The sequence below is a fragment of the Neophocaena asiaeorientalis genome, unplaced genomic scaffold, assembly GCF_003031525.2.
Source record: "Neophocaena asiaeorientalis asiaeorientalis breed wild unplaced genomic scaffold, Neophocaena_asiaeorientalis_V1.1 scaffold481, whole genome shotgun sequence".
NCBI classification, from domain to species: Eukaryota; Metazoa; Chordata; class Mammalia; order Artiodactyla; family Phocoenidae; genus Neophocaena; species Neophocaena asiaeorientalis.
The window spans coordinates 355,321-499,499 of NW_020174559.1; the positions used below are offsets into that span (position 1 = coordinate 355,321).

Below are 144,179 nucleotides of genomic sequence, written 5' to 3' on the forward strand. Positions count from 1 at the left end.
GATACATGAGATATTTGATTATATTAGAAAATCATTAATTTTTAAGGTGTGAAAACTGTTTATCTTTTGGAAAGACTTGCTGAAGTATCTACAGGTGAAATTATATGAGGTTTGGCGTCTGCTTCAGATTAACTTGGGGTTGGGAGTCTAGATGGAGCACAGTGAACCATAAATTGATAATTGTTGAAGGTGGTCAGGGTTCATTATACCATTCATTCCACTTTTACATATGTGTGAAATGTCCTTAATTTCTTTTTAATTTCCAAAGAAAAGGTAATAAAAAACTCATGTAATAAATATGGGACAAAGATGGGTGGTGGATCCACAGTGTCTGTTATGTTCTTTGCTCTATTTTTACTGTATCTGTCTAGTTCTCTTTTTGAAAACACCTGTGCTGGTGACTATGATCCCACAGTTGATGAGCCCCAGGGCTAGTAAGACTGTAAATGGCTCTAATCTTCTTGGAGGGCAATTTGTTTAGTGAAGTAGAATTTTTTTTAATGATCTGTTGAAAACATCAGTGTACCTCAAAGAATTGATTGACTAGATTAGAGTACTTCTAGACGAAAATGGGGTACTCTGTGGGCATTTTTTAAAATGGGGCCGTTCTATTTTTTGTTCTTTGTCTACCATTCTGACGATGACTGCTGGGTTCAGGTCCCCTGCTGGGGAATCGTGGCTGCAGCAAACGCAGCCACAGGCCTTCCTCTGCCGGAGTCAGCTGGTTGTCCGTTCTATATTTATGAGATATATAAAGTATATTCAAGTATATATGAAAATATACTTGACATATTTCTAAGTGAAAAAGTCAAATGGCAGAATAGTATATGAAGCATGATTCCATCATAATGCAGACAAATACATTGTATGTATGTTTGTATCTACACTTAAAAATTTTTATAAGGATATATCCCAAACTCTCACTATACAAATTTCTCTGTTATACAAATTTTAAAGTAAATCATTCAGATTAATAGTGATACTAGTATTATTTTAAGAGAGCTTTAATACAAATGGGTGGGACTAAGAATTTTTTTAATGACCTTTAAACAATACCCCAAAATATGACAAAGACATTTCAGAAGAAGAAGATGTGGCTGGGGAAGTTTTGCTCTACCAGACATTAAGACTTACCCTAAATCTCCAGCAATTAAGACTGTAAGATACTGCTGCAGAGGAAGATAAGAGACAGAGACAGTACTCCAGAGCCATAAAGGATGCTGAGCAGTTGCTTATCTATATTTTAAAAACAAAACTGTTTCGTTTTGTGCCCTACCTCACACCCTACACAGAAACCAATTTTAGATGAGTTAAAGATGCATGCGGATAAATTTGACATTAAAACTAAGATCTTCTGTTCTTTAAAAGATATCATAAAGAATATGAAAAGACTAAGCCTCTAACTAGGAAACATATTTGCAAGATGCATAAAAAAGTTATCAGTAGGCCAACCAATCTTTCTATTTTTATATCTATATAAACATTTATGACTTCCCAAAAAGCAATAAGAGAGAGACAAATATCTGCCCAGAATGTCCATCCACTCCTTCACATATACACCCTACAATGTGGCCCTCACTCCTTGGAAGCAGCCTCTCCTGAAGACTCACTCTGGCTGGGAGTTCTTCCCCTCGTAGAGCTGAGACTTGAGCTCTGCTCTCCCACAAGTTCCAGTCTGCCTGCTTCCTGAGGAGGCCAAGGGAGACACCAGGCAGACCTCAGCTATGGGAGAGTCTACCAGGGCCGCCGTAACAAAGGACCTCAAACTGGATGGCTTAAAACAAGAGAAATGTATTGTCTCACAGTTCCAGAGACTAGAAGTATAAAATCTAGGTGCTGGCAGTCATGGTCCCTCCAAAGCCTCCAGAGGAGGAGCCTTCCTTGCCTCTCACAGCTTCTGGTAGCCCCAGGCATTCCTTGGCTTATGGCAGCATAACTCCAACCTCTGCCTTTGTCTCCATGTGGCAGTCTTCCCTCTTCTTACAGGGACACTAGTCATATTGGACTAGGGCCTACCCTAACTACCTCATCTTGACTTGTTTACATCTGTTAAGACCTTATTACCAAATAAGGTCACATTGGCAGGTATGAGGGTTACGACTTCAACAGATCTTTTTTGGGGACACAATTCAACCCATAACCATACCAGCCTCATTTCTGTCTTCCTCATCAGGTCTTGGTGTCCCAGGGCCTGGGGGTCCCACAGCCAGAGGAAGAAGGGGAGAGCTCTGTGCACGAGTGAGTCCGGAGCTCATGCAATCCACCCACCAGCCTCCCCGTGGGCCCTACCAGAGCCAGCATGATGCAAAGCACGGTCTTAGAGCCACATAATGTACAATCCAGTCCTAGGTCTACCATTTGCTGGTCGTGAAACCTTGAACTGGTCATGCCCATTCTGAGCCTCAGTTTCTTCATCTGTAAAATGGGAAGTGACAACATACCCCTCAAAGGCTTGTCGTGAGGGTCAAATGGCATGACATTTGTGGGAGTTCCTGCTATGTACCAGGCCCATGGTTGACTCTCAGTAAATATCAGTGCTCTCTAGCCCAGGTTCCAAGCACTCCTCAAGGAGAGAGGAAGCCCCGCCATTCACCCAGTGGCTTGTAAGCCATCGAAGGCAGAGTCATGTCATATACTTAAATCCCCCTAGCATGGTCTCTGCAGCCGTCCAGTAGTGTCACCATGTCTGGGGTGAGTGACCCCTGGGAAAGGGCAGTCTGACACCAAGAGAAAGCCAGTCACCGCTGGGAAAGTTGTGGGAGTCTCTACACTCATGTCACGAAGCGAAGTCTTGACCCTTAAGAAAGGAGCTAAAAGGAGAGAAACCCGACTTCTCAGTGGGCGGCCAGGCCTGTTCTCGTTCCCTTTCCCCCTCTTTGGAGTCTGGCCCCATTGAGATCTGGGAATGTTTATTTTTTTTGGTGGGAAAACAGAGTAGGATAAAATATTTCCTTGCGTCTGGAGAGCTATTTTGAGCCGGGCCAGCCTGGTGATGCTCCTGGTGATGGACGCTGGCTGACCCGGGCTGGGCCCCGGCCTTCCGGCCTCTCTCCCTCCCAAGCCCCAGACTCCTGGCGGCAACACAGCTTATGGGAGCCTGGGTTCCAATTCCTGTGCAGTGACTCATCCCACGGTGGTCTTGGGGAAGCCTTTGGTACTCCTTTCACCTAATCTCCCCAAGGGGAGACTGAGACCTGTACTGCCCCCTCCTGGGGATTTTGACAGGGGAACTCAGACTGTGGGTACAAACGTGCCATAGAAATATTTAGGGAGTAGACCAAAAGGACTGCCACATAGCCTGTCCAGCTCAAGATCCCAGAGGTAGAAGGGACCTCACTGGAGGCTCCTTGGACCTCCTCTGACCTCCACACATTTAGCCGTGCCCCAACCACGCATCTCCACTCAGTGACCACACTGTACTTCTGGAGAGCCAATCTGATCTGGTCCCAAATTTGCCTAATTCTTACCAGCTCCCATTGTTCATAGAAAAAAGTCCCCCTCCATCCGAGGTCCGCAGGCCACACAGAGGCTGGACACCCCTCCTCCGCCTGCCCCAGCCTCCTCTTTCTTTGTGCTCTGAAACCAGGCTGGCCTCTATCCACTCTTCAAACTGCTGACAAGTCACCCAGGAGTTTCACAGGCTTCACCTTATTTCATCCTCACCATGACCTTCAGGCAAGTGTGCCTTTCAGGGCCAAGGGTTGGGAGGAAGAGATGTTTGCAAATATGCCTGCCACACAATAGGACCTTAATAAATGTTGGGTTTCTTCCTTCCTTCTGAGCACACACCCTCTGTTTTGTTTTTTGTTTTTTTTTAACAAAACCCCAATGGCATCACATAAATCTCACTCCAGCAGCTGCTGCTGTTGGGCGGGCATGGGGGCAGGAAAGCCCAGGTAGGCCCACACCAGGGGCAGGCACCAGGCCCCGGGACACGAGGCTCCCAGGAGCCCTGCTTGATAATGCTTCCCGGCCTTTGCCATAGAGCTGGGAAGCTGTGCAATGAGCTCCTCACATCCTCAGCAGAGACGGGGCTCTGTCTCCTATGAAAGGCTGGAGGAGGGTCTTCCTGAGGCAAGTCCCAGCGGGAGGGAGGAGCAAATTGAGACTTCTTGATCCTGAAGGTGAAGCAGGAGCGGGTGGAGAGGAGAGTCCCAGAGAAGGGAGGAAGCGCTCCCCAGGAGGAGTTTCAGGAACCTCTGGACAGCCCGGGGTCGGGGTGCTGGGGTGAAGGGAAGGAGGCATCTTGAAGCTCCAGCCACTTACCGAGGGCCAGAGCCGGAAGCCCTTAGGGCTCCTCCAGCCTCTTGTTCTTAAAAGGTGGTCCAAGGGCCAGCAGCATCAGCAGATTCTGGAAGCTTGTTAGAAACGCAGTCTCTCAGGCCCCGCCCCCAACCTGCTGAATCAGAATCGGCCTGTTAGCAAGATCCCAGTGATTCACAAGCACATGAAAGTCTAAGAAGCACTGTTCTTGGCGTTGACCCCATTTTACACTAAAGAATGGCCTTGGGACATCCCTGGTGGCGCAGCGGTTAAGATTCCACCTGCCAGTGCAGGGGGCATAGGTTCGAGCCCTGTTCCGGGAAGATCCCACATGCCGCGGAGCAACTGAGCCCGCGAGCCACAACTACTGAACCCATGTGCCACAACTACTGAAGCCCACGCACCTAGAGCCCGTGCTCTGCAACAAGAGAAGCCACCGCAATGAGAAGCCCGCAGACCGCAACAAAGAGTAGCCCCCGCTCACCGAAACTAGAGAAAGCCCGAGCACAGCAACGAAGACCCAATGCAGCCAAAACTAACTAAATAACTAAATAACTAAACAAATTTATTTAAAAAAAAAAAAAAGCATGGCCTTGAGAGGAGAAATCCTCTCCCAGTTTCCCACAGCAAGTCAGTGACAACCTAAGCCTAGAGCCCAGCACTCCTGGCCTCATCCCAGGTCCTTGGACTAGTTCTGCCTCATCCTGGCCTCCCATGCCTGAGTGTGTTCAGGACAGAAAGGACTGAAACTGGGGTAGAAGAGCCCTGGTTGGGAAGACAGGGACCTGGAGTCTGATCCCGGCCCTGTTAACAGCTCAAGGTGTAATCTGTGCTCTTGGGGCCTCATTTTCCCCTGTGGTTCTCTGAGATGGGCTGGAGTAGGCAATTCAACCGGGTAGTACAGACAACCATATTCATTTTCTCACAGCTGCCTGGTGAGGCAGGCAGGGCAAGAAACACCATCCCTGTTCTACAGATGGGGAAACCGAGGCCCCGTAGGCAGTGGCTTCTCTGAGGCTGCCAGTCCTGGCTGCCTTGCACCGTTCTGCCTAGCCCAGGCGACCCTGAAACATGCCCCTCGAGCCAGCCTTCCTCTCTAATGGTTCTTTCAGCTCCTGTCAGTTATCAGGAGCCCTGGCTCGGCTGACAGCCAGCGTGTCTGCTGCTGATGCTTGGATGCCCACATTCCTGGGCTGTGACAGGGAGCGCACCCGGAGCCCAGGCTGGGGGCACCCGGAGGGGTTCCACTTGGCTGCAAGCCCTGGGGCCTGGCTGTCTGGGGAGTGTCAGGAAGCAAAGAACTTTCTCTCCTTCTTACTGATGGGGGCAGGGAGAGATGTCTCTAGAGGCTGATATGGCAGGAGCTGGATAGGGTGCAGGCTCAGCCGGGCCCTGAGGCAACACCCGGCCCTACAGAGGACAGATGGAGCGGCAGGGGTGGGGGAGTGCGGAGGCAGGAAGTGTGAGGGGGCAGGAATGAGGCTAGGGTTCGGTGGCTGATCAAAGGAGAGCCATCTGAGCCGCAAGACTGAAAGACCTCAGGCTAGAAAGCCAGACCTAGCTGGATTTGTGTCCAAGCTCTGACATTTCTTAGCTGTGTGACTAGGGGTGAGGCTCCCACCACCTCTGACCCTCAGTTTCTTTATCCTTAAAGTCCTTAACACAGCCTGGTACATCCACAGCAAGCCTGCAGCGGAGCCCTTCTGAAGCCAGAGACACTCAGGGTTCACTCTCAGACTGGAATTGCATTTAAGAAGTGTACCTAAACAGATAAAGCCAATAGAATAATTTATCCTTCTTTTTTTTTAAAAAAAGTCATTTTAAACATTATTCAAGTTTAATACAGAGGACAAACTAGTGGTTACCAGTGGGGAGAGGGAAGAGGGGAGGGGATTAAGAGGTTTAAACTATTATGTGTAAAATAAGCTACAAGGATATATTGTACAACTCAGGGAATATAGTCAATATTTTATGATAACAAAAGAATTATTCAAGTTTATTAAACAAATTTTTAAGGTCTTATAAGATGTTCAACTTTCATCAGCTTCAAGATTTATGTTGCTCCCAAATTTTGCATATGACTGAACTTCCAAATCTAATACTCACTGAATTGACTGCAGTCTGGATTCTAAGGCATCAATTTCTTCTTGTAAATTTTTCTTCGCTTCTTCTAACACTTCTTGTGCTCATTGTTGAGAATGGCTAATGAAAACATCGCCAATCTTAAATCATTTTGATATCATTAAGCAGTCATCACCTGCAAGCATGATGTCCCCACAAGCATCTTCCAGATTTCGAAGTTGTTTCTTTTTTACTTCTATTTCTTCCTTCAGTTCTGGGATTCTACTTGTATTCTGTGCAAATGTGTCTTTTGTTTGTCTTCAAAAGTAACATTGACCTCTTCTGCAGCCACCTTCTTCACAGTGGCTGCCATCTTGGTAGAATCATCCATTCTTTACTTGATTCTGTTGAAAAGAAAAATGAATCTAAAAACACTTGGTGCAATGCTCTCAGAATCCATTTTCTTCTGTCCACTTCTGTCCTCTGCTTAGTTTGGCTGCTCTCACCTCAAAGGCCCTGTAAACCTCCAACCCTAAACTATTCAGCTCTTTCTCATTTCCCTCACCTCACCCCCAGTACTTTATTAAGCGGATTAACTTGGCCCCTTGTCCAGCAATAGGGAAAATAAAGGGAAAAACTGCAGGATCCCTCACAGGATCCCCTTTGGCAGGATTGGATCCTGTGTAGTGACCCCTGTCCCATTCCCATTACTACTATTATTTAAAGCTGTGACAGGACAAAAATGATTAACATATGAGTATTCAAGAGTTTGTCCTAACCCCTGCCCACTAAAAAGACTACATTTTCCCTTCAGTTTCTGCCCATCCTCGCCTGTAAGGAGGGTCTTGCAATGCCAGGTAGAATCTTTTACTTTGGGAATGGAGAACAGAGTTGGAGGGAAAGCAGAGAGGAACCAGATCAGAGGGCAGCAGGGAGGGGGAGGGACTTGGCAAAAGAAGTTAAACCTATTTACTTTCTTAAGAATACAGGAGGGAGGTTTCACTACTGCTCAAGATGTAGAAAGCTGGAAGGAGTGGTGCCCCCATCCTCACAAGAAAAAGCGCAGATAAACTACAGATAAGGCTATAAAGAGGCAGCTTTGGGAGTGAGGATGAGCAGGACTCTCACCTGGAACAAAACCCTTCAGCTACTTGGGCAAAGGTAGCGAACATTTTTGTCCCCAGGGGCACAGGCAAGATCCCACTGCTGATGAGAGAAGGATAAAAGAAAACTCCCTCTACCCTGATAGAGGGCAGAGAACTGTCCCAGGCCCAGAAGCCTGAACTAATACCACTGCTAGAGGTCCCCTCCTGCCGGAGGAGGGCAGGAAATCCTATTCAGTGCAAGACTCACCACAAATATAAGGCAGAGATTGGCTTCCATGGGGAGGAGGGGCAGGAATGCTGAGAAAGCCCCACCTCTGAGGCCCAGGCACACAGGTCCAGCCTAAGACTCAGCCAGGAAAATGACAAAGAGGACATCTCCCCACTCACCGATCCAGACGTTGGGACTATCAGAGGAGGACTTTAAAATACCTAAAATTAATATATTATAGAATCTAGTGGAAAAGGCGGACAACACACAAGAACAGATGGAAGAATTTCAGCAAAGAGATGGAAACTCAGATTGAGTCTAGTGGAAATCCTAGAAATAAAAATCACAGTATCAGAGATGACAAATTCCTTCAGTGGCTCGTCAGTAGACCGAAAATGGCTGAGGGGTGATTCAGTGAAGACAGACCAATAGAAATTACCTAAACTAAAACACAAAGAAAACAAGAGTGACAAAAAACAAACAAGCAAAACAGAGAACTCAAGAGCTGTGAGGTAATATCAAACAGTCTAACGTAAGTGTAATTGGAGCCCCAGAAAGGGGAGAGAGAGTGAGAGCAAGAGTGAGGGTCCTTTTATTGTTCAAGAGGAGGGTAGGGCTTCCCTGGTGGTGCAGTTGTTGGGAGTCCGCCTGCCGATGCAGGGGACACGGGTTCATGCCCCAGTCTGCGAAGATCCCATATGCTGCGGAGCGGCTGGGCCCGTGAGCCATGGCCGCTGAGCCTGCGCGTACGGAGCCTGTGCTCTGCAACAGGAGAGGCTGCAACAGTGAGAGGCCCGTGTACCGAAAAAAAAAAAAAAAAAAGAGGAGGCTAAAGATATTAACTACATTGGATTTTGGTAAATTCATGATGCTCTTTTAATGTCTAAAGAAAACACTAAGAAGATAAAAACAGAGCATATATCTTGATATGATTTCAATTTTCTTAAATTTACTGAGGCTTGATATGTGACCCAAGATGTGATCTATCCTGGAGAATGTTCTGTGCACACTTGAGAAGAAAGTGTAATCTGCTGTTTTTGGATGGAATGTCCTATAAATATCAATTAAATCTATCTGGTCCATTGTGTCATTTAAAGCTTGTGTTTCCTTATTTATTTTCTGTTTGGATGATCTGTCCATTGGTGTAAGTGAGGTGTTAAAGTCCCCCACTATTATTGTGTTACTGTCGATTTCCTCTTTTATAGCTGTTAGCAGTTGCCTTATGTATTGAGGTGCTCCTATGTTGGGTGCATATATATTTATAATTGTTATATCTTCTTCTTGGTTTGATCCCTTGATCATTATGTAGTGCCCTTCTTTGTCTCTTGTAACATTCTTTATTTTAAAGTCTATTTTATCTGATATGAGAATTGCTACTCCAGCTTTCTTTTGATTTCCATTTGCATGGAATATCTTTTTCCATCCCCTCACTTTCAGTCTGTATGTGTCTCTAGGTCTGAAGTGGGTCTCTTGTAGACAGCATATATATGGGTCTTGTTTTTGTATCCATTCAGTGAGCCTGTGTCTTTTGGTTGGAGCATTTAATCCATTCACGCTTAAGGTAATTATTGATATGTATGTTCCTATTACCATTTTCTTAATTGTTTTGGGTTTGTTTTTGTAGGTCCTTTTCTTCTCTTGTGTTTCCCACTTAGAGAAGTTCCTTTAGCATTTGTTGTAGAGCTAGTTTGGTGGTGCTGAATTCTCTTAGCTTTTGCTTGTCTGTAAAGCTTTTGATTTCTCCATCGAATCTGAATGAGATCCTTGCCGGGTAGAGTAATCTTGGTTGTAGGTTCTTCCCTTTCATCACTTTAAGTATATCATGCCACTCCCTTCTGGCTTGTAGAGTTTCTGCTGAGAAATCAGCTGTTAACCTTATGGGAGTTCCCTTGTATGTTATTTGTCATTTTTCCCTTGCTGCTTTCAATAATTTTTCTTTGTCTTTAATTTTTGCCAATTTGATTACTATGTGTCTCGGTGTGTTTCTCCTTTGGTTTATCCTATATGGGACTCTCTTCACTTCCTGGACTTGGGTGGCTATTTCCTTTCCCATGTTAGGGAAGTTTTCGACTATAGTATCTTCAAATATTGTCTCGGGTCCTTTCTTTCTCTCTTCTCCTTCTGGGACCCCTATAATGCAAATGTTGGTGCATTTAATGTTGTCCCAGAGGTCTCTTAGGCTGTCTTCATTTATTTTCATTCTTTTTCTTTATTCTGTTCTGCAGCAGTGAATTCCACCATTCTGTCTTCCAGGTCACTTATCCATTCTTCTGCCTCAGTTATTCTTCTATTGATTCCTTCTAGTGTAGTTTTCATTTCAGTTATTGTATTGTTCATCTCTGTTTGTTTGTTTTTTAATTCTTCTAGATCTTTGTTAAACATTTCTTGCATCTTCTTGATATTTGCCTCCATTGTTTTTCCGAGGTCCTGGATCATCTTCACTATCATTATTCTGAATTCTTTTTCTGCAAGGTTGCCTATCTCCACTTCATTTAGTTGTTTTTCTGGGGTTTTATCTTGTTCCTACATCTGGTACATAGCCCTCTGCCTTTTCATCTTGTCTATCTTTCTGTAAATGTGGTTTTTGTTCCACAGGCTGCAGGATTGTAGTTCTTCTTGCTTCTGCTGTCTGCCCTCTGGTGGTTGAGGTTATCTAAGAGGCTTGTGCAAGTTTCCTGATGGGAGGGACTGGTGGTGGGTAGAGCTGGCTGTTGCTCAGAGCGTATATCTTTCAGACTAGTAGAGGGGAATATGGAATGGCACCAAATAATCAACCCAAATGAAGGTGAGAAAGGAGGGAAAAAGAAATAAAGTAAATAGAATAAATAGAAGCACAAGTAAATGATAGATATAAATCCAATATGTCTGTATTTAAATAAATATAAATAGAGTAAATGTTCTAGTTCAAATACAGAGGTTTTATGTTCATCAAAATGCATGATAAAGAGTGAAAAGCAAGCCATAAAGTAAGGAAAAACATGTGCAATGCATTACACCAGAAAAGAAATTACACCCAGAATATATAAAGAAGTTCTAGGAAATAATGAGAAAAAGATAAGAATCAAATTGAAAAATGAGCAAAAAAACTTGAACAAGCACTTCATAAAGAGAAAATTCAAATGGTCAATAAATATATGAAAACAAACTCAACTTTAATAATAATCAGAAAAATGAAAATTAAAAATATGATTACACTCAAAATAATTTGTCACTAGAGAAACACAAAACAATGACATTCTACTACAATTATTAAAATGGCTAAAATCCCAAAACTGGACAATACCAAATGCTGATGAGGATGTGAAGTAACAGAACTCTTATTCACTGCTGGTGGGAGTGAAAAAATAATGTATATGTATACACACACACACATACTAGGCTTGGAAAAACTTGTACATATACAAAAATATTTCTAGCATAGCAAAAAACTAAAAACCATCCACTTTTGTTAGACTGGAAAATACATAGTGTTATGTCCATTCAATGGAATACTATACAACAGTAACAATGAACAGCCACATCCATCAACATAGGAATAACCTACAAACATAATGTCGAGTGAAAGAAGCAAATCATAGAAGGATAAATTCAGTATAACTTCACTTATATAAAGTTCAAAAACTGAAAAATGTATTATTTAGTCATGCACAAGTAGATGAGAAACTATTAAAAAAAACAAAAACAAGGACATGACTATAATAAAAACCAGGAGAGTGGTTTTGTCTTGAGAAGAAAAGAGGAATGTGACAAGAAGAATCACAGACTTGGAGGGTGGCTGGCAGTGTCCTATTTCTTAACTTGGTTGGCTTCTACACGAATGTTTGATTTATAATTATCCTTTAAACTGTATGAAAACGTTATATACTCTTCTGCATAGATTATATATTTCTAATTTTAAAAATTATTAATGAAGAGTATAGAACCATCTATTCCTACTGCATTAGCCTCTTTCTAGTGCTAGCACTTTAGCCTGCTAACCTGCAGAGAGCAGTCAACCTACCCCCTCAGGCCCTGCCACTGGTAGAGGCAAGGTTGGTATCACTTAGGCATGACCTTCACCCACTCCTGCTACACTTCATGCCTTGCTCCCTAGTGCTACTATTTCTACCACCAGTGCACATTTCTGGCAATTCTCTTTGGCCTGGGTAGCTCTTATGCAGTAAACAACTATGTGCCAGGTACTGTTCTACGAACTGTGGATATAGCGGGGAACAAGACAAGAAAACTTTTCCTCAACAAATTTACATTATATTCTAGTGCAGGCAGACACATATGTCAATAAACAAAGAAGGTGGTTTCAGGTACTAAGTTCCATGGAATAGATAAAATAGGGTAACATGGAGTCAGAAGTAGGCTTTTGCCAGGACAATGTGGGAAGGCCTTTCGGAGAAGATAATACTTGAGAGGAAACATGTCTGACGATGAAGGAAGCAGTTCTGTAGAAAAGGCTTCAAGACAAAATTAACAGTAAGTGCAAAGGTCCTGAGACAGGAATCAGTTTGCCATGTCTAGGAACAGAGAGAAGGCTGCTGTGGCTAGAGCACATGAATGAGGAGAAGGACGAGATGAGGCTGGAGAGGTAGGCAAGGGTCAGTCGCACCAGGGTTAGGGGGAGGGATGTCATCCTAAGTGCAGTGAGAAGCCATAGGGTGTTTGTTTGATATTTAACCCAAGGGTTAGTTACAAAATTTAAAACAACTCTTTAACAACAGCTTAATTGAGGTATAATTCACAAGCCACAGAATTCCCCTTTTTAAAGTGAAAATTCAATTGTTTTTACTGTATTCACAGAGTTGGACAATCATCTCCACAAACAACTTTAGAATATTTGCATCATATCAATATGAAAAAAAAGATGAAAACCACATACCTATTAGCAGTCACTTCTTCTCACCCCGAACCCCAAGCTCTAGGCAAAGGATGATCTACTTTCTGTGTGGATTCACCTATTCTGTACATTTCATATACATGGAATTATACAATATGTGGAGTTTTGTGACTGGCTTCTTTCACTTGGCATAATATTTTTGTTTTGGGCCCTTTTTTCCTTTTTTTTTTTTTGGCTTTCTTAGTGTAAAAACTTTTTTTTTCCTTTACTTCTTTTCTATTAATTAATAAGAAAGAGATGTTGAAGTCTCTGAACATAATAGTGATTTTGTCTATTTTTCCTTGCAATGCTAGCAGTTATTCTATAATATACTTTGAAATTATTAGGTGCAGATGCTTTTAGAATTATGTCCTTTTGATGAATTCACTCCTTTCTCATTAGGAAATGATATTTTTTATCCCTGATTATATTCTTTGCTCTGAAATCTACTTTATCTGACATTAATATAGTCACTCCAACTCTCTTTGTACTATTGATAGTATGGTATATATTTTTCAATCCTTAAAATTGAATTATAGTTGACTTACAATATTATATTAATTTCAGGTGTACAACATAGTGATTCAATATGTTTTATAGATTATACTCCATTTAAAGTTATTATAAAGTATTGGCTATATTCCCTGTTCTGTAGAATCGATCCTATAATCTTGTATTATTTTATACATAGCAGTTTGCACCTCAGTCCATTTACTTTTAACCTATTTATGACTTTATTTTTCAAGTGAGTTTCTTGGAGGAAGCACGACGTTGAGTCTTGGTTTTATATTTAATCTAATGCTTTATACGTTTTAGTTGAGGGTATATAATTTACATTTAATGTGATTATTTACATGGTTAGGGTGAAATCTATCATCTTGCCATTAGATCTATCTCTTTGTTCCCATGTATGCTCACCCAGCTTCCCTTAAGGACAACATCCCACATAACCATAGTGTGTTGTCAAGAATCATCACCTTCATTTTTGAGACTTATTTTCAGTGGGTACAGAATTTTAGGTTGATAGTTCCTTCAGTACTTTAAAATAGTCCCACTCTCTTCTTGTTTGTTTCTGAAGAGAAATCTGTTATTATCCTTATTTTTAATCTGTTTAATCTGTTATTATCCTATTTTAATCTGTTATTATTATTTCTGAAGAGAAATTATTATTATTTCTGAAGAGAAATCTATTATTATCCTTATTTTTGTTCCTTCGTGTTGCGGTATGTCTTTTTCCTCGTGCTAGTGCTAAGGTTTTCTCTTCATCATTGATTTTGAGCAGTTGACTGTGAAGTGTCTAGGTACAGTCTTTCACGTTTCTTGTACTTGCCGTTCATTGAGCTTCCTGGATATGTGGGTTTATAGCTTTCATCAAATTTGGGGAAACGTTGGCCATTATTTTCAGGTATTTTTCTGTCCCCTACTCCCTTTTGTTTCCCCAGGGTACCAAATTACACACATATTAGACTGCTTGAAGTTGTCTCACAGTTAACTGATGCTCTTGTTCATTTTTAAAAGTTTTCTTCTTACTCCCTGTGTTTTACCTTGAATAATTTCTATTATTGTCATTAAGTACCCTAATTTTTCTTCTGAAATGCCTAATCTGCTGCTAATCTCATTCACCGTATAGCTCAGATATTACAGTTTTCATCTCTAAAGTTTCACTTGGCTCTTTATATGTTCTATGTCTCCATTTAAAATTTCGATACATATATGTAGTTATAAAAACATTTTAAAATGTTCTCCTGTTAGTTTTTACATTTGTGGTAATCCTGGGCCTGTTTTGATTATTTGATTTTTCTTATTGTAGGTTGTATTTTCCTGCTTATTTGCATTTCTGATCATTTTTATTCGATGCAAGTAATTGTGAATATTACCTTGTTGAATGTTGGATATTTTTATATTTCTATAAATATTCTTGAACTTTGTTCTGGGGTGCACTTAAATTAGTTTGAAACAGTTTGACCCTCTTGGGGTATTTCTTTTAAGGTTTGTTAGGCAGGATGAAATCGGCAATTCGTCCAGGGCTTATTATTCCCCACGACTAAGGCTAAACTCTTTTGAGCACTCTACCTGAAGCCTTGTGAAATATGTAGCTTTTCAGTCTGGCTGGTGGGAACCAACACTATTCCTGGCCTTGTGTGAGTGCCAGCTACTATTTCCTCTAATGCTTCCAGGTGGTTCTTTCCCCAGTCCTTTGATAGTGTCTTCACACACATGTGCCAATCAGCATTCTGTTGAACACATGAGGTGTCCCTCTGCAGATCCCAGGAGTTTCTCTGTGACGTGCTCCTTCCCTGTTCTTTGTCCTGCACAGTCGATCTCCCTTAGTCTCTCTGGACTCTTAGTTCTCTCTTCTCAATCACCAGCTCTTCCTGGGTTCTCCTGTCCTAGGGTCTGGAAACTCTCTCCCGTGTTAGGTTCCCACCTCTCAAGAATCACTATTCTTTGGTGTTTGTCGTCTAGCATCTTGAAAACCATTGTTTCATATATTTTGTTTGGTTGTTGTTTTTACAGGCAGAAGAGAAATCTAGTCCCTGTTATTCCATTTTGGCCAGAATCAGAAGACCGTGGCCTGAGGGGTCCTATTGAGGCATGTTTGTAGGTTGGAATGATCTAGGAAAGGGAGAGAGGGAGAGAGAGAGATGGTGCTGCAGAGAAAGGAGATAATTGAAGGAGGGAAATCCTTAAGAAGCAGGAGGATGTCATCCAGATGCCTGGGAGAGGGTGTGATCTTACTAAGGAACTGCAATACTTTCTCCATTATGACTAGAGGGAAGTCAGGCATGTGGGTCCCAGCTGTAAGTAAATCAGTAGGAATAGTGGTTGGGAGAAGTGTCTTAATTTGGGTTCTGCCAGCAGACCATGAGACAAAGAGTTGCGTGTAAGTCAATCTTTAGGAGGGGATCCCTGGAAACACTATTACAGGAGTGGGGAGTGAGGCAGGGAGGGGAAAGCAGCAAACAAAGGCAACATGACCAAGCAAGTTACCACTGTGGGTAACTGGAGCTTAGTGTGGGGAAAATGCCTCCGAGTTATCCCAGATTAAGAGGTGAGAGAGCTGGATTATTTTGTTATCAGCTCCCATTGGTCCCTGGTTGACTGGAGGGCCATAAATTTCCCAGCATTTCACTACCTGCATGGGGCACAACAGGTCCCTGTGCCAGAGAAAGCCCTTGGGCGGACGGAGAGGCCAAAGCTGGGAGATGGAGTCCAGCCAGCCGGCCCTGAAATGGAAACGCTTAAAGGGGCGATGAGTGGGGCACTAACAGCATCTCAGCGTACGCTGCAGACGGTCACTGCCGCTTGTGAGTCCAGGGTTTAGTCTATACAATATAAGGTAAGGTCATTGTCTGAGGGGGAGATTTGAGGGATGAGGAAATGTCACGCTCAGTTGGGGTGTCCTAAGTGAGACTGCACAGGCCCGGGTGCTACAGCTGTTGATCAGCCCTTGATTTTAATACAGGCACAGACGTGTGTGTGCACAGGCAGCCATCTTCCTCAGAGCACCCCCACGGCGCGAAGTCCATAGGGCTGTGTAAGGCACACAGCACAGATGTGGCAGAGGGAGCAAGAAGCAGTGGAAAGAGCACTAAACGTGGAGCCATGAGCCCTGGTTCTTCCCTTTAGTGATCTGTGAGATGCCAGGAACTGGTTTCCCAGTCAGTAAAATGGTGCTAACTTACCTCCCAGGACTATTGTGAGAAAGAAGGGAAACAGGGCACGTGAGAGCACTCCATAAACTTAGAGCACTGTGTACACACTGCCAGAGGCCACCTGGTACTTGTAAGACGCCCCACAGAAAGCCTCACTAAAGAAAACCCACACAAAATCACAAGCAAACCTCTGGTAGGTCAACAAAAGACTTGATATTGAAAGTGTGGTCTGTGGTTCAGCAGCACTGGCATCATCTGAGATCTTGTTAAAAATTCAGAACTCAGATACCAGCCCAGAACTGAACCCAAACTACGGGATCAGAATCTGCTTGTTAACAAATCCCCACGTAGTTCAAATGCACGAAGAAGCAGGAGACTCACTGGGCCTGTGCTCGGGTCAGGGCCTGCCTCTGTTCCCTCACTTACCCCTCTGACTTCTGGGGCAGCTCAGCTGCCTCCACCTTAGATTTTGGGCTCTGGTCTGGATCTGCTCCAGGGAGAGACTGAGCCTGAGACTGAGTGAGACTGAGCCCTCCTCTTACTCCTTTAGCAAGGTTGTGTATTCTCATTGCGGAGCTGAAAAATTATAACTATGTTCATAATAATGATTCTGAAGAAACAAGAGATGGCAGAATCATGTTCAGGATGGTAGGATAATGTATTTCTGAAATTTACGTTCTAAAGAGGTTAAAATTAACAGCAACAACAACAACAATGTCCTGTTGCTTAATTTATTTGAACTGTGGCAATCCGGAAAAGTCGTCACTATGAAATGACTCATTCCCTGAGGGTTCTGAATAAGATTCTAAAATCACCACCCATGGTTTTCCTGCACTTTGAAGTGACAGAACAAATGACAGCAGAGATGGGCACTGTGCTCTGAGTCCAGAGTGGCTGATACACAAATATCTCACAACAATAACATCCTCATCCAAAAACAGCCTGCAATAAGGATGTTATTTCTAGGATTTGCTCGTGCATTTTAATGTTAATAAGCATTTGTGCAACTGTGGGCAGAGCCCCAGGACCAGAATGGTCTGAGTTTTTTTTATACAGCCAATCAACAAATTTGTTGATGCCTCATCCACGCCAGGTCCTATGCTAGGAACATGAAGCGGAATCCAACTCCCAGAGCAAAACTTTCATGGAGCAAAAATTGGGAGCCATAATGAAAATATAGAAGAGCTATAATGGAGATATAGATGAGAGGCTCAGGGGGAAAAGGTTCGGGAAAGTATCTCTGGAAGTAACCTTGGAGATGCAGGGTGAGAAGGGATTTGGTCAGTAATCAGGGATAAGTGCAGTGTAGTAGGAACACAAGGCCCATGAGGTGAAAGAGCTTGTCAGGGTTCTTTTTCCAGCAGGATAACAATCTAATGCTATGGAGAAAAACTGAAGATAAATAGTCCTTTCGATCATGTAACAAACCATGGATAACTCCATGAGACCCTGACAGAATGCTTTGTTGGCCTCTGGGTGTGTAACAGCCTCCAGGGGACTGCTCTGAGCTCACTGCTCCCTAGTCACTCCACACTCAAGCCCAATTTCCCACCCCATCTTTGGGTTACCTGCCTATTCCATTCTCCTACCCTCTTGCCCATGGAAGATGTCTACCCTCCTTCCAGCATCAGCTCTGGTGTCACTAATGAAACCAAGAATTAGAAGAAAAGGAGTTGATCTTTCTTGGTTTGGGACAACTTGAGGCTGAAGTACTTATAGGAAATCCACTTGAGGATGTCTCAAGGCAGTTGGTTTTGGCTCAGGGAAGAGATAATATTGTAAATACGGATTTGAGACTCAACAAAAAATTGAAGCAAATGTTACCTACCCACCTACCTGCTTCTGTTCCTGAATATCTTCTTTCTCTTCTGTTGTAATGGATGAACCCAGCAGGTCCGCAAATCCCTTCCCTTCCCACTATTCAAGAACAGTGCACGAGGGCTTCCATGGTGGTGCAGTGGTTAAGAATCTGCCTGCCAGTGCTGGGGACACGGGTTCGAGCCCTGGTCTGGGAAGATCCCACATGCCACAGAGCAACTACGCCCGTGCACCACAACTACTGATCCTGCACTCTAGAGCCGGCGAGTCACAACTACTGAAACCCATGCGCCTAGAGACTGTGCTCCGCAACAAGAAGCCACCGCAATGTGAAGCCCACTCACCGCAACGCGAAGCCTGCTCACCGCAACGCAAAACCTCACCCCAATGAGAAGCCCGCGCACCGCAATGAAAGGTAGCCCCCACTCTCCGCAAATAAGAAAGCCCGCGCGCAGCAACTTAGACCCAACGCAGCCAAAAATAAATAAATAAAACAAATAAATTTATATTATAAAAAAACAATAAAGAACAGTGCACAAGCAATTCTCCTCTCTCCTGCATTATAAACTTTCTCCTCTCCATTGGATCAATCCCATCAGGAATCCCATTTCCTTAAGTTACAAAACTAAAATAAAAAACAAACTTCTTGACCCCACTTGCCTTTCTAGAAATTGCTCCTTTACAGCAACTCATTGAATTATCTATATTCTCAGTCACCAGTTTCCTCCTCACATTCTCCTCTAGCTTTTGTCCCTATCTCCGCCATAACTGATCTTCCCAAAGTCACCAATGACTTCACATGGCTAACTCTGTGAGTTCTCATTTTATTTGACTTAGCAGCTTTCTTCAGCTGTTTCCAAGATACTACCACCTCAATCTCCAGCTTTACCTCCCATCCTTCTGGCCACTCCTTCTCAGTCTCTTTTCTGGTTCTGCCTCATCTTCCTGACCCCTGTGTGCTGGACTGCCCAGGCATCAGCCCTTGGACCTCTTTTCTTCCTTACCTATCTACTTGACTTTTCCACTTGATGTCTAGCAGGTATCTTGAATTTAGTTTATCCTAAACTGAGCCTTTGATATTCTCCTTCAAAATTAGATCTTCACAACATTGTAAAGCAACTATACTCCAATAAAACTTAATTTTTTAAAAATTAGATCTTCCCATAGTCTTTCCTACTTCAGTTAATGGCTATTCTACTCTTCCAAATAGCTCGTGACAAAATCTTGTGTTGATGATGATGCCAGCAAAATGGTGGAGTAGTCAGCTCCAAGCTCCCGTCGTCCCACAGAAACATTGAAAAACAAGCAGAAACTGTCAGAACCAACTTTGTCAGACTCTGGGATATAGACAAAGGTTTACAGCAATAACCAAATGCTGAATCAAGCAAAAGGCAACTTGAAAAGTGTGGGATGGTCACTAGGGGCTGGGGGGGTGGGCAGGAATAGAAGCTATTATATAATGGGTACTGAGTTTCAGTTGGGGATGAGGAAAAAGTTCTGGAGACAGATAGTGGTAATGGTTGCACGACAATCTGAGTGTACATAATGCCGATGAACTATGCACTTAAAATGGTTAAAATGGTAAATTTTATGTTATGTATATTTTACCACAATAAAAAAAATGAGACAGAAAAAAAACATAGGAAAGCTTTATGGCATTTTACTAGCCTTCACCCTATCCTCTCCCGGGCTTGGTAGTAGTCTTAAAGATGTCCATATTATCAGTGTAGGACCCTGGTTCCTGGTTCTGGAAGGAGCACAGCAAATCTTATTTGCAAATTATTGTGTACATCTGTTCTAACCTACCTCAGGGCTATTTGAAGGACCGACGCAAGGCACTCATTGCTGTTTCACTTAAATCAGAACTCACTCAGGCTGAAAAAGCAGCATACATTGGTTGAAAACATGGTAAGGCTGACAAACAACCTGTAGACACCTGAAGCAAAAGATTATGGTTGAGACATCAATAAACCACCTAAGGACTGGGAAGAAAAGCTGGGGAAGTGTTTTTTTGGGGGTGTGTTTTTTGTTTTTGTTGTCTTGTTTTTTTGAAATTAGGGCATTCAAAAGCACCTGTATATATAAGGAGAAATTTAGAAAGCCATGCATATACTTAGGAAAAAAAACTGATAGGACCTCAAGCTTTCACCTCAGGATGGTCTCTAAGCTCAGTGGAAGTCTGGGTAAGTGTCGAAGGGCCACAGCACAAAGCCAATCTGCAAATACAAGGGTGTGTGTGTGTGTGTGTGTGTGTGTGTTTGCTTAGCTCCTGGGGTTCAAGGAAATCTCTGTCAAACACTAGTTGAATACATGCTGAGGAATAGAGACTTCAGTGACCACACATGAAAAGGAAAACAGTTTCTGAAAAAAAAAATAGAAGTCATTAGACAAGTGAACAATAGCTTTTAACAATCAAAATAAAAAACAAAAACAAAGAAACACCAAAACAAACAAACAAAAAACGCTGCAAACCCCAGGGGGAAAGGGAAAATCTGATGTCCAGAGTCACCACATCATAATATTCAGATCTTCACTTTTCAACAAAAAAAACCACAAAGTATACAAATAAAAAATAGAGTACAACCCATTCAGAGAAACAAAATTAATTAACTGAAAGCCACCCAGAAAACTCAGACATTGGACTTACTACACAAAGCCTTTAAAATAACTGTCTTGGGCTTCCCTGGTGGCGCAGTGGTTGAGAGTCCACCTGCTGATGCAGGGGACACGGGTTCGTGCTCCGGTTCAGGAGGATCCCACATGCTGCGGAGCGGCTGGGCCCGTGAGCCATGCCCAGCTGAGCCTGTGCATCTGGAGCCTGTACTCCATGGCAGGAGGGGCCACGGCAGTGAGAGGCCCGCGTACCACAAAAAAAAATAAAAAAAATAAAATAACTGTCTTAAATATGCTCAAAGAGCTAAAGGATAACATGGACAAAGAACTAAGGATAACATGGACAAAGAAATAAGGAAAGTGATGTCTAAACAAAATGAGAATATCAATAAAGATAAATTAGAAAAAGGAACCAACAGAAATTCTGGAGATGAAATATACAATTATTAAAATGAAAACATCATGGAAAAAGTATAAAGCTTCCTAAAAAATTAAAAATAAAGCTACCATATGGTCCAGCAATCCCACTTCTGGGTATATATCCAAAGGGAATAAAATCAGTATCTCTAAGAGATATTTGTACTCCATGTTCATTGCAGCATTATTCCCAATAGCCAAGACATTTGTCCATCAACAAATGAATGGATAAAGAAAATGTGTGTGTGTGTATGTGTGTTGTATATATATACAATGGAATATTATTCAGCTTTTAAAAATAAGGAAACAACATGGTTGAATCTGGAGGACATTATGCTAAGTGAAATAAGTAAGACACAGAAAGAAAAACATTGCATGATCTCACTTATATGTGGAATCTAAAACAGTAGAACCCATGAAAGCAGAGAGTAGAATGGTGGTTGCCAGGGGCTAGGAAAATGGGGGAGATGTTGGTAAGTAAGTTTTTTTAAAACTTCACTAGAGGGGCTCAACAGTGAATCTGAGAATGCAGAAGATGGAATCAGTGAACTTGAAGATAAGACAACTGAAATTATCCAGTCTGAGGAGCAGAAAGAGAAAAGAATGAAGAAAAATGAGCAGAGCCTAAAAGGCTGGTGGAACACTAGCAAACAGATCAATATATGCATTATGGGAGTCCCAGAAGGAGAAGAAAGAGAGGGAAGGGCAGAAAGAATATTTGAATAAATAATAACTGAAAACTCCCCAAGTCTAATGACAAACACATGAATCTACACATTCAAGAAGTTCAATGAACTCCAAGTAGATAAAGTTACAGATTCACACTAAGACACATCATAATCAAACTGTCAAAAGACAAAGAGACAATCTTGAAAGAAGCGAGAGGGCAGCAACTTGTCATGTACAAAGACTCTTCAATAAGATTAACAGCCAATTTCTCACCAGAAACCATGGAGCCCAGAAGGCAGTGGAATGACATATTTAAAGTGCTGAAAGAAAAAAAAAAAAACCTGTCAATCAGGAATTCAATATCTGGCAAAACTGTCAAAAATAAGGGAGAAATTAAGACATTTCCAGACAAACAAAAGCTAAGGGACTTAATTACCACTAGTTCTTCCCTAAAAGAAATGCTAAAGGGAGTCCTTCAGGTTAAAACAAAAGGCCTCTCAACAGTAACTTGAAGCCATATGAAGAAATAAAGATATCCAGTAACTACATAGACAAATACAACAGCTATTATTATTATAATTTTGGTTTGCAACTCTACTTTTTACTTCTTACATAAAAGACAAATGCATTAAAAAATTATAAATATGTTATGGAGCACACAATGTATAAAGATGTAATTTGTGATTACAACATAAAGAAGGGATGAAGTTTTATAGGGGCAGAGTTTTGTATGCTATCAAAGTTAAGTCAGTATCAATTCAAACTAGATTGCTATAATTTTAGGATATTCAATGTAATCCCCATGGTAACCACAAAGGAAATATCTAAATATCTAAAAAATATACTCAAAGGAATTGAGAAGGGAATCAAAACATTTCACTACAAATAATGAACTAAACACAAAAGAAGGCTGTAATGGAGGAAATGGAGGATAAAAAAGGCATAAGACATATGGAAAACAAACACCATATGGCAAAAGTAAGTCCTTCCTTATTAATAATTACATTAAACGTAAATGGATTAAACTCTCCATTCAAAAATATTGGCAGACTGAATTAAAAAAAGATCAAATCTGCTATACACAAGAGACTCATTTTAGATCCAAAGACACAAATAGATTGTAAGTGAAAGGACAGAAAAATATACTCCATGCAAATGGTGACCAAAAGAGAGCTGAGGTGACTAAACTAAATATCAGACAAAATAGACTTTAAGTAAAAACTGTTAAGAGACAAAGAAGCACAATGTACACTGATAAAAGGGTTGATTCATCAAAAACACAAAACAATTATAAGGATATATACACCAAACAGAGTTCCAGAATACATGAGGCAAGTATTAATAAAACTGAAGGGAGAAATAGTTCCACAATAGAGACTTGTGGAGACTTCAGTACACCACTTTCAATCATGGATAGAACATCTATGGGAATGAAGATAGAAATCAATAAAAGAAGTAAAACTGAAAAATTCACAAATATGTAGAAATTAAACAACACACTCATACAACCAACGGTTGAAGAAATCACAAGAGAAACTAGAAAATATCTGAGATTAATGAAAAAAAAAACCCAACATACCAAAGTGTAGGGAATATAGCAAAAAATACCTACATTAAAAAGAAAGATCTCAAATCAATAACCTAACTTTACATCTTGAGGGACTAGAAAAAGAAGAAAAGCTAAGACCAAAGCTAGCAAAAGAAAGGAAATAATAAAGAATAGAATGGAGATAAATTAAACAGACAATAGAAAAACAATAGAATCAATGAAGCCAAAAGTCAGTTATTGGAAAACTGGCAACGCGTTAAACAGGGAAATTTATAGCTGTAAATACCTACATTAAAAAGAAAGATCTCAAATCAATAACCTAACTTTACATCTTGAGGGACTAGAAAAAGAAGAAAAGCTAAGACCAAAGCTAGCAAAAGAAAGGAAATAATAAAGAATAGAATGGAGATAAATTAAACAGACAATAGAAAAACAATAGAATCAATGAAGCCAAAAGTCAGTTATTGGAAAACTGGCAACGCGTTAAGTGCTGACAAAAAAAAAAAAAAAAACCTATAAAGATCCTTATGCAATATAAATAGTACACAGTAGGTAACTAATAATAAGTGCTTAGTAAACACGTTTCTCCCAAAATGCTAGAGGAACCTAGCAGTGGGGGAGAGGGGTGGGGGGGGGAATGAATCCTCCTTGAAGAGATCTGGACAGTCCTAGTGAAGGAGGTGAAATTCAAGCTGGGCTTTTGAGAAATGAGTGAGACTTTCTAATGCAGAGCATAATGTGTGTGCGGTGGGGGAGATAGGCAGTAGGCCAGGGTAGTGAAATGAGTTAAGAATCTAGAAGTGTAGGTTGAAGCTTTGGCTAAGATCCTTGAATGCCAGCTTCATACTACAGTACTGGGGAACCACTGAAGATGTTAGAGAAAAAGGACATAAGGAGATGAGACTAGCATCAAAAAATAAATGTTAAATATATTTTTCTGTTCCAATGGACCAACATAACTCCAAATATTTTGTAAATGTATTAATTCATTTTACCAGCTCTAATGGCTTAAAACTTAATGACTTCTCATTGTTCTTAGAAAAAAGACCCAAACCTTTATAATAAGCTGCAAGATCCGTATAGTTTGGTCTCCACCTTCCGCTCCCACCATGCTCACTGCCCTTGCTCTCCACGCTGCTGTCACACTGGCCTAAGTTCCCCTTCCACCACAAGGTTTTTTATCTGCTGTCCATCTACTGGACAGCTGTCCCCCTCCTCTATGCCTAGTTCAATCCTCTTCCTTAAGACTACACTTTAAACAATCCTTCCTGAGGGAAACTCCCCAACTTCCCATTTATATGCTATCATGGCACTATTTCTCTGTCATGGCATTTAGCACTGAATACATTTAGGTGTGATCTTTGATGAACATATCTCCTTTGCTAGGCTGAAGCTCCTTTATTTGAAGGAAGAGAAAGAAAAGTCAGAAAGAACCACTTGGGAGGAATATTACTCATCTATGTCTTTTTTAAAAGTAGGAATTATAATTCATTCCATCTTCTGCTGTCTTAAGCCTCTTAGAGCTTGTCCAAACTCACATGGCTTGTCAGGATTCAAACCAAGGCTTGTTGGGTTTTTTGTTTTGTTTTCAAAGCAAGCACATGTTTTCAGTTACAGTGTATACATAAGCAAGGAAGAGAGAAAAAGGCAGAGCGAGCCTTCTCACAAGTACAAAATCTACAGTGTTTCTTTTTTCAATATATATATAGGTCGTCAAACCTCACTTACTTAAAGGCTTACAAACCTGCAAGCAGAGGCAGAAGACTTTTTTCACTATCCTTTCTTGGAAAGGCCTTGCTTATATGGTGCTTTTTTACTCCACTTCCTCTTATCAGGAGCTTGTGACACATAATTAAACTCAAACTGAATTGAGCACCTCTGTTTGAGGCACGTAAGGCTGGTGAAAAGATAGTGTTATAGACAAACGCCAAGCTCCTCTGTCCTTCCAAAGGCTTCTGTCCTTCCTCTGTCCTTCTGTGTGAAGGCAAGTAAGGCTCGCAAAAAGATCATGTTATAGACCAACACCAAGTTCCTCTGTCCTTCCAAAGGCCAGTCCTGTGTCTGGTGGCACACACTCCTCTAGAGAAAGCAGCAACTTGTGTGACTTGGCACGATACCTATTAGCGCATAATTTGTGAGTTTTGGTACATCATTTTTCTCCGAGCCCTCAGTTTTCTATTTATAGAGGAGTGGTATAAATACTAGACTTAAAAAAATACAGCTCGTAACTCTGTGCCTGGCATTTTTTTGAGATGAATCCGCTTTTTAAAAAATGCCTGACATTTTTACATAAACTATTTCATTTAGTCTTCACAATAATCCTATGGGGTCAGAAACATTCACTTTGTATTATGGTGAATGTGACTTCCTCAAGTTCATATGACCAATAAACAGAGGAGCCTGGGACTCAAATACAGACCACCTGACCACTATTTCCTTTGCACTATCCCAGGTGCTACTGAGGTCTCCTAGCCCAGCAGGCTATTGACAGAACCTCACAAAGAAATGTATTTAAAGGCATTTTCAACTATAAAGCTCTGTACAGTTTTAAGGATGTTAAGCAATTTGTTACATTAGAGGAAGAACGAGAACCTGATTAAGATTTTAAGGGTGATGAATTATTTTCCAGAAAACAGCTTACTTTTCTCTTAAGAATAGTAATATTTCTGTACTTCAAAAGCTCTCAATTTAAATAATAAAATAGAAAATAATTCAATTGAGAAATTGGCAAAGGACATTTCTCCATAGATGTATGAACAGCCAATAAGCACATGAAAAAAATGCTCATCATTAGCCATCAGGGAAATGTAAATCAGAACCACAATGAGGTACCACTTCATACACTAGCATGGCTATAATTAAAAAGGAAAATTATAGCAAGTGTTGGTTAAGATGCAGAGAAATTGGAACTCTCCTACACTGCTGGCAAGGATGTAAAATGTGTAGTCACTGTGGAAAAGAGTTTGGCAGTTCCTCACATTGTTAAAAATACTTACCATATGACCCAGCAATTGCACTCCTAGATATTTACCCAAGAGAATTGAAGATGTATGTAAAACTTGTACACAAATGTTCGTAACAACATTATTCATAAGAGCGCAAAAGTGGAAACAACCCAAATGCCCATCAACTGATGAATGGATAAAATGTGGTATATCCACACAATGGACTATTACTGAGCCATAAAAAGTAAGGGAGCACTGATACATGCTACAACATGAACCTTGAAAACACTATACTAAGTGAAAGAAGCCAGTCACAAAAGACCACATATTGTATGATTCCATTTATATGAAATGTCCAGAATAGGCAAATCCAGAGACAGCAATTAGTTTAGCGGATGCCTAGGGCTAGGGTGGTGGTGGTTTCAGGGGTACAGGGTTTCTTTTGGGGTTATGCAAATGTTCTAAAATTGACTGTTGTGATGACTGCCAAACTCTGTGAATATACTAAAAAACCACTGAACTGTATACTTTAAATGGGTGAATTGTATGACATGTGAATTAATCTCAATAAAGCTACTTTTTTTTAAGTTCTCTACGTTCACCATAAACTGCATCTGCAGTACGAAGTATTTATCAATGTTTACTTTAAACCAAATGGATTTTTCTTACCACTGTCTTTAACAGTTAGGGTTTATTAATTTTGTAGCATTTGCATTGTAATCTCTGAATATCTTTCACGTGGATGACTTAAATTTACATTTAACTTATGGACTTAAACTTATGAAATACTAATAGATCTAATGCTAAGACTTTCAATAAAAGTATGCCTGGAGATCCATGTATGGCATCACCACCCATCTACTTAATCAAGAAATCTAAGAGCCACTCTTGTTACCTCTTTCCTTTAGCCTTCGTATCCATTTCATCAGCAGGTAACCTTGTTTATCAACTCCATTAGGGTAGGATTTTCTGTTTATTCACTACGGTATATTCCTGGTGCTTAGAATGGCACCTGGCACACAGAAGATGCTTAATTAATATTTGTCGAATAAACTGAAATTCATGCTTTCCTTGAAATTAACAACTTTAAAAGAAAAAGATTATATCCCTCATACTTTATAGTTTGTTAAAATATATACTAATTTTTAAAAATGAAGACTATGGAAATTTCATTTGCCATTTCAGTTGCTGAAACATATTAAGGCTAAATTCTCAAAGGGACACAGGTATGCTATGGTGTCAGAATATGTAGAAGTAGAACATAATGACTTTATTCAAGTTTGCTCTTGTTACCTGATGCATGAATATTTAAAAGATATTTTATAAAAACTTACAGCTGTAAGTAATGGATTGACCATAACAGAGGGCTTAACCTGGAATACATGGATAGGCTTAGGGGCCCATGAACCCCTAAAAATGTATGCAAAACCTAACATGTATATTGGCATGTGTATCTTTTTGGTGAGAGAGTTCATAGTATAATTAGATTTTCAAAGAAGTCTATGACCCAAGAGGTTAAAAAAAATTACTTAACTAGAAACAGTCACAAAGTCTTTTCAACGTGAATTTGTACAACAAAATAATAACCAACAGCTCCATCTATGGGTATAAGTCCTTATCACGTAGTAGAAATAATGACAACTACCAGAGATCAGTGCATCTTGTGAATGCTTGTGTTTAAATCTTCAGTGTCACTTCAGTGGGAATTTATTAACTACAGGATCACAGTTTTTTTTCCAGATATAGATGTAAAAATTCGGAGACCACTGATGAATTCTACTTACAGTACTTCAGCACCAAAAAATTGGGCAGTTATGCTGATATATGTATGTACAGTTCAACATTTGTCAGTCTTAAAATGCTTATTTATAGTGAAATCCATATAAAACCGTTAAAAAATTTTCTATTTACATTTTTAAAAAATGAAAAGTATAGTTTCCTTTGCCACAACTTGTCAAAACTGACTCTTACCCTCCCACCCTCTTACCCCTCACTCTACTTGTGACAGACAGTGATCACAAGACCCAAACATATTGCTTTAACAAATCGTGTCCTAAAAAGGTAGAATGTTTAAAACCATTACATTTAGAACTGTAAATGAACTTTTTATACATTTCAAAGGGGGGTAAACAAAATTATGTAAAAGTTATTTTCAAAGTCTCAGTCCAACATGAATGTGCAATTTCAATGTTAAGATAGCATCATATGAATAATCTGTTTTCCTGAACATAACTGAACATTTCCTTTGGATCAGAAAATGTTTCTTTTCCTCTGTTGCACAATGAAACATTTTCTCATTAAGTTTTCTTAAAGGAGAAGGGGGAGGTTTGGAGATGGAAAAGGTAGGCAATCCCGGCGCACAGGAAATTTGTCAGAAGGAATATGGCCTGCTTTGAAATGTTTACATTTAAATAAATAGAAGGCAAGTGTGCTGCCTAGAGCACAAAGGAACAACAACACAATAAATTAGCATACAATTGGTGAGAATGTACAAGCCACCCAAAAAGTATTTCCCACGGGTTAGGGACCTGATTTCTACCATCTAACAAGGTTTCTTTAATGCCAGTATTAAAGAACTAGTTATTTTATAAAATATGAACTGAGCAGATGTAAAATGTTAACCAATTCAGCACTTGCAGGGATTTGCAAAAACATACAAGATTTAAAAAAAAACTGTTCCTGACACACTGTTTCAAAATACAAACTATTCACATTCTCCTTTTTTGATGGTGTTTTGCTCAGTAGAAACCAGCTGAGGAACATTCACAGGAAAAGTCTCTTTCTACTGCAAGACAAACTTTTCCATTAGCCATGGTCCAACAGAGAAAGAATATCATGTCTCATGTCACTGTAGATGTGCATCTTTTTCTTTTTTCAGAAAGAAGTACATTCCCCTGTGAGTTTTATCTTGTTTTAAAATGCTACTCCTGCAGCAATCCTTGTTCAAACACTGCTGTTTCAGGGTCCACAGTCTAAGCATGGGCAAAGTGCTCTCTTTAGACATCAAAATACAAGGGCTTCCCTGGACACTTGGTAACCAAGTAGGTTTTAAAGTGCACTCCTGTGTCCAAAACACTAGGACCGTTCAGCAGAACTCTGAGAGGGACTGGGTTCGGTTCCCTCTTCTGTGCTACTGTCTATGTCCTGCTCCATTGCCGTCTCATCGTCATCCAACTGCTGACTGGTGAAGTTGTTTAGCTCAAGGAGCCCGCTGGGCTCTACTACCACATTGGAGCTGGAGTGGCAAGGAATAGCATACTGGGGAATGGCCTGAAAGAGAAGACACAGGAGAGCTTTACGGTTTAAAAAAAAAAAAAAAAAAAAGGTGACAGAAGGATTTCCTCAACAACAATAAGGAAGGAAAAAAGGAAACTGACATTAATTGGACAACTACTAGATGCCAGGCACTGTGCTAGATGCTTAATATTATTCCCATTTTACAAATGAGGAAACTAAGATAGTAAGCGACCTAATCAAGGTCACACAGTTGGTCAGTGTTAATGCCAGGATGCCATGATTCAAACCCAAGTCCTCTACAACTCAAAGTGATCTTTCTACTCCTTAATGGTGCCTCTTCTAACAAAGGAGGCTGAAGTCTGGGCCTAATTCAAGAGACAGACTTTGAAGGACATTTTTATTTGGTCATTAAGCATATTTTAAATGTAAATGTAATGAGATTTTGCTTATTATTATCTGTAAGATGAATGATTAATCTGCTGATACCACAATATATTTTAAGCCCTTTGGTAGTTCAAAGGGGAAGTTATTTGTTTGGGTCACATAGTAACAATCTTTATTGAAAATAAGACTAGGGAGGACAAAACTGTCTTTTGAACAATAAAAATACCAATAGATAAACACCTATTAGGCCATATTGCCTTGTCAGATTCTTTTTTCTCAACTTTATTATATACCTTCTTAAAAGGTATATCAGTTCATATCATACCCCTACTTAAAACTCTACAATTAGTTTCCTATTGTACTTGCTATGAAATCAAAAGCCTTACCATGGATGGCTCCAGCCTTATGCCAAACTCACTGGTACCATAGGGTGTTTGCACTAGTTCTTCCCTTCTTCCTGGAATACTCCTCCTCCAAATCCTTACATGGCTGGTTCCATCTTGTCATCTGCATCTTAGCTCAAATGGTTAGAGTAAAAGGCTTTGAAAAGCCTTTCTTCTATGAAAGGAAACCAGAGTACTGGCTCGATCCCACCCCCCACTCCTATTATGTTCTGTTACATTTTCTTCATTACATTTATCATCTCTTTGTTTTCTTCTCACCCTTAGAATGTAAGATCCAAGACAGTATGGACCAGAGCACAGAACTCGACTATCTTTTTCAGTGTTAGATGCCCATAACTTTAAACAGGGCCCAGCACACATTAGATGCTCAATAAATACTTTCCAAATGAATAATGTATCTTTAACATAAAAACCCCAGAGCAAAGCTGAATATCAGCACTTTGAAAATATACCTAACCAAAATAACCATCTACTGAGGGAAGATGCAAATTTAAGTTGAATACTATCAAGAAAATAGTGTAAGATGCCTAGGCATTGATTCTAGGGTGCTGAAGTTTTTTTGTTTTTCCTCCCTCACCCTCCTGCCCCTGCTCCATATAGCTAATCATTGTGAAAAAGTCTCAGGTAGGGTCAGAATTTTAGTTCAGCTCTGGCTCTGACTTGCTGTGGACCTCTGAAAAAGTCACTTCACTTCCTTGAGCTTTGGTTAATCTTGTGTAAAATAAGATAATTAGAGAAGATATGCTCTAAAGGTCATTGCAGTCCTAAAATTCTATCAATTCCATATATATAGACTCCTTCAGAACAGAAGATACATTCCTTTTGTTTACTCCTCTATCCTCACAACTAGCACAGTGCCTGGAAGACAGAGGTTAAATAATACATGTGGAATGAATGAATGAATGAATGAATAAATGAAATACAGATTATCTGTCTACAAAGCATTTAATATTAAACATGCTGAATTTTTACAGAATAGTTTTTAAGGAATCAAAGAACTTCTGCAGACTTCCTTCACTCATGTCAATAGGTTCTTTACTAAATCAGTAAAAATCAATACTTTGGGTCAAAGCTAAGCATAACTAGTGAGACCTGAAAATGTTCTAACAGTATATTAGTGATGATTATAATAACAGGAGCTATCCTTATTGAGTATTACTCTATATCAGACACTTAACCAGCTGCTTTATATACATTTCTCAATCCTCAAAACAACCCTGTGAGTTAAGTGTTATTGTTTCCATTTCATCACAGGGACAGAGGTTAACTCTGTTGCTCCAAGCCACAATGTGGTTAAGGAGTACAGGTGAGATTCAAATCTAGGCATTTCTGACTCCAGAAGCTTGGTTCTTAATCACTATGCTGCTCTTCCCTCTGGCACAGCAACCCAGCATATGGTACATGCTAAAAGTTAGTTGATATTCTTGTAGAGAACCCACTCATTAGCTATCATCCTTGATACATGAAGCAAATTACATTTTCACCCCTTTTCACAAAGTACAGAAAATAATTTCTAAATAAGTTACTCAAAATTATTTTCAATTTAGTGAGCATACCAATTTAAATTCCCAGGAGCCACAGTAAATTTTAGTAAAAATAGTAATAGCTACCATTTATTGGGCAATCACTACAAGCCAGGTACTGTGCTAGGTGCTTCATCTCAATTTTGTGTACTCCTTATGTCAATCGTGTAAAGTAGGCATTCCTTACTCCCATTTTACTGATGAGGAAACGAAGGCACAGTGAGGTTAAGTAGTCTTGCCCAAAGTCACACAGTGAATGGCAAAGCCAGGAAACTTCCTTTTTCACCAAACCTACCTCTGCAGGTGGAAAGAAAACGTAACAAATCCTTTGGTCAAGGATTATTTAGTTCACTAACATTTGTTCTGACAGGAAGGAACAAATTATTTGAATAATTTAATGGCCAGATCTACTTGCATTTAAGCATTTCCCCCATATTAAGTTAAATCATATTTGGATTAATATTGGTCAATTTGCATTCTCTCATGGCTTGGCATCGCAGGAAAGGCAAAATTTACTATAGGAACACCTAAGTCACACAATAGTGAGTCTACGGTAAATACTAGACTATCCACGTTTCAATACATCCAAATTCTCAATTAACTAAAATGTGCTGCTCTGACACCTTCCAAGCAAAAACGATAAATGTCAAGAGAACAACCTGATACCTTGCAAGGAGAGAGGGAAATAAAACACAACTTCTAAAAGCTACTCTGGACCCAGTGTAACTTTTCAGTCTGGATCTGTTATACAAGATGACAGATGAGTTTTAAAATGAAGGGAATGTGAGGCATAGTTAGATCTACTGTCAATGAATAATCCATCATGTTCACTAGCCTGTACTTACCAGGGCAGGACAGTAACCATAATAAGATTTTTCAATAACACAATGATTGAAATAAAAAGCAAAGCTTTACGGTTAATCCCAGGTTAGACATAAAATTAAATTACTAAGAAACATTCTCTTACAACATGTTTCTCCGGACATTTCAGTTAATTAAGGTTTTATTGTCCTGAAAACCATAAATTTGGATCAAGAACTGTGTTTCTGCAAGGAAAGGGTCCCTGAAACTAACTTGAAATAGGAGTACAATCCAGTTATATCCCAGAAGTACAAACTACTTATATTCTTTGGGCAAAGACTGGGGAGCCCAAAGTTTGACCTGGGAAGTTGCTGATCTTGTAGGTTGACTTGTTGAGTCAACACTGGCAAGTGTGGCTTGCATCTATGAATCAAGCAGACACATGGGCCCAGGGCCCTTGACTGCCTCTAAGGTGTGCTGTTGTGACAATATCTATCAATTTTCTAGGACTCTGTTTCAGAAAATAAGTATAAATTTGTAAATTTGTAACAGGTAGTAAACCAAGTTTGTCATATGCCATCTCAAAGATAAATCTCTTTCCCATTTTGGCTTGACTTTTCCTGTGACATCCCAAAACACACCAAACCCACAACCCCCAATATGCTCAAGATTTCTGGTGTTCCTTCCGATTCTTACCTGGATGATAATTTCTGCTGGGCTCTCTTCAGCTTTCTTTTGGACTACATTCTGAATACGCATGAACTGGCCTGTCGTAGGCACTCCTGGTGCATCGATTTTCCTTGTCGTTAGGGGAGGGCCAACAGCAGATGGACTTGAACAGGACTCTCTACATTTCTGTTGCTGGGGAGTGGAATTCGCCATCCCTGCCATCACCACATGGGTGGAGGGTAATGATCCTGCTTCACCAGTGAGCATACTAGTGGCAAGAGCCTTCTTTGGGGGATCCACTACCATATGCTCTACATTTGTATCAATCTGAGCTTCCATCAAAGACATTTTCAAAATGTCTGACACTGCTGTCTTCTCAGAGGCCTGAATGGGAGATATGCTTGTAACTGGTGATGTCAACTTAGGCACAGAACTGCCACCAGTTATCTTTGTAACTGTGGGAGGCTGGCGCCCCTCAAAAGTTATCTTTGTAACAGAGGATCCTTGGGTTATAACTGGCTGCTCCACCTGAAAACAAATTGGGGTTGTGTGTGTTATAGCTACATATCTTTGAGAAAACCTATCAAACACCCCAGACAATATGGCAAAAGAAACATTCGTGCGGTATACTAGGAAGATATTTTGAAGCTTGGTGTTTTAAGAAGAGGGCTGATGGGAAAGTATCTGATTACTTGTCAGAAACCTAGTAAAAGAGGAGGGGTCAAAAGAACCTTTGTTCAGCCAGCCAAGGTTCATAACAGTAAAGGAAAAAAAAGTCACAGCAGCCTTGTTTTCCTTTGGGATTTACATCCCCACACAGTACACCTTCAACCGATCTCAAATTATTTCATATAATCTTCAGCTTTTTAAAATAAAAAGTAGGATATTTTTCAATCTTCTGCTTCAAAATACATTTATACAAACATATTCTATATATATGTATTTATAATACACACATACATCACTTCAAAGCCACTGATTTTCCATAATATAATTTTTTTTCAATATTCACAGATAATTCCTCTAAAATCTAGAAGATAAATCTAGAAGATAAATTTATTAACCAAATCGTGATGATGTAAAACTACAAAGGAAGATGGTCAATGAAGCTCCTTAAAAGACTATATTTTACTTAGCATTATTGCCACAGAAATAGAGTTTACAGGCATGGAAATAAATATTTTATACCTAAAAATTAAAAATAATTTAGGGATATCGCTTCTAGGCACTGTTGATCAATGCTGAAGTTATTTCATTAAAAACTGCCTGGAAAATCAAGTTCTGAGCGCTATGCTTTTTTTTCTTCCTATATTAACGCGTGCATTTCTTCCCTAATGTCAACCTTCTGATGGGGTAAAGTAATACCAGTGTAATGAGGCTTTTGAGTTTCCTCTTGCCAGGAGAATGCACTGCTAATCACGATAGGGCCGTGATGTTCTCATTTTTTCCGTGAACAGAGAAGTTTAACTTTGCATGCTATCAATATTCCGTTACCTGGCTTGCCGGCTGTTTCTCTGACGAGGCTGGGAGCGGCATTTGGCTCTGGGGGGTTTGGGGCTGCACGTAGATTTTTGGTTGGTTCGGAGCCTGCTGCAGTTTGGGGAGCTGCTGCGTGGTTTTCACTGCAAGCACCTGTACTACAGTTTGTGGGGGCTGTGCCATTAAGGTAGGAAGCTGCCTGTCTTTGGCCACCATGGGATGCTGTGTGTGCTGTACATCTGGCTTGGGCTGTGCTTGTTCTTGCTGGAGAGGGGTGAGTTTTTGATGCCTGATGGAAAGCTGGGGCATTTGCGGGAGTTTGTGCTGGAGCTGGTCTGCCTGCAGGTGGATGGTCTGCTTCTGTTTAGTCTGGAAGCACTGCAGAGTTTTCACTTGCAGCTGAGTCTGTTCCAGCTGTGGCTGGCTAAGTTTCTGCTGTTTAGCTGACTGTGACTGAGTCAGGGCAGATCGATAAAACAGACCTGTCTGAGGGTCTAAAGTGTCCATCTCTTCAACCTCGCCCTCCTCAGTTCCAAGTTCCTCGCTGTGTTTGGTAAAAGCAGTGTGACTGCTTAATGCCTAAGTAAAAAAGGCACAAAGTAAGAATGAAATAAGAAAAACACCTATATTGCTACATTTTCCTCAAATTGGAAAAGACTTGATTACAAGAATCATTCAAAAAAATTTCAGAAGGGAGAACCTAAAAAGACCAAAAAACCTCAAGGTTTCTAATCCTAAAGGGGGCCTTAGATTGAGACTCTTATAATTTCAACTCTTAGTACTTCAACATTAAGTACTGCAAAAACTGGCCAACTCACTGCAATAAGCAAAGTCCTAGAGGGCCCAGAACTTATAGGTAAGAGAAATAAGGATGCCCTGCAAGCACAGCACGACACAGAAAAAGAAAAGGCTCCCTGGCTCAGGACACAGCTCTCCAGCCTGGTCATCAGAGCTCTTCACCTGTCCAAAGGAAGAACGCAGCAACCCAGGAGTGAGGCAGCCAGAGAAAAGCCAAGGTTCAGAGAAGCCCACTTTGGCCGTGTGCCCATCCATCCAGCACGGTCCAGAAGGTAGGCGTTATCTGAAGGTCGTGCCCATCCCAGTCCCCACAGAGGGCCTCTTGGCCCTGAGTGGAGACGGTTTGTCAGGCTTCATACCAAGGTCTGCATGAACTGCTCGCTGCCCCAGCCCTCCTCGCTCTTTGCTTGGGTTCTAGGCCCACCAGGCAATGGCTCCCCAGAGACCTGGCTCCCAGGAGGGAAGGAGACCAGGGAGGGGACAAGAGTGTTCCTATCAGTAGAAAGGGAGATGGCCTGGTGTCAGTTATAATAGTGTTGGGAGGAGGCAGTGACATGGTTAGGGTCAGCTGTCCGACCTCTCTGGGTGTCTTGAGGAAGGTCAATGTCAGGACAGCCAGACGAGGGCCAGACTCCAGGCTGAGAGCGGACACCCAGCAAAACCTCTGGCCATCTGGCTTCCCTCAGTGACAGAAGATCCACCCCAACCCCATCCTTCCCACTGCCTTGTCAAAGGCTACCCATCTACTCTAAACTTTAAAACTTTGAGATTCAACTGAAACCCTGCCCTATCTCATAATGACCTTACGCATATAGGTTTTTAATTCAACAATTTCTTCACTGACTTTCCAGTAGTTTGCCTGTAATTAGGGTCAACCTCTACCAGCTGAGTAATGATAATTTATGTGGCTACTAATAATAAGTCATGCTTAAATCTGATATTTATGATATAACTTTATAATAGAGGCAGGATGCTTTGGGTTTAAATCCTGGCTCTGCCACCCAGAATAGGTTATTTAATTTCTATGAGCATGAGTTTCCTCATTTGTAAGAGAGATAATTCACCCACCTTGCAGGATCATACCAAGAATTAAACAAGTTAAAGTATTTAAAGCTCAAAGCACAGTATCTGGCACAAAATCAATGTCATCAATATATTTTTTCCTTTTCCCCATTACCCTTGGTACCAGATTTTCTGTTTCATACTAATTCATTCTCCTTCCTGTGAGTCTCTTCCTCAATTGATCACATACAGCAAAAGAAGTAAAATATTCAATAAATATGTTAAAAAATGAAAGAAGTCAAATATTTATTTACCTACTTAATGTTTCCATAAGGATTCATTATAAAAGCAAAGAGTAAAACAAATGAAAAACCCAGCAACAGCAACAAACAGCTAAACAAGCCAAATTCTGTTTCATCTGAAAATCTTACCTCAGTGATAAATCCTTCCATAACAATAAAATACATAGAAACAGTGACCAATTCTGATGTCATAGATTCATCTAGATAGCCTCACCCTTTTGAAATGTTAAGAGTTCACAGAAGATCCAAGAATACTATTTCTTAATTACTTTCTGGTGTTAAGACTCTCAGCTCATTTCCCTTACTCACTCCTCACAGATGAAAGAACTATATACAAACACTCCTCAACTCAGTTATTTCCCCTCTTATAAAAGGAGATGAAACTAAACCTTATTTTAGAAAGGAGGCAGTTACAGAAGGTAGGAGGAAAAAGAAGAGATACAACCTGCTGCATGATGTGGGTGATTGCTCCAGGGGAAGATGCTGGGATGGACTTCACCACCACCGAAGTCTGTGTTGCGGTCTGTGACTGAGCCACGTGTTGGAGGAGGGTCCGCTGAGGCTGGGAGGGCTGCTGGGGCTGGGAGCGATGGCTGACTGAAAATAGAGAAGGTGATATTTCTCCAGAAATCACCACAGCATCTGTAACCAGCAGTCATTTGAAACAAACGTCTGTGAGATTGCATCACAGAGAGAAAGTGTGGCACTAGGAGGCAGAAGACCAGAGTCTGCCCACTTATGAGCTGTGTGACTCTGAAAAAGTCACTTAGCTTCTCTGAGACTCTGTGTCCTCATTTGTAAAACGGGAATAACAGAGCTATTAGAAGGATGAGATGAGAAATGTATGTGGAAGCACTGTGAAAACTATTATCACAAAGGAGGAACAAATCCCTTAAAGTTATATCCTCTTGTGAGTTGTACTCTTTCTCCAGTGACCTTTACCCCACTAAGGTAACAAAACAACAATCAGTTTCTGCAATCAAATCCCAGACTAATATCTTTAAGGACAGTGAGACAGTACAAGTTCTTTAATCTCTTGGTCCCTGTTCCAGATGCAATACAAAAACCAGAAGCATTCACTCCTTTATATATAAAGTGACACTGTCTCATATCCTAAAGATGTAAGAGGTCAAGGTGATACTGCAGAAAGAGAACTGGACCAAGAGTCACAACTGGATTCTGTCCCGCTCTGCCACCAACCAGCTATGTGAATTTGAAGAGGTCACTTAAACTCTGTTATTAACCTCTAAAATTTAGAGGTTTTATTTGTGTTTGTTTTATTTTTGTTTTTTTTATTGGGATAAAAACTTATTTTTTAGAAGAGGACCAAATGAAGTAATGAATTGAAAATGGTCCTTAAATTGTTAAGTACTAAAATATAAAGTTAACAAAATAACAGAAAAGTCAGTGTTCTTTCTTTCATCTATTCAAATTTAGCTCATCTGACACAAATGAGTGAGAGTATAGTTTAGGAAACAACCCCACCTCTTAGTCTCTTGCTACAAGGTCCCATGGAGTAAACTATACATTTATATTTACATTTATATATAGATGTAAAACTATACATCTACGTTGATGCCAAACTACCATTTTTAATCAGCCTCAATTTCAACTTTTTTTTTCTTTTTTAAATGTATTTATTTTTGGCTGCGTTGGGTCCTGGTTGCTGTATGCAGGCTTTCTCTAGTTGTGACGAGCGGGGGCTACTCTGTTGAAGTGCATAGGCTTCTCATTGCAATGGCTTCTCTTGTTACGGAGCATGGGCTCTAGGCGCGCAGGCTTCAGTAGTTGTGGCGTGCGGGCTCAGTAGTTCTGGCGCACGGCCTTAGTTGCTCCACGACGTGGGATCTTCCTGGTCCAGGGCTCGAACCCGTGTCCCCTGCATTGGCAGGTGGATTCTCAACCACTGTGCCACCAGGGAAGTCTTCTCAATTTCAACTTTTTAAACAGTATAAACAATTATCACTTCTTATTCTACAGACCTTTAAAAATGCTTATGGTCACTAGGAAACCAACTTTTTGAATCAGGAACAGATTAAAACAAATCTGTAAAATTAGCTAAGGATTTTGAGAATATCAAAACTCTCTCAATAATCCGTGGTTCTAATTCTCATATATCTTGATCTACAATTTCAAGTAGTAGTGGTTCCATACTTAAAAAAGTCATAGTGGAGTGACCAAGGGTAAGATGAACACTACAAAAATCAGTGTAAAAGTGCCATTTATGTGTTATAGTACAGAACTTTAAAACTAGCCAGTGAAATATAAACAAGCTTTATTTTTATAACATATTCTATCTAAATTCACAAATGCAGTTTTTCTATTGTTGCTATACATATGCCTACATGTGATATGAGGTTATAGGTAGCACCAGCAGTATTCTTTTATAAGTGTACTACAATATCTTACTGTATTTCACAATATGCTTTATATGTACATTTTAAATTATATGTGTTAATAAAATCTTTCATATGTGTTCAATCAAACTGAAAAAAAGGTTTATATTAAAATAAGTATTGAATCATTTATAATATAACTGAAAAAGAGAAAAAACAAATCATACTAATAATATTAAAATTAAGCAAGCAAATTAATGAAGTTTTTTACTGACGTAAGCATCATCAGAAATGAATGACATTTGAAAAATAAATAGTACATAAATATAATTTCTGATGAAATTATCAGATTATATGGCACATTTCTGTTGCCCACACTAATCTTCATAATTATTACATTAAATTTATTAAGAAATGAAATGGATTTAATAGATGATCAGCTAAAAACATTTAAAAATAATCCTCATTCAAGATACTATAAATCTCTTCATAGTAATTCCCCAGACTGCAGAAAAGTTAGAGAAAAATAATATCCACTGCAGGATGATACAAGAGGCCAGGGCCAGGAAGCTGGCTTTGAAGTCAAAGAAAAAACTCAGTGAGGCTGAGGATATGATGGGAGGAGATTATGGAAGGGAGGTCACAGAGTGCATATTTGGAAAACAGCTGAAGTGACCTTAACTGGGCCATGTAAACACCATAAAACAGTCACTTATTTCTTTAAACAACTCATTTTTCCAATGTCAAACTGCTCATTTCTGAGAAAGAATCCTAGTGTTCTGCAAAAGGAAAGTCTCTCTCCCTTTCACTGAGTAGAGCTTACCTTTCCTCTACCAGATCAGAGTAGAGCGCATCCATTCAAGTGGTTCCCCCTCAAACAATCATATTTTACCTTAGGTTATACTACAAATGGATGCACACCACTTACCTAGAAGGGGAAAAGCAACCTCTGTCCCCTCATCAGTGCGTTCTGAAAAGGATAAGTAAGGGAAGAAATCATAGGTCTTTTCATCTATTTACTGTTTGATAATCTAGTCTATCCCCAGAGGTTATTATTGATTTCCCCAACATACTATGCTCTGCTTTTTGCTAAATAGCTCTAAAGAAAGATACTAGATGGCTTTCCATAATCTTTAATTGGATTTTCCCTTTAGGCAATTTTAACCCATTAATCTTAACAATATCTCCTAAAATGATCCCAAAGAATTCCTTTTCCACTTTGTTATTTACATCCTTCAAATATTTGTAACTTTATGTTCTTTTTTAATCACTGCTAAAGAAAACGTAAGACAGGTGTTCTTTACATACTGCCTCATAAATTATCTCTCCTAACCCCTAATTATTCACATTACTACTCTCTGAACTATTTCAAATCTCAAGGTAATGAAGTGTCCAAAACAGAAAGCAGTATTCCAGGTGTGGTCTCACCAGAATATGAAAGAATCTATTAACCTTCCTGCTCCACTTCTCTACATATGCCATCCAAAAACCTCATTAGTGTTTTGCTGCCAGACCACATTTTAAACAAATACCTAATGTGCTTTCCACCAGAACTCCTAAATATTTACAGGCATTTAAAATTTTCTACATTTTTTTCTTTATATTTTAAAAAATTAAAAAAAAATTTTTCTTTACATTTAAAAAAAGAAAGAGGCTTTTATACCTTATTTCTCCCTTGACCCACCGCCCCTTCCCCAAAACTAAAAAATCCAGATGCATATTATTCTTATATAAAAGATATTCTATCCTCTCACTGCAACTATTGCCTTATGTTCACAGATGTTATTTATGGCCAACTTGCAGTTTTATATTACTAGCAAACTTTCTAACAACCTATTGATTTTTTCCCCCTAGTCATTAAAGACAGGGTAAATCCCAAGGACAATGTGAATTTGCTCTCAGAGAAAACTGGAAGAGATCTAGAAATATAAAAAATATACTCTCCCCAAAACAACCATCTCATGAAATCCAGAAATGTAGCTCTCCTACCTTAATACTGCTTTTTAAGAGGACACCTACCAGTAGTGATGTATTCAGCAACTAGTTCGGACTCTACCACAGCAATTGATGGACTCTCAGGAGAATGTCTCTTTTCCTGGGTCATCTGAATAGGCACTGCCATTTGACTCAAGTCAATAGTGGGTTGTCTTGGTTTAGATTCCAATTTTTCCTTTACTGTATAAAAAAGTCAGGGGAAAAATTAACTTTTATTACAAACAAGTACTAAAACCAGAGTTGTTCTTGGGAATAATGAACAAGACCTCTGGGGTGCCACATGGGCAGTAACTAAGGAGTCAGTGAATTGAAAACAAAAAAGCCGACTGCTATGTATGGCTGTAGAGTGCACAACTTGTGCAAACATACCCAGTAGCCTAGCAAGAACTCATATGTAATCAGACTAAAATCCGCCCCTATTATCACTAGGCCAAACAATTGCATCTGTTTCCCCTGTACATACTCCCCTTAGAACATTTCCTTTACCCTTCTTCAAGGCAGTACCTGGTATTGTGGAGTTCACCAACCTGAAAACAAAGGGTGAGTAAGCAGTACACAGCATGATTTGCTCTAGGGCACACCTGCCCAGAAGAGCACAACACAGTGAATAGTGACCAGTTTAATTTGATCTATTAAAAATTCAAGATAATCTCCAAAGAAATGTTACAATATTTTTAGTGACTCTTAAAGAATAAAAATTTTCAGTGTCAGGAAAATATGGCCTCTCTGTTCCTGCAAAAATGTCAATGGAATGGTCTGGAGTCAAGAATGGTTTCCATGGATAGAATAACTTTCTATATTATCACTTTTTCTACAAAATCATTTGGTTTCTACCCTCTATAAGGCTTTAATGGAAATAGCTGAGTATGTAAAAGATAAGGAGCTGAGGAAATGCCTAAAGCCAAAAATAACACCAATAGAAAGATTAACCAAAGACTTACAATAAAAGCTAGTATTCTTTGGGTAGTGTAGAGTGGATGTTACAAACAAATAGTAACCAGTAATTAAGTACACTGCATGATCATTCAGATTATTCTCACCAAGCATATAATGTAACAAAATCAAGATAATCATTTAAACAAAGAAAGCAAAACAAAACCAAAGGAATACAAAAGTCACTCCACAAATAGAGAGGACATTGAACTAGGAATCAAAAGACATGGACTCTCACTCTGCCACTAACCAACTGGGTAACCTCTCTAGGTCTCGGTTTATTTATCCATAATGAAAGGGTTGGATGAGATCATCGCTAAGGTCCCTTAAATACTCTGACAATATTTGACCTATTATAATAAAAAAGTCAGTATAACTAACACAGTTTTGCCTAGAGTTTATCAAAGATATTTAGTAACTAGAAATACTGATTGGATCTTGTTAAATAAGAATAGCTTTGCATGGAAGCTCAAGTTGTTAAATTACACAAAGAAGTATGAAGATAAAAAAACAAATTAGAATGCTAGCAAGGCCATTAATGGTGTTTTAGGACCACAAAACTGCCCCATCAATATCAAGGAGGATGGCAGGGGCCCTCCAATCTGCCTCCTACTATTCTGGAATAGAACTGGCAACTGTACTGCATTTATCTCCGTGCTTAGAACTGACAGACCTACTCCTTTCTGGTGACAAAAGGCAACAGGATTGTCCATTTTAAGCAGGAGACAGAGAAGAAAGAGCTCTGCCATTTTTTTCTTCTTTCTACTGATTATAGTCTGTCTATCCTTCAGTACTCCTGTGAACATCTTAATGAACTGACAAGTAAACAGACTGCACCAATGATTATAGACAAGTCCAGAGGGGGGAAATGTGCTCAAATAATAACAAAGAAAATATAACAGTAGTAGTATTTTAGCACAACCCATCTCTAGAGAAAACATGCTTCATTCAATTGAGCATGTGAATTCATACCTGTTGTCTGTTGGAGTTCTAACAGAGCTTTGATTGTTGAAGTAGCTGATTGTGATTCACTGGATACATCCTGATAAATTATGGTGGGGCTAGTCTCCATTGCAATCTCATGTTCTGACCAATCCTGACGCCGGGAAGCAATTACATGAACTACAGGCTGGGAATCTGTTTTATATTAGTTAAAAAAAAAAAACCCTATAAACAAAGTTTCTCTTAAAAAAAAACAATTTGTTTTTTTTTTAATCTTTGTTTTACTATAAACTTCATGCTTTATCTCCCCAAGAAGACTGTAAGCCCCCAGAGGGCATAATGTCTTTCATGTCTGTATTCACTTATTCATTCATTCACTGATTCAACAGACTAGGCACCTATGTGCCTGAGTCAACATTTGGCACTGAGGATATAAAGGAGCTCACAGAATAATCAAAGGATGCTCAAGAAGCACACAATCTGGTTGGAGAGACAGACATGTAAAGAGACAAATTACAATTCAATGTTATAATTGCTATAATAAATAGGTGTGCGTTTGTGTGGGTGGGTGCATGTTTGTGTACAGTAAGAACAAAACGCTGTATGAGTCTTGTTTTCCCCAGTGCACCTAAAAATGTGTTCTGTATTATAACCTGAGCATTCAGTGAACACTTATGGGATGGCTGAGTTACTGAAAGGAAATCCTGTCCATGACAACAAGAATGGATAAATGATCTAGAAGTAGCATGATATGACACGTATAACATTTGGAGTTCAAAGGCTTACGTTACAGTCCTAGCTCTACCAATTATCAGCAAGTTAATTCTCTGGGTCTTAGTATCATTATTTCTAAAATGGCAACACTAAAATTACCTCTCTACCTCACAGGATTTCTAAGGATATAATGAAATGACGTACATAAAAGAGCTTTATAAACTATGAAGGACAATAGAAGTGTTTTATTTTGTTGTTGTTGTTCTGGTTGTGGGTTGAAAAGTTCTAAGCCTTTTTGTTAGTTTCCAAATAAATTATAGCCCTAACTCAAGGCGTATTATATTCATGCTATATAAGTATGCATGTAAATACTAAATACACATCAAATCAAACAACAAATTATTTATTGAGTTTTCCATCTACAGAATAAGTAGGTTGTATTAGACTATTGTTAAGTTCCTAAACTCCTTGGTCCAAGATACCACACAGGAAATTATACAGGCTATAAAAGCATGACTCTTACTCCCAAGTTTAGATTATAATGGAGGAGACATAAAATAAAGATACACATATAGCTTTGTATTTTGGGATAAAGTAAAATGATTAGGGCAAATAGGGCAACTATACAGAAAGAAAAAGACTATTGTGAATTGGAATGGTCAATGAAAGCATAACAGAAAAGAATTCAAGCAGCCCTAAAACCGAGAATAAACAACTTAAGTTCAACCTTCTATGAACTTTGTATTTTCGAAAACCACAAAGTTGTCCAAAAAGGTAAAGTGGGGGGGGGGAATGACTCTTAAAAAAACAAAAACAAAAAAACTGTCTTCCTAAAGAAAACAAAATCAATATACAAAATATCTGGAATTTTTATTTACCATTAACAAATTGTATTTCCGCTCCCCACCCTAGCCTCTAAACACTAGGTAGAATATATGCCACACCAGGGAGGTATAATTTCCATTAAACTTTCAAAAAAAATCTAGATGACTGAAGAACAATATCCTGTAGTAATATCAAATGCCACATGAGGCATATAACAGTTTTTCTTTACTCATTCTAAGTTGATATATAGAATTTAAACTTAAGAGAACTGATTATATTAGGGAATCATTAGTTTTATATAAACTAAGTTCTCAATTTTAAGAATTTCTCATGATGCTATAAGTACCCCTGGCTAGGTGAGAGGACCTATAGGCAAAGAATGACTTTGCAACCCAACTCTGTAAAATACACACACTGAATACCCAGAAGAAAGCAAAAACTGCACCGGTAGAGAGATAAGGTAGAATAAGACTGGAAAAGGAGAACAAATTTCCACATGGGACCACCTGTCAGAGACATCACCCCACATAACATCATCCCATAGGGACTGGGGAGATTGGTCTTTCTCTTTCTGCCCATACTCAGAAAGTGTAGCTGACCAAACAAAGCACCAATGCAGCAACCCCAAATGCTGTGACACAGAATGAGGGTGTGAACCTAAATGTGAAAAACATTCCTTGAGTGATTTTCCTCTCTACTTTTGGCTTATGCTTAGACTAGATAAATCTACTGCCTACCAAGTCTGATGCTGGGGTCAGACTGCAATGACTGAGACACCAGGAGCCTGATCTAACAGTTCCATTTGATTATGCAGTGTGCATCCATCTAGACTTTCCTATGTCTCTTGAGGATGATGGCCTACTGACCCTCAGATATCTTGCCCCACAGGTCATTTAACAAATATTTATTGGGCATCTACTACATGTTAGGTACTAGAGATAAACACTGTATTGCTATATTCAAAGGCAGATTCAGGCATCTCTATGGAAGAATGTCTCCTATGTCTTTATAATAAAAAGCCTATATCACATTTGCAAAGAATCATAAGATCTCTCAGCTAGAAAAGACAATCTGAAAGTATACTATCATCAATGATAGTATGATCATTGATAGATGATATCACCAACTATCATCAAGTAATACTATCATCAATCCTATGCTAAAATCTTCAAAATATCCCTAACAATCTAGGAATCCCACACCACAGAACTCACTGTTTTCTAAGACACTTTCTTTCCATCTTTGCACTGTTAGGACAATTAGAAAATTTTCTTTATAATAGAGTGGAAACAGGTCTTCTGATTGCTACTCAATGGTTCTAGTTCTGTCCATGTACCTACCAAAGACCAATTCTTTTCCCTCTTCCATGTCACAGTCCTCAAGATAACTGACAACAGTTCCGTGTCCCCCACAACCCCACCCAATTTTCATCTTCTCTTCTCCATGATAAATGTCCTTTCTCCACCTACCATTCTTCATATAAAATGATTCCCAGATGCCTTATGCATCTAAACTATCTCTTCTAAACTAAACCCAACCCAAGATGTCTATATCCCTTCCATGATGTAATAGGTACCTTCCCTCTGAAGTACTGTCATAAAGCCCAAGGTCTTCACAGTATTTAACTGCTTATACAGCTTTGCCCCACATGTTCCAGAGAACATTAATTCCTCAAGATGTTCTGCAAAAGGGACTTCCCTGGTGGCGCAGTGGTTAAGAATCTGCCTGCCGATGCAGGGGACACGGGTTCGAGCCCTGGTCTGGGAAGATCCCACATGCCGCAGAGCAACTAAGCCCCTGCGCCACAACTACTGACCCTGTGCTCTAGAGCCCACGAGCCACAACTACTGAGCCCGCATGCCTACAGCCCGTACTCCGCCACAAGAAAAGCCACTACGATGAGAAGCGTGCGCACCACAATGAAGAGTAGCTCCCATTCATCGCAACTAGAGAAAGCCCGTGAGCAGCAACAGACCCAACACAGCCAAAAGTAAAAAAATAAATTTTTTTTAAAAAGATGTTCTGCAAAAGAAGGGTTCCATGGTCAAAAAAGTTGGGGGCATTTTACATTATATCCTTCATCTTTCACAACATATATTAGCATATAATGGCTCTGAAAAGTTCTGCAATAAGTATGTTTTGCTTAACCTCAATTTATTCCTCACTCTCACCATGACCTACCAAGATCATGAAGCTTCTGGAAAAACCATCCTAGAAACCAAGTTGTGGCCTACTTAAAGCAATGTCTTTACAGGATGCATTTTTATATTTGCCTCATGCCATGTTCCATCTTAAATCCTTACCCTTGGTTTTGTCTCCTTTTTCTCTTCCATTTTACTTCACATAATCTTATATTCTAGCTAATCTACCTTAAAACCTTTTGGAAATAAAGAGAATATAAATAAAGAAAACTTTTAACATTTTTTCTTTCTTTTTTTAAAAAAATCTATAACCCAATAAGCCCAATAACCCTATTCCCAAGTGAGAAAGGGAAAATAAGAAGATCCAAATAGGAAGGAAAGCTCAGGAGCTGTGGAAGGCATATGGTCCAATCTTCAGTAAGTGATCTAGGCAAGTATGACCTTGAACTATTAGGGTTGGTCATCTAGCTATCAGTATGTAAAAATACTTCAGGGGTATACAGCTTAAAAGGCCCACCCACTAGGTTAGGGGAAACGCCAAAAAGGAAAAAATGTTTTGGACTCAGGCAACAGAAATTAGTTTATAAGGCTGAAGTTTAACTCTGTACCACAGTTATTATGGTTGCTGTTCTGCTGTTTGTTCATTCAGGGACTTTTACTGGGTGTCTACTTAGAGCTAGCTAACCTCTTCGCTAATTATTGAATATATAGAGATGAATATGATCCTTGCCTTTGAGAAGCTAGTAGCCTAGTGGAAAGGAAAATAATTATATTAAACAAACAAAAAAAAGTACAAAATAAAATGATCAATGATAAAATAGCTGGTAGTACAAAGCAACTTCGGAAGCATAGTATATAGAAGGAGTGATGAACCCTCCTAGGGTGATCAAGGAAAGTGCCACAACAAGGTGAAGGTGAAGGTCTCTATTCTAGACTGTGAGGAGATAGTTCAGAAATAAGGTATAAAAAGAAAAAAAGAAGAAAGAAATAAGGTATAAGGCCTAAATTGCTCCTCCTTGCGGGTGGGGAATGGTGGGGAAAGTTTCGAAACCACAAGTAGAATCAAGAAATTCCTTGGCATAAAAGACATCCTTATTCTAAGACTGGTGTATAGGAAGTCACCAGAAAAAGGATATGAAGTCAAGCAAAGTTGATTCATTATTACAGTAGAATGCCAACTATCTAACAAATAATGGGCTTTAGAAAATTATCAATGGATGCTTAAACTAGTAGATAAATGTTTTATGAAGAATATGATATTTATATAGTCTCAAAGCATCTCCCATAAATTACCATTAATCTCAGAGGGAAATACGGTAACTTCATAATGCAAAAAAAAACGGGAAGACATCATCTTAATTAACCAAGAGATCGACGTTAACGTCATCAATATTGGGACAAACTGACATCAGTGCCTCCTGATAAGACAAAGCTAAGGATATATCACATCTGTGGAATTCCTGCTGACAATACCAAATTGAAGACTATTCTAAAAAGTAACTGATTATTTCCTTCAAAAATGTCAAGATCAAGCAAGAAACACAAAGAAAGGCTGGAGGATTATCCAAATTTAAGGGAAAAAAAGAGCCATGACAATTAAATGCAACTAAATGTAATGCATGATCCTAATTTGGATTGTGGACTGGTGGGGCGGGGGCGGGTGGTGGTAAAACTACAAAGAACATGATTGGACAGCTGATGACATTTGAGTGGATTGTAGATTACAGAACTGTAACTTCATATGTCTTGATTTTGATAACTGTATTTTAGTTATGAATAGACTAACCCTTAAGAAATATAAACCTACAAATGTAAGTATTTAGAGGTAAAGGACATAATATCTACAACTTGCTCTCAAATGCTTAAAAAATTTAAAAATTATAGACACAGGAAGGACAGAAAGAGAATCAACAACAAAGCAAATAGGGCAAAATATAAATAAGTGGTGAATCTAGGTAAAGAATATACACAGGAGGTTTTTTCTTTTTTCGGTACATGGACCTCTCACTGTTGTGGCCTCTCCCATTGCGGAGCACAGGCTCCAGACGCACAGGCTCAGCGGCCATGGCTCACGGGCCCAGCCGCTCCGCGGCATGTGGGATCCTCCCGGACCGGGGAGCACGAACCCGTGTCCCTTGCATTGGCAGGCGGACTCTCAACCACTGCGCCACCAGAGAAGCCCACAGGAGTTCTTTATAATTTTCTTGCAACTTTTTGTAAGTTTGAAATTACATTAAAAGTTACTAAAAAGAGGTGCACTAAAAACTACAAAAGCGATATAAATAAAGAATGGACTCTTATATAGTGCTTCTATTCCCCATTAAGTATGACCCTCTTATACCTTGAAAACCAAACATGAGTCTTAAACTGATCAAAACCCTTATCCCTTTCCCTGGCGGTCCAGTGGTTAAGATTCTGCATTTCCACGGCAGGGGGCATGGGTTTGATCCCTGGTCAAGGAGCTAAGATCCCACATGCCCTGAGATGTGGCCAAAAAAACCCCCAAAAAAGCCCTTTATCCCTTTCTCTTAAATCATAACATATATATTCCCAGTCCCTTGTCTTTGTGAGAATGTACTAAGGAACTGTACAAGGATATGGTGAGAGAAGTAAATGCAGATTATAAAAACTGGCTTTATAGGCAACTATATTACATATACCTACTTTGAATGGTGAATTTTTTCTGTATTACAGAATATTTTAAAAAGAAGTAATATGCAATGAAAGATAAACAACAAAAATAAATGAGGCCATGTATAATAACAGATCAAAGAGCAGAAAACTTTACACTCAATCAGTTCCAAAAATAGCCAAATTTTTGTCCCTTTCTTAGAATGAAAATTGAAGGCTCACTAATAAAATGGCATGTTAGGGAAGTAATGATTGGCTTATAGCTCTCTTGGGAAAAAACTAGCAATTTCAAAAGATAACCTGAGATTATGTATACACAGACATCTACTGTTCAGGTCCCCATTTCAGCAACAATTCATAACCTAAACATTTTACTGGACCACTATGAAAATATTTCTCAAGGGAAAATAAAGGCTGGTATTATTCTAATAACTACAGACTTAAAAATAAAAGAGGAAAAAAAACATCTGATGAGTTACACTGAGAATGGAATCTATACATATCAAATCAGTAAGTCTAAAAGAAATAGAGAATAAGCATCATCTTACTTACTACTTACTTACTACTGATTCACAATCAATACAGAATAAATTAAATCTTAGCAAATTGATTCAGAAAATATTACTATTATTGATAATATGTAGAAGAAAATTATCCATTTTCTAAAATGAGTGCCATATTGTTTGTTAAAATCAACATTTTAATTTTTAATTGATGAGTTTTCAAAGACCATTTCAAATGCTACCTCCTTCATGAAGCTTTCTCATGAAGTTTAATACATAATATAAACTAATAAATAAATGTCAAATTGAATTAATGGAATAATCAGCAATGTGAACCATTAGTAAGACTAATCTAGGAAGATTCCACTGAAGAGTTAAAATAATAATTCCTGCACAATATGAAGAAGCTGTATTAGAAAAGTGAAGGTGCCAAGAAAGCATTCCAAAGACAATAATGGAGAGGTGAGGAGAGGAAATGGAGTGAGTGAGGAATGATCAAGAGAAGATAAACAGTTTTGTTTGGATATATCAGAGCTTCTAAGTACAGGTATAAATATACTACCTGACAATATGGGTGGTTAAGGTAACTGACAGACATGGGTACTAGATTTGTAGAAAGTCTCAAAGCTTATGATCATGAGTCTATTTCAAGTGACTTCCTAGAACAACACAATTAAAATAGCACTAAGGATAATGATTTTCCCTATTATGGAGTCTGGCTTCATAGCACCTTCCTTATAATTACGACAACCATATAATTATCATCTAAACTGGAACACTTTTGAGAGTGAAAGCGAATGCTATTAATAATTATTCTAGAACAGAAATAAACCAAGACTTGTCCCATGCAAACTGCAATGTATGATCACCCACTTACAGCCCACTTATGGCCCCATCTCTGACCACCTTGATCCTTTCTCAAGATTCAGCAACAACCATTTCAAAAGGTGTATTCACTTTCTTGCATACTTCTCCTACTTACTCAAAGCAAACAGAAGGAATCACAGCTCTATCCAGTTTGATAATACCTACCTGCCAAAATCATCATCTAAAATTTACCAATTACTTGATGAACATATGCCAGGCAGGAAAGAATGGTAATAAGCCTTACCAAAAAACAAAACTTCAGCTCACTGATTACATATCAAACAAAAGATAATAAAATCAAAAGAACTAACAAGTCAAAGCATACATGTTTGTTTGAGATCCCTAGATTCAACTATTTTAGGACTAGGGCACTATGTCAGCAGTAATTACATAAATCAGAAGTAAAATGGATCTTACCTTGGGAACTTTGGGAGGACTCCGTAGAAGAGGAACTACTATCTGTATAACTCTGTGGTTCTTCTTTTCCCTCCTGAATAGATGAATTACCAGCCTCTGCCACCCTGGATGCCTGCTGTAATGTTTCCGTGACCAGCTGCCTTGTTTGTTCACTAACAACTGTAGCTTGAAACGTCACTGGTTTAGGTTTAATAAGAACCTAGAACACAAGCAAAAATACAACCAGTATAAATTTAGAGCATTTAAAAAATGCTTAACTTCTAGGTCATGATGAAACAAATATTTTCCTGACACAGAAAACGGTACTCTGTACATTTATTATACTTTGGGCACAGCACTGTTCATCAAAGACTAATTCAATCTACGAACAAATTATAGCAGGCCACATACAAAATTTCAAGCGGTACGTGCTACATTACAACAGCTATGATTCTAACAAGAGCCTTTGACCCTGTTTTTTCTTGCCTGTAATGACTTCAGGAGTCATTTTACAGTCTGTAGGCTATACAGTAGAAAGAGAGTCACAAACTAAGGATGGCGGAACAGAAAGACACAAGGAGCCTAGATTCCCAGGGGAATTTTTGAGTCACAATAACAGTCCAGGATTTCCTTCCTCTGAATATTTATCAACATAATAAAAATAAAACCCTAATTTGTTTAAGCCACTGTTCTTCAGGTTTCTTTTCTTTAGCAACCAAATGAAATTCCTAATTAACACAACTGCACAAAATAAAATTGCTAAGGACCTAAGTCATCTTTGAAGAAATCCCCAGAGGAACACTAATTTAGACAACTATTAGAATTGATAAGGAACATGCGATAGATCAACTCTTGGCAAAGGTCAAAACCACAGACACTACAACAAGTGAAATGCGAGAAAAGTTTCACAGTGAACCATTCCACTTCAAAATCTGGACTCTGGGAGTTAACTTCAATTGGGTACATGGAATAAAAATATTATTTCACCACAATTATTTTTTATTTCTCCCATATATAAGTTTCTAAACCTTTTCAGACTCTTTAAGTCACCATTTCCAAAAATTCAAGAATGAAAACATGGGTTATGACTTAGATGACAGAGCAAATGAAACTGTTACAGTTGAAATTTAAAGGCAATTTGAACTTATTAGAAAATCACAAAACTTATTGTTTAGATATGTAAACTATTTGGCTATAATACTGAGGGAACTGATTCTAAAGGCAAATTATTAGTTCATAGGTAAATTAGTAGCTTTTACAAAAATTCTAGGATAGCATTTCTCAACCAAAGCTGACATCAATTCCTTTGATATTCTCAGAAAAGTAAAGTACCTGCAAAATAAACAGTAGCCCAGCAACACAAGATTAAATCCCGAGCCTCAATTTCCCAGACAAATCTCCAGAAAAGCTCCCTTATCGTTTACTTGTTGAAAAATGAACGGATCTTCAGCTTCTCCATTATTTAGGTTTCAAGTAAATCAAATTTTATAATATCCAAAGTGCTTTCAAAGGCCATATAAGCTTATAAAAAATACTTTTGAGAGATTATGAATAACCATCATCCCTCAACCATCTTCTTCTCAAAAAACAATATATACCTTCAGCAAATTTTATTCCAAGGGGATTCTTTTTTTTTTTCAAAGATTTAATTTTATTTATTTTTTTGGCTGTGTTGCGTCTTCGTTGCTGTGCACAGGCTTTCTCTAGTTGTGGCGAGCGGAGGCCACTCTCGTTACGGTGCGTGGGCTTCTACTTGCAATGGCTTCTCTTATTGTGGGGCACCGGCTTCAGTAGTTGTGGCTCACGGGCTCTAGAGCGCAGGCTCAGTAGTTGTGGCGCACGGGCTTAGTTGCTCCACGGCCTGTGGGATCTTCCCAGACCAGGGATCAAACCCGTGTCCCCTGCATTGGCAGGCGGATTCTTATCCACCGCGCCACCAGGGAAGTCCTCCAAGGGGATTCTGTTCTCTAAGCTTTGCTCATGACATGACACAAATATTTAAGAAGGCTCAGTAGTTGTGGCGCACGGGCTTAGTTGCTCCACGGCCTGTGGGATCTTCCCAGACCAGGGATCAAACCCGTGTCCCCTGCATTGGCAGGCGGATTCTTATCCACCGCGCCACCAGGGAAGTCCTCCAAGGGGATTCTGTTCTCTAAGCTTTGCTCATGACATGACACAAATATTTAAGATGTATATTTTTTTAAGTACTATTCTGAAAACAGATGATTATACACATTCAATCATAATTTTTAATAATCTGATTCTTTAAATATTACTGATCTTTTCTAGGAATTTGAAATATACCAGAGTCAAGAAAAATCACCATATCTTAGCATACCTGTGTTTTCCCTTGCTGCCCATAAACAATTTTTGTTGGGATGATTTTAGCTGCTGGTTGAACTGTGGAACCTATTCCTTTTGGCTGAGTTACAATCATTTTGGTGATGGGTCTTGTAGCAGTGATAATAGCTGGCTTTGCTCCTGTTGGTACCGTCTGAATAGTCTTTTCTCCCTAAATTGAAGTCAGTAAATATATGAGATTTATATGCATTTTTTCACTGAAAATCACAGAAAGGTTTTACCAGGATGATGGGCAAAGGGCTGTAAACTCTGCAACAAAGTACAATGTTTCCAGGTGATCAAAAATCTTAGACCTAGTTGAAATGATCTCAAAAGTCCTCTGACCAACCTTCTGTCCTATGAAAGCATTAAATACTTCTTGGTGAGTGAATTTAAAAAATCACCTTATGTAAGAATACTTATTACACTGTCTCATTCATAGAATATGTATATAAAATAAGAGTCAAAAATTATAGAAGAATATATACTAAAATGTTAACAATGGTTATCTCTAAGTGTTGGGACTATAGGTCTTGTCCCCCCAACATTCATCTTTATTGACAGTTTATCTGAAATGAACATATGTGTAATAAAAAAATTACTGTGCATTTTACCAATAGCTAAATGTTCACATACAAAATAAACTACCTCAGTTCCCCAAACATGAAATTATAAGGATATATAGCAGAAGGCCTCTGTGAAACAGTATGGGCAAAAGATGAAATCAGCAGAGATATTAACATTCTTTCTGAGGTTACATGGGAAAATACAAAGAAAAAACTTAGGACTTCTCCCATGTCAGCATGTTACTAATATCACTTTAGTCTATTAACTAGATAGTTTAAGCCCATTAACTTTTCACCATTTTCATCTGCTTTATTCTTAAGTACCATTTTCTGGTCAGTTATGGAGTCAATACTTGAGCATAACTAAATTAAATTCAAATACAGTCATTTTACTAAACTATTAAAATTTAAAAAATTAAAATCCATAAAAAGTAAAGGATCTGAAATTTTTTCACCTTATCAGTTTTTCTTTTTAGTCATCGTCACCTAAATATGTGGCCATCTAAACTTAGCAGCCAGTAAAAACAAAGCACCCAGGTGAGCTGGCAAAAAGGTAATCACTCTGTGAATTTAGAGCTAAATGATTACAAAATTCACATGTTTAAATATCTGCCGCAGTTATCTAAGGGAAACATGGAGTGTCTGCCAATCATGTGATTACTTATTTTAATACATGTACACCCTTCACAGCAGCATCTCTGGAAAGAGCTCTAGTTCATTTGCCAAGAGCTGCTAGTTTGCAAGTGGGCATGCCCTTCTATTAAGTAGCTCAATGGGGCCTGTCCAAGTATAATTAAAGACCATTCAAAATCAATCAAAATCAACTAGCAGGCTATTTTTTGAAAAAGCTCTTCTGGTGTGTGTGTGTGTGTTTACGCATACACAGGCAAGCAAGTTATGAGTACAGGTACATGTACACATGTGGTTAAGCTGATGGTCTTATACTCTGATCTGCTTGTTTGACTATCATTTCCTGTGTCAAACTGTTGCTATTAGATGTATATAGCAGCTAGTACTCACACACACTATTCTTAGATCGATGTGACCATAGGACCTAGAGTACATGGCACTCCCCTCTTTTAATATCAGTTCCATGAAATTACAAACCAAAAGATAAAGCATTCTGAAAATCTGAATTCTAATCCTGGCTTTACTTTTGGCTTACTATGTGAACTAAGGCTAGGAACAATCTATGTTCTCCCACGTGATGAAAAAATCTAATACTAGACCCCTACCAACATTGTAAAGACTGTGATGCCTAGGAAGCTACTAGAGATCAACTACAATGAAGTACAGCATTTTTTTTCTAGCAAAGTAGGGACACTACCAAACCTAGATAGTTAAGTACAAAGAGTAATAACAGTAAGAAAAAAAAAATTATTGAGGACTTCCTATGTGCCAGGCACTGTTCTAAGCACTTTCAACAGCTACCAGTTAGTTACTCAACAAATTCACTGGTAGAGATCATCATCCCCAACGTACAAATGAGGAAATTAAGGATGAGAGAAGTCGAATAAGTTAGCCAAAGTCAAACAATTATGATACTCAGAGACAAAGCCTAGGTTTGGCTAACTCCAAATCTCTTAACCTCTTAACAACTGCCTTCAGAACTATAAATGAATCTGTTATTTATTTGATTTTTTTTCACTAGCTCAAAGAACTAAAAATGAAAGTAACAAATCATTGTCATTAATTTAGTCTCAGTCCCAAATATTTCTCTTTGCCTAGCCTAGGCAAAATACTAGACTGCTATCTATTGGCCAAAAGCAGGAATAAACTGTCCTCTGACAGAAGTCCCTCTGTAGTTAACCCAGTGGAATCTTCCATCTGGACCAAGCTAAGCATCTAAATCATGGTCATAAGCAACTTAGCTATGAACAACATGTTTTAGAAATTACTATAAAAAATGGCATCAGTAGGTGGTGTTTTTTAACAGTTATTACATCACAGCAGGGGTAAAATCAAGCCATTCTGGCCATTGTGGGTTCTGAAGTCCTTAGACAAATATTTGTATAGCTGGTCTTTAAAATCCTTAGTGGATTGCTGAGTCTGCAGTTCAAGCTCTTACTTACTCCAGCATTTAGCAATGTTGTGACAACGTTTTTGCCCGGGAGGCCTTGAATGGTGGTTCCTTTTCCTGTAGTCTTTTGCACAACAATCACATTGGGCTTGGAAGTCATTGGGATTGTAGTGATTTTGGTAGTCGTTCCTTAGAGAAGGGGGGAGAAAAGGAGGCCCGAGTTAAGGACTAGTGATATTTGGTTACTTCTGTTTATGTTGTATACAATTAATACATGTAGTTGATGTCATCCCTAGATGACGTGAAGGCTGTCATGAGGATGAAAATGAAGGCCTGGAATAATAAATTACAAGCTGTCCTAGAATGAGAGAATATTAAGAATTGACTCTTACAGCATTCATCTCTTTGGAATCTGAGGGCCTACACACGAAACTAAGAATCTAAAAGTATCACTATCTGCTTCCCCATCAATATTCCTCTCCTGACTAGTTAACTGAAACAAATTAGAAGCTCTATTCCATGACAAACATTTCTCCCAAACTCAATGGTATTACCTATGTGACTAGTGTGATAGGAAAACTCTTCAAAAAATAACATAGAAAAGAGGCAAATATGTATCAAAATTCTCATGTAATACTAGACTATAGAGAAAATTGATGAAATGTCATTTATTTTTATGTGACAAGAAAAACACAAAATAAACAGTCACAGACCAAGTCAGATGAAATGTATACTCATCACCTGCAACACTCTGAAAAGTCAGAGAATGAAACCCTAATTTATATACTTATATATATAAACTTATATTTTCCATCATTAACATCTATGTAGTAGATCTATATCTACTGATCCAAACATATTATTATCTTAACCTCTCCCCCACATCCTTCCACAAACTGCTTCTCTTCCACCTATCAAATCTATCTACCTATCAAATTTATACCCTATATTCTTCTAATTGTTCAAGTTGGAAATCCTGGTGTCAATCTTTGCTTCTTGCCTTGTCTTCACTCCCTGTACCCTCTAACAAAATGAAAGCCCCTTGGCTTCACACTGTATCTTTTCACGCCACTGAGTCCTCAGTGCTTAGCACACACTGTATGGCAATTACTCAAGTAATCGTTCAATGAGTATGTGAATGAACTAAATTTGTCACCAACATATGTCTTCTTTCAAAATGTTATCAATGCCAGCTCAATAGACAGGCCCACATCTCTTTTGGCTTCCCATATTTTCTCCCTATTTCAAGTTTCTCTATCATTCAAATAGCTCTGATGCATCCTGCCATAGCAAACATCCTAAAAAAACAAAAAAACCTCATTTCACCATATCAAGAACCAACAACATGTGAAATTGGTCAAACACCTTCCAAATCCCCATTGTATTTAGTTCCAACTTCTAGTCTTGGGTTTCAGAATCCTTTATAATCTGGCCTTAAATCCACCAATTAGATCTTATTTGTTCCTACTCCAAAATACACACCATAAACTCTAGTTTAACAAGTAACTCCTTTTACTATGGCTTCCTATTACCTACCACACAAAGACCAAACTGCTCTGCTTAGCCCTCCAGGTTCCATCAGACCTTAATTTTCAGGATTATCCAATATATACCTCTCCTTCAATGTGCTGGTTTCCACACTGGTCCTTGAGCACACCAATTCCGGTGCTACTTCTGCACCTATAATTTTCTCTGCCTATGAAAATAGGCAAGTCATATTTTTCTGCTATAGGCCTGCATATCATTTATCAAATGACTAAGCACAGAATGGGTACACATTAAAAACACAACTGATTAATATACTCTCAAGAATAAAAGTTAAAATTTAATCTTTTCTACTGGGAAACCTTAGCATTCCTTACTAGTTTTAGAAATAAGATTGCACAAGAATAAGAATATTCTAGTTATATGTCAGTTTTTGGCCACCTTGTTACAATATCTTTATAATACACTTGCCATCATCTAATGCCTCATCAGTCCAAGGTAACATGCTCAGGTAACATAAAAAAGCACTTTTATCCGTGGGCCAGTTTCACAAATGTTTTTCCCTGTACCTGCAGTCTCTGAATAGTGAACTGTTAAGAGCCACAAAAACTAAGCTGCCTCTTATCCGCTTACATCAACTTTAACTCTTAATTAACTCCAGTCCCTCGTATGTGATTATGATGCCTCCTCTGACAATGCTCCCTCACCAAATAATTGGTTAATAAAGAAGTGTTCTTAGAAAGTAAGCATTAAGAACTATCTCAAGGAAATGTAAACCAAGATTTAACTCCATACCAAAGTACAAGGATCACTTTTTTGACAAAACTTGCTTAACAAATGAATTATATTTATAACTATGAAAATGTCAAATCCTTTCCATTACGGGTGTGTCAATTTATGAGACAGTTGCAAACCAAGTTCACCAGCTTAACAAAATGGGAGGTGGGGGCAATGTTAGAAAACAGAAGAAAAAGGCATAGCATAAGGAAAAGCAAGTACAGCATTATATTACAATTATGAATAAATTAAGAACACAATTTATGACTAGAATTATCAAATTATAAAAGTTTAAAATTTCAATAGCATGTTTCTATATCTCAGGTGACATCTACATTATATTGAAGAAAGAAGTATTACTCATTTAAAAAAATGTCTTCCTCCGACTTCCCTGGTGGCGCAGTGGTTAAGAATTAGCCTACCAATGCAGGGGACATGGGTTCAATTCCTGGTCCAGGAGGATCCTACATGCCGCGGAGCACCTGAGCTCGTGTACCACAACTACTGAGCCTGTGCTCTAGACCCCGCAAGCCACAACTACTGAGCCCATGTGCCACAACTACTGAAGCCCACATGCCTAGAGCCCACGCTCCACAACAAGAGGAGCCACTGCAATGAGAAGCCTGTGCACTGCAACGAAGAGTAGCCCCTGCTCACCCCAACTAGAGAAAGCCCACACGCAGCAACAAAGACCCAACACAGCCAAAAATAAACAAATAAATAAATAAATAAAGTCTTCCTCTATGTTTTCACAGTATTCAGTGTATAGTTCTCATGTTACAAGAGACTATACAAGTTCACCTGTTTAGCATTCTTTAGGGCAGAGAATGCACCTCATGTACATCACGGTGTATCACAGCATCCGACCACATATCTAGTTCATAGCGTATTAGAGAACTCACCTATACATAGTCTTTACTTATAAGGAGTCAAGATACAATGGGTGCAAGTAAATGTGAATCATATTTGGATCATGGGCCATGATACTGATGCATTCCAGAGATTCCTATTCAAAAATAAGATGCCTGTAAAAGTTTGAGCATTATGGTAGGTAGGCTTAAAGAACACAAATTTTATTGGCCCAGATTTTACTATTCACAGATTCTTAAATCACTCTGACAATCTGGTTTTTTGGATAATGTTTTATGTGTTACTTTGCTCAAAGAATGAGCAAATGAGTGAACAAATGGACAAGTATATAGATGCAAGCCTTGCCTGGACATTGTACTAAAGATCAAGGGAATCAAAATCAAGTCCTGCCATTGTCAAAGGTTCTCATAATGTCCTTAGAGTCAAGATAATGAGTTTATCTCTGAAGGAAACCATCTTCTGCATAAAATAGGCATGATTTTTCAACCAACCTTCAACAAAGCTCTCCAAAAGACTTACATATCTAATAGTTCTCTCTCTATATACACATATAAGTAAATATTTGATTCCATAAGACATGAATTAAATAACTGCAAAAATAGTCATGCCTTCCACTTAATTGCTTATTCTAATAAAAACTTGACCTTTCTAGAAAGCACTTTGAAAGCATGAACTTGCCTTCCAAGACATTATACAAAGAAAGTAAGAACTTCACATAATAATTTATGTATAATGATGTTTGTCACAGGATTATTTATGACAAAAAAAATTGTTAAGTAACCTAAAACATTCAACAATGTATAAACAGTTAAATCATGGTGCATCGTATGAGAGAACACTGTATAGTAATTAATCTGGGGCGGGGGTGGGGTGTCAAAATACATTTAATGGAATGGGAAAATGATATTATTATATGAAAAAAGATTAAAACTGATTGTATTAGATCTAAATTTAATTTTAAAAATATACATATATACACAAAAACATTTATACAAAAATCTAAATAGAAAAAGGAATAAACAGAAATATATACACTTAAATTTTAACATATTTCTCTAGATGGCAAAAATGACAGGTTTTTAATTTTCTTTGTATACCTTTCTGTATTTTCCAAATTCCCCACAATGAAGGGGAAAATATCATTTTTTTAAAGCCTTCTATGCTTACAGCCAGGTGTTTGAGTATATTTTAAGAAAAGCATTTCTTTATGGTTGTGGGGTGGTGGGGGCATGGACTCTAGTATCCAGCATCTGATCATGGATGAAGGCAGAAAACTATCTAAATTCATCCAACCAGGCTTACCGGTTTACTGTGAAAAGACAGGGATTGAAAACTACTAATAAACTAACCGATAATCCCAGTATCATAGAGCAACAAGAGTATTATAAAATAAGAAAACTATCTTTATAAAGAATACTGATATGTAACATAAGGATCAGTTTAAAGCAGTCAGAAATGAGAGTTCTTTAGAATTAAAGTGTCAAATAGTGAAGCAAAGGTTGAGGCAAAATGAGCTCCATGCAATGAATAAAGCTATTTCAGCTGTGAGCCCAGTACATCCTATAGTGCTGAAAAAGTTTAAGAACTCTTCCTCTGTACACCCATACACTTGAAATAGTGACTAACCATGAGTTACTTCATATTCAAAAACACAGGTGGATGAAATGTATACACGTGTAGGGTATATATCTCACCGCCTCTTTGCTTCTAGGGCAATGTGCTTGCCTGTATTGCTCTAACCTCACACAAAGCAGCTAAATCATAAATAAGGTTTGAAAACAGAGGCTTCATGACATGTAGACATTCCTTCAAGCTATATGGTATTAAGAATTCATATGTAAGTAAAGAAAAACCCTTATGGTCATAAAAAGCTATACACTAATAAGAAACATGATTACTTTTTGAAAAATGTTTAAGTATGTGCTCTATACTATTTAAAGATATTGTCAGGTAATAAATTATAATTTGAGTTTTAACTGTGTTATTTAAAATATCCTCTTAAAAGCTGGAGTATGATGATTCTTCCCTACTGGTTTCACCCTCCTCAGTTTGGCAAACATTGAAACTTACACTTAAAAAGTAGGGCCAAAATTACCAGCTTTAAATATAGTGCTTTATGCCAATACCATGCCCTGCTTTGTTTTTTTTTCACTCCTTGAGTTATGAGCAACATCATATTACTGCCAGGAACTTCAATCCCTTCACTTTAAAATGTTAGAACAATTCACCTGGGGCATACAAAATATGGCTAGTCTACAAAAATGGTAGACAGTTAAAGTCCACAGGGCTTGCTTGGTCAGAGATTATTCACATCATTTTAATTAAAAAATAATAATCAATGAAAATGGATACCATGTTAACATTCCACTTCAGGATACACAACGCAAATATTGCAGGAATAAATGAGCCAATAAAAACCAGGTAAGGTTCCAAAATACCAATAAATATTAGCCTTCACTATCTGAGTAAAACATTTTTAAAAAGTAAATAGCCAATATAAATGGTGAAAAGCAAATAAAAATATTCAAGTATTTTTACTTTTAATATGCTAAAGTGACATTAGCAATTGAAATTATGAGATATGATCCCTCAAACATATTTAGACTAATAAATACTAATTCTTCCTCTATCTAGCTTGTATGGTTTTGGACAGGTCAAGTTCATCCTCTAAACTTAAATATGTCTGTACCTGTAGACTGGGGCTGATACCAACTATTTCAGAGTTATGAGGTATGAATTGATAAATGGGGCAATACTTTGTAAATGAAAAATCTCTATGCAAATGTAAACCATAATCCTTCCATTGATTAAATGCAACTAAATGTTCTAAAACTCTCAAAAGCTTAACATATGAAGATTTAATACTAGAACTAAAAAACTATACTTAATCATTAAAACATCAGGACTAAAAACAAAGCTCTAGATTTCTAAGCAGAAAACTGCGATCAAACAGAATCCTTCCAACAGTGAAATGTTTTTTCCTCTTATTGGTCACCTATACCTTTAATGTACTTCAGATATACCTACCAGAAACTATATTACTGCTAATTATCTTGCCCCCCAAGGTAGCTAATGATTTGGGTACTACTGTAATAATGCTACCACTGGTAGTTTTCACGTAGGTTGCAGCTCCAGGGGTTGCAGCCATCCGACCTATAGATGGGCTCACTGTTGGCCGAGTATAGGTTGCCTGTGTGCCTATAAAAGGGAAAAGCCAAAAGAAAAACTTGTCATAACTTTTAGAAGAATGACGATTTATACAGTTTAACTATAATTCAACATAATCTACATTGCTTTAACTTGAAAATGGAATTTCAAGGTGTCAAGCCATTAAGTAACAATTTATAGCCAGTTTTCAATGCACATAGCAAGAACTATAGCCAACTCAATTTGAATTAATTTTACACATAAAATTTTGTGATGTGTTGCATCAAATTACTAACCCCAAGAAAAAGTATAACCAAGTCTGTTCCCTTCTTCCATTACCCTTCTTCCACTAGTTTGATGCCAAAAGAAACTTAAATTTAATCATCTTTCCTGCCAGAGCATTTTAGATATTTCTGTTATAGATTTCAAGGTCTCTGCATCTGTTTTATGCCGTCTCAGTGCCAAACCCAACGGCAGCACTCAGCAAATAAGGCAGTATATTGTTTGACTAAAATTTTATAAATTTTTAGGGCTTCCCTGGTGGCACAGTGGTTGGGGGTCTTCCTGCCGATGTAGGGGATGCGGGTTCATGCCCCGGTCCGGGAGGATCCCGCATGCCGCGGAGCGGCTGGGCCCGTGAGCCATGGCCGCTGGGCCTGCGCGTCCAGGGCCTGTGTTCCGCGGCAGGAGGGGCCCCGGCAGTGAGAGGCCCGCGTACCGCAAAAAAAAAAAAAAATTTTATAAATTTTTACTGTTTTGTACTCTGCTACCCTCTAAATATATTTCAATCTTTTAAAGAGTTATTCCATCATTTTACTAGAGATTAAAATTGAAGCTGCCAAGAGTTACCAGGAATATTTCTTCTTAGCCTAAAAAGTTCACTATTTACATATTTCCTCTTAACTGACCCATTAGAATATTTTTCTTCATATCTCTCAAAGGACTTTACATTCTTCCCCACTATTTCTAGAACTTTTTCCTTTCCCCAAACAGGAATTAAAAATTAACCAGATAAGCCTGTTGTAGTTTGTCACAAATCTGGTAACTCAGAAACACTATTCCTAAGCACTGTTCCTAAATTCCTAACACTGCTCCTAAGAGCCGTTAGGTTTGGGGAGAATGAAGATAACTCAGATAAACACATTCTTCAACTGAAAAAAATTTTTTCATGATAATTAGATTCAGGGGTCACTGTGATAACTATTTCAACAACCCCCTCCCAAAAATGGTTTTACTCAGTTAGTATTTACCGTTTTAAAATATAATCACTACCCAAAAAAGGGAGAAGTGGAAGAACATTAAGTAGAATTACTTTAAATTGAATACAAACATACATCTAAATCAGAAAAAAAAACTAGTGCAAAATAATTATGCTATGAAGATACATAGTTAGAATTAGTTAATTATAGCTGGAAAATATTTCAACTTAAGCTTTTGTTTTAAAATTAGAAACACTTATTCTAATATATATACATAAGCACAGACACAATATTATTTTTCACTACCTTTCCCTAACATGAGGAATCATATCTACATAACACTACTATCTTTGTACTAAATGGAGAAAAGTTTTGGGTGAAGAATAATAGATTTAATGCAAGAATAACAGTGTTTTTAAAGCATAGGCTTTGCAAAGAGACAGAAAGTTAGAATGGCAGTTACCAGGGACTGGGGAAAGGTGGGAATGCAGAGTTATTGTTTAATGGGCACAGAGTTTCAGTTTGGGAAGATGTAAAAAGTTCTGGAGCGGGGTTTCCTGGTGGCGCAGTGGTTCAGAGTCCACCTGCCGATGCAGGGGACACGGGTTAGTGCCCTGGTCCAGGAAGATCCCACATGCCGCAGAGCGGCTAGGCCCGTGAGCCATGGCCGCTGAGCCTGCGCGTCCAGAGCCTGTGCTCCACAAGGGGAGAGGCCACAACAATGAGAGGCCCACGTGCCGCAAAAAAAAAAGTTCTGGAGCTAGATGGTTGTAATGGCTGTAAAACAATGTGAATGTACTTAATGCCAATGAACTGTACACTTAAAAATGGTGAAAATGGTAAATTTCATGTTATCTACATTTTACCACAGTTTTTTTTTTTAAAGCAGTTTTGGGAGTCAAACAGATCTGGATTCAAATCCCAGTCTTGTCTTTTATTGGCTGTGTGGCCTTGTGCATATTGCTTAACATAAAGCCTCTGTTTTGTCTCTGAAAATGAAGATATTAAAGCCTAAGGGAGATTAAGGGTAATGCTTATACATACTTTTATATAATGGCCAATAGATGATAGCTTATAAACTTGAGAAAGGAATCATTTTACACTCTAGATTCTATTATCTAAATCTGGCCCTCTTCAAAAAGTCTGGTAAGAGTTATACAAATTTAAAATAATGGTACTGGCTAATTCTAACATTAATTAATCGTAATGGCTATTGAGCACTCTGCTGGGGACTTTCCATACCTGATTTAACACTTACAATAACTTTATGATCACATTGAAATAGACAATGGAAAAGACTGAGAGGAATTAAAGTAAACTGCTCAAGGTCACAAAAGGTGGTACTATTTAAAATGTTCTATACTGTCACTTCCTTGGGCATAGCCTGGATGCTCTCTATAACTGGATAAAATGGCATCCTATGCTTTTCTCAGTCTGAGTAATGCTTACTACACTGTAATGTAATATAGATTCTCAACCTCATCAGTGTGAGATCCTTGCAGGCGGGGACTGTGTTTTCATTCACTCAACAAATCCTGACAACACCTACTTACAGACTAGCTCTACATATATATGGTGAATAAAACAGACAAGGTCCCTTATCCTCATGGAGCTCATGGTCTAATAAGGTGAATAACATTAAACAAATCGACAAAAAGTAGCTAAGTAATTAGAAATTATAGTATGTGTTATAAAGGAAAGGAAGAGGACCATGACAATAGCAGAGAGCTAATTTCAGTTGGGAGGAGGAAAGAGTCAAGAAAGACCTCTTTGAAGAACTGTCTCATTAATTTCTATATTCCCAATGTCAAGTGTATTGCTAGTACAGAGAAATTACTCAATAAGTATGATGAATGAATGGACTGACGCTCAAGAAAACTTACCAGTAGGAGTGGTTACAAGTTTAGTTGTCATAATTGCACCATTACTGCTAACCACCATAATAGGGGAATTGCTACTGGTGGGCAGAGTTGCTGTCACTGGTTTGGGTAAGATTTTACTTGGTTGAACTTGTTGTGTGATGATTTTAACACCTTTGAAAGAAGAAAGATAAATCTCAGTACAAATTATTTTTAATAACATGTGCTTTGTATCAACCCAAGAGGGCAGCAGTTACACACATTTACTGAGTCTTGCCTAAAAAGAGGCTTTTGTTCATACTGATGAAAGATATTCTTTTAACTTTTATTCCTCAAATTCCTATCTTCCCAAATTTCTCTCATTCAGAAATATAATTAAAATACCACAAAAGCTATTAACAAGTTTTAATGAAAAACAATTTTTCTTTTGTCTATGATCACATCATATAAGAGCTTTCAAACCAAATTAGCCATTGATCTGAACTTTTACAAACAATCTGTGTTCCATGCAAATACTTGGAATGAAAGAACGAGGATAAGAAGTCAAAAATAAAAGCAGGGCAGGAATAGTGATGCAGACATAGAGAACAGACGTGTGGACACAAGGTGGGAAGGGGAGGGTGGGATGAATTGGGAGATTAGGATTGACATATATACACTACCATGTGTAAAATAGATAGCCGGTGGGAACCTGCTGTATAGCACAGGGAGCTCAGCTCGGTGCTCTGGGATGACCTAGGTGGGCAGGATTGGGGGGTGGGGGTGAGGGGTGGGAAGGAGGTCCAAAAGGGAGGGGATATATGTATACATATAGCTGATTCACTTCGTTGTATAGCAGAAACTAACACAATATTATGAAGCAATTATACTCCAATTAAAAAATTTAATGTAGCTTTTATATATTCTCAATTCTACCAAAGATTTCTCTAACCTCTTAAGACTGCAAAGAGCAAGAACATTTTGTTTTTGAACATTTATTTTTAAATTGACTTCTTTTAAAAGTATTTAAACAGCTCACTTTGTCAAAAGTAAAGAACGCACTATTATTGCACCTACATAAAATATGCATGTGGACAAGAACTTGAAGGCAGTATATAAAAATAAAATTAGAATGTTAGGGTGGTGATGTTATGGTATTTTTTACATTTTTCAACTTTTTAATTTAAATGTTATTAAGTGTTACACTGCCTTTTCAAATGTAAGATGTCCATTTAAAAGAAATCTCTCATGTTAACTACAAATTTAAGTACTAATAATTGTTAACTAAGGAAGGAAATTTTTGGTAACACTTTTTCCCCACTAAACTTCACTGAAATAATTCATGGGATAGAATACATTTCAACAGACAACTAAAATTTTTATTACTTTTTTGGATGGTGATTTAGGTTAAGACATTAGGAAGCAAACAAATTTATTTATTTAATAGCCTTAAATAATTTCAAAATACTTGTAGCCAACAAAGAAGTTAAAATTATGACATCCAGGCATAATTAGGCAAATTACTTAATAATCTCTATGACTCAGTTTTCTCATCTATAAAGAGATACTATTAGTATATACCTTCTAGGGCTATGTGAAGATTAATTACATCACAGTTGTGAAGTGCCTAATACATAGCAAGAGTTCAATAAATAAAGTATTATTATTGTATAAATAAATTCTGATTACAAAAAATCATAAACTAACTGTGAAGTTGTAGGGAAAAAATTATTTCTAATATTATCTTATTAATGAATTACAATAATGCTTAAGGTACATAAAAAGAAACCCCCAAAGAAATAACCACAGAGATAAAAATTAAGGAAATCATAAGACACTACTTTGCTTAGTCCTACACAAACAAGTTGAAACTTTGGATCAAGTGGGTAATTTTCTAGAAAAACAGTATTTATCAAAAATTGACCTCAAAAAAGATATATAAATAGATAAGTTTCCTTGAAACAAAATTTTAAGAGCTCCTCCCCCTTTCCCCCCAACATAGCAGGCCCAGATAGTTTCACAGGACAATTCTATGGTCCTTTAAAAGGAAAATAACTCCAATGTATTTAAAACCATTCCTCTCATCACAAGAAAAAAAATATGTAACTATGTGGTGATGGATATTAATTAAACTTATTGGGGTAATCATTTCATAATATACGCATGTATCAAATCATTATGCTGTACACCTCAAACCAATACAATGTTATATGTGAATTATATCTCCACTTAAAATAAACCAACAACAAAAACCATTCCAGAGAGTGATTTCTGACAAGAGAGCATAAGGAGCTCTGCTAACCTGCTAACCCAATGAAACTGGCAAAAATGATTTGAAAAAACAACCAATGAAAAGCTCTGGAAACGGTCCTAAGACCAAATGAAGAAACATCTATTCAAGAATACACAAAGGGCTTCCCTGGTGGCGCAGTGGCTGAGGGTCTGCCTGCCGATGCAGGGGACGTGGGTTTGAGCCCTGGTCTGGGACAATCCCACATGCCATGGAGCAACTAGGCCCGTGAGCCACAACTACTGAGCCTGCGCGTCTGGAGCTTGTGCTCCGCAACAAGATAGGCCGTGACAGTGAGAGGCCTGCATACCGCAATGAAGAGTGGCCCCCGCTCGCTGCAACTAGAGAAAGCCCACGCACATATATGAAGACCCAACACAGCCAAACATAAATAAATAAATAAATAAATAAAATTTTTTAAAAAAGAAAAAAGAATATACAGAAATATTTGCTAAGAACAGTGAAATCTATGACATTTAAACTAACACCTGTTCCTCCTCCCTCCCTACAGGTGAAGCAAGGACTGCTCTCCAGACTGCTGCAGTCAAGAACACAGGGTTTCCTCCTACTCCAGCTCCCAGTTGGCGGGCTTTCTTCTGAGGAGCAGAAGGACTTCAGCTTATCTCTTTCTGCTCCCAGGCACCTGTTTTAAGTCCCAGGCAACTGCAGTCAATAGGTGGGTACTCCCTGCTTCTGCCCAGCCCCCAGTTCATGGAACAAAGGCTCTATCTTGGGCACAGAGCCACTGAGAATACTGGGGTCCTGACCACCACTGCCCTGGCTTGTGAGGGAGTGGCTCCACCAACCAGGGGAAGCAAGCTGAGAGGATCTCAGGCTGCTTGCCCAACCTCCCACACTTGCCTTCACTGAGTGCTCAGCTCCTAGAGCAGGGGTATCATTCAGAGAGAAGTCTGCCATTGACCCTACCCCCAGAGCTCCAGAGCTGCCTGAGGATAGAAACATGTCCTAAAACATATAGCTCCTAGCCTCTTCCCAGAGGAACTGACTTCATATGTAACAGAGCATGGAGAAGTTCAAGCCTAAGGGTGCTCTTAAAAACAGTGGAGGATGTGATGAAAGGCAACTAGAAGGAGAATCATGGATTTAATTAAGATACCTTCTAGACTATAGGCCAGTTTGCAGGACAGAACTGAATAGTAAGGAAGCTGAGAGGAACGCTCCTATGGTCAGAACAAATATCAAAAATGGACCTTTGAGATTATTCCTTCAAAGAAGCCACAATTTGGATGAGTTTGCAGAGCAACTTATGCTCCAGGAATTGCTGAAAAAAATAGAGCAATCAGTTAGTGGAATTTAACAGCTGGGTGTGGTCAGGAAAAGAGGAAAAAGCCATACCAATATCACTGTCACCTCAGAATGACTGGGCATACCCAGAGCTGTACCTCCCTGAGGAACAACAGCAGAGACTTAACTTCAGCAACATAATTGATCTAGTCACTAAACAACAAAGAACCATGCCAATAGCAATAATAAATCAGGGGTGGGGGTAGGGGAAGATCAGTGCCCAGCTACAATATATAATGTCTAATATCTATATATCTAATATCTAAAATATCAATGTAAATATCTAAAATGTCCAGTTTCCAACAAAAACTTGCAAAGAAACATGAAAGTATGACCCACACAGTGGAAAAAAAGCAGGCAACAGAAACTGTGAGAGCAACCAGATGTCAGACTTAACAACAACAAAAACACTTCAAAATAGCCATTACACATATGTTCACAGAAGTAGGGGGAAGCATGATTACAAAAGTAAAAGAGGGTATGATGACAAAGTTGCATCAAATAGAGAATATTAATTAAGCAATAGAAATTAGAAGAAAGAACCAAATGGAAAATGCAGAGTTGAATAGTACAATAACCGAAATAAAAAATTCACTAGAAGGGCTCAAGAATAGATTTGAACTGGCAGAAGAAAGAATTAGCAAATTTAAAGACAGATCAATTAGAGATTATGCAAGCTGAAGAATGGAAAGAAAAAAGAATGAAGAAAATGAACAGAAATGTGGAACACCATTAAGTGCACAACATATGTAATGTAACTACAAAAAGGAAGGAACAGAGAGAAAAGAGAAAAAGAAGTATTCAAAGAAGTAATGGCTGAAAATGTTCCATATTTATTGAAAAGCAATAACTTACACATCCAGGAAGCTAGACAAACACTGAAGAAGATAAATATAAAGAGAACCACAAACAGGCACATCATACTAAAAATGCTGAAAGTCAAAGACAAGGAGAAAATCCTGAGACCATCAAGAGAACAACAATTTCCATTTACAATGGGATTTCGTTAAGGTTAGCAACTGACTTTTCAGTGGAAACAATGGAGACCAGTAAGCAGCAGAATAACGTATTCAAAGTGCTCAAAGAAAACCTGTCAACCAAGAATTTGATATCCAGCAAAGCTATCTTTCAAAAAATGCAGATGAAATAGTCTTTACCAGATAAACAAAAACGGAGAGAGTTTGTTGCTAGCAGACCACCTTACAACAGACACTCAAGGAAGTTCTATGAATAGAAGGAACAAGAAACAAAACAATGATATCCACTCTTGCCAGTTATATTCAACATTTTACCAGAGGTTCTAGTTAGGGAAATTAGGCAAGAAAAAGAAATACAAGGCATCCAGACTGTAACAGAAAGTATCTCTCTTTGCAGATGATTTGATCTTTTATATAGAAAATCCTAAGGCATTCACTATAAACTACTAGAACTAAAAAGTGAGTTCAGCTAAGTTGCAGGTACAAAATCAACAAAAAATCACTTGCATCTCTATACAATAGCAATGAGTAATCCAAAAGATGAAGTTAACAGTTCCACTTACAACAGCTACAAAAATAAAATACTTAGAAATAAATTAACAAGTGTAAAATTTATACACTAAGAACCACACATTTCAACACGTTGAAAGAAATTAAAGATCTAAATAAACACAAAAACATCCCATGTTCATGGATCCGAAGATTTAACATTATAAAGATGGTAATACTCTTCAATTGATCTACAGATTCAATGCAAACCCCATGAGATTCTCAGCTGATTTCTTTGTAGAAATTGACAAGCTGATTCCAAAATTCATACAGAATTGCAAGGGACCCAGAATAGCCAAAACTATCTTTTAAAAAAGAACAAAACAGGAACACTCACACTTTCTCATCAAAACAATGTAAATCAATGTAGTCAAATCAGCATACAAACAGACATATAATGGAACAGAATTGAGAATCCAGAAATAAAGTCATACATGTGCTCAGTGGATTTTCAACAAGGGTGTTGAGACCATTCAATGGGGGGGAAGACAGTCTTTTTAACAAATGGTATTGGGACAATCGAAAAGCCATGCATGAAAGAATGAAGTGGGATCCTTATTTTACACCGTAACAAAATTAATCAAAATAGATCAAAGACCTAAATTTAAGAGGCAAAATTATCAATCTCTTAGGGGAAAAAATAAGGATAAATCTTTATAACCTGGGATTTGGCAAAAGATTCTTAAATACAATACCAAAAGCACAAGCAACAAAAGAAAAAATAAATTGTACATTACCAAAATTAAACATGTTTGTGTTTCAAAGGACATCATCAAGAAAGTGAAAAGGCAACCCACAGAATGGGAGGAAATATTTGTAATTCATGTACCTGATAAAGGTTTAATATCTAAAATATGTATAGTAAAAAAAAAAAAAAAACTCATACAATTCAATGATAAAAAGACAAATAACTCAATTAAAAAGTGGCAAAGGATATAAATAGGTATTTCTCCAAGGAAGGTATATAAAGGGCCAATAAGCATATGAAAAGATGGTCAACACCATTAGTCATCAGAGAAATGCAAATCAAAACCACAATGAAATACCACTTCACACAAACTGGGATGGCTAGAATCAAAAAGTCACAGACTAGCAAGTGTTATCAATGGACAAGTGGATAAACAAAATGTGAATTACTATTTGTCCATAAGGGGGAATGAAGTACTAATACATGCTACTTCGTGGATGAACCTTATACATTGTTAAGTAAAAGAAGCCAGTCACAAAAGATCACATATTATATGATTCCATTCACATAAAAATCCAGAATATAGAAATCTATAGACAGAAAGTAGATTAGTGGTTGCTTAGGGCTGGAGAGGTTGTCACGGTGAGTAGGGAGTGATAGCTAAATGGTACAGGGTTTCTTTTGGAATTGATGAAGATGTTCTAAAATCAACTGTAGTGATGGTTGCACATATCTGTGAATATACTACCTACCACTGAACTGTACACTTTAAATCAGTTAATTGAATGGTATGTGAATTATCTCAATAAAGCTGTCCTATAACAGAAAAAGTTCCAGAGCATTTTAAAAAGGAAAACTTTACAATTCTTTCTTGGAAGCACACATACCATTGAAACTAAAGCCTGACAGAGACTGCAGGCAAAGAGAAAACTACAGACCAATTTCTCTATGTCTATCAATGCATTACTATCCATACCTCATACTAGGTATGAGGCAGTGGTGAAATGGTACAAACTTCCAGTTATAAGATAAATAAGTGCTGGGGATATAATAATGTACAGCATGATGACTATAGTTAACAATACTGCATTGTATATTTGAAAGTTGCTAAGAGAGTAAATCTTAAAAGTTCTCATCACAAGAAAAAAAATTGTAACTATGTGTGGTAATAGATGCTAACCTATTGTGATAGTCATTTTGCAATAGATACATATATCAAATCATTATGTTACACCTAAAACTAATACAAGGTTATGTGTCAATCATATCTCAAAAAAAAATAATAAAATGTTCCTATGAAAAAATAAAACAAGGGACTTCCTTAGTGGTGCAGTGGTTAAGAATCCACCTACCAAAGCAGGGGACATGCGTTCGATCCCTGGTCCAGGAAGCTCCCACATTCCGTGGAGCAACTAAGCCTGTGTGCCACAACTACTGAGCCCACATGCCACAACTACTGAAGCCCGTGCACCTAGAGCCCATGCTCCACAACAAAAAGCAGCCACCGCAATGAGAAGCCCACACACCACAACAAAGAGCAGACCCCACTCGACGCAACTAGAGAAAGCCTGTGCACAGCAACAAAGATCCAACGCAGCCATAAATAAATAAATAAAATAAAATAAAATAAAACAAACAAAAAACTGAAAATGTCAGCATCTCCCAAAGTCCTTTTCTACCACCAAATAAAATCCAGCTTCAGTGGAGGAAAAAAATCCATTTTCTTTTCTTAAAGATATTAAGTACGTTAAGATGCTTCTTCGTCTCCCTGTATCTAAGCCTCCATCCTACCTGCCTTTCTATTCAATACTTTTATGATTCGATAACTTAACAGTAATTGCCTCCTACCCCTGCGTTCCCACTGTGCTAGAGATGCTTTCAATAAACTGCTAAATTGTTATACCACAAACTTCTTCACTGTACACAATGTCTTTTAATCTTCGCACCTCTGCCCATGACAAATTTATGCCAGATTCACAATACGGCCTCTAACACAAGACTCCCCAGACTAATTTTTCCACTGCTCACTTCCCATAACCCCAGTGGGCTCCAAAGTATAGTTCTAAAGTCTGGGTTTGTTTCCTCAGCTTCCTTTATCTCTTCTGAGAGTTCACTGAAAAACACCTCTTGCTGCTGTGCAAACAGCTTTTTTCTCCCTTCTCTATTCCCAAGCACCAGTTCTCTCTATGTAAGTATTTCCAACAGGAGGGTCTCAAAATATATTTTGGAATTAAAACTCTAATGCTTGAGGAAACTGTATGTGGAAGTGAATCCATATATATTGCAATCTTCAGAGAACTGGTGACTGGGGAAGAATTACCATCTCCTGAAACATTTTCCATTTACCTGACTCCTGTTTGATTTGAATGGTAGGCTTGATGCCAGGCGGCAAAGGAGACTGCTGAGGCTGTTGCTGATGAGATACCGGAGAAGGCTGGGCCACCTGTTGCTGTGTCTGTTGCTGTACTTGATGTAACTGCTGCTTAGGAGACTGTTGATGCTGTTTAGGAAACTGTGCAAGAATCTGAGTTGGGGCACCCACTAAGCTTTTGGGAGAAGGAAGTCTGGTTGATGCCATTTTGATTGCTGATGTAGATACACCTATAGAAGAGTAAGGATTAGAACATTTAATAGTAAAACATAATTAAAGCTACTTCTGGTTATTGTAGGAAGTAATAGTTTAAAACTAGGTAAATCAACAAAAATAATGATTATTAAGCACCTAGTAACTGTCAGATATAATGTCTATGGTATTTTACATATTTTATATCTAGTCCTCAAACTTTGCAAGGGAGGCATCATTGCTCTAACACTCAAAAAACTAACTGATTTTCCCTTGGTGAAGAAGAGTCAAAACAAAAGAAACAAAGTATCAGGCAGGATGTTCTCACACATGTCTCTCAATAGGTTTTTCTCTTAAAAAACATAGGTTCTCAATGTGAATAAAAGAACACGGGTCGGACAGGGAGGGTGGGAGGGAGACGCAAGAGGGAGGGGATATGGGGATATATGTATACGTATAGCTGATTCACCTTGTTACACAGCAGCAACTAACAACAATGTAAAGCAATTATACTCCAATAAAAATGTTTAAAAAAAAAAAAGGACAAAGCAAACAAGGTGTTGAATCTTATTTGTAGTACAGTTTTTCGAATATTATTTTTCAGGTTCTAATGAGTCAATTTAAACATAGCATTAGACAAAATAATTCACACTGAAACATTCACCTTTCGAATTATTCAGCATGGCAAAGTACAACAGCTTTTCTATGTCTCATTTCCAATTATCTATAAATAAAGTCATTTCTTGAGAACTGGATCATTAAATAATCATGTGAAAAGTTACAAGTGGGTATACTACTCAATATATCCACAGCAAAAAAATTCTCGTGATACAAGGTTTTAAGACACTTCTTTTCAGTGCAATACTAATATTAGCAACCATGCGTAGGTAGCAAATACCAACAATTTTCAGTAAAGATGTGTGAGTCTAACAGAAATTCTTCCCTCTCCAAGATTTTTCATCAGTAATCTTATAATTCATCAACAACACAATAGGACTATTATCTGTAAGTAAATTAATACTCCTCACAGAAAGAACCTAGATAGAATATAACTCTCCATATCAACTTTTGGAGCACTGATAAAACAATGAAAAGAAACTGATAATTTGATGGCCTAATTACCAAGTTCCAATTATCAAATAGGCTATTTCACTCCCTCCTCCACCACAGCCCCACTATGACATTTACATTGTATTACAGAAAAAAATTTAAATAATATCACATTTTTATGTAAAATGTTTCTGGAGAATAATAAAAATGAAGAAGAAGCCTTGAGAAGTCACTCTGACTCTCTCAGGTTCCCCATATGTTGAATTTTCCTTGCCCTATAATTCTCTAAGGGTTGCTATATGGATCAGGTAAAATCATAGATTGAGGAATAGTTTGAGAGAAGACAAAAGAAAGATGTAGTCAGAATCACCTGGAGGGCTTACTCACATTACTTACACATTCTCCTGCCTTGCCCACTCCCATCCCTCCCTGAATGCTAGGATCTTGGTGACATGTGTATGTTATACTGCTTAGTTGTACTGAACTAGATTATCTCTGGAGCCCTTTTCAGTACCAACATTTTATAACTTAATGGATATAAAGTGCTATTCAAGTAAAACACACTATTTTTAAACTATGTGAAAACTTTAACCTTTATATTGCATTCATAATGAGCTCTTGTATTAATTGAGGTAAACTGTGCACATGAGTAACTCCCTAACTAATCTACGTTCTCTATATCCTATTATATAGGAAAAGTATCTAATGTAAAGGCAGTCAGGGTGACTTCAGAATCAGAGAACTGTGTTCAAATTATGTCTTCAGGGCTTCCCTGGTGGCGCAGTGGTTGAGAGTCCGCCTGCCGATGCAAGGGACATGGGTTCGTGCCCCGGTCCGGGAAGATCCCACATGCCACGGAGCGGCTAGGCCTGTAAGCCATTGCCGCTGAGCCTGCACGTCCAGAGCCTTAGCTCCGCAACGGGAGAGGCCACAACAGTGAGAGGCCCGCGTACCGCAAAAAAAAAAAAAAAAATTATGTCTTCAACACATAAACTCATAATAGCTGTGTGATCTTATTAAAGTATTTAATTCCTTTAGATATTTATTCATTCAATAAAACCTTACTGAGCATATACTTTATGCTATATCCTTGGGAAACTCTTTTGTACCCATGAAACAGTCCCTACCTTCAGGAAGGTTAGAGAAGACAATCAAATGATCACACAAATCTATCATTACAAATTGTAATAAATGTTATTTTGTTTTAACAAATAAAAAGCCCCCTTCGTCTTCCTTTTGCTCTTCGATTCACAAAAATTTAGTGCTAAAGCCATCAGATGCTGCAAAGCACGATGGACCACTAGATGGCTAAGCAGAATAATGGCTAAGCATGGGGTGTTAGAACCCACTGCAGAGACTGACTGAGCATGGGAGTCAGAGTCCAAGTAGGTTGAGGAGGGAGTACATGCTGTGGGAGCTCAGGGTACAGTGCCACATACAGAGTTAGAACTCAAGTAGGATAAACAGGGGTTCCATGAATGTGAGCCACCTAGCACAGGTTCTCAAAGCTTGAGCAGGATGTCCACAGGAAGGGGTGGGATCAGAGTCCAAACTGGGTGAAGAAGACTTCTGGGTAGGAGGGTGGCCTGGCACAGGTGTCAAAATTGAGCAGGGTGAGAAAGACATCATGCAAAAGGGTGACATGGGGAAAGTGTCAGAACTCAGGTGGAGTGAAGTAGAAGTCTGCAAGATGTCAGAACCTGAGTGGAATGAGGAAGGTATCTGCATGAAGGTAGAGGCAACAGCAGCAACAATGACAGATTAGTTATAGAGTGGGGAACTGATAAAATAAGTAAGTATATGAAAGATAATGGAAGCTAGGTTTTTGAAGAAGGGAGAAAAATAGAATTAACAAGCAGAGTTTGAAATTGGACATATCAGTATGGACCCAAAGTTTTCAACATATAAATATAGATGTATATGCGTGTGTGTATAAATCTACATGCAGACACACACACACCACACATACACACACACACACACACACACACCCCTTAGCAATGAGCATATCTAGCACCCAAATTTTCTTCTAATTATCACTTTGCACTAAAATGAATCAGGGCTCCTTAGAGAAATGGCTAAACCAAGGACTAGAGTAGGAAAAGTACAGGAGGTTGGTAAATATAAAAGACTCCCCCCACCTTTCTGTAATTTCTTTAAAAGAAAATTGACTGTTTAAAGCAAAAGTAGTAACAATGCAATGTGGGGTTTATGATATATAAAATTAAAATGTATGATAACCAGAGTGCAAGGATGAGAGAGCAGAAACAGAAATAGAAGTGTATTATTCGAAGATTCTAACACGATATGGGAAGTTGAAGACAGACTGTTACAATTTACAATGTATAATGTAAGCTCTAGAGCTGAGTTCTTAACCAGGGCAATTGTGCTCTCCCTTTTGCCCCTGGATATTTGGTAATCACTAGAGACATTTTTTATTGTTATGACAGGAGGGTGTGCTACTGGTACCTAGTAGGTAAAAAGCCAGGAATGCTGCTGAACATCCTATAATGCACAAGTCGGCCCCTCATAACAAAAAATTATCTGGTCCAAAATGTCGATATGTGGAGGTTGAGAACCCTACCCTAAGCAATTATCAAAAAAGAAAACAAAAAAGTAGAGCTAATAAGCCAATGTGTAAGAGATAAAATAGAATCCTTTTTCTTAAAAAACTCAATAAATCCAAAAGAAGACAGTAAAATGGGAGAAAAGAAAGCAAAGAATACAGAAAACAAATAAAAAACAATTAAGATAGTAGACCTAAACTCAATCATATTGATAATTATATCGAATATAAATGGACTAAACACTTCAATTAAAAGGCAAAGATGGTCAGAATGGATAAAAAAGTAAGCCCTGACTATACAATGTTCATAAGAGATGTATTTTAAATACAAAGGCACAGATGGGTTAAAAGTAAACAGATGAAAAATATGATGCAAACCCTAATTATAAGAAAGTTGGAGTAGCTACATTAATATCAGAAAAGGTAAACACCAAAATAAGGAGTACTGCCAGAGAAAAAGAGCAATGTTTCATAATAAAAAGGAAGTCAATTCATCAAGAATATACAACGTTTCATAATAAAAAGGAAGTCAACTCATCAAGAATATACAACAATCCTAAACGTGCATACACCTAATAACAGAGCTCAAAATACATGTGACAACAACCGACAAAGGGAAAAATGTACAAACCCACAATTACAGCTGGAGGTTTTTACACTCCTCTCAATAACTGATACTACAAATAGACGCCGCCCAAAAAAGGAAAATTTGATCAATTTGTCTTTTGTGGTGTGTCAAAAGAATTTAGAAGCCAACTTGAAGAGGCTCCCACTGCAACAGATTGGACAATTTGAGCACCAAAAGAATATTTGTGATGGATTGACAGACATCAGAAATCTTAATGATATGGGGAACAAAAATCTTACTGGTCAATGAACCATCTCATTATCTGAAAACATATAAATAAACAGAAATAATTCCTGTATGAACTGTACCTCAGGATAACCCATGGTAGTAAGTTAAAGTTCTTTAAGAATTCCAGCTAATAAATGAAGAAAATGAAGATAAAATTCATTTTGCAACTACCAATAAAATAATGATCTAGGGAAAGATTACCAATAGCTATAAAAACATTTGGTAATACTTATATCTACCGATTAATGTTAATATCATTAGAGACCAGACATGTGCCTCCTAAAATGATGCACAGGAAGTACACTTAAATACACTTATAGGTACACATCAGGAATACCACTTATCGAACGTTCATTCCCCATATCTCCAAAAACAATCAGACTTGAATCTGATCAAGTTTCTTGATTTAACTACCAGTTTTATGGAAATATAAACAAGAGAGGGGCTTCCCTGGTAGCACAGTGGTTAAGAATCCGCCTGCCAATACAGGGGACATGGGTTCGAGCCCTGGCCCGGGAAGATCCCACATGCCGTGGAGCAACTAAGCCCGTGCGCCACAACTACTGAGCCTGCGCTCTAGAGCCCGTGAGCCACAACTACTGAAGCCCACATGCCTAGAGCCCGTGCTCCACAACAAGAGAAGCCTGCGCACCTCAAGGAAGAGTAGCCCCCGCTCGCCACAACCAGAGAAAAGCCCGTGCGCACCAACGAAGACCCAATACAGCCAAAAATAAAATAAATAAATTTAATAAAAAAATAATAAATAGGAGAACTTGTTAAACCATGGGAATTAAAATCAGCAAAACCCAGACTACGGGAAACTCTCAGGAAAAATGACTGATTTCTTCAACAAATAATTTGAAAAGAAAAGAAAAAAACAGAAGAGGGACCCATGAGTTAAAAAAGATATAACCATATCAATGTGTGGACCTTATTTAGATCTTACTTTTAAAAATTTTTTTATGACATAATCAAGGAAATTTGGATACTAACTAAATATTTTATTATATGAAGAAACTGTTAAAAATTCTAGATGTGATAGTGGTATTGTGAGTTTTGATACATACTGAAGTATTTATAACTGAAATTATATGATATTTGGGATTTGCTTCAAAATATTCCGGGTCACTGATGTGTAGAGGAAAATAGCAGGTACAGATGAAACAAGACTGATGATGTGTTGCTCATCCTTGAAGCTGGGTAATGGGTACAATGAGGGTTCATTTTACTGTTCTATCCACTTATGTGTTTGGAATTTTCCATAATAAAAAAGAAAATTTCAGTTATCCTGTTTCGTGGATGACCAATTCAGAATAAGCATTCTAATTGGTAGAATTTAAGACTTCCTGTATGAGCCAACCATACACAATCCCCCTACTCCCTACCTCTGGAACCATCTCTACACTTATAAACATGGAGTTAGCCACGAAGTTATTGCTACTAAGACTCTTCCCCCTCTATGACCAGCTGCCCCTATAAGACTAACCAGAGACAGATACATCAGCTCTAAAACAGTCTGTCTCTAGTCCCCAACAGAAGCAGACTCTGAACGCCCTTGTCCCCTAGGTACCCACACAAGAGCTGCTAAAGAAGCCCTGCAGTCAGAATCACAACTGCAGTTTATATATTACCACTTCCACTAACATTTACCTTTTTAAAAGAAAATGGCTTAATTTCCTTAGCACTTATATCTAAATTAAATATCTCAAACAAAACCCCAAAATAATCATATAGTTTCCTTGAGTATCTACATTCAGATAGTTTACTTTTACATCTTTCATGCTGTATTGAATTTATGAGAAATCTTTGAGATGTCTAGCTCCCCTAAAATGACGTAGGACTCAAAGAGATATAGAATGCTAAGAAACAAAGGAGAAAATAGGGAAGTCATAAGTTCCCAAGAGATTCAGAAGATAGTTGGAGAAATGTAAGAATGAAAAACAGAAGCATGGAATATTCATTTTGCTTAAAAATATTTCAATAGTAACTAAGAGAAATACCCCTCTTATCTCAAATAATAACAATTTCCTTGGAAGAACAGTAATCCTTCTAGTACAGCAACACTTTGGCAAACCGTGTGATGAGCACTAGAAGGGAACAACTATCAATGGATGATAACTTTGATACAGGGGTCAGTCAGGTGAGGAAACAGGTGGTCTTTCCTTCTCTCATCACCTTGAAATTTTGAAATGGTGAATTTGGATCATGTTTGCAACCAACATTTATACATATTTTCTATATAAAAATTATTTCTATTTTTAATAATACTATGTTGTAGTTTACTGCTGTACAAACAGAAAGGCTGGAATGGTTTATTTAAATTACTTAAGGTAACAAATAAAAGAAAATTTCAAGCCTACTATTTCCTATCATTGACTGAGACATTAAATGGGTATTGGAGGCAGAAAAGGACAGATGCTCTCACATCCTACCAGTTAGACCTGCAGAATGAATGAATACTAACTGCATCTGCATCTATGTAACCTCTTCCTTGCTAACAGTTATATGGAACACACTAAAATTACTAAAGCAATTATGAAAAACACTGTTTTCCTATTTGAGTGCCTGTATCACCACTAGTTCATAAACTAGGATATTTCCAAGTCTCAGCCTATCTTAAGCTATATATTGTGCAAGTAAAATTCAATGAAAACGAACACTAAATACTGTTCTATATTGCTTCTGTGCTCCCTTTGAAAGACTACAACCATAGCTATGAATTCTGTATTATAAATGGCTCCCTCTGATTCCCATCTTAAGACTTACCAACACTATAAAAAGAAAATTCTGACAGTGTGCTATCTGCTCTTTATATGAGAGGAAGACAAAGATTTGGAAGAGAGCTCAAGTGATTTAAGCTAACATGGAACTGAGGTTTCCACATTTCCTTTCCTCTGCTATTAAGCAGCAACTGTCCTTCAGTTCAGCCTCAGTTCCTCTCAATACTTTCCATCATCCTCTCATACAGAAAAATTTAGAAGCCTGAAGAAAAGGTGAACGGCATGTCCTTGAAATCATCCTCTTCCCCCTACTTCTTATCATTGGGTAACTTACTTTGAAGAGGTTTTAGGTTGTATATTTAATGTTTCTTCTGAAAAAACCTATAGTAAAATAATTTCCAGTTCCTCACTTAAAAATTTCATTATATTACAGATATTTGTATATGCCTTTGAAATTTGTGGTGACAAGATTTAACCTACATAATTGCCTAGGTGACTAGGTACTGTGCATTTGAAAAAAAAAACTCAGAGTAAGGATATTAATATAAGGAAACTGAGTAACCCACTATCTTGACATTCTCAAACTAGGGGAGGGAAAGTGGTAATCTCTGATATAACAGATGGTACCTTCACACCCAAAGCAAACAAACACACCCACAAAGTCTTCTTCAAAATTCCCACACCCTAATGTTCATTGCAGCATTGTTTACAATAGCCAAGACATGGAAGCAACCTAAATGCAACCTAAATTCGTCAACAGAGGAATGGATAAAGAAGATGTGATACATATATACAATGGAATATTACTCAGCCATAAAGAAGAATGAAATAATGCCATTTGCAGCAACATGGATGGATCTAGAGATTTTCATACTGAGTGAAGTAAGTCAGGCAGAGAAAGACAAATATCATATGATATCACTCGTGGAATCTAATTTTTAAAAAAAAATACAAATGAACTTATTTACAAAACAGAAAGAGACTTACAGATACCGAAAACAAACTTATGGTTACCAAAGGGGAAACGTTGCAGGGAGGGATAAATCAGGAGCTTGGGATGAACATACACACACTACTATATATAAAATAGGTAACCAACAAGGACCTACTGTATAGCACAGGGAACTCTGTGATATTCTGTGATAACCTATATGAGAAAAGAATCTAAAAATGAATGAATATATGCATATGTATAACTGAATCACTTTGCTCTATACCTGAAACTAACACAACACTGTAAATCAACTGTACTCCAATAAAATTAAAATATTTAAAAAGAAAGCAATTCCCATAAACACAGGGACAGAATTACCTGATGAATTACCACTTACCTTGTGCTACTGTTGACATGACCACAGATGGTGTGGAAGAAACCACAGCTGTTACTGCAACTGTATTAGGAATAGGTGATGGTGTAGAACTGCTGCTGCCACTGCTGCTACTACTGACCAGAGAGGACTGTGAAGCAGTTATAACCACTGGTGGCTTCTGAGTTGTGGAAGCAATGACTGATGTTGGTACAAGCTTAGTGACTGCTGCATAGTTATGGGATTTGGAGAGAATGTTGGGCACGAAGGTTGAACTTGGTGATGTGGTCACTATAATAACCTAAGGAAGATAAAGTAAGTTATTCTCATGTACCTACCATACTACTAATGTATCTAGACTCACAGTTACGTACAATTTAAAAATAGCTTATGAAACGTGATGAAGCAATTCAAGAAAAAGAAATTTACAACTAAAAATATACAAAAGCTCTCCTTTACTAGTAATCATCAGAATGTATTTAAAAGAAACAATTTTTACCAATCAAACATTTTAAAAGACAATATTCAATGCTGTACAAGATCAAGTAAAGTAAGCATTTCAATATACTGCTTAGGGAGTATAAATTGGCACAATTTTTCTAGAAAACAATTTGGATAGTCATTCATTTATAAATATTTGTTGAGCATCTACTATGTGCCAGGCATGGTTCTAGAGGCTGAGGATAGTGGAATGAACAAAACGAAGTTCTTATTTTCATGGAGCTACATTCCAGTAAGGGGAGAAAAACAATAAACAAATAAAAAAGTAAATATATGTCATGTAGAGATAAATGGAAGAGACAATAAAGCAGGGTAGGAAATAAAAGAAAATGGAAGTGGTGCATGATTTTTTATAAAACATTCAATGAAGATCTCTCTGATAAGGTGACAACAAAGCAGAAACTAGAAGTAGGGGTTGATCCATGTTGCTACCTAGAGGAAGAGCATCCAATGGAAGCAGGAGTAGCAAATACAAAGCCCCTGAGGCAGAAGCAAGCTTGGTATGTTCAAGAAACCTCTAGGACCCTAATGAACGGGATTGAAATTTATAAGGTAGAGAGCAGTAGGAGACAGATTTAGCAAAGTAATGGGGGACTAGGTGATGTAAGATCTTGTTGATAGCATATCAACATGTTATGACGAAAATGGCACTTTATCTCTGTGGTCTTCCTTCCAAAAACCTATAACCTTAGTCTAATCATGAGAAAAACGTGAGATAAATTCCAGTAGTGGGGCATCCTACAAAATACTTGACTAGTAATCCTCAAAACTGTCAAGGTCATCAAACGCAAGGAAGTTTGAGAAACTTTCACAGCCAAGAGGAGCCTAAAGAGACATGACGAGAAAATATAATGTGGTATCCTGGAACAGAGAAAGACAATAGGTAAAAACTAAACAAATCTGAATAAACCATGAACTTTAGTTAATATTAATGCATCAATATCAGTTCATTAATTGTAACAAATGTACCATACTAATATAAATTGTTTAGAACAGTGGACACTGAATACAGGGTATATGAGAACTCTCTGTACTATCTTTTCAATTTTCCTATAAATCCAAAACTGTTCTAAAAAATAAAGTACTTTTAAAAAAGCATTACTCGATCTGCTAGGTGAAAACTACAGCAGGGCAGAGACAGTAGAAACAGGCAGACAAATTAGGAGGCTCTTTCAATGACCAAAATGTTTGTGGTAGAACTGATGAAAAGTGAACAGATTCTGAATATATTTAAAGGTAAAACCAACAGGATTTGCTCATAGATACACAGAATGGAGGAAAAAAGCGGCAGCAAAGAGACTTCAAGGTTAGCCAGTATGATTAGAAAAGTGTAGATGATGCGGGACAAAGCATTTCAGACGGAGAGAACAGGATGGGGCAAAGGACCTAAGGTAGGAATTAGCTTGATGTATTTAAAAACAGAAAAGAGAACCAGTGTAGCAAAAGCATATAGGGTAAAGAGGGGTTGCAAAAGTAAGCAGAGTCCAGATCAAATTTATAAACCAGAGTAAAGAATCTAAGTTTTATACTAAGTATAATGGGAAGCCATGAGAGGATTTTAAGTAAGGAAACAACAAAACTTGATTTATATTTTAAAAGATCATTCTAGCTGCTATGTGGTAAGAGGTAAGAGCAGAAGCAGTGAAACTAGTAAAGAAGCCACTGCAGTAGACTAGGCAAGAAATGGTAGAGGCTGGTTGGACTGGGGTGTTAGTAGTCAAAATAAAGAGAAGTGATCAGATTCAGATTATCTTAAGAGGTAGAGTCAACAGGACTTGATGTATGGAAATGGCAGCGTTGAGGAAAAGAATAGAAACAAGATTAGCTCCTAGAGCTAATACACACTGGCCTATTTAAATCTCCCAACAATCCTATGACAGAGATACTATTATTATCCCCATTTTACAGCTGAGAACACAAAAATTACTTATAAATCTGTAGTATCAGTTTTATTCTGGGCAAGTATAATGGTAGTTTAATGATACCCCCAAACAACACAGAGTGTCTTCTTCCTCTTTCACCAAAATTACTTTCACCTACCTAGGAGAGAAAATTGTTGTGAAAAATCCAAACAATTTAAGTGGGAAATTCTTTTTCATTTTTGTATCAGTCCTAAAGAAGGTCTGAAATTAAATCAGTCAGTCAAACTTACTGAGTATGTCTGTACTCAGTACTGACATCTCAAAGAAGCTTTGATTATATCATTATAATTATATATTTCAGTGTTAGAGAATTCTAAGTATGTGTCCATTACTTTAAGGAGTTTGTTGATTATCTGAGGAGTCAAGAGAGACATACAAGTCTTGACCAGCAAACACCTCTATAGAGTTGACCAGCATACTTCTACATAGACTCAACCAGTAAACACATATATAGCACTATTACAAACACAACCATCAGTCATCATATAAACCGAGAAGTAGACTAATATGGCAAAAAGACCAGAAGTTAAGAGTCAAATGAACCTGAGCTGAATCCTGCCTCTGCCACTAACAAATGGCAGGGCCCTGGACATGTTAAAATCTCCGGGTTCCAATTTTCATCTATAAAATAGGGATAATAATACCTACCTTGCAAATCATTATAAGGATTAAATGAGATAATGATGTGAAGCATCTAACATAGTGCTAGGCACATAGCAGGTGGTCAATATTTGGCAGTTCACAAATGGTACTTATTAGTATCTTGTTATTACTACTTAATAAATGTTAGAAGGATATCAGTAAAGGTGTTATAGATCAAATCAAACTGGAAATTTATTTTAATGTACTCTATTTTTGTTTCATTAAAAAATTTTATATATCTTTTTCCCAAATTCTGATACCCTTGAGAATCCAAAAAGCTCACAGTTACTAGCACAGCCAAGCCAATTAAGAGTAGTAATAGCAAGCAGGTTTCATATTTGCCAATTCTGAACTAATAGTAGTGCCTTCCTAGAGTACAGTTTTTATAAGGACTCTGTGACACAGCTGAGGATTCACCAAGGCTTGGCAGGAAAGTAGGCCACAGTTAATAAACAATCTCTGTCATGGGTAGGGAAGGGGAAGCATTCACACTTGGGTCAAACATTTGCAATTTTAGAACTAGAGTATGCATGTAGACTTCTAACATTAAGACAATAACTTCAGCAAAATAAATCTAGAGTCTTTGAGAGCATGTTTTAGGTTACAGGTACAAATGATAAAACATATTTTGAGATTTCAGTCTACAAACTAATTTCTGATCTGAAAAGGGGTTATCCAAAATTAGAGATCCACCTTGAAGAAAATTTACTTGCACTTTAGTTACATGTTACAACAAGGGAAACAAAGGGATTTTGAAACCAAGTGAACCAAACAGTGTTTATTCAGGCCATAATTCAAATTACTGACCTTCTAGCACTCACAAAAACTCCTTAAGAGTGCTGGGACTTGCACCCTAAGGATAAAATGAAAAATATCAATCAAGCATGTGAAAGCATAAAGCTATATTCTGTTGCTTTGTTTATATAAGTGTTGTACCAATGTTATACTCAAAATGAAGGCACCACATTAACACAGGTGGAAATTTGTCTACCCTGAAAATATATGACCTACTTGAATTTGAATCAAGTCCACAAATTCACAAGTAATTATACTTAATGTAAAAGTAACTTTAACTAAAGTAATTTCCTAAGTTGACTTCCATATGATTTGTGAGAAATCCAAGGTGAATGTATAATGGCAACAGCCTTACAGAGATTTCAAAAAAAATCCAATTATCCAGCAAAAGGAAAACAAAACACATACAAAAAATCCCAAAGAATATCTATTAGTCCTACCCACACTCAGTTTGTCCAAGAAATAACAAAAGTAATGGCACTGAGTACACATGAAGTAAGAGTACAGTTTTACATCTAGAACATAATAGATACTTAGCAAATATTTGTGGAATGAATGAGTCTTTTTTTTTTTTTTTTTTTTTGCGGTATGCGGGCCTCTCACTGTTGTGGCCTCTCCCGTTGCGGAGCACAGGCTCCGGACGCGCAGGCTCAGCGGCCATGGCTCACGCTCCGCGGTATGTGGGATCTTCCTGGACCGGCGCACGAACCCATGTCCCCTGCATCAGCAGGCGGACTCTCAACCACTGCGCCACCAGGGAAGCCCTGAATGAGTCTTATTTTTAATTTAATTTGTTTTAAATGTTTATTTTTTAAACACAGTAGGACAAATCTAAGGTTCTGAGCCTGGAATCTCATGGTATGACTCATGTATGACTTTGGAGATAAATACGTCCTCTTATGAGCATTACAAGTCTGACAATCTCAACCATCCACTCTCAACTGACAATTCAGAAGAAAAGAAAAAATTAAAATATGGTAACGTCAGTGAATCAAAAAAAAAAGTTCACCAATTTCACTAACAGGTGAGCCCCCATCTACTACAAGTATTTTTACATAGGTCAACTAAGAAGATTGGAAAGTTAATAATGTTAGGTGACATTTACTGAACACTCATCATAAGCACTATGTTAAGCACTTTCCATGAATCATCTCATTTAATTATCTAGTAAGCACTATTATTATCTTTGTTTTATAAGGAAGCTGAGGCTCAAGAGAGGTGGAGAGCCAGTACTGGAACCAGATATACTTATTCATTCATTCATTCAACAAATATTAGTCAACACCTATTGCATGTCATGCACTGTTCTAAACACTACGGAATAGTAATGAATAAGACAAAGTCTCTACCTTCAGTAACTTATACTCTATGGGAGAAATAGGAAATAAATAAATATAATGTCAACTAGTTATAAGCAAAACAGAATAAGGAAATAAAAGGACATGGATTTGAGATGGGTGCTCTTTTAGCTATAACTTTGCTGCATTATTTTCTCAAATATCAAATTAAAAGAGAAGATGAGAAGGGGAAGAAGAGAGAAGAATTACTAATAAAATAGATCCAGCAAAGAAGGTAGTAAAAAATTACAAAAGTAGATTTAACAATTCTTAGAGTATAGCAGGCTGAAGACACCTAATATACAGCTTGCCCAGAAAGCAATATTATAATAATATATAAAAATTGATATTCAGAAAGATTACCTTGGAGTCATTAAATACAAAAATTATGTTCAGTGTAACATTTAAGAAATCACCAAAAATAGTCAATTTCTATATATTAAGGGGTAAGCTTCAGTGAACTGATAAATTCATTATTTGGAACAGCACATTCTCAACACTGCAATTAATTTTTTTTTTTAAAGTTCACTGACTTCACTTATAGGCTTACCCCTTCTATTAAAATATTTTTATATAGGTCTACCAAAGAAGACTGGAAAGTTCATAAAGTTAGGTAACACTGCTTTCCATAAAATACCTGCAAGGGAAGGGACCTAACGTTTTCTGAGTACATACATTATGCTGTACTTTAAAATACCCAATCCCATTTAATCCTCACGACAGCCTTATAAAATTGGCATTATTCTCATCTCACAGATGGGTAAACAGATTTCGAAAGACTAATTTATCTCAGGTCATACTGGAAGACCTGGGGTTCTAATCCAGGCCTCTTTGACTACAAAAATTCTTACTTGATTTTAACACTAAACTATAATGCCTCATCCTAAGACTGAAGCTAGAATTATATTACACAGATCAACTCACTGTCATTTCTAGTTTGTTAAGAAAATTATAATTTTTATATATTATATAATGACATATTTCCAAGAAACTCAAGGAGTTTCTTTAAATGAAAATTATCATGAACCTGAAGATTTAAAAGTAGGAAAGACTGCCTATTGAAAACAAGAATTCATCTCTACTCCTTCCCCAAAATCCCTCTAAAACAGTATGAAGGGATTTTTTAGAAGAGGCACATAAACCCATAAGGTCAAAATGGAAAGGAGACAATAGCTATTAACTTCTGGAAAGTGGAAAACAAACAGACAAGTAGTAACTGATCAAGCATACTCAAGAAAGTGGAAACCTAAGACAGCAAACAGAAGAAAAAACAAGACAGCTTTCAGAGAACCACAGAAAGACTCAGTAATTTGAGAACACCAGATACTTCTGAAGTGGGGATAAAAGTGGGACTAAAAAGCTATAAATTAGTTGAAAATCTGTTTAAGCAGCATTAAGATCCCCAGCTATCCTCCCTTTTCCTCAAGGAAGACTTAAAACTTATTCTCTTGAGGGAGAGATTGAATCCAAGGGAATGTGATGATACCAGGCAGAGGCAGGTAGGTGCTATGCTGAAAACAGAGAGGTTAGGTAAAGTCTATATACTGAATGATGAGACTATCCAGCCCACTCCCTGCCTTTACTCCCAAAATACTAGCAGACAGGCTTACTACTGTAGGCAAAAGACTGGAAGATTCTTCTCTGAGGAAACTGTCCAGTCCATGAAAAAGCCCTAATGAGAACGACAACTGGTGGAGGTAAAGGGGTGGCGGGTGTTCATCAACAAAACAGCCCAGCTAGCTCAACCTACAATGAAAGTCACCAGCCAGCATGTCCCACCCTACACACGGAGCCTTCTGTCAGCTTTTTGTGTCCGTTTCCACAACCAGCATTTAAGGAAACTGAAATGGAAGAGATCAAAATGAAAAGATAAAAGAAATTTACAGGTAAGAGAGAAAACATCAAAAAAAATTATCATGAATATCATCAGAAAAGAGAACATAGTGACTATGAAAGAGCAGGATGCTATTTCAAAAAAAAAGAAAGAAACTTTCAGAAAACCAGACAGAGTTACTAGAAATTTAAAATAGGATAGCAAAAATGAAAAATTCCAGAGAAGTAATGAAGGATAAAGTTAAAGAATAAAGAAAATAATACTTACAGAGCATTTACTATGTGCTAGGCTCTGTTCTACTGGTTTGTATTTATTATCTCATTTATTTACACCCCAAAACCCTATAAAATAGATATATTATTTTCCCTATTTTACAAGAGAAAAACTTAGGTCTACAGTTTAGTTTTCCCAAAGTCACATAGCTAGTAAGTAGCATAAAATGGGATTCAAATTCAGGAAGTCTAGTTCTAAAATCCAGGCTTTTAACTACTATACTACAGTAGAAAAAGCAAACAAATGGAAATTGGGGGTGAGAAAGACTGAAAAATTAAAGGATCAATCTAGGCATTCAACATCCAGAATAACAGGCGATCCAAAAAGAGAGGACAGAGAAAAATCAAAGAAATAATTCAAGAAATTTCCCAGAATGGAAAGATATGAGTGTCTAGAATAACAGGGGCCACTGAGTATGTAACTCAATGGATAAAATAAAGACCCACACCAAGGAAAATTACCTTGAACTTTCAGAACTCTGACTTTTTCCAAGAGAAAAAGAGGATCTGGAATTAGAATGGCATTACTGGGCTTCTCAAAAGCAATATTGGAAGCCAACAGCCCATGAAGCAATATCTTCAAAATTCTCAAGGAAAATGACTTCTCACCTAGAATACTTACCTAGTTAAACTTACATCAAAACAGTAGGAGGAAAAAAAAAAAAAAAAAAAAACAGTAGGAGGGTAGAATAAAGAAATTTTCAGTCTACCATGCAAGGTCTTAAAAACTTTATTTTCCATCCCACCCATATACCAAGAAGCTACTGGAAGATATGCTCCAGTAAATCAGTAAATAAACCAAGAAAGAGGAAGATCAGAATGATAGTGAAGGGAGATCTCGGACACAGAGGTATATAACAAGCCTAGGGTACCATCAGCATCCAGATCAGTGTGGCAAGTAGAGGGCTCTAATAACAAAATTGACAGAATACTGATGATTTGAACATACTGAGAGAAGAGTTTAGAAATGAATTAATGATAGCATTTAAGAATTAAAAAGAAGATAACAATTATTCACTTAATCATATCCTTCCTTTCATCTATGAAACACCTAACTCTGACAACTTCATTACTCTGGCAATATAAGAACTAAGTTCCTAAAGGTAAAGTTATCCAAATACAGGCTGAAAGAATCCTTTACATTTTAATTTTTTTCCCAAATGGAATCACAATGGTAAAAAAAAATGAAAGTCTTAGAAGATCTGCTAGCTGTGTCATATTAGGCAAGTCATTTGGCATCTCTGAGCCTCATATACAAAAATATATACAAAAAGTGAAATAGTAATACCTAACCCAAAGCTTTATGTGCAGAATTAAAGAAAGAGATGTGAATATTCCCACCATAATGCCAAGCACATAGTAAGCACTCAGTGCATGTTTGTTAAATCTGAATCATATTGACTGAAAGAGATAAAAACAGCAATTGGCAGACAGACTCCCTCCACCACGTACCTTCTGTGTTGTTGTGTTTGTTGTCTGTGTTGATGGTTTGGTGAAGGTTATTTTCACAGGAGACATGTGGGGTGGTAAGGAGTTGGCAATGCTCTGCATGATGTTGCTCATCTTAGGACTGCCACTCACAGGTACAGTGATCGTCTTTGAGACTGGAACAACAGCCTTTGGAACTTCCTTTAGGACAACGGGGGAGGAGCTAGAAGAGTTTGTTCGCCTTCGTTTTCTGGGTTTTTCATCTTCATCTGAACAGCTAACACCTGTAAGGCAGTGACAATATTGCTACATTTATAGCAATATAACCTTGTATTTCATACTTTATTTTTAAATCATTGCATCATCAGTCATCCTTGACCTCTCCCTTTGCCTCATGCCCAATCAGACAGTAAGTTCTATCAATCCTCCCTCAGGGAAGCTGTCTCTGAATGCCTTTCCTTTTTTCTTTAACCCTATGGCCATGTCAGGCCTTCTTATCTCCTGCCTGTATTTTAGGGACAACCTCCTAAAAGGTGTACGTGCTTCTAATCTCTCCACTTCCATTCTACCCTTCATCCTACTACCAGCTATAAAAATCTCACACATCTAATAAAGCCAATGCCCTGCCTCAAATCCTTTAGTAGTTTTTATCTCCCTACAAGATGAGGCACAAAAATCATTTCTTTATCATTCAAGGTCCCATATCTTTCTAAGAACACAATACCCTATTCCACCCACCTTATAATCCTGGCACACCAAACTGCTCACCATTCCCCAAAGCCACCTTATCACATATTCTATCCATCTGGAGTCTCTATATACTACTGTTCTTTGGGGAACACCACATACATTCAATGACCTCTTCATCATCCAGCAATCATCATCCTGCAAGCCATCTCCTTGGTGAAGCTTTCCCTTACTCCTCTAAGCAAAGCGAATTCATGTCTCCTCTGAGCTTAGAAAGCACTTTGTACATTCTCTTCTGTATCACTTACCCCATGGTAATGTGGCTGTCAGTCTGCACATCTCCTGTTATTAAGGGGCTCCCAAAGGACAACGACTAAGTCTTATCGGTTTGTTTCCCTGGTATAGTGTCTTGCACATATGAAGTTAGGTGAATGAATAATTATATCTCAAACTAATGTTGCCTGTGTGACTTCTGAGAATGAAACAATAAACTTCCTGTTACTTCAAACTATATATTGTGTGAAATGGTTTCTTCATGTCTGGGATTCACTTTCAACATTTAAAAAAACAATTAAAAAATAGACCTCTATGGTTATTTTAAAAGATCATCTTGGCTAAATCCACAGAAATCTGATATAAACTTAATATTCCCAGATTCTTAGTTTTTTCTTAATGCACTAAAGCCTCAACTGTTTTTGTACTTTTTAAAAAAATCAAGTGAGAAACATAAAACCTTGCAATATACATAGGAAATCTCTATAAAGCAGACATTTAAAAAAGCATACAGCATGACTCATGGAATTGGTAATAAAACATAACTCCTTATACCCTCAATTTTTAAACCCTAAGCAAGACTGAAAATGACCTAAAATCATTTGTCTAAAACAGCTAAGTCCACCTCTAAAAGCTACAAAGTTATAACTATACTGAGAAAAATGAAAGTCAAATATTAATGATCTCCAGTTGATGCCAAAAGCAAATCAATACTGACATAACAGATATTTTAAAAAAAAATGAACTGGACATTAAACTGCTTCACAGCGTAGAATCAAAGGGGTTAAAAATTGCAAATACATTTCAAAAAATTACAGTCAACTAGAAATATGAAAGGACTCTCTGGAATGCTTCACTGAATTTAACAGTTGAATGATATGGTACATAAATAATTTTTTAAAACACTACAAAGATTACATTATAGGAGTAAACACTACATAAATGACATAAGCACATTCCTTTAGTTTCTATTCACATTTCTATTCCATGAAAACCAAAACAAGTGAATCTTAGAGTATAGCACTGTTCAAGGCAGATTCCCCACAGAAAACAAAAAAGAAGTAATTTCTCAACCCCCAGAACTGATTAAAACGCAATATATACTTAGTTACATGTAAAGAAAGGAATTCTTTACAACCTTCAAAAACTAACCACTGCTAATAGCCAGTGGACCAATGAATTAATCAGGAAGGCAGATCTAATCAGAGCCTATGCTGCAGCTTTTAGTCAAGATGGCCCTGATAACACTGAGAGTATCACTTACTTTTGACATAAACAGTACTTCCACTTGGCAAGACAACTACATTGGAGGCAGGACTGGCAGGTCTTGGAGACTTAACCGTTGCTATGCTGCCACTTGGAACAGGGGTAGAGGTTGGGGTTGACGTGGTACTTGTGTAGGAATAGCAAACCACTACTGAAGGAACGATAAAAAAGTCTGCTGTTAACTTTCACCAAAACTGTCCATGCATACAGTAAAATTATTTTTTTTTCTGCAGGCCAATTTTAACACTTTTATATAATCAGAAGTTAGAGGCCAGTACTAGGTTAAAACGTATTAATAAGCTTTCCTGAAAATCATCACTTTACTAGGTTTCCCCCAAGTATTTCGCAGCTGTCTACAGGTGACACTGACAATGGAGAAGAGCACAGTTACAAAGAAACCAAGTTTAAAACTGAGAAAAATGAAAATCATTTTTCCTTCATGGCAGGAGTTGGACAAAAAGCATATACTTGTATTCTTTTTTAATACTAATAGCAGCATCGGTGATGGAGTGATGGATAATTTTTCCCTAACCATAGCAATTTCCAACTTGGCTCCTGGAGAGAAACAAGGTAAGTTTCTTTTATCATAAACAACTCACTAGTCACTTGCCATCTAAGCAGTGCAATAATAACTAAGGTAATGACAACATCATATTTCAATTTATTGAATAACAACAACAACAAGCAGAAGTAGCTCATAGGCACTATTTACTGAGTACCATACATTATGCTAAATCCTTTCCATATATTATCACTATCACACTACATCCTCATTTTAAAGATGAGGAACCCAAGGCTCACAGAAGCTAAAAAGACTTGCTGGAGGTCACAAAGCAAAGAAATGGCAAACTAGGATTCAAACATAGATTAGACTATTGAAAATTCTATATTCTTTCCAGTGAACCAGAGAGGTGGTAAATAGAAAAGACAAAAGTCGGAAGAGAAGAAAGATAGCTCTCCTGCAACAAAGAAAACAGGAACTCAGTGGAGGCCAAGTTTGCACACTGATAACTGTCTCTCCCTAAATATAGCTTCCTTCCGTGTAAAACAGAGTCTAGCATGTATGAAAGGAATGTCTCATTCTGCTCCACAACCCATTGCTAGTCAAGAAAAGACAATTCTGCAAAGTAATCTGACAACATTATTTTCAGGGTCATTTTCATGTAACACCAAACTAAGCTACCGAAGTCAACCCAAACATGCGCTCTCAAATTTAATATTACTCTTGGTGACCTCAGGAGACTCCAAGGATTTTTAAAGCATGTATCAATTATTAGATTAAATAATAAGAAAGCCACCCCCATCGGCCACGTAACCCCTAACAGATTCAGCACATTGACTGGAACAGAGAAGCAGCATATACCACTGATTCCAGAAGACAAAAACAGAGCTTTATTTTCTGAAGTATCAGTTCAGCATCTTTCTTCAGCAGATAAATGACTTCTATCATCTTATTAATTTTCCATGTCACCTGTTAAGGCCTCTTATCCACTTCTAACAAGACACGCTCATATCAAAAATTCATTCCAAGAAGGTTTTTCGCAATTTTGTGATTAATATAATTCACACTTTGAACAAAAAGGATATTTAATTTTGGCTGAGACTAAAAACTTGGCAGTTTCTCGTTTCAGAACAAGTGTTGCTCATTATGTTTCACAACTTTTAAACACTGGACAAAAACAGATGAAAAATAAGACAACTTTTCTTGAAGAATCTGAGAAAAGTCATTTCTACACACAGAACTATTTCTCTACTCACCTTCCTTGCTTCCTGTTTCTGCAGGCACTGGAAGAGATGCATTGTGCTGGATAGCTGCATTGGCAACAGCATTAGCTGTTACAGTGAAGGCAGTTTGGGGAACCAGCCGAGGCATCAGGGGTACCAATCGACGACCTTCAATGGACCATTCTGAAGAGCTATTAGGTCCAGACATACTAAACAAAAAAGAAAACACTGCTACAAGAGTTCTCAATTGCTAAAAATGAAGCAAATATATACACTCAAATATAACTTTTTAAATTATAAAAAGTGCCCTGAGTGAACAGGAGAGGCTTTATTTTAAGCAAGCAAGATCAAAATTATGAATAATAATCAGAATTCAAGGAATTTCACACACACTTAGATTTTTACACATTTTATTCCATAATCTGAATCTTATAATGAACATAATTGAAACTATGAAAAACTGTCCCATGCCTTTTAAATAAATAAACATTATTTTCATTAGTTTAAATCTGGTATTGCTAATGAAAACTAGTATTTCTACTAACTTTTAGAACTTAATGTTATAATTAAGCTAAAAAGGTAAAAAGTACTCATTATTTCAAAAATCAGATTTTCCTGAATAATTAAGGATGGAATTCATTGAACTTTTGTAAAATTATCCTAACTGCCTGCATGGCCAGAGGTTCTAAGGCTTTCAAACAAGGGAAACTGAGGCAGTAAACGAGGGAGACTAGGTACTGGGGGATAGAAGGGAGCTGTATATATCACCGCATGTGTCACTGACAATGTGTTATATTACTATCCTTCCTGTTAAAAAAGTATACTAGATGCGAGGACACTGCAAGAAACCTGCCACTACTTTAATTTTACTTATTTATACCATTCTTCACTCTAAGGAATGTTTGAGGCAATTGAACTCTACCCCTAAGCAGACATTATTATCAGTTTTACTCAATTTCTTGAGCAAATTTTATCCTAGGAATCCAAACAGAGGTTGAAACATGAAATATGTTCACTTCCCTTGGCTTGGCTCCACAAAAGGTAGTGGTATCATTTTTCCTGACTAATGATTAGTGTCGAGGTTTAAAATTCACCCAGAATCAATCAGTCAATCAACCTCTTCACTAAGTCAGAAGTATTTCTGCACCTTTTTCAAAACCAAAGATTCTACAACCCAACCTAGAGTTTAAGATTCTGTAGGTCCACTGATTCTTCAAATTTAGACAGAGTACACAAAAGCCCTTGTTAGTGGATAGTGGAATAATGATGATGGTAATGATGATAATTAACATCAATTAGCACTTAGTATATGTGAGGCATTGTTCTAAACATTTTACATGTATTAACTCATACAATTCTTTCAATCTTATGAAATTGGTAACATTATTATCTCCATTTTTAAGATGGGAAAACTGAATTACCAAGAGGTTAAATAACTTGCTTATGGTCACACAGCTACTAAATGTCTCCTTCAACAAGCATACATCATGCTACTGAAAACAACTGCCACATCACAAGTGGAAGGTATAAAAATTTTCAAATGTGTTTTGTCTAACTTTTGCCTTTGAATTATACTAAGTGGGCACTGCTGTCTAATCACTAGTAACTTTCACTGAATGGAACAAATAAATTACTTTACAACTTGAGAAGAATTTACACTCAGTCAAGAAAGGAATTTCTAGGAGTTGATGAATTCAGTTGAGTTACAGTGGGAAATCTGCAAATTCCTTCATGGTATAACATAGTCCTACCTAAGATATGGGAAAGAGGGATTCTTAAGACCCCAATAACCCTCACAAATTTGTTATCACATAATCTCCAATTGATGCTAGTTCTGAAACAAAATTCCTACAAACAAGAAAGAGAGACAGAAACAGACCTATTGCTAATTGTCAAAGGAAAAAATTCTAAAAGCTATTCAGCATTTTCTTGGCTTACTCCTATTTTGCTATCATTTTATTAGAATATCACTACTAAATTTGCTTGGTGAGAGTTTACCATACAAATAAAGTGATGTCTACACTTACCTGGTACATTGTTAAATGGTGGCAGAAATTATGGAAGATTAATAATTTAAAATACATGAATATATATGCTATTGAAAGGACAGAATTTGCAGTGCAAAAGATACAACTGCAACTTTTAGAAAGAGCTATAAATCTTCCAAATTTCTACTCAGGCAAACATGCTCAAACTTTTTTTAAGTGAATGAAAAATTAAACATCATGTTAGAATTAGATCAAAATTCCTATTTTGCTTACTAATGAGGGTGTATATATGCATTAGTTGCACAAATCATCTAGATAGAATTTTACAGGTTTCTGTAAACATCTTATTCCAGGGCTTTCCTGAGATTCCTAAGTTTCAAAGAACTCCTCTCTATTTATACTAAATATAGCAAGGGAGGGTGGAAACCTGGCTCCAGCCCCTTTTCTGAGAAGTCTAACAAGATACTAGTGGAACTACCTTGGCCCTCTCATCCTTTGGTATGCAGCACACCAGCATGAAATCCTCATCCTCACATAGAAACTCAAACAGTATCCCATGAATGTCTGGCTGATGGAAAAGGAGTTAAGAGAATAGTAATTCTGGATAGCCACTTTATTTAGATACAATGCTGGCAAGAGTGGCCCAATTAAAAACTGTGAAGCCCCTTGACATTCCAGGCTTTAATACTATAATATTCTGACATGTTTCAAAACTGAATTAGAGTATCAAACTTAATAAATGGTCTCGTGCCAAATAATAAACACGTGTTATGGTTCAAGCAAGGCTTTTCTTTGATCCCAGACACTCCACTCCTTTTGTTTCCATCTCCTTTGTGCTCAACCTTCTTGGCTTTCTCTTTACCTTTCAACCACATTCCTTCTGGCCTAAGCTGCCGTTTTGAGTGGGGGAGGGAAGGGAGAGGAGAAAGGGAATGCAGTCAGTTCAGATGCATTCCTCCTTGGCTCAAGTTACTTTTTTCAGGCTCAGAGTTTGAAGCCCTCCTATAGATAATCTTTAACACTAGGTTCTGTTACTACTTCTGAGGGAAAGAGGGCAGAGGAGACGGACAGAATGAGGGATTTATGTCTTCCTCACCATTCCCCACTCATTGACCCTTGGGCTCACCAAGTAAATACGACATCTGGTCGAACTAAAACCACAACATAAAATATTAAAACAGGAGTATAGAAAGACCTAAGTAGCTTAAAATTATACACTGAAGTAAATGGTTTTCAAAAAATTAAATTTATGTGTTAAAGAACTCAGAAAGGAGAGAAAAAAGAGGAAACAGGTAGATAGACGCCAACTCTCAATTATCCATGCTAACAGAGAGAGGAGGGAAAGGGAGAGGTCAAACAGATCAAAGAAACTGACATATTATCCAAAAATACTTTGGCAAATACTTGTAAGTTCTTCCATCAAACCTCTCCCAGGACAACTAACAAGTAGTAAAATGAGTAATTAAAATTTTCACCTCCTCTCCCTTCCCACCCTCTGACTAGAGGTACTTTCAAGCAGCAAAATAGCTAAAGGGTAGGCAGTATTAGGAAGGAAGGGGAGGAGGGGAAGAGAAGTAAAAGCAAGGGACACGGTTAATTCATAAATGGAATATGTGCCCCTGAATAATTGAGAGCTTCAATTTTGAAATAAATACAAGAAAAAGCCTGAAATAATAATAACCTATTTGCATACCTGTAACTTGGTCTTTCACCCAAATATAAGGATAAATTCATTCTTTAAAGGGGAAAAAAGGAAAAGGAGACTAAATAAGTGTTATCTTTAAGTATGAAACTGGTGCATCAACTTACAACTAATTGCCCCACAATACTGTTCCAATGCTTTTAAGGTACTAATTTTGTCTCTAAGTGCCTCTGAATGCAAACTATTATTTACTTCTTTATGACCTAGCACATAAGTTTCCTATTACAAGTTCTCAAATTAGAATCTAGGCTCAGTTACTATTTTTAGAGTATCCCAATTTAAAAGTTTAGAGCATTTAAAGAAGGAACACAGTATGTGAATGTTTTAGCCATGTTGGCCTAACAAGTAAATACCTAATGATGCTAGAGGAAAATTTTCAAATTTCTACAGTGCATACATACCAACCACTGAAAAATCTCCAAATTCAAACAGCTTAACTTTCAAACTACACAGTTAAAAAGGTAGCACCCCATTTTATCAGTCAAGTAAAATCAGTAACATTAAAGCACCACATGAAGCTAATGGATCTTCAGGGTCAATACAATACTGCCAATTGGGTTAAAAGCATTATTTATTACATTATGGAAACGTATTGAATTTTTTCCTTTAGTTTTATTTCACATTAAAACATAAAAATAAAAAACAGATGAGTATTCTATAACATACCTTATTTTATAAAATGTTCCTACCATCTTGCATTAACATTTAAAGGATAATTTCTGTTCTTTTCTGTTTTTCAGGAGGCACTGTCTCCATACATACTCTGTTAATGCTCAGTCTGTGTCTTCCACCACCCTCCACCCCATCTATCAAATAGTTATAATGATCTGAAAACAGTTTGATAAGAATCCTTTACAATTTTATTTTTTTGGCTTTTCAAAGTAAATTAAGGTATACTGTAGTCATATTTCTTAAAAGCAGAACATATATTTTACAATCTTTTTGCTGAATCTCAAAATACATGAAATATTAGTCAGTTATCAAAAAATTTATAATGCCTATTTATAAAGCAATATACATATCAAATACTATTACAAAGTAACTCTAAGGGGCTGTCAAATTTGGGGAGCACACTACTTTCTTATTGAACTTTGCTTCAAGTAAAGGAATCATCTGCTAAACTGTGGAGGCCTTTAGTTATATAGAGATTACATTGCAACAGGATTTGACCTGAGTACTTAAAGCTTGCCTAACCAAATGCAAAAACATAACCAATTGAATAAATAGTTAACACAGCTATGGTCAGGATCCCTGAGTACAGAGATATTACTATCAAGATAAAAGACTCAGGAATCTGCTACACAATAGGAAGACTTTCAAAACTACGGTATACTACGTCATGAAAAATCAGGGGTGGTATGACTAATGGCTTACTTATGTGCAATTGTTGTTAACCGTTCATCGTTTACTGCTCTCCGAACTTCAGCACGGTGGCGCTCTGTTGAGATGCTATGAAAAAAAATAGCCATTATAGAACTCTGCCAAGCAGGCAGCTCTTTTCTATACTTTTATTAATGTTTAAGTCAACATTTTGCTTGTGGGGGGGGACAAAATTGATTTGTAAAAAGATATAGACAGGGGCCTAATATATATCTTCAAATGCTTTAATTAAAGTCATAGAAAAGGATTCAGAATGATTCTGTGTAACTGCAGAGAGAATTAGTTACAAATTAGAAATCACAGGAAGACAAATTCAGCTTGATATCAAGTCATTACGTCCAAAACTCAGAAATATCAGACCATGTTCAAGATTAGCAGAGGTTCCTGTTATCTAAATGTAAAAAGCCACTGAATGACCCCTAATCATGGTTACTGAGAAGAGGATTTTGGCACTTGGAAGAAAGTCTTCTAAAGTCCTTTCTAAAGCTTAAGAGTCTATAATTTTATGTTTAGTGAATATAATAAAGAAATGAAAGTGGCAAGATAATGTTTCCTGTAGCTATATGCTATGAAACTTTACACTAGGATATTACTCCTTTATTACTCAACATTTGAGCTGTGTGTCTTCTACATTGTATCATGTTACCACTATAGTAAAAATGTACTTATGTTGATCCTGATTAAATACATGTAAAGTTAAATCTAAACAACTGAAAAAAGGCTATACCCATTCCATTCATAAATACTCAATAAAGTGAATAGCACCCTTAAAAGTGTAATCTTTATTGCTAAGTTAAATCTATACCACGGACTAAAATATTTAAGGGGCTGGAAAGCAGAAATTTATGAGGCAATATAAACAACAAACAAAAAATATAAATTGTTAAGTATGGAGGCAATAAGACTGACGATTTGGCTTAATAACATCCCTATTTTAATGTTAATTAAATGCAGGGGAAAAAATCTCTTCCCTATTTTAAAAAAAGAATAGGACAAAATGGTCTTAAATGTAGAAAGGAAACTTCAGTTAAAACAGAACTGAATTTACTGAGAAAGCTCAAGATGTTAAGAATGGATCAAGGTAAAGTATCAAAGAATCCCTTTCACCAGAATTTTTTTAATGAATTTTTTTAACTCTAGTGGGAAGCTGAAGGGATAAACTATCCCTAAGGCTATGACACTTAATCACCACCCATTTCTATAAATTAAGACAACAACTTCCTAGTGTCTCCTTCTACCCCCTAACAAATGCCACTGGGCCACTCTAGATCTTCCTATCCAGTCGCTGCCAGCTCTTCTTTCCTTCACCCAGGTCAAAAATACCTCCCTTTTCCAAGCGGCCCAAACCTAAGATAACCTGCCTTAAACCTTTTCTGATTAGATTACATAATAAATGGTAAATTACAAAATTTTCTGTAACAAAGCACACAACTGGGATGGGATCTCTAAACACCAACAACTTGACACCTCTGTCTTCACCTTAAGAGTGAAAAGTATTGAAACACCTCAAAATGAAATTTCTAGACTCATCTCTCACAAACTTTTATGATAATTTACCTAAGAACTTTTGAGAGTTCTCCAAGAAGATCTTTCTTTTCCTTGGTGAGATCTCCCTGTGCCCGAAGTGCACTGATAACTCCAGCATATGCCTCCAATTCTAGAAGAAGAAAATTATTTTATCAAGATAGGCCATCAATATTTAAGTACTATGGCTACATAGAGTGAAACTTCAGGGCAGGAAACCTAAAAATCAATATGCAAATATTTCATTAATGTCCTCTCAAAAATTTTATCTAAAACCATAGGTTAAAATGTGGCTTTTATAATCTTATTTTCTTTTTGACTGCCTCACAGAAGTCATGTATATAAAAAGTTTAGGTAGAAAAATCTAATGGTAAATATTTCGTCTTATGCATCATCCTGAAGAACATTCAACTCAGATGCTACCAACACCTGGGAACAGGTTCCAAGTGATATAATAAGGCTGATGAGAGAAGTTTTTAGCATTATTGATAGGTACCTTTACTGGCCAAACTTTGAAATAATTCCTTAGGCTTGCCTAAGAATTTGACCTATATTCTATCTGTGAATAGTGTGCAAGTGTAAAACTACTGGATCAAGAGTCAAATGACCAGATTCTGGCTCCAGCACTGACACTAGTTGTGTGACCTTGGACAAGTCCTTTCTCACCTCTGATCCTCAGTTTCTTTATCTAGAAGACACTTTGAAGGTACCTTCCATTTCTATGATCCTCTGCATCTATAAAAACCACCAGCAAAATGACTAAGGCAGATTAGCACACATGAATTGCTCTTACAGCAATCAGGACATAATACACTGAACCCTAATGCCAGACAGTTTCATTTCACTAACTTTCCACAGCAACAACTGTTATTTAATGAAACTGTCAGTTTACCTAGTAGTGGTTAAAATATAAAACCAAAAAGCCCTCAATGGCTCCCAATGAACCATGCCTGCCTCTCAGTGTACTTCCTTGTGTACTACCTTCCAATAGTCCCTCCCACACTGACTCTGGGCTTGGCATGTGACTTGATTTGGCCAATGGAACATCAGCATACATGATGCAAATAGCAGCCTTGGACACAGGACCTTGCTCTCTTGTAAGCTTGAGATCACCAAGCTATGAAGAAGCCCCGGATGAAAGGTCACATGGAGAGAGAGGCCCAGCCACCTCAGCTGAGCCCAATTAACCAGCTAAGCTACCAGCTGAATAGAGCCACATGAGAGAGCTCAGGCAAGACAAGTAACCCATAGAATCATGAGAAATAATAAAATAGTTGTTTCAAACCATTAACACTATGAGACAAGTATACCTGAGCAAAACAAAATGATGAGAAATAAGTGTCCAGACTACAGTTATCTTCTTACTCAATTCAAGTTGCTACCGTATTTGCCAACGCCTTACATACAACAGATACTGAATATTAGCCAAATAATTAAGGCATGCATACCTGCATCCAAGGTACTACACCAACAATAAAACAGCAGCCTCATTCAGTTCATATTATTCACAGTTCTATCAAAAAAAAAGACTTTATATAGAAGAGTGAGCTTAAATAGAAATGTCTGGTCCAACTGAATTATCCCATGTGTAAACATCCTGCATGTTCAATCTAGGCTGGATATTACGTAGATGTTTCATGTGGTCTCTCTGGAAGGCCAAACTCTGCTTCTCTGGAGTAGTGAAGGAAATACTTTGTTCCAGGAAACATATATTTCAGCTTTTACCAGGACCTAAAGTAGAGTTCAGAAAGACACTGGGGATAACTAAGAAACCACTATATCTAAATGTTTATGCCCCATTTATGGAATATTTTATTCAACAAATCAGTATTGAGTCCTATTATATATACCAGATAGTATGCTAAATCCTGCCCTTAAGAAGTTAACTCTAGAATAAAGCTACAGTGAAACAAGTCATCAGACAATTCTGATACAGTGGTAAAGGCACAGAAGAAAAATACATCATCTAGTCTGGAAGCATAAGCTTTAATCAGAAAGAGAACTGTGCTCTAGGCAGGCAGTGGGGGAAATGCAAATGTGCAAAAGGAACAGAGAGAGTAAAAGAGCATATAATGTTTCACAGAGACATTAAACTTCCAGTAATAGTCAGTGACTATTTTGAGAGTTTTACACTAGGGAAAGTAAAAATATGTCCATACTTGGTTAGTTGCTAATTCAAACCAAACTACTAATTGAACACTACTACTACAAGGTACCATGGAGAATCTTTATATGAACAAAACAAAATCCTTATCCTCAAGGTGATTAAAATCCAACAAGGATAAAAATGGAAAAACTGTTTGGGGCCAGACTAAGAAAAGCCACCATTTCCAGTCTAAAAAGTTTTTGATAGAACTCAGTGATTGATTAAATATGGAAGGAATGGCAGAAGGAAAAGAATCAGGTTTTTCAGTTTCCAAGATATTTAGTAGAATGGCAATACCATAAAAAGAAACGGAGAGGTCAGAGAGAGGAAGTGGTTTGAGGAAAAACTTCACTTTTGGCCTGTGGAATTTATGATGATCAAAATTTCACTATTTCACAATATTTCAAAAAAAGTGAAATTAACTGAAGAAAGACAAAGATTCTTGACATCTCAAGTCTCATTCCAAGTCCAACTAAAAAGTCATGCACAAAAGAGGTGGCAACCTCACACAAAACTGTAACTCAGAACAGTTCTCATAGCTACACAATCCAATGCATACCTCCCCCCTTCATTCAATGAGAAACTCACTCATTGTAAAGAACTTTTACTAGCTTCCCAACCTCATTCACATTTGTGGATTTCACTTGATAAGAATCCTAATTCTGACAAATATCAAACTCAGTTGAATTTCTGGTATTATTTTTGGTACCATTCTATTACAGTGTTAACTCTAATGACACATAAGTATAACAAAATAACACATGAAAAAATACAGGAAACAAAAGATTTGCCAAACTATTTTTATGAAGCCCTCAACCCTTTCCATTTAAAAAAACCAGCCATTCAATTATACTATAGTTCATAAAGCCTCATGTAAGAGTTACAGTTCAGGAATGGTCATAAAAAAATAGGGCAGGGGAGAGGCAGGATAGAAGGAAGGAAGCATTTATCTATCACTGGTATGTTCTGTGTGTCATAAAGAAATTCTCTATCCCAATTTCTCTACAATTAAGTAAAATGTAATGTTTAGCATCTGATGTTAAAATAATTTATAACATTTTTTAAAAGAATTGTTTTAAAACGAATTATTTTTTTTTTTTTTTTTTTGCGGTACGCGGGCCTCTCACTGTTGTGGCCTCTCCCGTTGCGGAGCACAGGCTCCGGACGCGCAGGCTCAGCGGCCATGGCTCACGGGCCCAGCCGCTCTGCACCATGTGGGATCTTCCCGGACCGGGGCACGAACCCGTGTCCCCTGCATCGGCTGGGGGACTCTCAACCACTGCGCCGCCAGGGAAGCCCCTTAAAGCTAATTCTTAAAATATTTTAAGCTAATTTTTAAATGCAGTACGTTCTCTAAACTTCGGACCTAGAGCTAGTGTTTGGAAGCTATTCAAAGGTTTCACTGTTATGATAATGAGCCAACGGGTGGGGAGGCAGTCTTTCCGCAAATCACTCTCAAGGCTCACCTCCCAAAAGAAGGGTCATTGAAGATGATATTACCCTCTAGGAAGGCTGTTTCCTTTTGTATAGAAGCAGCTCTTCAGCAATATTACCCACACAACTCTGACTAAAATTAAGGATAAATTTAGACTTAAAGGTTACAATTTTTATATTCAAACATAATCTCTTGATTCAAGGTCCCAAAAGCCCAGAAACTCTAATGCAATCAACTTCAGTTGTCATCTGCAATTATTTCAGCTATGAAATAAATAAAAATCCAACTTTATAACTGGTAACTAGTAAGTTAGAGCAATTGCATATAAGTGTGTAGAGAATCACCCTCGAATTACTAAAAGTTTGGATATAAGGTTAAAAAAAAAAAAGGAATAATTGACTCCCCAAAAAACCAACCCACCCCAAAACAAAACAAAAAACCTCTCTAGAGGTGCCAAAATACAATGCTAAGAAGTAGTTTAAAATATAGAAATCCTCATAGTGGCCTAAGGGGAAATAAAAAGGGCAAAGGTTATTAGCAGGCAGGGCCATATTTGCTTTGATTCAGATTTATGCATAGGAATTCCCAACAAAGATTTCCTTTGAAGAAAAGATTCACCTGCAAATAAATAAATGTCTGAAAGCAGCTGCTTTAAAATGCTATATACTCATATGTCAGGCACTGTGATAGGCCCTTTTTATATACACTTAAACTTATGAGGCAGATATTATTGTCCTTCATTTACAAAAGTGTCAACAAATTTAGGGAAATGAAACAACTTGTCCTTGGATCATGTCGGTCATTAGTAACAGGACCAAGACCCCAGGTCTATCTGAATTCAAGGTCCACACTTTCCCTTTCAAAGTCATAGATATCTAAATAATTCCTATCCACTGCCAAAACATCTAATATTCTTTTTCAAATTACTTTTTCATTTACTGAGTCTCTACTATGTGCCGGCCTGAGACTATAGTGGTAAATAACACAAAAAGGTTCCTTCTTGGACCTTACAGTCTAAGGCTGCATTTCTCAACCAAGGATACTCATGTAAACCACAGAATAAAGAAAATGATTTGAATAACTCTTTTTTTCTCAATTTTCCCAAGGATAATACATACCATTCTAGATGCATGAAGAAAAATTAGTTCATTACATACAATGGATAACTTAGTATTAGGGCTTAATTCTCTCCCTAAATGCCAGTTGAGAAAGGCTGCTCTAAAGGAAAAGAAGCACTAAATAATTCATTACAGGCGTAAATGGTGTTTTATTACTGAAAGTAAAATATAATTTGTTAAAGTCAGCATAGCTTACATTAACTTAGAATTCAGAAACAGTATGTAATTCACACATACATTCATGAAGGTTAAAAGTATGTTAACATGAGACTGGAATCCTATTCCCTGGGTTGAAATTCTGACCCCATGACTTACTATCAGCATTACTTCGGGTTCTAAGCTTCAGGTCTGTCACCTGTAAAATGGGGACAAAAGAAGAAACATACCTATCTTTTTGGTTTGAATGAAGATTAAATGAGATGCTGAATGTAAAGGACTCAGAATAGCCCAGTAGCCCTGAAGAACTTTTAGCTGCTATTATTATTAATATGATTCATGCATCTACTGTGTACAAAGCACTATACAAAGCAGTAGGGAAATAACAGAGTAAGACAAGAACTATACCTCTAAAGAATTTCTAACCATCATGAAATATGATATCCATGCAAACAGCCATGACCCAAACAGAAAGGGAAAAGGATCACAGGGAGGCATGAAACATCAAAAATGAAAATCATACCCAATTTTCGAAGAATCCTTTTGCATTCATCCCTGCTGAGATCCAAAAGCGTTGGCCACACAACAGGCATTGCTGCTTCTTTTTGGTAGCCCCAAAGAGCTTGTCTTCCCTACCAAAACAAAAACCAAAAACTCAAATTACGAAAGTACATTCAAAAGCCCGCTCACGTGGAGATCCACACGCTAAGAAGCAAAACCAGTAAGAATATCTCACAATCCTATTTCACCTCCATGCTTTCCAACTTCTGATAAATGAAGAATTTAACCATATGCGAGCTTACTATTCCAGCCTATCATAGTAGAAAGAGCATAGGCGTTGGACACATATAGGTTCTAATTCAATCTTTCAACTTACTGGCTGTGTGATCCTGGGTAGATTGGCCTATCTGAACATAAACTTTACACATCTGTGAAACAGAGATTTTATCAATCAGTTTGTTATGAGGATTAAGTAACAGTGTATGTGAAGTTCTTATCCTAGTGGCTGACACATTATTTCATAAACAGGTGCCACTACCTGTGTAACCTTGGGCAAGTCACTTGACTTCTGCCGGCTTTCTCATTATGAGCTACATGAAATAAAATACGTAAAGTTCCTAGCACGTTAAGTGGGTCAATGGAACTTAATATAGTACTTTCTCCTCGAGTCTTAACAATGAAACATGAATTTACACCCAGCAGTCCTCAAAAAAACATTTACCAAAAGTTTAGATGTCAGGAACTTAGTACTGGGAATTCCCTGGTCTAGAGAAAAAGACAACAGCGCTGGGCCCTTGCACTATACCTGCTTAGCACACAGCAGATCCGCTGTAAATATCTGTTAAATAAACAGATGAATGACTGAGAAGAGCAAGTAATATGAATGAATGAATGAATGAGCGAGTGAATGTATGAATAAGCGAGCTCAGTGTCTCGTCTAAGAGTCAGGCATCGACCCGTAATAACTGCTATCTCACGTTCCAAGAGCTGGGACTGCTAACTCCAACTCCACGCCATAAGTTGAACCCCCTCCCCCTACTTCCCATAGTCCTCTCATCTAAGAACCAACCCAGAGCAAGGAGAACTGGAGTGCGCGCCCCAGCCGGCAGAATGACATAAAGAAAAGGGGTGGGGAGGAAGAAGGGGCAGAGCCAAAGGAATCCGCTCCCTCCACAAGCCAGTCCCCGCCTCCCGACAGGATCTTGGAGGCGGCCGGTGGCCGCCGGAATCAAGCACCACGTCACAGCATCCCGACGCGTCCCCGCCGGCGGACCCCATTGCGGGGCCGCATCGCACTGGAAACCTGGGCAGAGGTTGCCGGAGCCCGCTCCGAGAACCGGAATCCTGTCTAATCCTCCCCCGACTCAAGTGTCAAGGAGGCAAGCCCGCCCCGCCCCCTCCCCAAACACGCACTCTCTCGCAGCACCACAACAAGAGCAGCCCGCCCACCCTCCTCACCGGTGCCGCTCAGCGCTCACCCCAATGTCTCACGACCCAAGCCCTCTCAGGACCAGTAGCCGGAGTCAGGGGCTCCGGCAAGCATCAGCGCTTCTCTCCCTCCTCAGCGGAGAGGACAACGGAGAGAAAGAGTAGACGCTCGGACAGCCAGGCAGACGACAGAGACTCACTGGGAGGCCCCCAGAGCTGGACCCCAGCAATCTCAGCACCAGGCCTGCCAGAGTCCCCCTCAGCCCACCTCGGGAGCCCCACGATCCCGTTAGGAGACAACGGAGGATGGGGTTGGGCGCCCCAAGCCGGGCTCCGAATGCTTGGCCCGGCGCTCTTCCAGACTGGCTATCCTGCCAGTTCTTCCCAGCACCCTGTCTAAGAATCACCCACCTGCCCGGCCTTTCTGGGCTCATCTAAAAGGCTCCTCCGCCAAGACTAGGGGACACCAGGAATTGGGTTTGTTTGCTGTGCCTCAGAAGGGGCAAGATGGCGACAGGTATCAAGGCGCAGGCGCAGCCGCGCGCTGCCAGTCGGGAGGTGTAGTTCGCCTTTCCCGCCTTTCGGAGAACGGACACCAGAAGGCCTCCATTCTTCTGTCCCTCTTTTCCTGCACGTTTTGAAAGGAAAGGAGAGACATCGCGAGGGGTGCTGGGAGTTGTGGTCCGAACCCAAACTCCCTCCTCTTTCGCTCTTGGTGTGCACGCGCAAGGAAGGCTGGGATTGTAGTTTCCTTGGCTTGTCCTCCACACCCTCCTCTCCGGCTTCGCGCGCCTCGCCTCCGCCTGCAGCCTCCCAGCCAATGGGCTGCGCTCTCCGCTACGTGCGGCGTCACACGTAGCGGTCAAGATGGCGTTGGTAGCTGGAGCTGAAGGTTCCCCGCGACCTTTATTCTAGGGGGGGGTGAGGGACGGTGGGAAAGCACGTTAATCCCTGAAGCGCCGTTGAGGATTAGGATCGGATTCCTCAAGAGTCTTGGGAGCAATTATCAGCGGCCTCCAGCCCCGTCAGACGCAGCTAGAGGAGAGAGAATACACGCTACGACACCTGACACAGTGGACATCGCAGTTGCGCGTACCCGATCTGGGGGTTGCGGAGTTGCAAGTAGAGAAGAGGAACCCGAGCGTTCTCAACTTTGGGTTTCTCCGCGTGTGAAGTAGGAATGATAGTGCTATATCTGTCAAAGGCAAGAAGGAGAAGGGATTTATTTGAGGCCCTGCGACGTGGTAGGTTCACCCTTCAGCCTTTGTTCGTGTTTAATCACAAAACAGTTGTGTGAAGAGGGTATTGTTGCCCCTGTTTTACGGATGAGAAAAGGGGCCCAATATACAAATAATCGCGGCCATAAGATCGAAGCCAGTAACTGCTACTGTTGAAGATCCAATCAAGTTTTGTGATTGCTCTCCCTTTTAAATTTTATACTTTGGGAGACATCGGATATGGTAAAAATACTTAAATGGAAAGGAGTTTTTAATGTGCTTTATGATATTAACAAAGTTTTATTATAAAATGTTAGGTTAATATTACCCTATAGGGATGTTGTGATACACAAAGTAGAGAAAAGTTATTTGTAAATTTTGGACCACTATACAAACGTGTGAGACTGTTCATGTTCTTGAATCTCCATTGTAGGTTAGGTTAGGAAGAAAAAATAAATAACGGCATTTGTGTACTATTTGCCCATTAGCTAAAAATCCTCTCTGAGTCCCAGGAAAATTATTGTTGAAACCCAAGTCTGCCCCTTCAGAAAGTCAGGAAGTGGGACAAATAGTCTTCTGGCTTTCCCACCACTCCCTCCCTGATCTTCCAATGCATTCTTTTCCATCTATTTCCTACTGAATTGAGGTACCACCGCTTTCTGGCCAGATACTTAACTCTTGGAAAGATAATAAATGAAACTTTAATAGAAGATTTTGTAGTTGAACATATATTTTTTGATTTGAGTATCTTAGTGAGGCAGGTATAATTAAGATTACCCCTTACTAGGAGTGAGAAAAACAGATATTCAGGAACTCACCCAATTGAAGGGAGTTGGGCTTTATAACTCTGATCTTCGACTGGAATTCACCCAAATCCTATAGATTTGGCTGAATTCTCTTCTTGCAGTCCCCTGAATATCTTATAGTCCTTCCGCTTATGCTTGGCCTTGGTAGGTGCCGAGTACTGTTCTAAGCATTTAAAATATTTATTCCATCCTTAAAACAACTTTATGAGGTAGAAACTATTATCTAATTACAAATGAGGAAACTGAGGCATAGGAAGGAGGTGAAATAGCTTGCCTAAAGTCACACATTATAAGTAAATGGTGGTTATACTCCAATAAAGATGTTTAAATAAGTAAATAAATAAGTGGTGGGACTTTCCTGGTGATCCAGTGGTTGAGACTCCTCGCTTCCGCTGCATGGGGCATGGGTTCCATCCCTGGTCGAGAAACCAAGATCCCCCATGCTGCAGTGGCACGACCAAATAATAATAATAATAATAATGATAATAAGCAAATGGTAAAGCCAGGATTTAAACTTAAGCAGCTTGGCTCCAGTGTGTGCTCTGGACTAGTGGTTCTTAAATTTCAATGTTCAAAGAATCACCTAAGTATCTTGTTAAAATACAAATTTTAATTGAGTAGGTCTGGGTAGCGCTGAAGAGCCTATATTTCTAACAAGCTCTCAACTGCTGATGCTCTGGCATCAACTACTACCTCTGATCTACCACATATCCTCCCTTTCCTTGGAACCATATTTGTCTTTTGCAGCAAGAAACTGCCTTCCCCATGCTGTCGGTTACTGCTCCATATTCCCAAATGTTCCCAACATTGAATTCTCTTCTTTAAGAATCAGACTCAAACTCTACCCTCAAGAATATTGTCCTGCCCCTGCCTTTCTCTCTAGAATGAGACAGGCATTCTTGCCTCTGCTCCTACACCACTTATTATACATCTTGTTACAGAACTCAGAACACTGAGTTATGGTCATTTGTTTGAAAATATTTCTGACCAGGCAGTGAGCTCTTTAAGGAGGCACAAGAGTCTGTACACGCTTGTGCCTAGCACATAAGAATAATAGCTAATACTTACCGATGGCTTTCTCTGTTCCAGATGCTGTTACACACCTAATAAACTTGTTTAATCTCCACAATAGCCTTATGAGATATATTATTACCCCCATTTTATGGATGAAGAAACTAAGGCACTGAGATTTCAAGTAGTTTGCCCAGTGTAACAAGCTAGTAAGTTAGTAGAGCCATGAATTCAAGTGAAGGCACTTTGACTCCAGGAAATGTATGGTAAATAAAGTAAGAACCACTCTCCTCTACCTCTGGTCTGAGAAAATGCATTGGAATACAGTACCTATCTCAAACTTTATTCCTGTATTCACAAAGCAGATTAAGCAGGTTTCTTGGAACAAACTTCAAGCTGCCTACCGTCCACCATTCTAATTTTGTAGTACTCTGTTGGAGAAGGTGGATTTCACCATTATCATGAAAATATCTGAAAATAGCTCCTATGGTATTGTACAGGTAGGCAAATTGAAATGGATAAGACCTTAGAGATTCATTTTCTAAATTAAAAAAAAGTGAGGTCCAAAGAAGAAATGAGTTAACCAAAGTCATACAAGAATTTCATGGCAGGATTGGGACTGGGAAGCAGCCCTTTTGACTTATAGGCTGCTGCTCTTTCCACTGTATCACACTGCCCTTAGATTCTTACCATCAGAAAGTTTTATTAGCACACTGGTATAGCCAGAAGGTGTACTAAAAGGGAATAGCAAGACCAAAATTTAAAAAAAATATACAAGTAGAATATCAAATAGTAGATCAAAATAAGTGGATTTGGGGGACAGAAAAGATAGAAGGAAAGTAAACTGGAGATAACTGGCAATTACATATCCAGGCTCAATAGAGGATTAGAAGTGCTTGGAACAATCTAGAACAGGTTCAGAAAGGTAAAAGATCTGGCCACTGCCTTGTCCACTGCGTCCCTTACTCTCCCCCACTGTCCATTCAGTTCTCTAGTCTCTACTTCCTAGGTAGCTGACCCCATTGTTTTAGTAGGCAGATGATGAGGCCTCATCACCTGTGTGAGACGGACCTTTATACCAACACTTTTTCTCCAAAGGAACCTCTCTATACGCCTTGCCAGTACATCTACCATACTGCCACTACTGTCAGGGTGAGTTTTCTGAACTTCAAAGCACTTGTCAGTCCCCTGCATAAAACTTGAGAGGCTCCCAGATGCTAACAGAATAAAGTTTTAGCTTTTTTATAAGCAAACCCATGCTAATTCAAAGAAACATCCTTACACATCTAAACTTTTCCTAGAGCACTGCTGTCACCTTTTAATCTAGTCTAAAATCTAATGTTTTCCTTAAGTTCACTGCTTCCCTTGAAGCCCTTTCAAATGGAGTTCTTCCTTCTCCCCTGCATCTTCAATATCCTGAACCAGAAATAAAGGCTGGCATTCTCCTAACCTGTCACTACATCTGTATTAAGGTCGACTACCCCTGTTTTATGGCTTTCACCATTAAGCCATTCAAACTCCATTTCACCCTCATTCCATCACTCTAGGGATGAAAGGATCTTAAGGAGAAGATTTTTTTTTTTTTTAATAAATTTATTTATTTTGGCTGCGTTGGGTCTTTGATGCTGTGTGCGGGCTTTCTCTAGTTGTGGTGAGCAGGGGCTACTCTTGGTTGCGGTGCGCGGGCTTATTGCAGTAGCTTCTCTTGTTGCAGAGCACGGGCTCTAGGCGCGTGGGCTTCAGTAGTTGTGGCTCGCAGGCCCTAGAGGGCAGGCTTAGTAGTTGTGGTGCAAGGGCTTAGTTGCTCCACGGCATGTGGGATCTTCCAGGACCAGGGCTCGAACCCATGTCCCCTGCATTGGCGGGTGGATTCTTAACCACTGCACCACCAGGGAAGTCCCGTTCCACCTTTGAATCAGTAAGCAAGGTATTCCACATTCAAAACAAAACTTTCTTTTTTTTGCATATTCTTACTCCTTTACCCTCACCAAACCTGCTCTTCAGCTTCAGTGAAATCTGCAGTTTACAGTCTCCCAGTTCCAAATCTGTTCCCTCATCTGGTTTTGCTTTCTTCCCTTTCTACCCTGGACTCCGTGATGATTTATTTCAAACTCAGTCTCATCAACACTTTCAAGTCCATTCAGCCATCTCTGCCCTTCTACATTGACCCTGAAACAGCCCTCAACCTTGAATCAGTTTCTTCCCTGCATCCCTCCTCATGATGATTGATCTATTAGTTAACTGTTAGTGCATAATACGTTATCCCAAACCTTAGTGACGTAAACCAATAATTTTTTTTTTAAATTTCATACAGTTTTTGCAGTTTCTATGGGAATCAAGAGTGGCTTAGGAGGGTGGTTCTGGCTTGGGGTCTCTAAAAGGTTGCCGTCATCTGAAGGCTGACTAGGGCTAGAGGATCAGCTTCCAGGTAGGTCGCTCACATGGTTGGCAAGTTAGTGAGTCAAGAGGTCTGTTTCTCACTATATGGATCTCCTTATAAGGCGGCTTGAGCATCCTTATGAAATGGTAGCTGGCGTCCCCTAGAACAAGCGTTCCGAGAGAGCAATGTAGAAACTGCGGTATTATGATGTACCTGTGTGTGTATATACTAAACCAGGTTTTATATTTGTGTGTATATGACACATACCATGAAAGGGAATTTGTACAAAGCAGTAAATCCAAAACAACTTGACAGAAGTAAGTTGAAATAATATTAGGTAGCATTTGTTTAAGTCCCATTATAAAAAGAGCACCTTGTGTGTATTACCTCATTAAACCTCACAACATTCCCATGATGTAGTAATTATTGTTCCATTTTACAACTGAGGAAACCTAGAGAGAAGAAATTATCCAAAGTCTGATATCACCAGAAGACTTCCCAAGAACACACATACTACAGAGTCCTAGTCATCTATTGTTGCATAACAAACCATTGCTGTGGCTTAAACGATTTATTTTGCTCTCAAATCTCCAGTTTGGGTAGGGTTTAGTGGGGACAGCTCATCTCTACTCCTCTGGGCAACTTGAAGACTAAGAGCTGGAATCATCTGAGTGCTCATTCGTTCATATGATTAGCAATTGATGTTGGCTGTTGCCTGGAATCTTTGCTGGGATTATCAACGGGAACATCTGTATGTGGCATCTCCATGTGGCCTAGGCTTCCTTACAACATGTGGCCAGATTCCAAGGGTGAGTGACTGGAGAGAAGGAAACTATATCATCTTTATAATCAAGCTATGGAAGTCATAGCATTATTTCTGCCATACTCCTGATTGGAACAGTCAAGCCCACCCGGGTTCAAGGGGAAGGGAAATAGATTCCATTGCTAGATAGAAGAGTGGTAGAGTTCTGAAAGAACATGTGGGAACAGAAATGTTGCTGTGGCCATTTTTGGAAAATGTCCTCTGTCCACAATAATTCATATCCCTCTCACATGCAAAACACACTCATTCCTTCCCTGCAAAACCCAAAGTCTCTTCCCATTATGACAGCAGACCTGGGCTGTTCAGAGACTAGGAGGTTGCAGTCATACTGTGAAATTCCATTTATATAAAGTTCAAAAGCAATAAAATATAATCTGTAGTTATAGAAGTTGAAGAATAAATACCTTTAGCAGAGCAACTACTTGAATGGAGCTTGTAGGAATGTACCAGGGTGCTATAAATGTTCTATATCTTGATCTGGGTAGGAATTATATAAATAGATATGCACATGTAAAAGTTTACCAAGCTGTACATGCTTACCAAGTGCACATGTAAATTGTGTCCTTTCTGTAGATTATACCTCAATAAAAAGAAAAGGGCACTACAGTGGTAGATACAAGCCATTACACATTTGTCAAAACCTGTGGAATGTACAATACAAGGAGTGAACCCTAATGTAAACTGTGGACTTTGGGTGATAATGATGTGTCATTATCATATCATAATCGATGTGTAGGTTCATCGATTGTAACAAATGTACCACTCTGGTGTGGGATGTTGATAGGGAGGTTAGGAGGCAAATGAGAATTTTCCACTCAATTTTGCTGTGAACATAAAACTGCTCTAAAAAATAATTAATTAATAATAAATTTTTTAAAAAGCCGTAAGTTAAAAGGATTGAAAAAAACCTATCTGTGCCAGTTAGGGGCCGTGTGTGTGTGTGTGTGTGTGTGTGTGTGTGTGTGTGTGAGAGATCCTTATGAAATGGTAGCTGGCGTCCCCTAGAACAAGCGTTCCGAGAGAGCAATGTAGAAACTGCGGTATTATGATGTACCTGTGTGTGTATATACTAAACCAGGTTTTATATTTGTGTGTATATGACACATACCATGAAAGGGAATTTGTACAAAGCAGTAAATCCAAAACAACTTGACAGAAGTAAGTTGAAATAATATTAGGTAGCATTTGTTTAAGTCCCATTATAAAAAGAGCACCTTGTGTGTATTACCTCATTAAACCTCACAACATTCCCATGATGTAGTAATTATTGTTCCATTTTACAACTGAGGAAACCTAGAGAGAAGAAATTATCCAAAGTCTGATATCACCAGAAGACTTCCCAAGAACACACATACTACAGAGTCCTAGTCATCTATTGTTGCATAACAAACCATTGCTGTGGCTTAAACGATTTATTTTGCTCTCAAATCTCCAGTTTGGGTAGGGTTTAGTGGGGACAGCTCATCTCTACTCCTCTGGGCAACTTGAAGACTAAGAGCTGGAATCATCTGAGTGCTCATTCGTTCATATGATTAGCAATTGATGTTGGCTGTTGCCTGGAATCTTTGCTGGGATTATCAACGGGAACATCTGTATGTGGCATCTCCATGTGGCCTAGGCTTCCTTACAACATGTGGCCAGATTCCAAGGGTGAGTGACTGGAGAGAAGGAAACTATATCATCTTTATAATCAAGCTATGGAAGTCATAGCATTATTTCTGCCATACTCCTGATTGGAACAGTCAAGCCCACCCGGGTTCAAGGGGAAGGGAAATAGATTCCATTGCTAGATAGAAGAGTGGTAGAGTTCTGAAAGAACATGTGGGAACAGAAATGTTGCTGTGGCCATTTTTGGAAAATGTCCTCTGTCCACAATAATTCATATCCCTCTCACATGCAAAACACACTCATTCCTTCCCTGCAAAACCCAAAGTCTCTTCCCATTATGACAGCAGACCTGGGCTGTTCAGAGACTAGGAGGTTGCAGTCATACTGTGAAATTCCATTTATATAAAGTTCAAAAGCAATAAAATATAATCTGTAGTTATAGAAGTTGAAGAATAAATACCTTTAGCAGAGCAACTACTTGAATGGAGCTTGTAGGAATGTACCAGGGTGCTATAAATGTTCTATATCTTGATCTGGGTAGGAATTATATAAATAGATATGCACATGTAAAAGTTTACCAAGCTGTACATGCTTACCAAGTGCACATGTAAATTGTGTCCTTTCTGTAGATTATACCTCAATAAAAAGAAAAGGGCACTACAGTGGTAGATACAAGCCATTACACATTTGTCAAAACCTGTGGAATGTACAATACAAGGAGTGAACCCTAATGTAAACTGTGGACTTTGGGTGATAATGATGTGTCATTATCATATCATAATCGATGTGTAGGTTCATCGATTGTAACAAATGTACCACTCTGGTGTGGGATGTTGATAGGGAGGTTAGGAGGCAAATGAGAATTTTCCACTCAATTTTGCTGTGAACATAAAACTGCTCTAAAAAATAATTAATTAATAATAAATTTTTTAAAAAGCCGTAAGTTAAAAGGATTGAAAAAAACCTATCTGTGCCAGTTAGGGGCCGTGTGTGTGTGTGTGTGTGTGTGTGTGTGTGTGTGTGTGAGAGAGAGAGAGAGACAAATGATAGATGAATGAATATATGGATGGGTGAATGAGTGAGTGAGTAAAATGATTTAAGGAACAATGGAAATTTTTGGTTCACTTAAAAGTGAGTGCTGGGGTAGTTCTGGCTTCAGGCATTAAAGAATCTAGGATTCTAACAGGGCCAGTGTTAGTATCTCTCCATCCCTCAGCTCTGTCTTCTACCGTGTTGGCTTCATTCTCAGGCTACATGTGTTGGCTCCCAGCAGTTCCAAGCTAATATGATCCGCCTGCTTATAGGCTCAGAAGAAAAGAGCACATGTCATTTCTTCCAGCAGTCTTAACGAAAGTCTTCTTGCTCTGTTGCTGTTGACTCCATCTGAGTCACATGCCAATCCCTGAACTGTGGCCAGGGGAATGTAATGCCCTGATTTGCCAGGCCTGAACCACATGTTACTCTCTGGGAAAGGAGGAAGGGTGTGGGTAAAGTCAGTTATTCCCAAAGCACAGGGAGTGGGTGTGAGCGTGGGCTTGGTTTCCCTTAGGAAAGTTAGAGTACTATAATCAGAGGAAAATAAAAGAATGCCGCACAGCAAAATCACAGATGCTTACTAAAGTAAAAGATGGCAATGTGATAAGAGTCATAAAAATGTTCCTACCCTTAGATATAGGATTCCCATCTGTGGGAATAATCCAAAATATGGGAACACTTACATATACAAAGATTTTAATTTCAATGCTATCTAAAAAGATTGACAACTTAATTATCTTACAATAGGAGAGTATTTACATACCCCATACATCTGTTTCAGTATGTAGTCATTTAAGATGAAAATTACAAATAATTAACATCAAGGAATATGCTTATGATAAGTGGTAAAACCATGTACATATAAACATCAAAAAAATAATGGAAGAAAAACACGCCAAAACAATAGCATACTAGAGTGGTAGAACCATGGATGATCCTTTTCCCTTCACTGTATAGTCGTCTTTTAGTATTTATATTATTGTTATGATTTAATTATTTTGTAAAACTCCTTAGTGTCTTACCAAGAATATTTCTTTCTCTTAAGTATGGAGTAGAGCCAGAATAAACAAACTGCTACATCAGTTGGCTAGTGATTGTGGTTAAGGTCATAGATCCTCAGAGTTAGAAGAAACCTCAGAGATATTCAGTTTAACATCCCCCCCCCCCCATTTTACAGGAGAGGTGTCTGAGACCCAGAGAGGTAGATTTAACCAATCAATTAAGATTTGGATTTTGGTGAGATTGTCTGCTTTTCTGAAAACCCATCCTCAATTTCAAGTTGATATCTAGCCTTCCGTTACTAATTCAAATTAAAGCAGTTACCGTGTTTGTTGGGAAAGTGGTGTTCTTAAAAGAATATTAAAAACTAACATCATGGCCCTTTAGGTCCTTCCCTTTCACATCCTTGCACTCTTTCTTTGTAAACAACTTAGTGAATAAATGCAAAGGAAGCCCAGATCTGGCTAAATTTAATGGGCCAATGTTTACTTCTTTTGGGTATCAACTTATTCATTCAATGAATATCAGGCCATGAAATTATGAAGATGAATAAGATACAACAGTTATCCTCCTGGAGCTCACAGTTGAGTGGGGAAGTTAGACACATGCAGATAGCTCTATATACCATAGGAGACCGTGGTAACACAGAACGTTCACAGAAGCATTTAAGGAGTGCTATGGGATCAGGGAGAAAAGGATTGTTTCCATCACAGAAGGCTTCTAAGGAGAGGTAGCATTTGAGCTGGGCCTCACAAAGTAACAGGATTTTACCAGGCAGAGAAGTAAGGAGAGGGTACCAAGGGTGTCATGGCAGAGAAAATAGGAGAAGCAAAGGCATGGAAGCATAAAAGGACACAGAAGTGAAATGAGAGATGTTGGATTCTTAGTGGTCCTCAACTGGGAGTACCTGTCAGAACAACTTGGGGAGCTCTATCAAATTTCAGAAGATTGTGATGTACACTCTTGGCTAAAAGCCTTAGGTGGCCACTGAGATCTTGTCCATACCCTAAATAATTACCACAGTACCTCACAAGAGAGCACCAGACCTAATAACACAAGTTATTGCCATTTAATCCTCGTTGGAACCCAAGTGGCAAAAATACTGTCTGTGCTCTGGACGGTGATTTGACACTGATTAATGACTTGATCATTAGAAAGCCAAAGGGAATTGCAAATGAAAATAGAAATAAAGACATAATCTCACACATTAAGTTTTCCCTAGTTCATTTTTGAAAAAAAAATTCAGGTTCACCCAAGTGCTAAGGTGCCTCAGGTGAGGAGCTGATTATAATCAGTGATTATCCAAGGTGAGATCCAAAATATTTCATGAAGATGGAAATAATAACCCTGTCGGAAATGGAAATCAGCTATCATGGGGGAGGGGGCTATAAATCCAAACATAATATTCAACTTGTCTTCACCTCAGAGAGTTTCCAGCTGTTTATGACATTTGCTGTGATTTGCCAGAGATTAAATGCATTTTTTAAAACTCTGCTCCAGCCAGCAGAATGAAAGCCTTGGAGCCATAGTCTCTTTCAAAAAGTGTTGAGCACTTGTGAAGTCTTCAGAGAAATGGTAGAAAGTGTCTGCTTTCTTGTCAGTTCCAGTGAAGGTTTTTTTTCCTGTAACCCTAGGATTGATCATTATTTTCTAGGTGAGCTAGTGGAAGACCAAGTCAGGTCTCTCATGGGTGAAAGGGCACTTATTGAGATGCTATGGGCTTTAAACTTATCACATGAAAAAAAACCCCACAAACTTAACCACATCAGGGCCAGCAGTTCAAATCCAAGCCTTGCTAAAGGCAGAGAGATAATAAAGGAACACATGCTTATGGAGAGCCTGGGGAATATATGTGTTGAGAAATGATTGTGGGAAGGAAATGGTCCAAATAACACTTGTGTGAGTGTGCTCATGTGTGCATGCACACACACACACACACACACGCACGCACGCACGCACGCACCCTGAGCTGAAGTGTACAAGGCAATCAGTGCTGATAACAGTTATCTCACCAGACTCTCATTAGATTGGAGACTCCTTGAGAGCAAGGACTGAGGTTTTTGGCTTCTGAGTCCCCAGCACTGTTGACTGAATTACTGAATGGTGTGTTGAACCCAAAAGGACAGTGGTGTGGGCATGTGGCAATGTCTTCCCACAGTCACCCAGACTGCCTAAGTTTCCCCAGGCAGGCCTTACACCTTCATGCTCTGCCCTAGGGCTGTTCTTCCATTCTTCCTCTGCCTGGAATGCTTTTACCCTGTCCCTTCATCCACCCCCTTGCCTTTTGAAGCCTATCAAAATCCTTCTTATTCTTTATAGTCCATCTCAAAATGTCTTTTGAAAATAATTCTCCAAGCACAGATAGGAGCAGGGCATGTTCTTGAAAGTCAGAAAGATTTGGGTTTGAATCTAGTTCTACCTCATTCAAATTCTTGAACAAGTTACCTCATGTCCTTGTGCCTGTTTCCTCCAGATGGACTTTGGGGAAGATTTAATGTGAAAACGTATGTACGGCGCCTGGGTCAGTGACCAGCACAGGATAGATTATCAGTAAGTGTTAGCTCTCTGAAACCCAACTCAGTTCTTTAAAAATGTTAGGTCCCTCTGCCTATACATTCTTTAGGTTTCCATTAGACTTCTTCCCCCTCCCCAACCCCAACTCCCTCATCAAGAATAACTGCTCCCTCCTCTGTTCTGTAGTGCTTTGTTTATGCCTGTTTTCTAGCACTTAGTATAAACTGACGTGTGCTGTAACTCATTGTGTTTCCTTCCCACTTTGGCTGAAAATGCCTCAAGGGCAGTATCTCCAGCAACTACATTAGGGACTAGCTTAGGACAGACATTTCATAAATGGTTATCTAATTGAAACAACATTTAACCCAGCTTTCCAGGAGGCAAAGTGAGCATGTAACATGTCTTCTCTCAACCAGCGTTGAATGGTCTAAGTAGCAAGGAGGAAATTCCCCTGCAATTAAGTGGTTCAGAGTTGATTGCTGTCCATCCAGCCCAAGTGAGCAGAGCCTCCACTTCCAGATGTCTTTGTTTCTCTCACTTCCAACTCAGCCCGGCCAGAGGAGCATTCCCATAAGGGTAACTCAATATATGGTTGTTGTTTGTTTTTTTTTTTTGGTTTTTTTTTTTTTTTTTTTTTTTTTTTTTTTTGCTGATCTGATTAGAGTGTGAAATATTTTCTTTGGAGAAAATGCACAAGAGTGAGGTTTTCTTCTTTTTCGCAAGGGATAGAAGGTGAGGGAGAAAGAGGAAAATTGAAGCCAGAGGAAAATCTGTTGTAACCCAGGAGATGAACACATACAGTCAACACATCAGATACTGTCCTGGGTCAAAACTTCAGAGCCTGAGCCATAAAGGACTCCATACCTTTGCACTGATCCTAGGAAAAGAATTAAACAGAAGCAAAAGCAAAAAAATTTAAAAATCTGTTCCCCAGAAGCTATTCTTTGCAGTGATAGCTATACCAGTGAACTGGAAGCAACCTAAAAATTGAGTCCAATTCAGCAAATATTTACTGAACTGCTAAGTGCAGGGGCATTGGATTTATGGAGATAATGGTGAAGATAGACTTTTAACCTTAGTCTGTTCTTCTATTCACTCAATTATTTTCATCCTTGGGAAAAACACAGTATTTCAGTCAGTGTTCACCTAAGGAAGCAGAACTCTTATGAATTATGAGATAAGGAGTTTTTTATAGGAATTGGAACTTGCACAATTGTGGGAGAAGCTGGGGCAGTGTATCTCTGATAGTGGAGGGGGGCGGGGATCAGTGAAGTCACCAACCAGAAGAAACCAAGCACACCCAGCTGCAGAATGGGGCTGTGATGGGGGAGCTCCTGGAGAAGTCTAAGGGGGAAGTCTGTGGGTGCTCAGCCAAGTGTCTGGTGGTGGGCTTGGAGCTATGATGGGCCAGCAGAGTCAGCAGTGGGAGGAGCTGGATGTGGAGTGGAGGAGAGTGAAGACAAGCTGGCACCTGCTGGCACCTCCATGTCTGCTGTCAGACCCATGACTTCAGAGAGCAATGGCTGCTGATTCACTTCTTCCCAAATCTCAAACAACTATTCTTTTTAAACCAAGTTTAACCTAGAATCATACAGTTGCAGCTTAAGCAAGCGGACACACATAAATTGCCTCCATCATCACAAAGTCATTTCTGTCTTTTCCCAATTTTCTACAATGGAAAAAGAGTGTCCTTTTAAGTCTAACAGGACCTGAGTTCTAATCCTCCCTAGCTGTATGTTCTCAGGTAAATTACATTTCTGGACCTTAATGGATCAGGAGCCCTTGCTCTGTGCTACCATAGCTCTCTGCTTCTCTCTGTTGTAGCATTTACTTCACTTTCTTGTCATTATCTATTTATGCATCCATTTCCTCCACCAGACCACAAGCTCAAGCATGGGGATCATATCTGATTCTGCTCTATAGTTATGGTACCTAACAGAACCTGGCACAGAATAGATGCTCCACAGATGCTTGCTGAGAATGAATCCTTGAAATGGAGAAGAGAAACTCATCAGACTGTCAAGCTAATAGTGGAGTCCGGCACAAAGACATTAAGGAAGTGTACCCTTCTCTGTCCCTATCATGCTCTCAGCACACTGTAAAAACAGGCTCCAGATACCCTTACTTCATCCATAGCTTCTATCTTAAACCATTCCACTTCCCAGCCTGTTTTAATCATCCCGATTCCTGGCTCCTGGGCTTGTCTTCTCTTTACTACCTGCAATCACCTCTTGGACTTTTACTTGAAATGTTCAGGGCTTTGGCTATCTTGCTTTACCCTCTGATTAAACTATTTCTACTTTCTTGACATATTTCTCACTCTCCAAACCCTAGATTCTCAGGTCAAAGACTACAAAAGTTCCTGCCCTCAAGGAGTTCTCAGGCTGGCGAACAAAAGACAAGGAAACCAGCAATTCCGGGACAGTGTAGTAAGAGGTCTGGTTGAAGTATGTGCAGGGTACTGTGGGAGCAGAGAGAGAATGACGAGCACCTAATCTTACAAAGAGAAGGGTAGCTGTTAGAAGGAAGTATAGTTTGATCTGGGTCTTAAGAAATTGCTTAAGAAATTCCCAGGCAGAGAAAAGGGAGGACATGCATTGCAGACTGAGACCAACAATGCAGAGGTGTGAAAACAGGAGAGATCAAGTTCTGGCGGGGGTGGGGGGGTGCTGCAGGCGGGTTGGTGTGGTGGGAAGGGCTTGGAAGCACAGTTGGGAAGTGGAGGGAAATGAGCCAATGTTTTAAAATTCGGAAATTTCACATAAAATCCTGGATTTCCAGCTTCTGTTGAAAAATCAGAAGATCTGGCCACACCAGGCTCTCATTCTCATGTTAGCTGAGTATTGTTTGTCCTTCTTAGATGCCAGGGGTGTTTTATAACTTGCAAGTCTCCACCACACCCTTTTATCATCACACTTGCACTCTTGTTTTTCTTTAAGGGAAGAAATATTTCTTAGTACCCATGTCTCCGTGAAAAGTGGGGAAATGGAGATTAGATCACAAGGGGCAGGCAATAAAAAAAAAAAAAAAGCAATGAGGAATAGCATGTTTCTTTGTGGACGTGAAGAAATGTGTATCTGTTGGAGAACTACAACTTTCTCTTAAACCCAGGTCCCTCACTCATTTATGTTACCTGCAGGGTTTGCTATATAAGGAGCGATGACTTCATGGGGCTGCCTTACTTTTCATAAAACTTTGCAGTGTTCACAGGCCATCAAGAAGGAATGTGCCAGGAGTGCTAGTCTTAAAGAAGGTGTAGGAGACATGTGTATGTCTGGCCAGAGCCTGTCGAAGAGAAGCCAGCACTGACTTTCAGAGCCTCAAATAGGTGATGAATCAAGTAGGAAGAGATTGAGAGGGCTCAGAAAAGGGCTTGTTCATGGCCCAGAGGCAGCTAATGGCAGGGGTTCTCTGCAGCTGGTGACAGCGTGGAGGAAATGCTGTGCAACCCCTGCTTCCAGATCCAGGGCCAGAAAACCAAGCTGCTCCCAGTAATCACGCAGAACTGGCCCAGCTTCTCAGTAACAGGGTTACTGGATCCTTCAGAAACCCCCCTAGTCCTCACATCCTGGGACTGACGGCGCTGCACTTCCAAGTACTATCTAAGGCCTCCAGCTTTCCCAGAGCCTGGAACTCCTCCTCTGGGCTCCTCACAGCTGGCTGAGAGGCTGCCTTGAGCTCCTTTGAGGCCTCCTGTCTTCAGTGATAATTCTCTGCGCTTGGCTCTGGCAGTCTTACCTCCTCTCCCTGTGTAACTGATCCTGGTCCTCTGGCTCTGTCAGCACCTCTGCTGAGTGCACCATGACGTGTGTGAGCCTTGAGCTGGGAGGGAACCCTCAGAGCGAAGTGTGAGTTTCTTCCCAGGCCATTGAAGCTGCCTTTCCGTGGTATGCAAGACACTTGGTCTCTGCTAGTAGGAAAGGAGTGCCTTCATTAGGTGGTAAGGGAGAAGGGATCCCTTAAATCTTCAAATTGATCTCCCCGATTCCCCATCTTTTCCCACATCAATTCTGCTTGTACCTGCTGAATTAACATACACTAAAGCCTAATGCTGAGCATGCTCGTGTGTGGTATTGTTTGTTTGGCCATGCGACGTGGCTTGTGGGATCTTAGTTCGCCGACCAGGGATCGAACCCTCGCCCTCGGCACTGAGGGCATGGAGTCCTAACCACTGGACCACTAGGGTATTCCCATGAGGATGTTATGTTTCTGATCAAAAGCCTTCATTGGCTCATTTCCTACCAAATTCGAATCAAGTCATCTGCCCTGGCATGCTGGAACTTTCTCAGGATGACCCCAAATGTTTTTCTAGGCTTCTTGGTACCTCTCAGGTAATCCTAGACTCTTCAGCAAAGGAATGGACCTTAGCTATTATTTTGTCTAATCCTGAATTTGATGATAATCTCTTTGTGACATCCCAGCTTCACTGCCAGGGGACAATGCAAGGTAATTTCCTGTTGGGGGAGTTGGAAAGTGGTTAGGTCCATCCAGGTAGAACTAAACCTGGGGCAAGAGAGAGATTTTATATACAAAAGCATTAGAGTTAGTCCAGTTGTGTCTTATTGGAGGCCAGGCTATCCCTTACAACAGATGTTCTCAAGCCACAGTGGCAGAAAAGGCCCAGTCTGCTGGTAACAGGGGACTCAGACCAAACCAATACATGTGTCTGGGTCCCTTTCAATTGCAACCATACTGCCTTGCATCCTGTGGCTGCCCCTCCTCTTCCTAATGGGTGCCATCATATCTTAAGCACCACACATCATGGATTCAAGTTTCTGAGAATTTCATCCCAGAAACTGGGAAGCAATGAAATGTGGAGGAACAATCCTGGTCTTTGGAGCCAGCCAGACCAGGTTGGGTTTTCATTGTCTTGCATAGTATGATGTGGTTAAGAACTCTGGCTCTGGAGTTAGGCAGAGCTAGGTTCAGATACTATTCTACCATTTCCCATCTCTGTGACTAAGGACAAATTACCCAACTTCTCTGAGCCTTCATTTTCTAATATGTAAAATAGGGACGATAACACCAGCCTCATTGATTTTTGGTGACAAATGATAAAGTACACGTGTATCAGCTAGAATGTCTTCAGCTGCAAGTAACAAATAAAACTCAAAATTGCTGAAACAATTAGGAAAATTTATTATCTCACAAAACAAGAAGTCTAGAAGTAGGGAAGTTCCAGGATTGGTTTATTCTTCAAGGACTCAGATTTGTCCCGTCTTTATGCTCTTCCAACCTCAGCTTGTAAGCTTTCCTAGGCTGGCCTTCCTCATGAACATAAGATGACTGCCACAGTTCCAGACATCACATCCTGACACTACAATATGCAAAAGTAGAAGAGGATCATCTCTTTTGTGTTTTCTTTTTAAGAGTAAGAAAACCTTTCCCTGGTGTTATCACAGAACACACTGTCTCTCTCCTCGAAGTCTGTATATGCTACTTCCTCACTGACGCCCCCTCTCACATCTTTGGCTGGAGCTGGGTCACAAGCCTGCCTTTAATCCAATCACTGACAAAAGGGATAGAATCACCATGATTGGCTTGGCCAGTCATACTGGAGATAGAGTCCCCTTTCCTTAGGGGTGGATATCTGGACAAAACTAGGATTCTGTGAGCAGAGAAGGAGTGGGATGGTTGTTATGTAGACAACCAACAGTGTCTGTTACCACATGGAATCTGGTACATGGTAAGCATTAAATATATGTTAGCTATTGTTGTTATTTATTCTTATTAGCTGTGCAAACTTATTCAAGTCACATATCTCCTAGAGTGCCAAGTTTCTAGTTTGTTGGATGGTTATAAAATTAAATGAGATGGCATATGTAAAGTCTTAGTTGATTAGTAAATGTAGCTGTTTATTGTAGTGGTACATAATTATTGCCAGAGGACTTGGGCAGCAGGCTGACCATCTCCAACAAAGGTTCCTGGGATTGACCTCACTAGAACCAGTTCAAATGTAATGTTCTATAGTTGTGATTGTGCATGTTAATTTGCCAGCCCTAATCCTTCAGGAACAGTTACCTATGCCTTTGTGTCAGAAGACCCCATAAGACAATGATTCTGCTAAGTGACCCACTGTGCTGGTGCCCTTGCCCCTAGAGGGCACTAGAGGCCTCCCCTACTCAAGGGTTTGATGGCCTAAGATTAACAACCCATTACCCACCAAGAGTAGATCTCACTTCTTGGCCTTGAGTCCTCAGCTTAGGAGGGGAGCTTGATGGGCAAGAATCATCTTCTCCACGGCACTTAGGACTATAGCTTTGTCAGATCCAGATTCCCATCCCAGCTCTATCACTTACTAGCAGTGTGACCTTAGGCAGAACTCTTTATTTCTCTTTGAGTATCATTTTCCTCATCTGTAGAATGGGGATGATCATGTAATATCCATTAGAGTTATGGTAAAGATTAAATTAGATGGTAGCTATACATAATGCTTGTCAAATTGGGTGAAGCTTAATAAATGGTGCCTGTGTTCTTGTAAGTACTCAATAACTATTTGCTGATTGACTACAGAAGGTGAATTCGTGCACATATGCACTTGAAAACAGTGATAATTAACCCAAGTCCAATGCTTATACTTTTACAAACTAAATTTTCCCAGTAGAGGTAGAAATTAGCCTTGGCCTAATTTTTACACATGATGATACTGAGGCTCAGAGAATAAGAACTTAGTCTGGATCTCAAAGCAAGTTAATGGCAGAGCAGGGATTTGAACCCATGTATCTCTGATGCCAAAGCCCCATACTCTTCCACTGACCCATCTTTCCCTCTTACCCTGCTCATTTGAAGGCAGTGACCCTCACTAACCACACGTTCCACATCCTTCCCCACAGCGGTCTCTTTAGCCTCTGAGTTCTGAGAGCACTTGCTTGAACCTTCCATTGGTTCACACTTATGAGTACGTCCAGTTAGGCAGGCCATAAACCTGGGCTCACCCTCCACCCTTCCCTCTCTTTCACTCTTCATGTCTAATAGGTTACTAATGTCTGTCAATTCTACCTTTTAAATAACGCTGAAGTCGTTACATGCTTCTCTCTTCCCACTACCACCACCCTGTTTCAAGCCTCCAACATCTCTCTGAGTAATGCGGCCTGGAGTAATGCAGCAGCCTCTCAACTGGTCTCTCTGGCCCCCATGCCATCCTCCAGAATGACATTTCTGACAGAGAAAGCTGACCGTGTCACTCATACACCTAAAACTCCTTCAGAACAGGTTTCCCTGCTCACCTGCGCAGCCTCATCTTTCATCACTTTCCCTTCAAATTCTGGTCGCTGGTCTCTTGTGATGACCTGCCGTCCCTGAACAGACACACTGTCTCTCCTCTCCAAGCCTTTGCACTTGCTACTTCCTCTGCCGGAATCAATGCCAACCCCACTCTCAGGCTTGCCTGGAAAACCCCTCCTCATCCTTCAGGATGAGGTTCACGAAAGCACCCCCTCTTTCTCTACCTCCTACTCACAACTCAAGTGATCCTGAAGCACCTTGCACTTACTTCTGTCATTGCACTGATCTCCCTGGATTGATAACTTGTAACTGTCTTTTTCTTCTCAATCTTTACCACGAGATTGTAAGACCATTAGTTGAGGGCAGGGTTCCCCAACTTATTCATTGCTCTACCCTCTGATAAGTAGCGTGTTGAAGTGTTATCACTGCACTGAAGTCTTATCAGTGAAGGGGAGCTCTGCAGTTTCCAATGAAGTTGCCATGGGTGTTGTATGGAGCCCGACATAGCACCACGTTCACCTTCCCTCCCTCTTCACCCCCAGAATCCCAACCGCAAAATATAGCATGATGACTTACTTCCTTGGGAGCCTTCCAGCAAGTGGAGCATTTCAATAAACAAACAATAAAAGTGTAGAACAAATGGGAGAGGGAAAATGTAGGCCCTCAAGAGGAGGATTGAAATCAGACTTGGCAAGAGGCTGTGAATGCTTCTAAGTCTGATAGATTTATCATTGGGAATTTTGTGTTTCCACATGGACCTTGCCTGCCTCTATTATGCTAACAGGCAGGGCTCGAGTGAAAGTGATTTGAGGAGAGGAGACCTAGATTCTTCTGACTTGGAAACAGCTTTGAGTTTCTACATTCCATCTTCAAACACAGGGATCCTAAGTGGTCTTGAGGGGTACAGATGCCTTTATGCACACGTGTGCTCTCTCTGTGCTCTCCCTCTCTTTCTGTCTCATGACACACACACACACACACACACACACACACACACATCTATATGTAAGGATTGATTTTTTAAAAAAACTTGGTCATTTTCTCATACTTACCCAAGAAATTAGATAGATAGAAAAGAGACCCATAAGCTTTTTTATTTTTCTGGATCTCAGGAGGATTTAGGCATTTTAGATTCTCCTATTTGTCTGAATCAAACCAAATGTCTCCATTCCATGTCTCAGGATTCCATTCCTTCTCATTCATGCCCTAACTTTCATCAAAGAAACCCGGGGAACCTGTGACTTCCACTAACATTATAATTGGGCAGCCACAGGATCAAAGTTTGAGTCTGATTTTCAATTATATCAGTCCTGAAGTTGTAATAGGTAAAAAAATTATTTTCAAGCCATAGTAGAAGCTCTCCATTTCTCTTAATGTGCCTAGAACTGAGAGTGTAGAACTCTGAGCTTGTGATTTTCTTCCAATAAGCCTTCTGGTGCCGTCAGAAGCAGCCAACCTGTCTCAAAATCCTTGTAGTCACAATTCCCACCACAATAGTCATTTCAGCAGAAATTTGGTCTCCCAAAACTGGCCTTGAATAGGCATTTCATCCCAGGTATTCACAGGTGATAATTTTTTTTCATTTTTTTTGTTTAATTTCACAGGTGATAGTTTAAGTAACTCTTGCTGTTACATGTCATGGATTACTAATTACTGGAAGAGGCAGTCCACCACGGGCCCCAAGGGTCCCTGTACATCCTTGTTTTTTATTTATTTATTTTTGGCTGTGTTGGGTCTTCGTTGGGTCTTCATTGATGTGTGCGGGCTTTCTCTAGTTGTGGCGAGCAAGGGCTACTCTTCGTTGCGGTGCTCGGGCTTCTCACTGCCCTGGCTTCTCTTGTTGCGGAGCACGGGCTCTAGGCCTGCGGGCTCAGTAGCTGTGGCTCGCGGGCTATAGAGCGCAGGCTCGGTAGTTGTGGTGCCGGGGCTTAGTTGCTCCACGGCATGTGGGATCTTCCCGGACCAGGGCTTGAACCCGTGACCCCTGCATTGCCAGGCAGATTCTTAACCACTGCACCACCAGGGAAGCCCACTGTACACCCTTGTTGAGTGTGCCAAACTGCAAGGCCTAACCATGCTTGGACCCTGGGTCATTTCTGTAACTAGTCTCAAAGGCAATTAAGTAGACCAAGGTGACCACAGCATGACTGTTGTACAACTATTCACTCACTCCCTTGGGGAAGGAGACTGGCTTGTTGGTTGCTCGTTGTAAAAGGTTCTGAGCCCTTGTCCAGGGCTCCTCAGTGACAGTGCAACCCCATTGCATGTGTAGCTGCCATCTGGGCCCATTGCATTGCCCCATGGGAATTGAGGGCAAGGAAACCAGCTGTACCATGCTGTTGTTCCTGCTCTTTGCAGTGCTGTGAAATACACTGTCTTTCTCTGATCCACTGAACTTGTCTACTTTGGGGACCTCTGGAGTGTAGCAAGCCAACTTGGAGTCTTGTTACTGCTTGCCATCTTCCATGAGGTTGGGGTTCTTCCCTGACCAGTATCCCATTTTCCACTGGCAAAGACCTTATAGCTGAATTCAAGCCCAATCAGGTCATATAACAATCCCAGAGTCCCATCTCTGAGGGTCAGTTTCCCAACCACTTTCCATATCAACTACTGTATCAGCCAGTGTTTTTCCAGTCAGAAAAACAAATCCTTCTAGGTCTGTGCTATCCAGTACTGTAGCCATTAACCGCATGTGGTTATTTACATTTAAATTATTAAAATAAAAAGTAATTAAAAAGTTAGTTCCTCAGTCACCCTAGCCGCATTTCAAGTAGCTACATATGCCTAGTCGATACTGTACTGGTCAGCGCAATTAGGACATTTCTATCATCACAGAACATTCCATGGGACAGCACTGCTCCAGATCATTTCAAGCAGAAAGGGATTTAAAACAGGAAATTGTTAAGCATATGGGAGTAAACCAAGGAAGAAAGGGCTTAGGAGGGTTAGAAGAGAAAAAGGGACATGAAGAAGGTGCCGCCACCCTGGGAGAAGCCAGCCCACAGTAGGTAACTGATCTATTAGGGGTGTCGCTGCTGGGGGCACCACCAAAAAGCAGGACAAAATGATGCCTTCTTCCTTCCTCATGCCTTTCAGTCTCCTGCCAATACCTTCCATCTGGCAAGGGAGGCTTAAAAAATGTAATTTGTGAGTTCCTATACTTCTTATAATACTAAAGAGAGCAAAGGATGGGGGGAAATGTATCTTACAGCAAAACAGACAAATAACTGCAGAGTAGGGGTTTTATCAATAATAATAATATTATTAGGAGACACCAGGAATCCCACCCTGTATCTCACATCCATTCGCTTATCTCTAGCAACTGCCCCCTGCCCTTTATGTTCCAGCTACATGGCACTGCTTTCAGTTCTGCCCTGAAACCTTATGATATTGCTCCTCCTCAGAGCTTGCACATACTGTTCCTTCTGCCTGGAACACGCTCTCCCTTGCTCTTCACATAGCTGGCTATTCTCATCCTTCAGATATTAGGTCCTATATCACCTCCTCAGAGAGACTTTCCATGACCTTGCCAATCTGTCTAAACTAGCCTCAGCTCCCCTACCTCCTGCCCCAGCCATCAAGTCATCCTGTTTATTTTATAGTCCTTGTTTCAATTGAAAATTATCTTCTGTGTTTACTATGTCTCCTCTCACTAGAATGTAAGCCATAGGAAGGCAGGGGCTTTGTCTGTCTTGTTTGATACTGTGTTCTCAGCATTTAGAACAGTGGCTGGCATGTAAGAGGCCCTCAGTAAATATATACTGTCTAAATGAATAGTTTCCATCCATTCTTAAGGTCTGAAATCTTTCCTGTCTCTCTAGCCAGGTGAGGTATTTCTGCTATGCGTTCTAAGAGGAACCCATACTTCTCCCATTGTGACACTTAAAATTACTGTAATTACTTATATCTGATCCCTTGCTGGACTTAAACTCAATGAAAGCAGGGACCATGTCTTTCTTGTTCACAGTTGAGTTCCCAGTGCCTAGCACAGTGCCTGGGATATAGCTGAAAGTGAGAAATTACTTGATGGATTTGGTAATCATATTGTTCTACCAAAGAGTTTGGGAGAAGATTTATTAGTGATGGGTATATTGAAACTAAGCAAAAGAAAACAAGGCAATTATTAACTCTTGGAAAAACTCCAGGAAAAATCTTAGCAAAAATGGAAATGCTATCACACAGCCCTGCACAGCTTGACTATGAATAATATTTACATAGCTGTAATCAGGGTCAACAGAACTGTATTAGTTATATTAGACTTTATAAGTTGCTAACGTTTTGACACTTTTCTATACTGGTTAGTAAATATCAATAGTAGTTACCCCAAGCTCCCTGAGTACCCCACTGCCACTGCTCCAGCTGCCCTTGCCCCCCATCTTAAAACTCCTTGAACCTTCTCAGGATCCACAACTACAGAGACAATACCTGGCACAGACTGGGGCTCTAGACCCTGCTGGAAAGGCCAGCATCTCTTTGGATCCGTCAAGTGTCCGTGTCAGTCAGCAGCCTACAGCCCCTCCTGGGCACTGCCTTTGGTTTCCCCAGAAGGCTTAACTCAGCACTGCTTGTTACACCTACCGGGGCCCAGGGAGCCCTGCATAGAAACCATCCAGAGACACCCGGCTACTAGCCAGTGGCCAGCCTGCCCCACCTCCCACATATCAACCCCCATTCCTGAATGTTCCGCCTTCCCCCAGCAGGCTCAGACCTCACCCCCGAGAGACAGCAGTCCTGGAGGGAATGCTGGCATCTCAGATGGCAAATATTTTTAATGGTACTCCTGGTCATAATATGTAAATACCACAGAATGATGTAACCCAAAATTGTGATATAATTGTATTGGAAGAGAGGCAGGGAAGTGGTGTTAGAGAAATCTTCCATTGTTCAAAGCCAATATATAATGTCTGAACTTAAAAATCAAGAAATAACAGTAGAGCTATATTATTTGGAAAACAGAAGTAAATACCAAAAGAAACAGCTGAAAGAGTTGAAAGTGTCTAGTTGTCTCTGAGGAGAAGGGCTTGGTGTGGGGAGAGATGAGACAAGAATCTACTGTTTTCTATCATAAGCTTTAAAGAAAATTTGACTTTTGAACCATGTACATATTACTTTTTTTTTCTTTTAGGAGACTATTCCAGGAATCCTGATGAGAGGTGATGGTCAATGGTGATGGCAATGAGAGAGGTAAGTGGATGCAAAATTATAATTAGGATATGAATTAGCATAACTTGGTAATTGCCTGGTGCAAAGAGTGAGAGAGGGGGAGAGGGAGGAGACTCACACAGATTTGGGCGTGTAAGCTGGGATTAGAGGATGACGGTTTCTTGGTGAGCACTTGGATGCCAAGGGTCCCTCCAATCACCACATAAGGCAAGAGTGACTAACTCCGCTTAGGAGGATTGGAACTAGTTCACAAAGAAGGGGTATTTGAGCTGGGTCTTAAAGATAGTATAGAACTTCCCGGTTCCACAAAAGATGAGCTCTGTGGTGAGAGGGTATGTTAAGGGAAGGATATTCTCAGGCAAGGGTGATGGGAAGTAATAGGAAGTACAAAGGCACAGAAGCATGGAAGCATTATTTTGGAGGGAAGATATTGAGTTGTCCTGTGTGGCTGCAGTGTGGGAGGCGAGAAAGAAAGAAAGATGTTGGGGAAGAAAATGGTGAAAAATGAGCAGGAACAAGAGTCTGTGGCCAGAATCCAAGAGCCTGTAATGTAGTCCAAGTGGTCCTCTCTCTTGAGCTGGTGGCAGAATAACAGGTACAAACCTTCTGGAAAATCAGCTTGGAAATATACATCAGAAGCTGTTCAGATGTTTCTAACCTCTGTTCTAGTGATCCTTTTCCTGGAGATTGTTCTTAAGGAATACTTTTTTTTAAAGGATGGAGTAAGCAATATACATTAAGATATTTATTACATCAGTATTGGAAAACAACCAACATTTCCATCAGAGGAGAATACCTAAGTAAAAGATGGCACATTCATCCAATGAATAATAAATACAGGGCTTCCCTGGTGGCACAGCGGTTAAGAATCCGCCTGCCAATGCAACGGATACGGGTTCAAGCCCTGGTCCGGGAAGATCCCACATGCCGCGGAGCAACTAAGCCCGTGCACTACAACTATTGAGCCTGTGCTCTAGAGCCTGTGAGCCACAACTACTGAGCCCACACGCCTAGAGCCCGTGCTCCGCAACAAGAGAAGCCACCGCAGTGAGAAGCCCGCGCACCACAACGAAGAGTAGCCCCCGCTCACCGCAACTAGAGAAAGCCCGCGCGCAGCAACAAAGACCCAACGCAGCCAAAAAAAAAAAAAAATAATAATAATAAATACACAGACTGGAGTGCTTGTCAGAATTTAGGTGAACTCACCCAGGAGGCCTACTGGGCTCAGGGGAGAGGAGAAGGTCCAATGTGGGCAGGAGAAGAAGGGTGGAAGCAGAGTGGACTCAAGGCCAGTCCCAGCAAGGGCACAGGTAGGGCAGCCACCATTATGGGGCATTTGCCTTTTGGTATCTCTTTTAATCCTCACAGCAATAGCAATCTTATGAGGGTGGTACTAATACCAACCCGATTTTACAGACAAGGACCTGAGGCTCAAAGGAATGGAGCGATCTGCCCAGGGCTATCTAGCTTCGACGTAGATTCCAACCCAAGTCTATGTGATGGCAGAGCAGTCAGTGCTTTCCTCTGCACCATGATGGCAAGTGTCAACAATCACCACGTTATCTATGGGGCATCCCTTTTTACGTGGCCCTGGCATCTTTCTTCAGTCTTGGGGTAACAGGGCCAAGACTGTGTGGGCACCAGAGATTGGCAGTAAGTAGCAAAATGGAAAAAGCTGTATGATGACATATTCTTATTGCTTACAAAGCTGAGCAATAAGAATATGTAATTGCATCAGTGATCAAAGCTGCCCCCCAAACTTGTGCTCACAGTCAACAGCAGGAAGGGGCAAAAAGAAATGGAAACAGATAATATGTGAATGGGTTATCTCTTTCTCCTATTTTTGAGGTTTCTGTTCTTATCACTGTATTATTTGCACAATAAAAAAACAATTTACGGGGCTTCCCTGGTGGCGCAGTGGTTAGGAGTTTGACTTCTAATGCGGGGGACGCGGGTTCGAGCCCTGGTCCGGGAGGGTCCCACACGCTGCAGAGCGGCTGGGCCCGTGCACCGCAACTACTGAGCCCGTGCACCACGGCTACTGAGCCTGTGCTCTAGAGCCTGAGAGCCACAACTGCTGAAGCCCACGTGCCTAGAGCCCATGCTCCACAAGAAGAGAAGCCACCGCAATGAGAAGCCCATGCACTGCAATGAAGAGTAGCCCCCGCTCACTACAACTAGAGAAAGCCTGTGCGCAGCGACGGGGACCCAATGCAGCCAGAAATAAATAAATATTAAAAAACACCAATTTACAATGAAAAATGGAAACATGGAGAAAATATGAGTCCCTGGGGTGGCCCATGGCCGTGCCTGGAGCCCAGCTGCAGCTCCTGGCCTTCCAAAACCATTCTGACAGCAACACACATAAAAAAGAAGTTGGCTTCTTCTGAACAAAGGAGGAAAGGAGAGAAATGTAGTGTGTGACCCATGCCAGGAGGCCTCAGGTCCTTGCCATCATGCTTCAGATGTTGATGTCATGGCTACATCTATGTGACCTTCTCACCTGGGCCAGGGATGTATGGTTGTGACCAGAGCTTCCCAGTCCAGGCCACTTTGTATCTGATGGTCGTTGCTGTTCCCCATTCATTTTTGTTGTTGGCTCTCCCACCTGGGGCTTGAGTTTGGCCTTGCTGGAGGAAGAACCAGTACAGGATTCTCTCTGATTGAGGGACAGAGGCCAAGGTAACCTCAGCCAGCAAAGAGAACAGTGAAATAGCAACATCCATGCTTGGGTTTCAGAGCTGGGGCCCAGCGAGTCTTCTTTTGTTCATGCTCACACTCCCTATCTCACTCAGTTTTACTCTGTCCTCTAGATCACCATTCCTATCATGATTCCATGCACTTGCCCACACTGTTCCTTCAGTCTAGAGCACCCTTTCTGGTGCTTCCTGACAGAGCTAAACCCTGCTCATCCTTTAATACCACGTCCTTGATGAAACTTTTCCCGATCTCCTTTTGGGGAATGAATCATTCCCTCCTCTGACTCACACAGAACTTGATTTGTATCTTTCCTATGGCAATTGTATTTTTCTGCAGTATGTTATAGTTATTTGTGTCCATGTCTGTTTCTCCCACTGAATGGCGAGCTTCTCAATGTGGCCAAGGAGCATGTCTTATCCAACTCTGATTCCCCACACAGCGTGGCCAACGCCTGCTATATGGTAGGTGCTCAATCAAAGTGTGGAATGACATTAAATTACAAGGGCTGAGTTCTTTGTCTTCCTGTGTCATGGATTCTCTGGGAAAGCTGTTGAGATTGTAGGCAGATGATCAATTGGTTTTATATCCCTTTCTTTCCTGTGCATTTTGAAAGGGGCTGGAAGAGGAAGAGAGTTAAAGCTATCTGTGGATCCATATTGCAGAGATTTCAGCCAGGGGTCCTTGGAGAGGGTAGTAATATGAATAATAACTAACGTGTGCAGGGACTCTTATACTTTTACACCCATTAACTCTGCTGGGTCTCACAAGGACTGTAGGATGTAGGCTGGGTAGGCAATATTTGGCTTGTCCCAGTGTTACAGCTGAGGAACCCAAGGCTCAGAAAAATGAAGTGATTTGCTCAAGATTACATCAACTCAAAGGAGAGCTGGGACTCAGACCCAGACCTGTTGACTTCAAATCACACGCTCTTGGGATTGCAGAGGCGACAAAAACACAGACTCTCTTCCTCTTGATAAATGTTTGCAGAATGAAGGAAGGAAACCAACAGTTTAACCCTTGAGGAGGTGTACCTGCATCAGACCCCACTTGTTATCCTCACACATGTTTGTTTGCTCATCTAGGGGTTTAGCTCCTCAAAGGTAGGATCCATGCCTTCTCCTTTATTTCTCTCCCCACAGCTCAGGCCTTTGGCAGGCGCCTCACTTTTGCTGGCTCTTGGCTTCCATGTCTATAAAATGAGGAGGCTGAGCTAGAAGTTTAAGTCGGGTCACATTCCCACCAGCGCCCAGCACAGAGCCTGGCCCACAGTTTCCATCACCCTCCCCATGGACGACTCTCAGCTCCAACACTAGAGGCCTCCAGGACTCTAGTTGACATGATGGAGTGTGTACCCTGCACATTGCAGCCTCTTCCCAGGCTGGCTTTGGAAACCGAGCCTCCTCCAGACAGCGGGACTGCTCCGCTCACACAGATCAAGTTGGGAGCCTCATTAGTCATGTCAGATGACACAGTTAACACTTGGGGCTGGCACGACCAGTTCATCAAAAGCTCCTATATACCTGGCTCCGTCGCTGCAGCTGAGGAACTACTGTGTGTGGAGCAGGCAGCACGTCAGAGGAGCAGTGCCAGAGAGCTTCCAAATTGGCTTTGATTAATTGCATGGACATGTCTTTAATTGGTGCCAGGCTAGCGGCCAGAGAACTTATGGGAAAGCAGGATGTTATGCTTTCATTCCCTGAAGTCCCATAAAGCAATGAAAGATGAGGAACAGAATCACTGCTCGTTGAAAATTTATTGACCGTGCAGACCCAGAAAACAAAAATTAACTATCTGAATCGAAACCTAACCTCATTTTCCCAACTCATTGGAAGCCATGCATGTTCCCCTTTGTGCCCCTGGCTTCCTGATGAGATGTACAACTGAGTGAAAGGTGTGATTTCTAAGGAATGAGTGCTGTAGCATAGAGATGGCACCCTCAGCTTTCCCAGATGGGCGCAGAGGTATCTGGGAAGGTCCCTCCCCTCAGAAACATCTCTTCCTCCAGCACATCACCGTCCTATGAACTGATATCAGTCGTTGATCCGCTTTGGGTGAAGTATTCATTTACACATTCATTCTTTCTTTTCCATCCTTAGAGATTTGTGTTGAGTGTGTCCTAAATACATAGCACTGTTCTGGTGTCATGGAGAATACAGAATGGAGTGGTGTCAAGTACAGATCCTTCCCTAAGGGGAAAGGTTATCTAGGAGAAAGGAGAGGATGGGTACACAAATGAACTGATGCATGATGGGTGCGTCACAGAAAATGAAGCATTGAGATTTGCCATCAAGAGGACTTGGGTTCAAATCTCAGCCCTGATTCTTATTTCTGAGTCACCATGGAAGTCACTCTGATCCTCTGAGTTTTAACTACAGGATAGGGTAATAACACTGCACCTGGCTGCCACGAGGCTTATAAGAGGCAGCAGAGTTGAAAGAACACAGTGCAGGACCTGGCACCGACCAGTAAACGGTCGCTAATTCTGAATAAGCGGTACCAGGGAGGTTCTGAGAAAGTGCTATGTGAGAGTTCATGTATTCAAGGAACAAATGTTTACCAATTACAGACTCTGTGCCAGGCTCTGTGATGGGCATTAGGGATTTAGACAGGAAGTTCTGCCACCGACAAGACTGAGATCCACTAGGGAGTAGCAATGCTATAGTATGGTAAGAATGGCAAGTCGTTACATGTGTGCTGACAGAAGTCTGTTCTGAGCCAGTGGGGAGGAAAGGAGACAGTGGTCACTTTTACCCAGGGAAAATGAATAGGATAGATTTGCCTGAAGAGGCGATGCTTGAGCTAAGTCCTAAAAAATGAGAAGATTTTTGCTTGTAGATAAAGCACAAAAGGGTATTCCATGCACAATACCACAGTGTTCTTTTTGTTTCTAGAACAAGCAACGGTTATCCCCTGAGATTTTGGAGTTAGCTGCTTTCTTTGTATGGAAAGTTCTTCCCCTAAATTTCCCCAAAGGGGACTTCTTGACATTTATAACCTGGTATTTTCTTTTTTTTTTTTTTTTTTTTTTTTTTTTTGCGGTACGCGGGCCTCTCACTGTTGTGGCCTCTCCCGTTGCAGCGCGCAGGCCCAGCGGCCATGGCTTCACGGGCCTAGCCGCTCCGCGGCATGTGGGATCTTCCCGGACCGGGGCACAAACCCGTGTCCCCTGCATCGGCAGGCGGACTCTCAACCACTGCGCCACTAGGGAAGCCCAACCTGGTATTTTCTTATTCATTCCTTTGTTTATTCTATGTCTCCCTGACTAGAATGACAGGTCCAAGAGAACTCAAGATCTTGGCTGTCTTTCTCTCCACTCTATCACAATGTCTAGAACACTGCCTAGCATAGTGTAGGTGTTCAATACATGTTTGTTGCCTGAATAAATAAGTAAACAACAGGAGGCGCAGGAGGGCCTACTGCAATCAAAGAACCATAAGCACACAGCCTGGTGCACAGCGGGCATTGAATTTTTTTCTCATAAAATTGAACAACAAGGAATACCTAAGGCATAGGCTGGAGGAATTGAGATGGGAGATAACAGAAGAGGTGGCCTCTGAGCTGCTCCCTGAAGGCCAAGAAGGATGACAATGTGATGGGGATGTTGGGAGGGGATCAGGAGGACTAAGTAAGATAACTTTTAAATCTCTTCCACCTTGAGCTTCTAAGACTTTCTCCCAAACAAATCAGCTCTTGCCAACCTTCCGGGTCTCCTCACTCACACTCCTCCTTTCTTCTCCACTCTGTCTGGAGGCTGTAAGGACATCTGACACACCATTTCCTGCCAGTGTAAATCATGGACTGATATGTGATGCTTATTCTCAGTTTTTACCATCCCCCAGGTGGAGATGGCCCTATAACTCAGGGTGGAGGCCCCAAGCAAAGGCAGCCTTTCCACAGGATGGCAAATAAGGGGGAACTTGTTTACCCACCAGCACCTTCCTGGCCCTGCTCCCAGGTAATTTTATGTCCTCTGGTCCTGGATCTGCTCCTTAGTTGGATGCACCTCAGTTCACTTGCTGGAGCACTGATGTGTGACTGTTTAACTGCCGCTGCTTCCTGTCCCAGGGATCCTGGGCCTCAGGGAGCATGAGAAAGAGACAAGAAAGAGAGCTTTATATGAGGTAAGCTTTGACAGTCATAATAAAGGCCAAAAACTAACTTACACTTATATAATGCTTAGCAATTTACAAAGCCCTAGAGAACTCCTGTTCATCCTTCAAGACCCTGCACAAATGTTACCTCTTTTCACCCAACTTCAACTCCAGGTAGAGCTAATCCTTCCCTCCATTATAGCCCTTATTACCTTGTAATGAATTTATTTGCGTATATGTCTCATTTCCTTCATCAAACCATCAGCACCTTGGGGACAGATCTCTTCTCTCTAGTAAAACACATTTCTTTTTTCTAAAAAAGTAATTTTCATCATACATATTTTTCTAATTATGAAAGTAATATTTATAGATATAATGATAAAAAATTGTATATATAAAAGTATAATGAAGAATATTTTAAATCACTCATAATTTCATCACCCAGATAAAACCACTGGTACCATTTTGAGTATATCCTGAGTCTTTTTTTCACATATAGAAAGTAAAAATGGACTATGTAATGCATGTGGTTTTATAGTCTCACTTTAGCATCTATTCCATTGTGAACATAAACACGTCATTGACAGTTCTTCAAAAACATCATTTTAAATGGCTGCATTATTTTCATTTAATGAGTATACCACAGTTTACCTGACAATTTCCTCATTGTGGGACATTTGGACCAGTTACTTCTTTTTACTGTCTTACAAATAAAATAAATAACTGTATACATAAATCTTTGTCTGCATCTTTGACTATTTCCCTAAGAAAGATTCCTAGAAATGGAATGTCTAAGTCAGCTGGTTAAAACTCTTCAAAGGTTCTTGATGCCCACTGCCAAATTGCTCTGAGAACCAATCTGCAATTCCATCAATGCACGAGTGTGCCTATCTCACAACGCCCTGACCTACATTTAGTATTATCCCATTGGGAATCTTTACCAAGCACCGTGTTCTTTTCACAATGCCACTCAGGGTGAGTAGTTTTTTCTTAAACACACCAAAAATTATTCAACCACACTTAGAGTTGTCTTCTTCCAAGATATCAACCTAGGAGGGTATATTTATTTGAACAGTTCTTCTGCTGCTTTTCCTATAATTTTGATTTGAAAATTGCCTGAAGAGCAGACAACCCGTTCTTTTGCATCTCAGTTGCAATACAATTCTGTCTTTGGGGAATGATTTTTTATTTTTGGCAATAGTCAAAAGCCATTTGGAACTCATGGTAAATGAGACGAGGAGCTGCAGCTGGGTTTGGGTCAGAAACGAGGTGTAATTTTACAGTAATGACATTGAGGTTTTTTGTGACTTGTGAAGGGGAGTCCCACAGGAGTTTCTGGGCAGTAGTGGCATCATCGGAACAAGTGCCAGGCCTCCCAGCATGATCATTCCAAAGTGGCTACACGCAAGTGCAGGAAGTCTAGCACGTGTAGTTATGGGACCTCTTCTCATGACTTCATTGTTACTCCGTGTATAGCCCCAGGTACCGGTGTCAGTTCATTTCAGAGCTGGTCCTATCCCACTTTCTCTCTTCATCAAGCCCACTTGAGCCTGATGTGACTCCAACACCAAGATCTTAGGGGCCAGTTTAGGGGCAGGGTGGGCCATGGCGAAGCAATGGAAAGAGCGTTTGGACTGCAGTCAGAAAGAGCTGGGTCTGAAGCCTGGCTCTGCCTTTTACCAGCCATGTGTTAGGCCTCATTTGTCAGTGATTTTACTTCACAGGATTGTTAGGAGAAATGGGGACTGCATAGAACCATACAGGCATAGATACACACATACATACATGCACACTCATGCACACAAAATAGCTAACATGTATTGAGCACTTACCCTGTGCCCAAGTACTGTGCTTTATATGCACGTGGCACACCCTGCTGTTTGGTCACCCAGAAGCCATTTCTCCCTTGCTCCCTCCCACCACAGCTCTCTCGTAGTTAGGGGTGATCGCATATGGCCCAGCTCTGGCCAATGAGGTTTACATAGAACTCTCCTGGGAGTTATTGAGAGAGCTTTTGCTTTCCTGATGAAACAGGACTGCGAAGTTGGAACTGCCTTCCCTTCCCCACACCTTCCTGCTTTGAACTTGGAGGTGAAGGTTGGGCATCGCAGCCATTTTGTAATCGATGGAAAGACCAAAGGAGCACCTCTGTTATGTCAGAAAGTAACTACCTATTTGTTTAAGTCACTGTTAGTTATTGCTTGCAGCTAATAATATTCTAATACACGTGCATAAAAAGTGTCCACACATAATGGATGCTCTATAAAGTGTTTCCATTTATACTCATATTCAAGTACACTTCCTCCATCCAAAGGACTAATGATGTAAATGATGATCGCCTCATATTTATGCAGTAGTTGTCAAAGTTCAAAAGGTTTTCACATCCATTTTGTCATTTGATCCTCACAACTCTGTAAGGAAGGGAACCTTTTATCCTAAAGATCCTTTTTAATTGCGAAAGGATATTTAAGAAGTATTTTAGAATGCTTACATGTTACACATAGGCTTGTCTTCTTTTCTTCCTTTTTTTTTTTGCGGTACGCGGGCCTCTCACTGCTATGGCCTCTCCCGTTGCGGAGCACAGGCTCCGGACGCGCAAGCTCGGCGGCCATGGCTCACGGCCCCAGCCGCTCTGCGGCATGTGGGATCCTCCCGGACCGGGGCACGAACCCGTGTCCCCTGCATCGGCAGGTGGACTCTCAACCACTGCGCCACCAGGGAAGCCCTTTTCTTCCTTTTTTCCTTCCATGCCAGTCCTGGGCCTGTTTTCCTCAGACTCACCCCTCAGCCTTCTCCTGCTCTGCCCTGCTTTGTAGCACAGGGAGGTTGATCCATTCAGGCTTCGAATCCAAGCCCTAAGACATGTGACTTTGGCCCGAGGGAAGTACTAGCAGGAGACTGGGGGTAAGTTGTGGTGGGGGAGGGGAGGCAGAGGGATGTCCCGCCCACCCCACCCCCCATAGCATCTGCCTGAGGTGGTATTTCCAGCTACACATTTTCCATGGCTCCTGCTTTCACTGCTAGGGCTCCAGCTTCTGATCATGTGGCTCCTGGCTTCCATCTCCTGGCTCCTGGTCCCTGGTGACACTGCCTCCTCCCTCTGCCCCTTTGCCTTATGGGTAGCAGTGGTTTCCTTGATAAGCTCTGGGATGCCTCTCTGTCCCCTATCCTATCACCTGTGTAACCAGTCTTCCTCATTAAGGTCCCTCTACTGTAAATACTTGATGTGGCTTCTTTTTCCTCAGTTAGAGTCATTGATCCACATCACCTTTGTAGGGCACCCACTCAGGGCCAGGCTCTGTGCAGAATGCACAGGGCAAGAGGCGCTCTAGTCTAAGGAGCAAAGTGAAAAGCCTCAGAATGTGCCAGTCTCTGCCATCACTTGGGCTTCTTCTTTCTTCCAGAGGCAAACCAAAGACAATGTTCAGGACCCCTGGTATGTCCCCTTCACTGCCCACCGCACGAGTGAGCTTGGGGGTGCTTCTGGATGGGGCAGAAATGCCTGTTGGCTTTCACTTCCTCCAAGGCAAATGCTTCTGAGAGCCAGGGGCTCTCAGGCTCAGGACAGCCCAGCTTCCACGACCAACGTTTTATTCCCTCCCCTTCTCTTCAAAACAGCCTTAGCTAAGAAGCAGGAAGAATCTTTTCCAGAGTATTTGCTTCAGCAAAATGCCAGGGGTGAATTATCCGTAAAGGCTAATAATGGAGAGAAGCCAGAGGTACCAAGTCAACTTTAAGATGCCTAGATATCTTGCATGGGATTTTGCAAACAGACTGGATACAAAACCCATTTCCCCATTTAAAGTTTTATGGCTTTGGCAATTTGGACAACCATTCTGAGTTTCCATTTTCTTATCTAAAAAATGAAGACAATAAATGTCTTTCTCACAGAATGATTCCTTCTGATCTGGGAACTTCCAGAAACATGATCAACTATCCTAATATAGATGGGTTTCCCATCCCACCCCCTGCTACAGACACGTAGAGATGCTGGATGAACTATAACAGACGTTATATTTTTATTGCCAAATTTGAAAAAAATAAAGAGAAACCCCCAGATATCAAAAATGAAAAAGAAATGCAAAGCTCAAAGCCAGAACAGGTCATAGGTGACGTACCTTAGCTGCCACAAGGATTTCACACTTAGCTATAGTTCCTGAGATCTGCAGGCCAGGGTTCCACCGAACACTAAGGAGTAGGAGATGGGGCTCCAGTCCTGGGCAGGTGAGAAAGCTGGAACTGAGCCCCTTGCATACAGCTCTGACATTGGAAGCTTTGTGCCCTTCCATGAAAAGGGGACTGGAAAAACTCTACCCCAAGGTTAGAGAAGTTCAAGGAACCTTGATGTCTGAAGAGGCCTTGGGAAGGGAAGAAATGGCAC

At 39.4% G+C, this 144,179-nt stretch overlaps 1 protein-coding gene and 1 pseudogene across 8 annotated transcripts; both read right to left on the reverse strand.

Moving 5' to 3' along the window:
- Window positions 1–6,293: 6,293 nt before the first annotated feature.
- Window positions 6,294–6,697, reverse strand: LOC112408013 (prefoldin subunit 4 pseudogene; annotated as a pseudogene).
- Window positions 6,698–27,421: 20,724 nt separating this feature from the next.
- On the reverse strand, window positions 27,422–108,738 carry EMSY (EMSY transcriptional repressor, BRCA2 interacting). 8 transcript variants are annotated; one of them, XM_024757503.1, is made up of 22 exons: window positions 108,639–108,738; window positions 106,822–106,930; window positions 101,477–101,576; window positions 99,914–99,988; window positions 98,531–98,572; window positions 94,883–95,058; window positions 93,123–93,272; window positions 90,923–91,182; window positions 82,192–82,468; window positions 73,452–73,706; window positions 65,342–65,491; window positions 62,140–62,310; window positions 56,033–56,169; window positions 53,393–53,566; window positions 51,076–51,274; window positions 43,008–43,172; window positions 41,127–41,282; window positions 40,036–40,077; window positions 37,217–37,368; window positions 34,685–35,248; window positions 33,218–33,718; window positions 28,167–29,442 (listed from the first exon to the last, which is right to left on the reverse strand). In XM_024757503.1, exons 2-22 carry the CDS (start codon window positions 106,889–106,891, stop codon window positions 29,248–29,250), a joined length of 4,011 nt encoding a protein of 1,336 aa, XP_024613271.1. In that variant the 5' UTR covers window positions 106,892–106,930; window positions 108,639–108,738; the 3' UTR covers window positions 28,167–29,247. The 8 variants fall into 8 exon arrangements, with proteins under 8 accessions (XP_024613273.1, XP_024613271.1, XP_024613270.1 ...); XM_024757502.1 differs by having other exon boundaries at window positions 93,123–93,275; XM_024757505.1 differs by lacking the exon at window positions 40,036–40,077 and having other exon boundaries at window positions 27,422–29,442; window positions 93,123–93,275.
- Between the last annotated feature and the right edge of the window lie 35,441 nt (window positions 108,739–144,179).

Bases quoted from the DNA above. Each gene is read 5' to 3' on its own strand.
- EMSY (XM_024757502.1), bottom strand. From the start codon at position 106,891: ATGCCTGTTGTGTGGCCAACGCTTTTGGATCTCAGCAGGGATGAATGC. The intron at 91,183-93,122 runs GTAAGTGATACT...ACTGCCTTACAG, and splicing joins AAGTACTGTTTATGTCAAAA to GTGTTAGCTGTTCAGATGAA. The intron at 53,567-56,032 runs GTAAGTAAGAGC...ACTTCAATTTAG, and splicing joins CAACATTGCTAAATGCTGGA to GGAGAAAAGACTATTCAGAC.